Source organism: Oncorhynchus tshawytscha, linkage group LG09, assembly GCF_018296145.1.
Source record: "Oncorhynchus tshawytscha isolate Ot180627B linkage group LG09, Otsh_v2.0, whole genome shotgun sequence".
NCBI lineage: Eukaryota > Metazoa > Chordata > Actinopteri > Salmoniformes > Salmonidae > Oncorhynchus > Oncorhynchus tshawytscha.
Window position 1 is genome coordinate 2,477,664 of NC_056437.1, and position 144,179 is coordinate 2,621,842.

The window sequence follows — 144,179 nt, forward strand, 5'->3', positions numbered from 1 at the left end:
TCTGGTAAGAAGACGGGCGGGGGCGTATGCCTTATGGCCAACGTGACATGGTGTGATGAAGGAAACATACAGGAACTCAAATCCTTCTGTTCACCTGATTTAGAATTCCTCACAATCAAATGTAGACCGCATTATCTACCAAGAGAATTCTCTTCGATTATAATCACAGCTGTATATATCCCCCCAAGCAGACACATCGATGGCTCTGAACGAACTTTATTTAACTCTCTGCAAACTGGAAACGATTTATCCGGAGGCTGCATTCATTGTAGCTGGGGATTTTAACAAGGCTAATCTGAAAACAAGACTCCCTAAATTTTATCAGCATATTGATTGCGCAACCAGGGGTGGAAAGACCCTGGATCATTGTTACTCTAACTTCCGCGACGCATATAAGGCCCTGCCCCGCCCCCCTTTCGGAAAAGCTGACCACGACTCCATTTTGTTGATCCCTGCCTACAGACAGAAACTAAAACAAGAAGCTCCCACGCTGAGGTCTGTCCAACGCTGGTCCGACCAAGCTGATTCCACACTCCAAGACTGCTTCCATCACGTGGACTGGGAGATGTTTCGTATTGCGTCAGACAACAACATTGACGAATACGCTGATTCGGTGTGCGAGTTCATTAGAACGTGCGTTGAAGATGTCGTTCCCATAGCAACGATTAAAACATTCCCTAACCAGAAACCGTGGATTGATGGCAGCATTCGTGTGAAACTGAAGGCACGAACCACTGCTTTTAATCAGGGCAAGGTGTCTGGTAACATGACTGAATACAAACAGTGCAGCTATTCCCTCCGCAAGGCTATCAAACAAGCTAAGCGCCAGTACAGAGACAAAGTAGAATCTCAATTCAACGGCTCAGACACAAGAGGCATGTGGCAGGGTCTACAGTCAATCACGGACTACAGGAAGAAACCCAGCCCAGTCACGGACCAGGATGTCTTGCTCCCAGGCAGACTAAATAACTTTTTGCCCGCTTTGAGGACAATACAGTGCCACTGACACGGCCTGCAACGGAATCATGCGGTCTCTCCTTCACTGCAGCCGAAGTGAGTAAGACATTTAAACGTGTTAACCCTCGCAAGGCTGCAGGCCCAGACGGCATCCCCAGCCGCGCCCTCAGAGCATGCGCAGACCAGCTGGCCGGTGTGTTTACGGACATATTCAACCAATCCCTATACCAGTCTGCTGTTCCCACATGCTTCAAGAGGGCCACCATTGTTCCTGTTCCCAAGAAAGCTAAGGTAACTGAGCTAAACGACTACCGCCCGTAGCACTCACATCCGTCATCATGAAGTGCTTTGAGAGACTAGTCAAGGACCATATCACCTCCACCCTACCTGACACCCTTGACCCACTCCAATTTGCTTACCGCCCAAATAGGTCCACAGACGATGCAATCTCAACCACACTGCACACTGCCCTAACCCATCTGGACAAGAGGAATACCTATGTGAGAATGCTGTTCATCGACTACAGCTCGGCATTCAACACCATAGTACCCTCCAAGCTCGTCATCAAGCTCGAGACCCTGGGTCTCGACCCCGCCCTGTGCAACTGGGTACTGGACTTCCTGACGGGCCGCCCCCAGGTGGTGAGGGTAGGCAACAACATCTCCTCCCCGCTGATCCTCAACACTGGGGCCCCACAAGGGTGCGTTCTGAGCCCCCTCCTGTACTCCCTGTTCACCCACGACTGCGTGGCCATGCACGCCTCCAACTCAATCATCAAGTTTGCGGACGACACAACAGTGGTAGGCTTGATTACCAACAACGACGAGACGGCCTACAGGGAGGAGGTGAGGGCCCTCGGAGTGTGGTGTCAGGAAAATAACCTCACACTCAACGTCAACAAAACTAAGGAGATGATTGTGGACTTCAGGAAACAGCAGAGGGAACACCCCCATCCACATCGATGGAACAGTAGTGGAGAGGGTAGCAAGTTTTAAGTTCCTCGGCATACACATCACAGACAAACTGAATTGGTCCACTCACACAGACAGCATCGTGAGGAAGGCGCAGCAGCGCCTCTTCAACCTCAGGAGGCTGAAGAAATTCGGCTTGTCACCAAAAGCACTCACAAACTTCTACAGATGCACAATCGAGAGCATCCTGGCGGGCTGTATCACCGCCTGGTATGGCAACTGCACCGCCCTCAACCGTAAGGCTCTCCAGAGGGTAGTGAGGTCTGCACAACGCATCACCGGGGGCAAACTACCTGCCCTCCAGGACACCTACACCACCCGATGCTACAGGAAGGCCATAAAGATCATCAAGGACATCAACCACCCGAGCCACTGCCTGTTCACCCCGCTGTCATCCAGAAGGCGAGGTCAGTACAGGTGCATCAAAGCTGGGACCGAGAGACTGAAAAACAGCTTCTATCTCAAGGCCATCAGACTGTTAAACAGCCACCACTAACATTGAGTGGCTACTGCCAACACACTGTCAATGACACTGACTCTACTCCAGCCACTTTAATCATGGGAATTGATGGGAAATTATGTAAATATATCACTAGCCACTTTAAACAATGCTACCTTATATAATGTTACTTACCCTACATTGTTCATCTCATATGCATACGTTGATACTGTACTCTATATCATCGACTGCATCCTTATGTAATACATGTATCACTAGCCACTTTAACTATGCCACTTGGTTTACATACTTATCTCATATGTATATACTGTACTCGATATCATCTACTGTATCTTGCCTATGCTGCTCTGTACCATCACTCATTCATATATCCTTATGTACATATTCTTTATCCCCTTACACTGTGTATAAGACAGTAGTTTTTTTTTGGAATTGTTAGTTAGATTACTTGCTCGTTATTACTGCATTGTCGGAACTAGAAGCACAAGCATTTCGCTACACTCGCATTAACATCTGCTAACCATGTGTATGTGACAAATAAAATTTGATTTGATTTGATTTGATTTGATTTTGTGTGACCCTGATTTAGTTAGTAACACAGAAAGAAAGCTGATCACTGTGTGACCCTGATTTAGTTAGTTACACAGAAGGCTGATCACTGTGTGACCCTGATTTAGTTAGCAACACAGAAGGCTGATCACTGTGTGACCCTGACTTAGTTAGTAACACAGATGGCTGATCACTGTGTGACCCTGACTTAGTTAGTAACACAGAAGGCTGATCACTGTGTGACCCTGACTTAGTTAGTAACACAGTAATCTGATCACTGGTGGCATCCTGCGTTAGAGGTCTCAGGCGATGCACGGCTCTCTGTCCTAATTTAATAGATTGCTGTCTCTCATCACAACATTAACATGTTCATGGAAATCTGTGTAATTTTCCCCTCGTCTATCTACTCAAAGTATTAATGACATTAATGGCCAGCGATGGACCTAATTATCTATCTACCCCCCTGAGCTGTATTACCACCCCAGACATACAGGTAGCTGGTTAGGTAGGTAGATTTCCCTAGGATGTTCTGTCTGAACAGGTGACAAAATGGACAGAGTATTATCTATCTGGATCCCTAACCCATTTCAGATCACTAATGGCATGAATGGCCAATGAATCCGTAATTATCATTCCACACCCCACAGCTGTTTAACCATCCCTAGACAGATAGCTAGTTAGGTCGGTAGATATTTTGACATCCCTTGGTGGTTGCCATTACGCCATAATTGCAGCTTAAATGAAATGCTCGATCCTGTACATTTCGTATACACTCACCTCTCAGTTTATAAAGTACAACCCCGTTCACGAAACGGCCAAATGTCTGATGAGCTGCTTAGCGTAGCAGTTAGCCTAGCTGCCACTGATACAGTAGCTGCTTAGCGTAGCAGTTAGCCTAGCTGCCACTGATACAGTAGCTGCTTAGCGTAGCAGTCAGCCTAGCTGCCACTGATACAGTAGCTGCTTAGCGTAGCAGCTAGCCTAGCTGCCACTGATACAGTAGCTGATTAGCGTAGCAGTTAGCCTAGCTGCCACTGATACAGTAGCTTCTTAGCGTAGCAGCTAGCCTAGCTGCCACTGATACAGTAGCTGCTTAGCGTAGCAGCTAGCCTAGCTGCCACTGATACAGTAGCTGCTTAGCGTAGCATGTTGGTTGTTGATTCATGTGTGTTCTTGTTTTGATGGCTGTGGCATTTTTTTTGTGAATATACACTAATGGTTCTTGTGTTATTCTAATGTAGAGATGATACAGAGACCTCTGGCTCTGAGCAATACAGTGAGCCAGAGCTGCTAGGAGATGTCATCGAGCCCCTCCCAACTGTATCAAGAAACAGATGTGCTTTTCCAAAAGGACCCAATGGTAGGCCAGGCCTATACTTTAATCTAGACATTTTAGTTAGCAGCTGTTAGTATCTAATCTTGTGGATTCCATAACTATTCATTTCCATGGAGCTATGACACATTATTCAACGTGTATTTCAGACATTACAAGATCCAGAGAAGAGGGTCCTGTACAGCCGTGTTTGAAAACATTTCCCAGAACTCAGCATGGTACTAGGAAAAGGGCTTTCATCAGCTCCTGGAATAAAGACAATTCATGGCTTGAACATTCTGTAAGTCAAGATTCGACTTATTTTTCACCTGGATTTTCCTTTGCCCATCACCTGTATCTGCCTTCACATCTCAGTCAGGTTTTTTTAACTGGGAAAAGGCTGTTTAAAGGTTCTGGGTTTAAGCTCCATTTGAAGGCAGAGCATCATCAATGTATGTGTGCTTGGAATCAGCATAAAAGGGCTATTGACAGCAACTCATCAATGTTAGATGTCATAAATGAAGAAAGTGGAGGAAAACTGTAATTTACATTAAAACAATTGCAGAGGTGCTCCTATTAACTGCTACTCAAAATATAGAGCAGAGAGGTCATCGAGAGTCTCGTAGAGAAAAGGATGAATGCATGTGGCAATGCTAAGTAGACAAGCCACCAAACCCAGAAGGAGGTTCTTTAGGGCTTAGCTGAGATGGTACAGAGCGAACTAATAAGAGAAGTAAAAGACAGTGAAGTTTTTAGTGTATTTTCAGATGAAACCAAAGATTTAAAGAGAAAAAGAACAAATGTCTTTAGTTGTGAGGTACTATTACAACGAGGCCATCCACGACAGCATTTTACACTTTCAGTCAGCTGAAAGCTTAGATGCAGCAGGTCTCACAAAAATGATAATTGATTGCTTTGAAAAACATGGTCTGGAATACATAAATGATCTTGTGTGGCAAGGCTGTGACGGTGCATCTGTCATGAGTGGAAAGCATTCTGGTGTGTCTGCACGGATTAAAAAGGTGCATTTACTTTTTATTTGTTTATTTCATTTCACCTTTATTTAACCAGGTAAACGAGTTGAGAACAAGTTCTCATTTACAACTGCGACCTGGCCAAGATAACGCAAAGCGTTACGACACAGACAACAACACAGAGTTACACATGGAGTAAACATGCGTACAGTCAATAACACAATAGAGAAAAAAGAACATCTATATACAGTGTGTGCAAATGGCGTGAGGAGGTAAGGCAATAAATAGGCCATAGGAGGGAAGTAATTACAATTTAGAAGATTAACACTGGAGTGATAGATGAGCAGATGATGATGTGCAAGTAGTGATACTGGTGTGCAAAAGAGCAGAAAAGTAAATAAAAAAATATGTAGATGAGGTAGGTAGATATTTACAGGTGGGCTATTTACAGATGGGCTATGTACAGCTGCAGCGATCGGTTAGCTGCTCAGATAGCTGATGTTTAAAGTTAGTGAGGGAAATATAAGTCTCCAGCGATTTTTTCAGCGATTTTTCCAATTCGTTCCAGTCACTGACAGCAGAGAACTGGAAGGAAAGGCAGCCAAAGTAGGTGTTGGCTTTGGGGATGACCAGTGAGATATACCTGCTGGAGCGCGTGCTACGGGTGGGTGTTGTTATTGTGACCAGTGAGCTGAGATACGACGGCGCTTTACCTAGCATAGACTTATAGATGACCTGGAGCCAGTGGGAGCATACAGGTCGCTGTGGTGGGTGGTATAAGGGGATTTGGTGACAAAACGGATGGCACTGTGATAGACTGCATCCAGTTTGCTGAGTAGAGCATTGGAAGCTATTTTGTAAATGACATCGCCGAAGTCGAGGATTGGTAGGATAGTCAGTTTTACGAGGGTATGTTTGACGGAGTGAGTGAAGGAGGCTTTGTTGCGAAATAGGAAGCCAATGCTAGATTTAATTTTGAATGAGAGATGTTTTATATGAGTCTGGAAGGAGAGTTTACAGTCTAGCCAGACACCAAGGTATTTGTAGTTGTCCACATATTCTAAGTCAGAACCGTCCAGAGAAGTGATGCTAGTAGGGCGGGCGGAGGCAGCGAACGGTTGAAAAGCATGGATTTGGTTTTACTAGCGTTTAAGAGCAGTTGGAGGCCACGGAAGGGGTGTTGTATGGCATTGAAGCTCGTCTGGAGGTTAGTTAACACCGTGTTCGAAGAAGGGCCAGATGTATACAGAATGGTGTCATCTGCGTAGAGGTGGAACAGGGAATCACCCGCAGCAAGAGCGAAATCGTTGATATTTACAGAGAAAAGAGTCGGCCCGAGAATTAAACCCTGTGGTACCCCCATAGAAACTGCCAGAGTTCCGGACAACAGGCCCTCCGATTTGACACACTGAACTTTGTCTGAGAAGTAGTTGGTGAATCAGGCGAGGCAGTCATTTGAGAGACCAAGGCTGATGAGTCTGTCGATAAGAATACGGTTATTGACATTTGAAATCTTTAGAAAGGCAGGGCAGGATGGATATAGGTCTAAAACTGTTCAGGTCTAGAATGTAACCCCCTTTGAAGAGGGGGTGGCAGCTTTCCAATCTTTAGGGATGTTGGATGATACGAAAGAGAGGCTGAACAAACCGGTAATAGGGGTTGCAACAATGGCGGTGGATAATATTAGAAAGAGAGGGTCCAGATTGTTTAGCACAGCTGATTTGTACGGGTCCAGGTTTTGCAGCTCTTTCAGATATCTGCTATCTGGGTTTGGGTGAAGGAGAAGCTGGGGAGGCTTGGGCAAGTAGCTGCGGGGGGTGCGGAGCTGTTGCCCGGGTTTGGGGTAGCCAGGAGGAAAGCATGGCCAGTCGTAGAGAAATGCTTCTTGAAATTCTCGATTATCATGGATTTATCGGTGGTGACAGTGTTTCCTAGCCTCAGTGCCGTGGACAGCTGGGAGGAGGTGCTCTTGTTCTCCATGGACTTTACAGTGTCCCAGAAGTTTTTGGAGTTAGAGCTACAGGATACAAATTTCTGCTTGAAAAAGCTAGCCTTTGCTTTCCTGACTGACTGCGTGTATTGGTTCCTGACTTTCCTGAAAAGTTGCATATCACGGGGGCTATTCGATGCTAACGCAGTACACCACAGGATGTTTTTGTGCTGGTCAAGGGCAGTCAGGTCTGGAGTGAACCAAGGACTATATCTATTCTTAGTTATACATTTTTTGAAAGGGGCATGCTTATTTAAGATGGTGAGGAAATCACTTTTAAAGAACAACCAGGCATCCTCTACTGACGGGATACCCGGTCCAGGTCGATTAGAAAGGCCTGCTCACAAAAGTGTTTTAGGGAACGTTTGACAGTGATGAGGGGTGGTCGTTTGACTGCGGACCCATAGTGGATGCAGGCATTGAGGCAGTGGTCACTGAGATCCTGATTGAAAACATTAGAGGTGTATTTGGAGGGCAAGTTGGTCAGGATAATATCTATGAGCGCGCCCATGTTTACAGATTTAGGGTTGTACCTGATGGGTTCCTTGATGATTTGTGTGAGATTGAGGGCATCAAGCTTAGATTGTAGGACTGCCGGGGTGTTAAGCATATCCCAAGTCACCTAACAGAACGAACTCTGAAGATAGATGGGGGGGAATCAATTCACATATGATGTCCAGGGCACAGCTGGGACCTGAGGGGGGTCTATAACAGGCGGCAACAGTGAGAGACTTATTTCTGGAGAGATGAATAAATTAACCGCTGTGAGCTGAGGGCACTGTAATCACATTGTTTGAATTTGGGTCTTGTCAATGCTGTAAAATGAGACAGTTTACTTTTTTACTCTCCTGCAGAAATTTTCTAACGTTGTATCTGACTCATCTCAAGTGTCTTGCTGTTCGGAAAGAGCTGTATCCACAGCAGCAGCCCAGAGAACTACAGAGACTTACGGATGTAAGGTGGGCCTGCAGATACATGGCATGCCGTAATCTGAGGGGCAGGCTTCCTGCAGTTCTGAGAGTGTTACAGGATATCACACTTGAAAATAGTGGTGATAGATCAGTGGTGGCAAGGGGCCTTCGTTCTCAGATTTACTTTTCATCAGGCTTTTGGTTACCTTTTGTAAAGTTCTTGGTGATGCAAAATGTCTTTCTGACATGCTCCAATCAAACTCTCTTGACCAAGCAAGGACTGTGGTTCTCGTAGGTGCCCTTACAGACACATTACAGGAAGGGCTGTGGATCTAGTAGGTGCCATTACAGACACATTACAGGAAGGGCTGTTGATCTAGTAGGTGCCCTTACAGACACATTTACAGGAAGGGCTGTGGATCTAGTAGGTGCCCTTACAGACACATTACAGGAAGGGATGTGGATCTAGTAGGTGTCCTTACAGACACATTACAGGAAGGGCTGTGGATCTAGTAGGTGCCCTTAGACACATTACAGGAAGGCCTGTGGATCTAGTAGGTGCCATTACAGACACATTACAGGAAGGGCTGTGGATCTAGTAGGTGCCATTACAGACACATTACAGGAAGGGCTGTGGATCTAGTAGGTGCCCTTACAGACACATTACATGAAGGCCTGTGGATTTAGTAGGTGCCATTACAGACACATTACAGGAAGGGCTGTGGATCTAAATCAAATCAAGTCAAATCAAATCAAATCAAATTTTATTTGTCACATACACATGGTTAGCAGATGTTAATGCGAGTGTAGCGAAATGCTTGTGCTTCTAGTTCCGACAATGCAGTAATAACGAGCAAGTAATCTAACTAACAATTCCAAAAAAACTACTGTCTTATACACAGTGTAAGGGGATAAAGAATATGTACATAAGGATATACGAATGAGTGATGGTACAGAGCAGCATAGGCAAGATACAGTAGATGATATCGAGTACAGTATATACATATGAGATAAGTATGTAAACCAAGTGGCATAGTTAAAGTGGCTAGTGATACATGTATTACATAAGGATGCAGTCGATGATATAGAGTACAGTATCAACGTATGCATATGAGATGAACAATGTAGGGTAAGTAACATTATATAAGGTAGCATTGTTTAAAGTGGCTAGTGATATATTTACATCATTTCCCATCAATTCCCATGATTCAAGTGGCTGGAGTAGAGTCAGTGTCATTGACAGTGTGTTGGCAGTAGCCACTCAATGTTAGTGGTGGCTGTTTAACAGTCTGATGGCCTTGAGATAGAAGCTGTTTTTCAGTCTCTCGGTCCCAGCTTTGATGCACCTGTACTGACCTCGCCTTCTGGATGACAGCGGGGTGAACAGGCAGTGGCTCGGGTGGTTGATGTCCTTGATGATCTTTATGGCCTTCCTGTAGCATCGGGTGGTGTAGGTGTCCTGGAGGGCAGGTAGTTTGCCCCCGGTGATGCGTTGTGCAGACCTCACTACCCTCTGGAGAGCCTTACGGTTGAGGGCGGTGCAGTTGCCATACCAGGCGGTGATACAGCCCGCCAGGATGCTCTCGATTGTGCATCTGTAGAAGTTTGTGAGTGCTTTTGGTGACAAGCCGAATTTCTTCAGCCTCCTGAGGTTGAAGAGGCGCTGCTGCGCCTTCCTCACGATGCTGTCTGTGTGATCTAGTAGGTGCCCTTACAGACACATTACAGGAAGGGCTGTGGATCTAGTAGGTGCCCTTACAGACACATTACAGGAAGGGCTGTGGATCTAGTAGGTGCCCTTACAGACACATTACAGGAAGGGATATGGATCTAGTAGGTGCCCTTACAGACACATTACAGGAAGGGCTGTGGATCTAGTAGGTGCCCTTACAGACACATTACAGGAAGGCCTGTGGATCTAGTAGGTGCCCTTACAAACCAATTAGTGAAGTAACCCTTATGGACCTCACATTGAATTCTAGTGAAGTAACCCTTATGGACCTCACTATCTGCCACATTGAATTCTAGTGAAGTAACCCGTATGGAACTAACATTGAATTCTAGTGTAGTAACCCTTATGGAACTAACATTGAATTCTAGTGTAGTAACCCTTATGGACCTCACTATCTGGCACATTGAATTCTAGTGAAGTAACCCTTATGGACCTCACTATCTGGCACATTGAATTCTAGTGAAGTAACCCTTATGGACCTCACATTGAGTTCTAGTATAGTAACCCTTATGGACCTCACTATCTGGCACATTGAATTCTAGTGAAGTAACCCGTATGGACCTCACATTGAATTCTAGTGAAGTAACCCTTATGGACCTCACTATCTGACACATTGAATTCTAGTGAAGTAACCCTTATGGACCTCACATTGAATTCTAGTGAAGTAACCCTTATGGACCTCACTATCTGACACATTGAATTCTAGTGAAGTAACCCTTATGGACCTCACTATCTGCTACATTGAAGAACTCCGGGTTCAGTGAATTATCACTTCTACCTCTAATCAGCAATCATAGGATTCATTCATGCTCCTTAGATGCCAGGTTAGGGTTACACAGTAATGTTCTGTCATGGTCTATGGACCCCCTGAACTAGCCTTGGCCACCCCCTGTCAGCCCATGTATAAACCTCTAGCTCCTCCACTGGTAACAGCCTAGCCTACGTTGCTACCATGACAACGGTGAGGAGTAACAGCGTAGCCTATGTTGCTACCATGACAACGGCGAGGAGTAACAGCGTAGCCTACGTTGCTACCATGACAACGGTGAGGAGTAACAGCGTAGCCTACGTTGCTACTATGACAACGGTGAGGAGTAACAGCGTAGCCTACGTTGCTACCATGACAACGGTGAGGAGTAACAGTGTAGCCTACGTTGCTACCATGACAAAGACCAAAGCCAGTGGGAGTATTGTTGAGGAAAGTGGTGTCTCTCTATCACAAGTGAAGGATCTTTTAAATGAACAGAAATAATTAGTCAAGCAGTTGTTAAAACAATAAGAAAATAGCTTCAAGTGTTTTGTCCAAGTACTGGTGGAGTCAACCATCATCATGGAAACCCTAGACCCACTCCAATCCACATACTGCTCCAACAGATTCACACATGAAGCAATCTCCAATCCACATACTGCTCCAACAGATTCACACATGAAGCAATCTTGATCGCACTCCACACTGCCCTTTCCCACCTGGACAAAAGGAACACCTATGTGAGAATGCTGTTCATTGACAACAGCTCAGCGTTCAACACCATAGTGCCCAAAACCATCATTAAGTTTGCTGATGACACAACAGTGAGGCCTGATCACCAACAATTATGATACAGCCCATATTGACGAGGTCAGAGACCTGGCAGTGTGGTGCCAGGACAACAACCTCTCTCTCAACGTGAGCAAGACAAAGGAGATGATCGTGGATTACAGGAAACGGCGGGCCGAACAGGCCCCCATTCACATTGACGGGGCTGTAGTGGAGGGGGTCGAGAGTTTCATGTTCTTTGGGGTCCACTTCACCAAACTATCATGGCTCAAACACACCAAGACAGTCATGAAGAGGGCACGACAACACCTTTTCCCCCTCAGGAGACTGAAAAGCTGATCGCAAGGCGTTACAGAGGGTAGTGCGAACTGCCCAGTACATCACTGGGGCCAAGCTTACTGCCATCCAGGACCTATATACTAGCCGGTGTCAGAGAAAGGCCCCAAAAAATAGTCAAAGACTCCAGTCACCCAGGTCATAGACTGTACTCTCTGCTACCACACGGCAAGCGGTACCAGAACACCAAGTCATAGACTGTTCTCTCTGCTACCACACGGCAAGCGGTACCAGAACACCAAGTCATAGACTATTCTGTCTGGTACCACACGGCAAACGGTACCAGAACACCAAGCGGTACCAGAACACCAAGCGGTACCAGAACACCAAGTTTTTTTACATTAAAATACTTTCTTAATTAACTCTTTCTTGAACTGTAAGCATTTTATGGTAAGGTCTACCTGTTGGTTAAGGGCTTGTAAGTAAGCATTTCATGGTAAGGTCTACCTGTTGGTTAAGGGCTTGTAAGTAAGCATTTCATGGTAAGGTCTACCTGTTGGTTAAGGGCTTGTAAGTAAGCATTTCATGGTAAGGTCTACCTGTTGGTTAAGGGCTTGTAAGTAAGCATTTCATGGTAAGGTCTACCTGTTGGTTAAGGGCTTGTAAGTAAGCATTTCATGGTAAGGTCTACCTGTTGGTTAAGGGCTTGTAAGTAAGCATTTCATGGTAAGGTCTACCTGTTGGTTAAGGGCTTGTAAGTAAGCATTTCATGGTAAGGTCTACCTGTTGGTTAAGGGCTTGTAAGTAAGCATTTCATGGTAAGGTCAACCAACAGCTGTTGTATTCGGCGCACTTGACAAACACATTTCATTAGATTTTTTATTTGATGACCAGAGAGGTCAAGGACCAGAAGAACTGTATGGAGTTATCCCAGGCTCAGAAGGATGAATTTAAACAGGAGAACGACAAGATGACAGCGATCTGTAAGTCATTGAGAGAGGACATTAGTTCTGTATGTGAATCCATGTTAACGATGACAGAGAAATCAGATTATCTCGAGGGACAATCAAAGCAGAACAACATTGTTGTGGAAGGAATTGCAGATTCTTCACATGAAGCCTGGACAATTGTGCCGTGAGTCCCATAGGGCAGCGCACAACCGGCCCAGCGTCGTCCAGGTTTGGCCCAGCGTCGTCCAGGTTTGGCCCAGCGTCGTCCAGGTTTGGCCGGGGTAGGCTGTCGTTGTAAATAAGAATTTGTTCTTAACTGACTTGCCTTGTTAAAATGTTTTTTTTTTAAATAAAAACTATAGCTGACTCTATAGCCACTGCTATCTGTCATATCTTTAATCTAGAGGAAGGTGTTTGTCTCTGGCCTGGAGGGAAGCCAAAGTCATTCCGATACCCAAGAGTTGCAAAGCAGCCTTTACGGCTTCTAATAGCAGACCGATCAGCTTGCTGCCAGCTCTTAGCAAAGTGTTGTAGCAATTGTGTATGAACAAATACAATGCCATTTCGCTGTAAACAAATTAACAACAGACTTTCAGCATGCTTATAGAGAAGGGCACTCAACATGTACTGCACTGACACAAATGCCTGATGATTGGTTGAAATAAGTTTATAATATAATGATTGTGGGAGCGGTACTATTAGATTTCAGTGCTTTGATATTATTGACCTTAACCTGTTGTTGAAAAAAACTAATGTTTTATGGCTTTTCAACCTCTGCCATATTGTGGATTCATAGCCATCTTTCTCAGAAGGTTTTCTTTAACCTCTCGGTGAACCCGGTAGCGGGATGAAATTAGACAACATACGGTGATCACTACATAAATAATCATATTAAACTTTCATGAAAATACAAGTGTCTCACATGGGTCGAAAACCTAGAATCTTGATAATCCAACTGCGTTGTCAGATTTTAAAAAGGATTTACTGCGAAAGAATACGATGCGATTATCTGAGCATAGAGCCCCATAAAAAACAACTATTTCAACCAGCACAGGCGTAACAAAATCACAAACTGCAATAAAATAAATAGTTTACCTTTGACGATCTTCCTCTGTTTGCAATCCCAATGCTCATTGTTACATAATGAATGGTCTATTGTTTGATAAAATCCATTTTTAAAGCCTAACACGAAACATTTTGTGAACCGCTTGTGTCGTGAATTCAGTCTCATTACATTTTCGACGACACACTCGAGGTAAATACACACACAGGACGTGACTGTTCCAGTCATGTTTGATTTCATTGCAATCAACTGTTTTGTTTGTAACACAACCAAAAGGATGGGCCATTTCGCGGGACGTACTGACTGAAAGAAACCGATTTGAAGACAACAAGTAATGACATCATTGTGCACCAATGATTTGCCCGCTGTTTCGTTGATTGACTGTATGACCACAACATTTTAACCTCTCTAACATAGGTAGACGGTAGCGTCCCACCTGGCCAAAAGCCAGTGAAAATGCAGAGCGCCAAATTCAATTAAATTACTATAAAAATCTAACTTTCATGAAATCACACATGTAAGATACCAAATTAAAGCTACACTTGTGTGAATCCAGCCAACATGTCAGATTTCAAAAAGGCTTATCTGAGGATAGCACCTCCGTAAACAAAGAGAGAAAGCATATTTCAACCCTGCAGGTGCGACACAAAACACAGAAATAAAAATATAAAACATGCCTTACCTTTGACGAGCTTCTTTTGTTGGCACTCCAATATGTCCCATAAACATCACAATTGTCCTTTTGTTCGATTAATTCCGTCGATATATATAAAAAATGTCAATTTATTTGGCGCGTTTGATCCAGAAAAACACTGGTTCCAACTTGCGCAACGTCACTAGAAAATATCTCAAAATGTACCTGTAAACTTTGCCAAAACATTTCAAACTACTTTTGTAATACATCTTTAGGTATTTTTTAATGTAAATAATTGATAAATTGAAGACGGGATGATCTGTGTTCATTACAGGAGGAAAACAAACTGTAGCTTTCTGGTCACGCGCCTCTAACAAACAGTACACTTGAGTTACCCTCGTTCAAGATGGTCAGTAATAAACTGGTCCTGAACATCTCTAAAACTAAGAGCATCGTATTTGGGACAAATCATTCCCTAAGGTAGACCTTAGCTGAATCTGGTAATGAATGGTGTGGCTGTTGAACAAGTTGCGAAGACTAAATTACTTGGTGTTACCTTAGATTGTGAACTGTCATGGTCAAAACTGTAGATTTTATGGTTGTAAAGACGGGGAGAGATCTGTCTGTAAAAAAGAGATGCTCTGCTTTTTTGACAGCACACCCGACAAAGCAAGTCCTGCGGGCTCTAGTCTTACCTTGATTATTGTCCAGTCATGTGGTTAAGTGCTGCAATGAAAGACCTAGTTAAGCTGCAGCTGGCCCAGAACAGAGCGGCATGTCTTGCTTGTCTTTGTAATCAGAGTGCTAATATAAATACTATGTATGCCCAGTCTCTCTTGGCTAAGAGTTGAGGAGAGACTGACTGCACCGTTTCTTCTCTTTGTGAGAAACATTCATGTGTTGAAAATCCCAAATGTGTGTGCCGCTATGTGTGCCATTTTTAAATGTATGTAGTTTTTTAAATTATTATTATTATTATACATTTTTATGTAGTTCTGTCCTTGAGCTGTTCTTGTCTATTAATGTTCTAAATTATGTCATGTTTCATGTTCTGTATGGACCACAGGAAGAGTAGCTGCTGCTTTCGCAACAGCTAATGGGGTTCCTAATAAAATACCAAAAACTGTATCAACACAGTCTCCAGATGGCCAGGCCTTTTAACTGACACATGATACCGCTGGCTGGTGCCAGGGATCCTCAGATCCTGCCTCTACCTCTCTCTGTCTCTGTTCATGTCAGACCCAGTCTCACTGCCTGTTGGGATGGGAGAGCTGCTCCAGCCTCCAGCCTCAAACCCTGGCTGCATGTGATGAGATATCCCCAGAGATGAAGCCAGGTTTCTAGTGGCTGAGACAAACAGAGCAGTGGGGACGGGGACAAAGGCAGTAGTGGGGATGGGGAGGTAGGAGCTGGAGGTAGGATACAGGAGACAGGAGGTAGGAGACAGGAGGTAGGAGCTGGAGGTAGGAGACAGGAGGTAGGAGACAGGAGGTAGGAGCTGGAGGTAGGAGCTGGAAGTAGGAGACAGGAGGTAGGAGACAGGAGGTGGGAGCTGGAGGTAGGAGACAGGAGATAGGAGACAGGAGGTAGGAGCTGGAGGTAGGAGCTGGAGGTAGGAGCTGGAGGTAGGAGACAGGAGGTAGGAGACAGGAGGTAGGAGCTGGAGGTAGGAGCTGGAGGTGGGAGACAGGAGGTAGGAGACAGGAGGTAGGAGACAGGAGGTAGGAGCTGGAGGTAGGAGTTGGAGGTAGGAGACAGGAGGTAGGCACCCACCACCAGCTGGAGGTAGGAGCTGGAGGTAGGAGACAGGAGGTAGGAGCTGGAGGTAGGAGCTGCCCTAACCCATCTGGACAAGAGGAATACCTATGTGAGAATGCTGTTCATCGACTACAGCTCGGCATTCAACACCATAGTACCCTCCAAGCTCGTCATCAAGCTTGAGACCCTGGGTCTCGACCCCGCCCTGTGCAACTGGGTACTGGACTTCCTGACGGGCCGCCCCCAGGTGGTGAGGGTAGGCAACAACATCTCCTCCCCGCTGATCCTCAACACTGGGGCCCCACAAGGGTGCGTTCTGAGCCCTCTCCTGTACTCCCTGTTCACCCACGACTGCGTGGCCATGCACGCCTCCAACTCAATCATCAAGTTTGCGGACGACACAACAGTGGTAGGCTTGATTACCAACAACGACGAGACGGCCTACAGGGAGGAGGTGAGGGCCCTCGGAGTGTGGTGTCAGGAAAATAACCTCACACTCAACGTCAACAAAACTAAGGAGATGATTGTGGACTTCAGGAAACAGCAGAGGGAACACCCCCCATCCACATCGATGGAACAGTAGTGGAGAGGGTAGCAAGTTTTAAGTTCCTCGGCATACACATCACAGACAAACTGAATTGGTCCACTCAAACAGACAGCATCGTGAGGAAGGCGCAGCAGCGCCTCTTCAACCTCAGGAGGCTGAAGAAATTCGGCTTGTCACCAAAAGCACTCACAAACTTCTACAGATGCACAATCGAGAGCATCCTGGCGGGCTGTATCACCGCCTGGTATGGCAACTGCACCGCCCTCAACCGTAAGGCTCTCCAGAGGGTAGTGAGGTCTGCACAACGCATCACCGGGGGCAAACTACCTGCCCTCCAGGACACCTACACCACCCGATGCTACAGGAAGGCCATAAAGATCATCAAGGACATCAACCACCCGAGCCACTGCCTGTTCACCCCGCTGTCATCCAGAAGGCGAGGTCAGTACAGGTGCATCAAAGCTGGGACCGAGAGACTGAAAAACAGCTTCTATCTCAAGGCCATCAGACTGTTAAACAGCCACCACTAACATTGAGTGGCTACTGCCAACACACTGTCAATGACACTGACTCTACTCCAGCCACTTTAATCATGGGAATTGATGGGAAATGATGTAAATATATCACTAGCCACTTTAAACAATGCTACCTTATATAATGTTACTTACCCTACATTGTTCATCTCATATGCATACGTTGATACAGTACTCTATATCATCGACTGCATCCTTATGTAATACATGTATCACTAGCCACTTTAACTATGCCACTTGGTTTACATACTTATCTCATATGTATATACTGTACTCGATATCATCTACTGTATCTTGCCTATGCTGCTCTGTACCATCACTCATTCATATATCCTTATGTACATATTCTTTATCCCCTTACACTGTGTATAAGACAGTAGTTTTTTTGGAATTGTTAGTTAGATCACTTGTTCGTTATTACTGCATTGTCGGAACTAGAAGCACAAGCATTTCGCTACACTCGCATTAACATCTGCTAACCATGTGTATGTGACAAATAAAATTTGATTTGATTTGATTTGATTTGAGGTAGGAGCTGGAGGTGGGAGCTGGAGGTGGGTGCTGGAGGTAGGAGACAGGAGGTAGGAGCTGGAGGTAGGAGAAAGAAGGTAGGAGCTGGAGGTAGGAGACAGGAGGTAGGAGACAGGAGGTAGGAGCTGGAGGTAGGAGACAGGAGGTAGGAGACAGGAGGTAGGAGACTGGAGGTAGGAGACAGGAGGTAGGAGCTGGAGGTAGGAGACAGGAGGTAGGAGCTGGAGGTAGGAGACAGGAGGTAGGAGCTGGAGGTAGGAGACAGGAGGTAGGAGCTGGAGGTAGGAGACAGGAGGTAGGAGACAGGAGGTAGGAGACTGTAGGTAGGAGACAGGAGGTAGGAGCTGGTGGTAGGAGAGAGGAGGTAGGAGCTGGAGGTAGGAGACAGGAGGTAGGAGCTGGAGGTAGGAGACAGGAGGTAGGAGCTGGAGGTAGGAGCTGGAGGTGGGAGCTGGAGGTGGGTGCTGGAGGTAGGAGACAGGAGGTAGGAGCTGGAGGTAGGAGACAGGAGGTAGGAGACAGGAGGTAGGAGCTGGAGGTAGGAGACAGGAGGTAGGAGACAGGAGGTAGGAGACTGGAGGTAGGAGACAGGAGGTAGGAGCTGGAAGTAGGAGACAGGAGATAGGAGCTGGAGGTAGGAGCTGGAGGTAGGAGCTGGAGGTAGGAGACAGGAGGTAGGAGCTGGAGGTAGGAGCTGGAGGTAGGAGACAGGAGGTAGGAGTTGGAGGTAGGAGACAGGAGGTAGGAGACAGGAGGTAGGAGCTGGAGGTAGGAGCTGGAGGTAGGAGCTGGAGGTAGGAGCTGGAAGTAGGAGACAGGAGATAGGAGCTGGATGTAAGAGTTGGAGGTAAGAGCTGGATTTAGGAGCTGGAGGTAGGAGCTGGAGGTAGGAGACAGGAGGTAGGAGATGGAGGTAGGAGACAGGAGGTAGGAGACAGGAGGTAGGAGCTGGAGGTAGGAGACAGGAGGTAGGAGACAGGAGGTAAGAGTTGGAGGTAAGAGCTGGAGGTAGGATCTAGAGGTAGGATCTAGAGGTAGGAGACAGGAGGTAGGAGATGGAGGTAGGAGCTGGAGGTAGGAGACAGGAGGTAAGAGCTGGATGTAAGAGCTGGATGTAGGAGCTGGAGGTGGCAGATGGAGGTAGCAGATGGAGGTAGGATCTAGAGGTAGGAGCTGGATGTAAGAGTTGGAGGTAAGAGCTGGATGTAGGAGCTGGAGGTGGCAGATGGAGGTAGCAGATGGAGGTAGCAGATGGAGGTAGGAGCTGGAGGTAGGAGACAGGAGGTAGGAGCTGGAGGTAGGAGACAGGAGGTCGGAGCTGCAGGTAGGAGCTGGAGGTAGGAGACAGGATGTAGGAGACAGAGGTAGGAGACAGGAGGTAGGAGACAGGAGGTAGGAGCTGGAGGTAGGAGCTGGAGCTGGAGGTAGCAGATGGAAGTAGCAGATGGAGTATGGAGGTAGCAGATGGAGGTAGCAGATGGAGTAGGAGCTGGATGTAGGAGCTGGAGGTAGGAGCTGGATGTAGGAGCTGGAGGTAGGAGCTGGAGGTAAGAGCTGGAGGTAGGAGCTGGAAGTAGGAGCTGGAGGTAGCAGATGGAGGTGGGAGCTGTAGGTAGCAGATGGAGGTGGGAGCTGTAGGTAGCAGATGGAGGTGGGAGCTGGAGGTAGCAGATGGAGGTGGGAGCTGTAGGTAGCAGATGGAGATGGGATCTGGAGGTAGCAGATGGAGGTGGGAGCTGGAGGTAGCAGATGGAGATGGGAGCTGGAGGTAGCAGATGGAGATGGGAGCTGGAGGTAGCAGATGGAGATGGGAGCTGGAGGTAGCAGATGGAGGTGGGAGCTGGAGGTAGCAGATGGAGATGGGAGCTGGAGGTATCAGATGGAGGTGGGAGCTGTAGGTAGCAGATGGAGGTGGGAGCTGTAGGCACAGCTAGTGTTGCATCCTCCAGAAGTGCCTGGTATGGACAGAGGCTCACGGAGTGTTCTGCTCTTACTCTACCTCTGAAACGTTAGGAAGGAAAAAGCGCCACTCTCATTTCACATTAAAAACCTGATGTGGTCAATGACCTTCATCACAATGACCTGCCTCTGAAACCTGGAGATTCAGGAGCCCCGGCGGCACAAAAAGAGCCTTTGGTATTATATTTCTTTCACTCAGTTTGATAATGCACTATGTCAAGCATTAATGAAATGCTCATCTGTAAATTGTGTAGAAAAAATGTCATTTAAATGGCACTTAGTCAGGATACCTGAAACTCTTTCTGTCCCATTAGCCTGGCTTCACTCTGACCACACATGCCTGTCTGTCTGTCTGTCTGTCTGTCTGTCTGTCTGTCTGTCTGTCTATCTGTCTGTCTGTCTGTCTGTCTGTCTGTCTGTCTGTCTGTCTGTCTGTCTGTCTGTCTGTCTGTCTGTCTGTATGACATTATTATTGAAGGACACTAGAACAGCATAGCTACTGTAGTAGGTCAAAGCTGTGTGCTGGAAAACCTTGGTAGAGCATGGGTGGAGTAGGCATTATGGTGCTGGAAAACCTTGGTAGAGCATGGGTGGAGTAGGCATTATGGTGCTGGAAAACCTTGGTAGAGCATGGGTGGAGTAGGCATTATGGTGCTGGAAAACCTTGGTAGAGCATGGGTGGAGTAGGCATTATGGTGCTGGAAAACCTTGGTAGAGCATGGGTGGAGTAGGCATTATGGTGCTGGAAAACCTTGGTAGAGCATGGGTGGAGTAGGCATTATGGTGCTGGAAAACCTTGGTAGAGCATGGGTGGAGTAGGCATTATGGTGCTGGAAAACCTTGGTAGAGCATGGGTGGAGTAGGCATTATGGTGCTGGAAAACCTTGGTAGAGCATGGGTGGAGTAGGCATTATGGTGCTGGAAAACCTTGGTAGAGCATGGGTGGAGTAGGCATTATGGTGCTCATGTGAATATCCTTTGTTTTCTTGCTTCAGACCTGCATACTTGACACTTACAGCTTAGTGTTTAATGCAGTTCATCTGTTGTTGTAATGGTGACAATGACACGTTATTTCCCTGATCAATTGCATGTGAAGCCCTGAGGCTTGGCTGGCATAATGTACCGCCTCTGCTCTGTTCCACACTAGATACCTTAGATGGCCCAGAAGTGTCCAGACAATCACATACGTTCAAACGCAACAACTTACTGTGCCACAGTGAGATCTATCGTTACTATGCCATTACCCCAGACCACGCTGAATAGCTTTAAGGTGATTGAAGTTGGACACTTTGTTCCAGGAAGGGGGGAAATAAGTCCTTTGTCCTTCTTTGAGATAAAATACTTTAATTTGTTTCATTAATTAGCTCAATCCTTTGAGAGTCCTACTCCAATAAAACGTTCCTCTCTTGTGTCTCTTGTGAAATATAATATATAATAGCTAATTAAATTGACAGAAGAAAGAAAACAAGAGGGTTTGGATAAATGAGAGCTAATGACATCAGGGGGAGGATATCAACACTGGACATCTGGATCTACTGTTAGGATCAGCCTCGCCCATTAGGAAGGGTCGGCCTCGCCCATTAGGAAGGGTCGGCCTCGCCCATTAGGAAGGGTCGGCCTCGCCCATTAGGAAGGGTCGGCCTCGCCCATTAGGAAGGGTCGGCCTCGCCCATTAGGAAGGGTCGGCCTCGCCCATTAGGAAGGGTCGGCCTCGCCCATTAGGAAGGGTCGGCCTCGCCCATTAGGAAGGGTCAGACTCGCCCATTAGGAAGGAAGGGTCAGACTCGCCCATTAGGAAGGGTCGGCCTCGCCCATTAGGAAGGGTCAGACTCGCCCATTAGGAAGGGTCGGCCTCGCCCATTAGGAAGGGTCGGCCTCGCCCATTAGGAAGGATCAGCCTCGCCCATTAGGAAGGGTCGGCCTCGCCCATTAGGAAGGGTCGGCCTCGCCCATTAGGAAGGGTCGGCCTCGCCCATTAGGAAGGGTCAGACTCGCCCATTAGGAAGGGTCGGCCTCGCCCATTAGGAAGGGTCGGCCTCGCCCATTAGGAAGGGTCGGCCTCGCCCATCAGACTCGCCCATTAGGAAGGGTCGGCCTCGCCCATTAGGAAGGGTCAGACTCGCCCATTAGGAAGGGTCGGCCTCACCCATTAGGAAGGGTCAGACTCGCCCATTAGGAAGGGTCGGCCTCGCCCATTAGGAAGGGTCGGCCTCGCCCATTAGGAAGGATCAGCCTCGCCCATTAGGAAGGGTCGGCCTCGCCCATTAGGAAGGGTCGGCCTCGCCCATTAGGAAGGGTCGGCCTCGCCCATTAGGAAGGGTCAGACTCGCCCATTAGGAAGGGTCGGCCTCGCCCATTAGGAAGGGTCGCCTCGCCCATTAGGAAGGATCGGCCTCGCCCATTAGGAAGGGTCGGCCTCGCCCATTAGGAAGGGTCGGCCTCGCCCATTAGGAAGGGTCGGCCTTGCCCATTAGGAAGGACCAGGGCCCCCATTAGGAAGGGTCCTCGCCCATTAGGAAGGGTCAGACTCGCCCATTAGGAAGGATCAGCCTCGCCCTATAGGAAGGGTCAGACTCGCCCATTAGGAAGGATCAGCCTCGCCCATTAGGAAGGGTCAGACTCGCCCATTAGGAAGGATCAGCCTCGCCCATTAGGAAGGGTCAGACTCGCCCATTAGGAAGGATCAGCCTCGCCCATTAGGAAGGATCAGCCTCGCCCATTAGGAAGGATCAGCTTCGCCCATCAGGAAGGACCAGGGCCACCCATTAGGCAGGATCAGGGCCAGGCCGCACAATTAGGAAGGATCAGGGTCGTTCTGCCCATTAGGCAGGATCAGGGTCGTTCTGCCCATTAGACAGGATCAGGGCCGTTCTGCCCATTAGGCAGGATCAGGGCCGTTCTGCCCATTAGGCAGGATCAGGGCCGTTCTGCCCATTAGGCAGGATCAGGGCCGTTCTGCCCATTAGGAAGGATCAGGGTCGTTCTGCCCATTAGGAAGGATCAGGGTCGTTCTGCCCATTAGGCAGGATCAGGTCTGCCCATTAGGCAGGATCAGGTCTGCTCATTAGGCAGGATCAGGGTCGTTCTGCCCATTAGGCAGGATCAGGTCTGCCCATTAGGCAGGATCAGGTCTGCTCATTAGGCAGGATCAGGTCTGCCCATTAGGCAGGATCAGGGTCGTTCTGCCCATTAGGCAGGATCAGGTCTGCCCATTAGGCAGGATCAGACACACCAATTAGGCAGGATCAGGCCCACCAATTAGGAAGGATTAGGGCTGTCCTGTCAGTTAGGCAGGATCAGGGTCATTCTGCCCATTAGGCAGGATCATGGCCACCCATTAGGCAGGATAAGGGATGCCCATTGGGCAGGATCAACCAAGCCCATTAGGCAGGATCAGGGCCTCCCATTAGGAAGGATCAGGGCAGTTCTGTCCATTAGGAAGGATCATGGCCGCCTATTAGGCAGGATCAGGCCAGTTCTGACCATTAGGAAGGATCAGGCCCACCCATTAGGCAGGATCAGGGCTTCTCGCCCATTAGGCAGGATCAGGGCCGTTCTGCCCATTAGGCAGGATCAGGGCCGTTCTGCCCATTAGGAAGGATCAGGGTCGTTCTGCCCATTAGGATGGATCAGGGTCGTTCTGCCCATTAGGCAGGATCAGGTCTGCCCATTAGGCAGGATCAGGTCTGCTCATTAGGCAGGATCAGGTCTGCCCATTAGGCAGGATCAGGTCTGCCCATTAGGCAGGATCAGGTCTGCTCATTAGGCAGGATCAGGTCTGCCCATTAGGCCAGGTCTGCCCATTAGGCAGGATCAGACACACCAATTAGGCAGGATCAGGCCCACCAATTAGGAAGGATTAGGGCTGTCCTGTCAGTTAGGCAGGATCAGGGTCATTCTGCCCATTAGGCCATGGCCACCCATTAGGCAGGATAAGGGATGCCCATTGGGCAGGATCAACCAAGCCCATTAGGCAGGATCAGGGCCTCCCATTAGGAAGGATCAGGCCCACCCATTAGGCAGGATCAGGGCTTCCCGCCCATTAGGCAGGTTCAGGGCTTTCCAGCCATTAGGCAGGATCATGGCTGGCCCGCCCATTAGGCAGGATCAGGGCTGGCCCGCCCATTAGGCAAGTTCAAGGCTTCCCGGGCGGCCGCCTAGGATGGCAGATTGATGAGGGCAGCATTTTCCAATCTAATCTAACCAAGACAACACCTCCAACAACATATAACACCTCCAACAACATATAACACCTCCAACAACATATAACACCTCCAACAACATATAACACCTCCAACAACATATAACACCTCAAAACAACATATAACACCTCCAACAACATATAACACCTCCAACAACATATAACACCTCCAACAACATATAACACCTCCAACAACATATAACACCTCCAACAACATATAACACCTCCAACAACATATAACACCTCCAACAACATATAACACCTCAAAACAACATATAACACCTCCAACAACATATAACACCTCCAACAACATATAACACCTCAAAACAACATATAACACCTCACAACAACATATAACACCTCACAACAACATATAACACCTCACAACAACATATAACACCTCCAACAACATATAACACCTCCAACAACATATAACACCTCACAACAACATATAACACCTCACAACAACATATAACACCTCACAACAACATATAACACCTCACAACAACATATAACACCTCCAACAACATATAACACCTCCAACAACATATAACACCTCCAACAACATATAACACCTCAAAACAACATATAACACCTCCAACAACATATAACACCTCCAACAACATATAACACCTCACAACAACATATAACACCTCCAACAACATATAACACCTCCAACAACATATAACACCTCCAACAACATATAACACCTCCAACAACATATAACACCTCCAACAACATATAACACCTCCAACAACATATACCACCTCCAACAACATATAACACCTCCAACAACATATAACACCTCCAACAACATATAACACCTCACAACAACATATAACACCTCCAACAACATATAACACCTCCAACAACATATAACACCTCCAACAACATATAACACCTCACAACAACATATAACACCTCCAACAACATATAACACCTCCAACAACATATAACACCTCACAACAACATATAACACCTCACAACAACATATAACACCTCACAACAACATATAACACCTCCAACAACATATAACACCTCACAACAACATATAACACCTCCAACAACATATAACACCTCCAACAACATATAACACCTCCAACAACATATAACACCTCCAACAACATATAACACCTCCAACAACATATAACACCTCCAACAACATATAACACCTCCAACAACATATAACACCTCCAACAACATATAGCACCTCCAACAACATATAACACCTCCAACAACATACAACACCTCCAACAACATATAACACCTCCAACAACATATAACACCTCCAACAACATATAACATCTCCAACAACATATAACACCTCCAACAACATATAACACCTCCAACAACATATAACACCTCACAACAACATATAACACCTCCAACAACATATAACACCTCCAACAACATATAACACCTCCAACAACATATAACACCTCCAACAACATATAACACCTCCAACAACATATAACACCTCCAACAACATATAACACCTCCAACAACATATAACACCTCACAACAACATATAACACCTCCAACAACATATAACACCTCCAACAACATATAACACCTCCAACAACATATAACACCTCACAACAACATATAACACCTCCAACAACATATAACACCTCCAACAACATATAACACCTCCAACAACATATAACACCTCCAACAACATATAACACCTCCAACAACATATAACACCTCCAACAACATATAACACCTCAAAACAACATATAACACCTCCAACAACATATAACACCTCCAACAACATATAACACCTCCAACAACATATAACACCTCCAACAACATATAACACCTCCAACAACATATAACACCTCCAACAACATATAACACCTCCAACAACATATAACACCTCAAAACAACATATAACACCTCCAACAACATATAACACCTCCAACAACATATAACACCTCAAAACAACATATAACACCTCACAACAACATATAACACCTCACAACAACATATAACACCTCACAACAACATATAACACCTCCAACAACATATAACACCTCCAACAACATATAACACCTCACAACAACATATAACACCTCACAACAACATATAACACCTCACAACAACATATAACACCTCACAACAACATATAACACCTCCAACAACATATAACACCTCCAACAACATATAACACCTCCAACAACATATAACACCTCAAAACAACATATAACACCTCAACAATAACAAACAACATATAACACCTCCAACAACATATAACACCTCCAACAACATATAACACCTCCAACAACACCTATAAACACCTCCAACAACATATAACACCTCCAACAACATATAACACCTCCAACAACATATAACACCTCCAACAACATATAACACCTCCAACAACATATAACACCTAACAACATATAACACCTCCAACAACATATAACACCTCCAACAACATATAACACCTCCAACAACATATAACACCTCCAACAACATATAACACCTCCAACAACATATAACACCTCCAACAACATATAACACCTCCAACAACATATAACACCTCCAACAACATATAACACCTCACAACAACATATAACACCTCACAACAACATATAACACCTCACAACAACATATAACACCTCCAACAACATATAACACCTCCAACAACATATAACACCTCCAACAACATATAACACCTCCAACAACATATAACACCTCCAACAACATATAACACCTCCAACCAACATATAACACCTCCAACAACATATAACACCTCCAACAACATATAACACCTCCAACAACATATAACACCTAACAACATATAACACCTCCAACAACATATAACACCTCACAACAACATATAACACCTCCAACAACATATAACACCTCCAACAACATATAACAACAACAACATATAACACCTCCAACAACATATAACACCTCCAACAACATATAACACCTCCAACAACATATAACACCTCCAACAACATATAACACCTCCAACAACATATAACACCTCCAACAACATATAACACCTCCAACAACATACAACACCTCCAACAACATATAGCACCTCCAACAACATATAACACCTCCAACAACATACAACACCTCCAACAACATATAACACCTCCAACAACATATAACACCTCCAACAACATATAACACTCCAACAACATATAACACCTCCAACAACATATAACACCTCCAACAACATATAACACCTCACAACAACATATAACACCTCCAACAACATATAACACCTCCAACAACATATAACACCTCCAACAACATATAACACCTCCAACAACATATAACACCTCCAACAACATATAACACCTCCAACAACATATAACACCTCCAACAACATATAACACCTCCAACAACATATAACACCTCCAACAACATATAACACCTCCAACAACATATAACACCTCCAACAACATATAACACCTCCAACAACATATAACACCTCACAACAACATATAACACCTCCAACAACATATAACACCTCCAACAACATATAACACCTCCAACAACATATAACACCTCCAACAACATATAACACCTCCAACAACATATAACACCTCCAACAACATATAACACCTCCAACAACATATAACACCTCCAACAACATATAACACCTCCAACAACATATAACACCTCACAACAAATGAACAACTTAAACGTATGATACATTCTAAATGGCACCCTATTCCACATAGTGCACTATGAAGGCAATAGGGTGCCATTTGGGAATCAACCTGTAACAATCCTGTTACAAGTTGTTTGTTCCTCTGACCCTGACCAAACAGAACAGAGGTTGCCATGGGGACAAGGAGAGAAGAATTCTTAAGGTCAATAAGGAAATGGTGTCACTATGTTATGCTGGATATCGCTCCTATAGAGGTCAATAAAGCACACAGGTCAAATACTTAATCACATTTGAATAAGGTCAATAAGGAAATGGTGCAGCTACTGTATGTTACGCTGCATATCACTCCTATGCTAGTAAGACAAGGCCACCCTATTCCTTACATAGGGCACTACTTGTAACCAAAGCCCTATGGGTGAATAGGCACCCTATTTAAGGGAAAGGGGTCCATTTGGGTCGCATGTAAAGGAAGACTGAGGATGATTGGCATGAAACAAACCAGCACAGAAGGCTTTGATTGCATCTCAAATGTACTCTATTCCTTACGTAGTACACCGCTTTCCACTAGAGCCGTGTGGGTCCTAATTAAAAGTAGTGCACTGAATAGGGGAAATGGTGCCATTGGAACACACGTTTTGACTCCTTCCCACCAGCTGCTGTGGTTCCCTACTGAATGTCACCAGTCCCTCACGGCTCGGCTCTGTTGTCAGAAGATATTTAATTCACTGCGCAGTCTGACAGCCCACAGTGTGCTGAGGTCATCAACACTGTCACGCAAAACCAGTTGGCGTACCAAACCTCAAAGAAACACTAAAACAACACATACTGCCGTCAGCCGTTTAGGTGTTGTGCACTGATGGTATCTACCTGCATATTCACATTCTCTTAAGATGCTGAAAGAAAGAAATCCTATTTTTCCACTCCTGTTCCCTAGTCAAAAATCACTACATTCGGTGTATAGTTTTACAGTAATAGAACTGCTTACTTCTGCAGGAGTTAATATTAAGGCTATGTGAGAGCTTATAGACCTACAGTCAGTTGCCATTTTAACTCATCTGAACAAACAGGCCTCGACGTGCCATCCCACTGGGCACAGACGACCAGTCCCAGTCTTGACTGGCGAATTTGTATAGAGCCACACAATCACCAAACATAACATATCACTGCTATGATCCTCTTTTACCACACCAAATCTTTCCCAAACATTACTCTTCTGGCCCTCCCATCTCTATATTTACCTCAGATATTGTCCTTTTTTGCCACAACGGATCGATGTTAACTTATTTTACCACTGGGCGAAAAGGGTCCATATCAGGGGGATATCTTTTATCATGACATGTTTTTGATAATCTACAAAATAAAGACCATTTCTGTATTTAGAGTTTTGTGTATGTGCACCAGCTCTTCAGAAGAGGAAGGGGAGAACCATCCTCATCAGTGAATTTCATAAAAATAAAAATAGTGAAACATTAAAAGTTATTATTTTTAAATAAAACTATACTAAACATATTAACGTCACCAAATAATTGATTAAAACACATTGTTTTGCAATGAAGGTCTACAGTAGACTCAGCAGCACTCTTTAGGGTAGCACCATGGTGTAGCCGGAGGACAGCTAACTTCAGTCCTCCTCTGGGTACATTGACTTCAATACAAAACCTAGGAGGCTCATGGTTCTTACCAAATTCCATAGACTTACACAGTAATTATGCTTCTGGAGGGCGTTAATTGCGCCGATTCTGTTGAAAAACGTTTATTTTTTCTTCAACCTTTATTTAACCGTTATTTAACGAAGTCAGTTAAGAACAAGTTCTTATTTACAATGACGGCCTTTGACCCCGGGTCAAACCCTGACGACGCTGGGACGATTGTGTGCCACCCTATGGGACTCCCAATCACGACCAGATGTGATGCAGCCTGGATAAATGAACAAAAACTGGGATAAACATACCTGCATTTGTCCAAGAAAAACTTGTTTGTAACTGTTGGACTAATGATTACACCCAGATCAGCTAATTCTCCTCCTCCCTCATCTTAAACAGCCAGTGATATACCAAGGTAACGCCAAGGTAACCTGCCTAAATGTCGACCAACCCGTAGCACTCACTTCTGTTCGCATCAAAACCATCATCCCAGAAACCCTAGACCCACTCCAATTCGAATACCGGCCCCAACAGATCGACAGATGACGTCTCTATTGCGCTCCACACAGCCCTTTCAAACCAAATCAAATGCTATTTGTCACATGCGCCGAATACAAAGGGTGTAGCCCTCACAGTGAAATGGTTACTGACAAGTCCTTAACCAACAACGCCGTTTTAAGAAAATACCTAAAAAGAAAGTTAGAGATAAGAAAAATAAATAACTAAAGAGCAGCAGTAAAATAACAATAGCGGGGCTATAGACAGGGGGTACCGGTACAGAGTCAATGTGGAGGTTATATACAGGGGGTACCGGTACAGAGTCAATGTGGAGGCTATATACAGGGGGTACCGGTACAGAGTCAATGTGGAGGCTATATATAGGGGGTACCGCTACAGAGTCAATGTGGAGGCTATATACAGGGGGTACCGGTACAGAGTCAATGTGGAGGCTATATACAGGGTGTACCGGTACAGAGTCAATGTGGAGGCTATATACAGGGTGTACCGGTACAGAGTCATTGTGGCGGCTATATACAGGGTATTAGCTATTATGGTGCGGCAGGAAGCCTAGTGGTTAGAGTGTAGAGGCGGCAGCATAGCCTAGTGGTTTAGAGCATTGGACTAGTAACTGAAAGGTTGCAAGATCAAATCCCTGACCTGCCAAGTTAAACGTCTGGTGAATTTAGAGGAAACTTGTTCATTTGTAACAAGCAATCATTGTTAATTATATATTATTACCAGCAGTTACGTGTTGTATTAGAGTGTAACTATGAGTTATTACAGTCAACTGCAACGCCCGTTAGTGTAATTACACCAGAATTTACACTGTAATAAGGACTCCTTAAGATTAGGTATTTCCAGATGAGCTGTTTCCAGATGAGGTATTTCCAGATGAGGTATTTCCAGATGAGCTGTTTCCAGATGAGGTATTTCCAGATGAGGTATTTCCAGATGAGCTGTTTCCAGATGAGGTATTTCCAGATGAGGTATTTCCAGATGAGGTATTTCCAGATGAGGTATTACCAGATGAGGTATTTCCAGATGAGGTTTTTCCAGATGAGGTATTTCCAGATGAGGGGTTTCCAGATGAGGGGTTTCCAGATGAGGTTTTTCCAGATGAGGTATTTCCAGATGAGGTGTTTCCAGATGAGCTGCTACTTTAGACCAGAGCCTTATGGCACCCTATTCCCTATATAGTGCACTACTTTAGACCAGGGCCCTGTGGAACCCTATTCCCTATATAGTGCACTACTTTAGACCAGAGTCCTATGGAACCCTATTCCCTATATAGTGCACTACTTTAGACCAGAGTCCTATGGAAGCCTATTCCCTATATAGTGTATGCAGAGCCTGTTCTGAGGAGTCTGTTCTGGAAGAGTCTGTCCAGAGGAGTCTGTTCTGGGGAGTCTGTTCTGAGGAGTATGTTCTGAGGAGTCTGTTCAGAGTAGTCTGTTCTGAGGAGTCTGTCCAGAGGAGTCTATTTAGAGGAGTCTGTTCAGGGGAGTCTGTCCAGATGAGTCTGTTCAGATGAGTCTGTTCTGGGGAGTCTGTTCTGAGGAGTCTGTTCTGAGGAGTCTGTTCAGAGTAGTCTGTTCTGAGGAGTCTGTACAGAGTAGTCTGTTCTGAGGAGTCTGTTCAGAGGGGTCTGTTCTGAGGAGTCTGTTCAGAGTAGTCTGTCCTGAGGAGTCTGTTCAGAGTAGTCTGTCCTGAGGAGTCTGTTCAGAAGAGTCTGTTCGGTAGAGCGTGTTAGGAGGAGCCTGTTCTGAGGAGTCTGTTCTGAGGAGTCTGTTCTGAGGAGCCTGTTCAGAGGGGTCTGTTCTGAGGAGTCTGTTCAGGGGGGTCTGTTCTGAGGAGCCTGTTCAGAGGGGTCTGTTCTGAGGAGTCTGTTCAGAGGGGTCTGTTCTGAGGAGTCTGTTCAGAGGGGTCTGTTCTGAGGAGTCTGTTCTGAGGAGTCTGTTCTGAGGAGCCTGTTCAGAGGGGTCTGTTCTGAGGAGTCTGTTCAGAGGGGTCTGTTCGGTAGAGCCTGTTAGGAGGAGCTTGTTCTGAGGAGCCTGTTCAGAGGAACCTGTTAAGTGTTTAAATGGTTGTTTGACTTTCTCAGGGTCCCTATGCCCCTCTCAGCTCCGCTATGTCTAACGAGGAGAGACAGTTTGATAGACCAGGGTCACCCGCAGACCCTGACACAGCCCAGAGGACAGACTGCAATGCAGCCCAACACAGCGTAGCACAGCCACAAAGCCTAGAGGAGCCCAGCTAAATATAGCCTTCCTTCCAGCTGTCTGTCACCACAGGGGGCGGCTGCTCTGCCCTGAGTGGGGTCAGGGGTCAGGAGAGAGGGAAGGGTGTTAAGGTTGTTCTAAAAGGGGGAGGGTGAAGGCTGCCCTGATTGAGAGTGGTGAGGGGTAGATGCTGTTGGGAGGGGAGGGGGGGGTTATGCCCTAACCCTGACTAACCCCAACCGTGAGTTCAGGCATTTAACTCAACCATAACTACAGTACGTTATGTCCCAAATGGCTCCCTATCCCCTATATAGTGCACTACTGTTGATTAGACCTGGTCAAAAGTAGTGCACTACACAGGGAATAGGGTTTAATCTGAGATGCAACTCATACTGGAGTTCATCAACATCAAATCAAATCAAATTGTAGTTGTCACATGCGCCAACAAGACCTTCCAGTGAAATGCTGAATACAACAGGTGTAGTAGACCTTACAGTGAAATGCTGAATACAACAGGTGTAGTAGACCTTACAGTGAAATGCTGAATACAACAGGTGTAGTAGACCTCACAGTGAAATGCTGAATACAACAGATGTAGTACACCTTACAGTGAAATGCTGAATACAGCAGGTGTAGTAGACCTTACAGTGAAATGCTGAATACAACAGGTGTAGTACACCTCACAGTGAAATGCTGAATACAACAGATGTAGTACACCTTACAGTGAAATGCTGAATACAACACATGTAGTACACCTTACAGTGAAATGCTGAATACAGCAGGTGTAGTAGACCTTACAGTGAAATGCTGAATACAACAGGTGTAGTACACCTCACAGTGAAATGCTGAATACAACAGATGTAGTACACCTTACAGTGAAATGCTGAATACAGCAGGTGTAGTAGACCTTACAGTGAAATGCTGAATACAACAGGTGTAGTACACCTCACAGTGAAATGCTGAATACAACAGATGTAGTACACCTTACAGTGAAATGCTGAATACAGCAGGTGTTGTAGACCTTACAGTGAAATGCTGAATACAACAGGTGTAGTACACCTCACAGTGAAATGCTGAATACAACAGATGTAGTACACCTTACAGTGAAATGCTGAATACAGCAGGTGTTGTAGACCTTCCAGTGAAATGCTGAATACAACAGGTGTAGTACACCTCACAGTGTAATGCTGAATACAACAGGTGTAGTAGACCTCACAGTGTAATGCTGAATACAACAGGTGTAGTAGACCTTACAGTGAAATGCTGAATACAACAGGTGTAGTAGACCTCACAGTGAAATGCTGAATACAACAGGTGTAGTAGACCTTACAGTGAAATGCTGAATACAACAGGTGTATGTAGACCTTACAGTGAAATGCTGAATACAACAGGTGTAGTAGACCTCACAGTGAAATGCTGAATACAACAGGTGTAGTAGACCTCACAGTGAAATGCTAAATACAACCGGTGTAGTAGACCTTACAGTGAAATGCTGAATACAACAGGTGTAGTAGACCTTACTGTGAAATGCTAAATACAACCGGTGTAGTAGACCTTACAGTGAAATGCTGAATACAACAGGTGTAGTAGACCTCACAGTGAAATGCTGAATACAACAGTTGTAGTAGACCTTACAGTGAAATGCTGAATACAACAGTTGTATAAGACCTTACAGTGAAATGCTGAGTACAACAGGTGTAGCCCTCACAGTGAAATGCTGAATACAACAGGTGTAGCCCTCACAGTGAAATGCTGAATACAACAGGTGTAGCCCTCACAGTGAAATGCTGAATACAACAGGTGTAGCCCTCACAGTGAAATGCTGAATACAACAGGTGTAGTAGACCTCACAGTGTAATGCTGAATACAACAGGTATAGTAGACCTCACAGTGTAATGCTGAATACAACAGGTGTAGTAGACCTTACAGTGAAATGCTGAATACAACAGGTGTAGTAGACCTTACGGTGAAATGCTGAATACAACAGGTGTAGTAGACCTTACTGTGAAATGCTAAATACAACCGGTGTAGTAGACCTTACAGTGAAATGCTGAATACAACAGGTGTAGTAGACCTCACAGTGAAATGCTGAATACAACAGTTGTATTAGACCTTACAGTGAAATGCTGAGTACAACAGGTGTAGTAGACCTTACAGTGAAATGCTGAGTACAACAGGTGTAGTAGACCTCACAGTGTAATGCTGAATACAACAGGTGTAGCCCTCACAGTGAAATGCTGAATACAACAGGTGTAGCCCTCACAGTGAAATGCTGAATACAACAGGTGTAGCCCTCACAGTGAAATGCTGAATACAACAGGTGTAGTAGACCTCACAGTGAAATGCTGAATACAACAGGTGTAGTAGACCTTACAGTGAAATGCTGAATACAACAGGTGTAGTAGACCTCACAGTGAAATGCTGAATACAACAGGTGTAGCCCTCACAGTGAAATGCTGAATACAACAGGTGTAGCCCTCACAGTGAAATGCTGAATACAACAGGTGTAGCCCTCACAGTGAAATGCTGAATACAACAGGTGTAGCCCTCACAGTGAAATGCTGAATACAACAGGTGTAGCCCTCACAGTGAAATGCTGAATACAACAGGTGTAGTAGACCTCACAGTGAAATGCTGAATACAACAGGTGTAGTAGACCTTACAGTGAAATGCTGAATACAACAGGTGTAGTAGACCTCACAGTGTAATGCTGAATACAACAGGTATAGTAGACCTCACAGTGTAATGCTGAATACAACAGGTATAGTAGACCTCACAGTGTAATGCTGAATACAACAGGTATAGTAGACCTCACAGTGAAATGCTAAATACAACCGGTGTAGTAGACCTCACAGTGTAAATGCTGAATACAACAGGTATAGTAGACCTCACAGTGTAATGCTGAATACAACAGGTATAGTAGACCTCACAGTGAATGCTGAATACAACAGGTATAGTAGACCTCACAGTGTAATGCTGAATACAACAGGTATAGTAGACCTCACAGTGAAATGCTGAATACAACAGGTGTAGTAGACCTTACAGTGAAATGCTGAATACAACAGGTGTAGTAGACCTTACAGTGAAATACTGAATACAACAGGTGTAGTAGACCTTACAGTGAAATACTGAATACAACAGGTGTAGTAGACCTTACAGTGAAATACTGAATACAACAGGTGTAGTAGACCTTACAGTGAAATACTGAATACAACAGATGTAGTAGACCTTACAGTGAAATACTGAATACAACAGGTGTAGTACACCTTACAGTGAAATACTGAATACAACAGGTGTAGTAGACCTTACAGTGAAATACTGAATACAACAGGTGTAGTAGACCTTACAGTGAAATACTGAATACAACAGGTGTAGTAGACCTTACAGTGAAATACTGAATACAACAGGTGTAGTAGACCTTACAGTGAAATACTGAATACAACAGGTGTAGTAGACCTTACAGTGAAATGCTGAATACAACAGGTGTAGTAGACCTTACAGTGAAATGCTGAATACAACAGGTGTAGTAGACCTTACAGTGAAATGCTGAATACAACAGGTGTAGTAGACCTTACAGTGAAATGCTGAATACAACAGGTGTAGTAGACCTTACAGTGAAATGCTGAATACAACAGGTGTAGTAGACCTTACAGTGAAATGCTGAATACAACAGGTATAGTAGACCTCACAGTGAAATGCTGAATACAACAGGTGTAGTAGACCTCACAGTGAAATGCTGAATACAACAGGTATAGTAGACCTCACAGTGAATGCTGAATACAACAGGTATAGTAGACCTCACAGTGAATGCTGAATACAACAGGTATAGTAGACCTCACAGTGAAATGCTGAATACAACAGGTGTAGTAGACCTCACAGTGAAATGCTGACAGTGAAATGCTGAATACAACAGGTGTAGTAGACCTTACAGTGAAATGCTGAATACAACAGGTGTAGTAGACCTTACAGTGAAATGCTGAATACAACAGGTGTAGTAGACCTTACAGTGAAATACTGAATACAACAGGTGTAGTAGACCTTACAGTGAAATACTGAATACAACAGGTGTAGTAGACCTTACAGTGAAATACTGAATACAACAGGTGTAGTAGACCTTACAGTGAAATACTGAATACAACAGGTGTAGTAGACCTTACAGTGAAATACTGAATACAACAGGTGTAGTAGACCTTACAGTGAAATGCTGAATACAACAGGTGTAGTAGACCTTACAGTGAAATGCTGAATACAACAGGTGTAGTAGACCTCACAGTGAAATGCTGAATACAACAGGTGTAGTAGACCTTACAGTGAAATGCTGAATACAACAGGTGTAGTAGACCTCACAGTGAAATGCTGAATACAACAGGTGTAGCCCTCACAGTGAAATGCTGAATACAACAGGTGTAGCAGACCTCACAGTGAAATGCTGAATACAACAGGTATAGTAGACCTCACAGTGAAATGCTGAATACAACAGGTGTAGTAGACCTCACAGTGAAATGCTGAATACAACAGGTATAGTAGACCTCACAGTGAAATGCTGAATACAACAGGTATAGTAGACCTCACAGTGAAATGCTGAATACAACAGGTATAGTAGACCTCACAGTGAAATGCTGAATACAACCGGTGTAGTAGACCTCACAGTGTAATGCTGAATACAACAGGTATAGTAGACCTCACAGTGAAATGCTGAATACAACAGGTATAGTAGACCTCACAGTGTAATGCTGAATACAACAGGTATAGTAGACCTCACAGTGTAATGCTGAATACAACAGGTATAGTAGACCTCACAGTGAAATGCTGAATACAACAGGTGTAGTAGACCTTACAGTGAAATGCTGAATACAACAGGTGTAGTAGACCTTACGTGAAATACTGAATACAACAGGTGTAGTAGACCTTACAGTGAAATACTGAATACAACAGGTGTAGTAGACCTTACAGTGAAATACTGAATACAACAGATGTAGTACACCTTACAGTGAAATACTGAATACAACAGGTGTAGTAGACCTTACAGTGAAATACTGAATACAACAGGTGTAGTAGACCTTACAGTGAAATACTGAATACAACAGGTGTAGTAGACCTTACAGTGAAATACTGAATACAACAGGTGTAGTAGACCTTACAGTGAAATACTGAATACAACAGGTGTAGTAGACCTTACAGTGAAATGCTGAATACAACAGATGTAGTACACCTTACAGTGAAATGCTGAATACAACAGGTGTAGTAGACCTTACAGTGAAATGCTGAATACAACAGGTGTAGTAGACCTTACAGTGAAATACTGAATACAACAGGTGTAGTAGACCTTACAGTGAAATACTGAATACAACAGATGTAGTACACCTTACAGTGAAATACTGAATACAACAGATGTAGTACACCTTACAGTGAAATACTGAATACAACAGGTGTAGTAGACCTTACAGTGAAATACTGAATACAACAGGTGTAGTAGACCTTACAGTGAAATGCTGAATACAACAGGTGTAGTAGACCTTACAGTGAAATGCTGAATACAACAGGTGTAGTAGACCTCACAGTGAAATGCTGAATACAACAGATGTAGTAGACCTCACAGTGAAATGCTGAATACAACAGATGTAGTAGACCTCACAGTGAAATGCTGAATACAACAGATGTAGTAGACCTTACAGTGTAATGCTGAAATGCTTACTTACAAGCCCTTAACCAACTACGCAGTTTTAAGAAAATACCTAAAACAAAGTAAGAGAAAAGAAAAACAAATGATTAAAGAGTTAATTAAACAGCAGCAGTAAATAACAATAGCAAGGCTATATACAGGGGGTACCGGTACAGAGTATATGTGGAGGCTATATACAGGGTGTTACGGTAGAGAGTCAATGTGGAGGCTATATACAGGGTGTTACGGTAGAGAGTCAATGTGGAGGCTTTATACAGGGTGTTACGGTACAGAGTCAATGTGGAGGCTTTATACAGGGTGTTACGGTAGAGAGTCAATGTGGAGGCTATATACAGGGTGTTACGGTAGAGAGTCAATGTGGAGGCTTTATACAGGGTGTTACGGTACAGAGTCAATGTGGAGGCTATATACAGGGTGTTACGGTACAGAGTCAGTGTGGAGGCTATATACAGGGGGTACCGGTACAGAGTCAATGTGGAGGCTATATACAGGGTGTTACGGTACAGAGTCAGTGTGGAGGCTATATACAGGTGGTACCGGTACAGAGTCAATGTGGAGGCTATATACAGGGTGTTACGGTACAGAGTCAGTGTGGTGGCTATATACAGGGTGTTACGGTACAGAGTCAATGTGGAGGCTATATACAGGGGGTACCAGTACAGAGTCAATGTGGATGCTATATACAGGGGGTACCGGTACAGAGTCAATGTGGAAGCTATATACAGGGTGTTATGGTACAGAGTCAGTGTGGAGGCTATATACAGGGGGTACCAGTACAGAGTCAATGTGGAGGCTATATACAGGGTGTTATGGTACAGAGTCAATGTGGAGGCTATATACAGGGTGTTACGGTACAGAGTCAATGTGGAGGCTATATACACGGGGTACCGGTACAGAGTCATTGCGGAGGCTATATACAGGGTGTTATGGTACAGAGTCAATGTGGAGGCTATATACAGGGGGTACCGGCACAGAGTCAATGTGGAGGCACAGAGTCAATGTGGAGGCTATATACATGGTGTACCAGTACAGAGTCAATGTGGAGGCTATATACAGGGGGTAGCGGTACAGAGTCAATGTGGAGACTATATACAGATGGTACCGGAACAGTCAATGTGGAGACTATATACCAAATCACCTTTTACCACCAACCACTGCGACCTGTATGCTCTAGTTGGCTGGCCCTCGCAACATATTCGTCGCCAGACCCACTGGCTCCAGGTCATCTATAAGTCTTTGCTAGGTAAATCCCTGCCTTATCTCAGCTCACTGGTCACGATAACAACACCCACCCGTAGCACACATTCCAGCACTTAGAGCTCACTGGACATCCCCAAAGCCAACACCTAATTTGGCCGCATTTCCTTCCAGTTCTCTGCTGCCAGTGACTGGAACGAATTGCAAAAATCGCTGAAGCTGGAGACTTATATTTCCCTCACTAACTTTAAACATCAGCTATCTGAGAAGCTAACTGATCGCTGCAGCTGTACATAGTCCATCGGTAAATAGCCCACCCAACCTCATCCCCATATTTTTTTATTTACTTTCTGCTCTTTTGCACACCAGTATCTCTACTTGCACATTATCATCTGCTCATTTATCACTCCAGTGTTAATCTGCTATATTGTAAATACTACTATGGCCTATTTATTGCCTTACCTCCTCACGCCTTTTGCACACACTGTATATAGACTTTATTTTTTCTACTGTCATTGACTTGTTTATTGTGTTATTGGTTTGTTTATTGTTTATTCCATGTTATTCTATGTGTAACTCTGTGTTGTCTGTTCACACTGCTATGCTTTATCTTGGCCAGGTCGCAGTTGCAAATGAGTACTTGTTCTCAACTAGCCTACCTGGTTAAATAAAGGTGAAATGAATACAGGGGGTACTGGAACCGGTGGCACCAGTGTCATATTAATGTATAAGTTCTTGCTATTTTCGACATGTCAAAGTCTAACGAAACGTATCATGAATCGTTATTTATGAGTTGTTATAACACCTGGAGTCAATGGATGTTTTCAGTGAAGGAAGTTCCATTCCATGTGCCGATGTCTCCCTCTACAGGTCAGAATTATATTACACCCAAAGGGCCCCTTTTTCCCTACTCCTCCAGCCCAGTACAACCGTGGGGAAGGTAGTTATTCACAAGAGGGCGGTAGAGAGCTTTAAGTCTCATGTCATGGCACAAAATAGAGGTCTGTTATTATCTAGATGGGAAAGAATTAGACACATAAAGAGTCAAATAAAAAAAGCAGATTTACACTGATGTCAGTGACGGAGGCATTCACCATACTTGTCCTGTCTGACAGGTGAGACTATAGTCAATGACGGCAACACATTACCTGTCATGTTGTCATCACTAATTCCATATTACGTGCACCTCGTGTTTGCGTTTAGTAAGTAGTTTGGCAGGAGTGTGTCTGTCTTCTGGCCAGACTGCTAGATTGGTTTAGATTGGTGATAGATTGGTTTAGACTGGTGATAGATTGGTTTAGACTGGTGATAGATTGGTTTAGATTGGTGATAGATTGGTTTAGACTGGTGATAGATTGGTTTAGACTGGTGATAGATTGGTTTAGATTGGTGATAGATTGGTTTAGACTGGTGATAGATTGGTTTAGATTGGTGATAGATTGGTTTAGATTGGTGATAGATTGGTTTAGATTGGTGATAGATTGGTTTAGATTGGTGATAGATTAGTTTAGATTGGTGATAGATTGGTTTAGACTGGTGATAGATTGGTGATAGATTGGTTTAGACTGGTGATAGATTGGTTTAGATTGGTGATAGATTGGTTTAAATTGGTGATAGATTGGTTTAGATTGGTGATAGAATGGTTTAGATTGGTGATAGATTAGTTTAGATTGGTGCTAGATTGGTTTAGACTGGTGATATCCCTAAACAAGGACCGAACTGATTACAAAGAGATCCCATTAACACCTATATAGAGCCCATTAACCCATATATAGATCCCATTAACCCCATATGGAGCTCATTAACCATTATATACAGTCCATGAACCCCTATATAGAGCCCATTAACCCCTATATAGAGCCCATTAACCCCTATATACAGTCCATTAACCCCTATATAGAGCCCATTAACACCCATAAACATCCCATTAACCTCAATACAGAGCCCAATAACCGGTATATAGAGTCAATTAACCCCTGTATAGACCCCATTAACCCCTATATAGAGCCCATTAACACCCATAAACAGCCCATTAACCCCAATATAGAGCCCGATAAACGGTATATAGAGCCCATTAACCCCTATATACAGCCCATGAACCCCTATATAGAGCACGTTAACCCATATATACAGCCTGTTGACTCCTATATAGACCCCATTAACCCCTATATAGAGCTCATTAACCATTATATACATTCCATTAACCCCTATATAGAGCCCATTAACCCATATATAGAGCCCATTAACCCCTATATAGAGCTCATTAACCATTATATACAGTCCATTAACCCCTATATAGAGCCCATTAACCCCTATATAGAGCCCATTAACCCCTATATACAGGCCATTAACCCCTATATAGAGCACGTTAACCCATATATAGAGCCTGTTGACTCCTATATAGACCCCATTAACCCCTATATAGAGCTCATTAACCATTATATACATTCCATTAACCCCTATATAGAGCCCATTAACCCCTATATAGAGCCCATTAACCCCTATATAGAGCCTGTTAACCCCTGTATAGAGCCCATTAACCCCTATATAGAGCCTATTAACCCCTATATAGAGCCTGTTAACCCCTTTATAGAGCCCATTAACCCCTATATAGAGCCCAATAACCCCTTTATAGAGTCCATTAACCCCTATATAGAGCTCATTAACCATTATATACATTCCATTAACCCCTATATAAAGCCTATTAGCACCTATATAGAGCCTATTAACCCCTATACAGAGCATGTTAACCCCTATATAGAGTCCATTAACCCCTATATAGAGCCTGTTAACCTCTTTATAGAGCCCATTAACCCCTATACAGAGCCCACTAACACCCATATTTCTTTCACCTTTATTTAACCAGGGAGGCCAGTTGATAACAAGTTCTCATTTACAACTGCAACCTGGCCAAGATAAAGCAAAGTAGTGCGACACAAACAACAACACAGAGTTACACATAAACAAACATACAGTCAATAATACATCAAAAAAGTCTATATACAGTGAGTGCAAATGGGGTAAGATTAGGGAGGTAAGGCAATAAACAGGCCATAGTAGCGAAATAATAACAATTTAGCAATTAAATACTGGAGTGATAGATGTGCAGAAGATGAATGTGCAAGTAACAGTATGGGGATGAGGTAGTTGGACGGGCAATTTACAGATGGGCTGTGTACAGGTGCAGTGATCTGTGAGCTGCTCTGACAGCTGGTGCTTAAAGTTAGTGAGGGAGATATGAGTCTCCAGCTTCAGTGATTTTTGCAATTCGTTCCAGTCGTTGGCAGCAGAGAACTGGAAGGAAAGGCGGCTAAAGGAGGAATTGGCTTTGGGGGTGACCAGTGAAATATACCTGCTGCAGCGCGTGCTATGGGTGGATGCTGCTATGGTGTCCAAAGACTGAGAGGGCCTGTTGTCCGGACCTCTGGCAATCTCTACGGGGGTACCTAGCAAAGACTTATAGATGACCCTGGAGCCAGTGGGTTTGGCGATGAATATGAAGCAATGGCCAGCCAACGAAAGCATACAGGTCGCAGTGGTGGGTAGTATATGGGGCTTTGGTGACAAAATGGATGGCACTGTAATAGACTGCATCCAATTTGCTGAGAAGTGTTGGAGACTATTTTGTAAATGACATCGCCGAAGTCAAGGATCGGCAGTTTTACGAGGGTATGTTTGGCAGCATGAGTGAAGGAGGCTTTGCTATGAAATAGGAAGCCAATTCTAGATATGATTTTGGTTTGGAGATACTTAATGTGAGTCTGGAAAGAGAGTTTACAGTCTAACCAGACACCTAGGTATTTGTAATTGTCCACATATTCTAAGTCAGAACTGTCCAGAGTAGTGATGCTGGACGGGTGGGCAGGTGTGGGCAGCGATCGGTTGAAGAGCATGCATTTGGTTTTACCAGCGTTTAAGAGCAGTTGAAGGCCATGGAAGGAGTGTTGTGTGGCATTGAAGCTCGTTTGGAGGTTAGTTAACATAGTGTCCAAAGAAGGGCCAGAATTATACAGAATGGTGTCATCTGCGTAGCAGTAGATCAGGGAATCACCCGCACCAAGAGCGACATCGTTGATATATACTGGAAAAAATGTCGGCCCGAGGTTTTAATTCTGTGGCACCCCCATAGAGACTGCCAGAGGTCCGGACAACAGGCCCTCCGATTTGACACACTGAACTCTGTCTGAGAAGAAGTTGGTGAACCAGGCGAGGCAGTCATTTGAGAAACCAAGGCTGTTGAGTCGAAAGCCTTGGTCAGGTTGATGAAGACGGCTGCACAGTACTGTCTTTTATTGATGGCGGTTATGATATTGTTTACTATCTTGAGCGTGGCTGAGGTGCACCTGTGACGAGCTCGGAAACCAGATTGCACAGCGGAGAAGGTACGGTGGGATTCGTAATGGTCAGTGATCTGTTTATGAACTTGGCTATTGAAGGCATTAGAAAGGCAGGGCAGGATGGATATAGGTCTATAACAGTTTGGGTCTAGAGTGTCACACTCTTTGAAGAGGGGGAAGAGTACAGCAGCTTTCCAATCTTTAGGGTTCTCGGACGATACAAACGAGAGGATGAACCGATTGTTGATTGGGGTTGCAACAATGGTCGGCTGATAATTTTAGAAAAAGAGGGTCCAGATTGTCTAGCCTGGCTGATTTGTAGGGGTCCAGATTTTGCATCAGCTATCTGGATTTGGGTGACGGAGAAATGGGGGAGGCTTGGAAAAGTTGCTGTGGAGGGTGCAGGGCTGTTGACCGGGGTAGGCCAGCCGGAGAAAAATTATTTTTGAAATTCTCAATTATCGTGGATTTATCGGTGGTGACAGTGTTTCCTAGCCTCAATGCAGTGGGCAGGTGGGAGGAGGTGCTCTTGTTCTCAATGGACTTTACAGTGTCCCAGAACTTTTTGGAGTTTGTGCTACAGGATGCAAATGTATGTTTGCAAAAGCTAGCCTTTGCTTCCTGACTGCATTTGTATATTGGTTATTATCTTCCCTGAGAAGTTGCAGATCACCGGGGATATTCAATGCTAATTCCGTATGCCACAGGATGTTTGTGTGCTTGTCAAGGGCAGTCAGGTCTGGAGAGAACCAAGGGCTACATCTGTTCTTAGTTCTACATTTTTTTGAATGGGGTATGCTTATTTAAGATGGTGAGGAAAGCACTTTTAAAGAATTACCAGGCATCCTCTACTGACAGGATGAGTGTTGGCTGTCTCTGCAGTAGATTGCAACTCCGCCCCCTTTGGCAGTTCTATCTTGTCGGAAAATGTTATAGTTAGGGATTGAAATTTCAGGGGTTTTGGTGGCCTTCCTAAGCCAGGATGCAGACACGGCAAGGACATCCGGGTTGACAGAGTGTGCTAAAGCAGTGAATAAAACAAACTTAGGGAGGAGGCTTATAATGTTAACATGCATGAAACCAAGGCTTTTACGGTTACAGAAGTCAACAAATGAGAGCGCCTGGGGAATGGGAGTGGAGCTAGGCACTACAAGGCCTGGATTAACCTCTACACCACAGTCACCCACGAAGCATCGTTACCCATCGCTCCACAAAAGCCTCGGCCCTTGCAGAGCAAGGGGAACCACTACTTCAACGTCTCAGAGCAAGTGACGTCACCGATTGAAACGCTATTTAGCGCGCACCGCTAACTAAGCTAGCCGTTTCACATCCGTTACACAGACACTGATACTGTTATTACCTCTACTGGGGAATCCTGGGTTTGAATACATATCAGAGTGGCTAAAGGCTGAAAATAAGATAATCACCTCTCATAACATGTCATCATGGCTGAAGAGGAGAGATAATCACCTCTCATAACATGTCATCATGGTTGAAGAGGAGAGATAAGTACCTCTTATAACATTGCTGAAGAGGAGAGATAATCACCTCTCATAACATGTCATCATGGTTGAAAAGGAGAGATAATCACCTCTCATAACATGTACTGTCCAGTCAGAGTAGATACAGTAGATGGATAGGAGCTGACTAGTACTGTTTCCATTTTAGGATGCTCTCTGTCTGTCCAGTACAGTGTCCATATTAGGACAGCCTCTGTCTGTCCAGTACAGTGTCCATATTAGGACAGCCTCTGTCTGTCCAGTACAGTGTCCATATTAGGACAGCCTCTGTCTGTCCAGTACAGTGTCCATATTAGAACAGCCTCTGTCTGTCTAGTACAGTGTCCATATTAGGACAGCCTCTGTCTGTCCAGTACAGTGTCCATATTAGGACAGCCTCTGTCTGTCCAGTACAGTGTCCATATTAGGACAGCCTCTGTCTGTCCAGTACAGTGTCCATATTAGAACAGCCTCTGTCTGTCTAGTACAGTGTCCATATTAGGACAGCCTCTGTCTGTCCAGTACAGTGTCCATATTAGGACAGCCTCTGTCTGTCCAGTACAGTGTCCATATTAGGACAGCCTCTGTCTAGTACAGTGTCCATATTAGGACAGCCTCTGTCTGTCCAGTACAGTGTCCATATTAGGACAGCCTCTGTCTGTCCAGAACAGTGTCCATATTAGGACAGCCTCTGTCTGTCTAGTACAGTGTCCATATTAGGACAGCCTCTGTCTGTCCAGTACAGTGTCCATATTAGGACAGCCTCTGTCTGTCCAGTACAGTGTCCATATTAGGACAGCCTCTGTCTAGTACAGTGTCCATATTAGGACAGCCTCTGTCTGTCCAGTACAGTGTCCATATTAGGACAGCCTCTGTCTGTCCAGAACAGTGTCCATATTAGGACAGCCTCTGTCTGTCCAGTACAGTGCCCATATTAGGAAAGTGTCTGTCTCACCAGAACTTGTTTAAGTCTCAGAAGGACTTGTTTCAATCTCAGCAGGACTTGTTTAAGTCTCAACAGGACTTGCTTAAGTCTCAACAGGACTTGTTTAAGTCTCAACAGGACTTGTTTAAGTCTCAGAAGGACTTGTTTCAATCTCAGCAGGACTTGTTTCAATCTCAGCAGGACTTGTTTCAATCTCAGCAGGACTTGTTTCAGTCTCAACAGGACTTGTTTAAGTCTCAACAGGACTTGTTTAAGTCTCAACAGGACTTGTTTCAGTCTCAGAAGGACTTGTTTCAATCTCAGCAGGACTTGTTTCAGTCTCAACAGGACTTGTTTAAGTCTCAACAGGACTTGTTTAAGTCTCAACAGGACTTGTTTCAGTCTCAGAAGGACTTGTTTCAATCTCAGCAGGACTTGTTTCAGTCTCAACAGGACTTGTTTAAGTCTCAGAAGGACTTGTTTCAATCTCAGCAGGACTTGTTTAAGTCTCAGAAGGACTTGTTTCAATCTCAGCAGGACTTGTTTCAGTCTCAACAGGACTTGTTTAAGTCTCAGAAGGACTTGTTTCAATCTCAGCAGGACTTGTTTCAATCTCAGCAGGACTTGTTTCAATCTCAGCAGGACTTGTTTCGTCTCAACAGGTCTTGTCTGAAAGCCTATCCAGAAACTGAGTAGGGTGTACACCCAGCCATATCGGATAGTGTACATCTTTATAGGCTGGGCATTTTCATGGTTAACTTTTGATAGCATAGATTATTTAATGTTCATGTGTACATACCAGGTCTCAACACCAGATGTCACCTCAACATTATGTTCCTGGTTCACACAGGCATCTAATCATGTTATGTTGTGTTCTGTTATTTGTATAATTTTGTCTGATCAAAACAAAAGAAAGAGGTCAAGGTCATCTCATTGGTTAAAATCAACAGTGTTGAAAACCAAAACTTTGACCTCAATACATTTTGCAGAGGTAAAAACGTTGTGTGCGTTTGTCTGTTTAATGTATTCCTCCTATAAGACATCTCACATTCTCGTCATAAAGTCTTACTGCAAGGTTGTCTGGTGGTTGGGGTCACAGAGGCTCTTCATAATTGGCTCATTCATCCCCCCTCCTCTCCCCTGTAACTATTCCCCAGGTCGTTGCTGTAAATGAGAATGTGCTCTCAGTCAACTTACTTGGTAAAATAACGGATAAATAAATAAAATAAGGTTTTATAAGGTTGTCTGGTGGCTGGTGACACAGATCAGCCTCCTTTATTGGTATTTTCACTCACCAGAAACTAGACGCTCCTTTATGGCAACACGGACAGTAAAGTCTGAGTTCTCTGTCTGTCTGTATCATAAACTTCTTATGATAATCTCTTCTGTGTCTTGTCGTGTATGTCTGTCTGTGAAGACAAACCATTATCACTCCCTCAGTGCCTTAAACCAAAAGTGGCTTAACACTCTTCAACAGGTTACAATTTATCTCTCCAGGAGAATCCGATACAAAGGTCATCTATTCAAAATTTTAATTTGCATATGAGCGGTGGTATTTAATCATCCTGCAATCCTCTCAGTGACAGCCTCTCAGCGACAGCCCCTCAGTGACAGCCTCTCAGTGACAGCCCCTCAGTGACAGCCCCTCAGTGACAGCCCCTCGGTGACAGCCTCTCAGTGACAGCCCCTCAGTGACAGCCCCTCAGTGACAGCCTCTCACAGCCTCTCAGTGACAGCCCCTCAGTGACAGCCTGTCAGTGACAGCCTCTCAGTGACAGCCTCTCAGTGACAGCCCTCAGTGACAGCCTCTCAGTGACAGCCTCTCAGTGACAGCCTCTCAGCGACAGCCTCTCAGTGACAGCCCCTCAGTGACAGCCTCTCAGTGACAGCCTCTCAGTGACAGCCTCTCAGTGACAGCCTCTCAGTGATAGCCTCTCAGTGATAGCCTCTCAGTGATAGCCTCTCAGTGACAGCTTCTCAGTGACAGCCTCTCAATGACAGCCCCTCAGTGACAGCCCCTCACTGACAGCCTCTCATTGACAGCCTCTCAGTGACAGCCTCCCAGTGACAGGCTCTCATTGACAGCCTCTCAGTGACAACCTCTCAGTGACAGTCTCTCAGTGTTGGGATTGGAGATACAATGGGTATCATTGTATTCACCACCATTGGATTTGTCACATTTTGTTGCGTTAAAAAGCAGGATTGAAATGGATTTAATTGTGATTTTTCATCTACACAAAATATTTTGTAAAAGTCAAAGTGAAAAGACAGTTCTACAAATGTTAACAAATGATCAAAAAATAAAATAACCCAAATATAGTTGCAAAAGTTTGGAGTCACTGTGAAAAATAGCTGTTGATATGATTTCTTAACGCCTCCTCTGTCCCCCGTACAAAGAACATCTGTATGGTCCCTCAGTCAAGTAGTGAACTTCAAGCTCAAAAGAGAAGTGAATGAGACAATAATAAAGATATAACATTTTAAATATATACACATTTACAACTGTGTCATTTACAACTGTGTCATTTACAACTGTGTCATTTACAACTGTAGCAGTGATATTGTAAATGACCATGGGGGGTAGAATGTCCATAGGGGGAGCAGCTGGGGGGCAGAGTGAGAACTGGATGAAACAATGGTACATAAAATAATAATATATACATAATATATACACACAGCTGTAACAATGACACATGTACATTGGGGTAGGAGAGGGCACATGTCCATTGGGGGTAGGAGAGGGCACATGTACATTGGGGGTAGGAGAGGGCACATGTCCATTCCATTGGGGTAGGAGAGGGCACATGTCCATTGGGGGTAGGAGAGGGCACATGTCCATTGGGGGGAGTGGGCAGTCCATTGAGAAGGCACATGTTCATTGGGGGTAGGAGAGGGCACATGTCCATTGGGGGTAGGAGAGGGCACATGTCCATTGGGGGTAGGAGAAGGCACATGTCCATTGGGGGTAGGAGAGGGCACATGTCCATTGGGGGTAGGAGAGGGCACATGTCCATTGGGGGTAGGGGAGGGCACATATCCATTTGGGGTAGGAGAGGGCACATGTCCATTGGGGGTAGGAGAGGGCTAGAAGCTGTTGACCTGTCTGACAGTTTTTTTCCATCATCCTCCTATACTGCCCAAGTCTGAGTGATGGAAGCTGTAGCTTGGGTGCCTGAGGTCCTTGATGATCTTCTTGGCTTTCCTGCGACACCTGGTGTTGTAAGTGTCCTGGAGGGCAGGCAGTTTACACCCAATGGTGCTTTCTGCTGAGCGTACAACCCTCTGTAGCGCCTTGCGGTTAGCGGCGGTGGGAGTTGCCGCTCCAGGCCGTAATGCAGTCTGACGGTATGCTCATTTCAGCTCCCAGGAGAGATGTACACAGAAGAACCTGACGTTTTTGACCCTCTTCACAGTGGCCCCATTGATGAGGATTGGGGGCGTGCCCAACCTGGTTCCTCCTGAAGTCCACGATCAGCTCCTATGTTTTTCAGAAGTTGAGGGAGAGGTTGTTTAGCTAGCACCTCACCGTCAGAGTGCATACTTCTTCTCTATATGCCGTCTCATCATTGTTGGTAACGAGGCCTACTACCTTACTTGATGATGGAGTTGGAACTGTCCAATGGCACAAAGTTGTGGGTATAAAGAGAATACAGGAGGGGACTGAGGATTCACCCTTGTGGGACTCCCATGTTGACGATCAGTTTGGAGGAGGTAATGTTTTTTTACCTTAGGTCCAGGACCTAGGTCCAGGACTTAGTTGCATAGGGTCGTGAGCTATGTGATGAGCTTGGAGGGCGCTATGGTACTGTAGCCCATGCTGTAGTCGATGAACAACATCCTCACATATGCATTCCCTTTGTACAGGTGGGTGAGAGCTGTGTGCAGTTCAATGGTGATTGAGTAGTCCTTGGATCTGTCAAGGCAGTAGGTGAAATGGAGATGGTTGAGTGTGTCAGGGATATTTTTTAATTTTATTTCACCTTTATTTAACCAGGTAGGCCAGTTGAGAACAAGTTCTCATTTGCAACTGCGACCTGGCCAAGATAAAGCATAGCAGTGTGAGCAGACAACACAGAGTTACACATGGAATAAACAATTAACAAGTCAATAACACAGTGGAAAACAAAGTTGGGAGTCTATATACAATGTGTGCAAAAGGCATGAGGAGGTAGGCGAATAATTACAATTTTGCAGATTAACACTGGAGTGATAAATGATCAGATGGTCATGTACAGGTAGAGATATTGGTGTGCAAAAGAGCAAGTAAATAAATAAAAACAGTATGGGGATGAGGTAGGTGAAAATGGGTGGGCTATTTACCAATAGACTATGTACAGCAGCAGCGATCGGTTAGCTGCTCAGATAGCTGATGTTTGAAGTTGGTGAGGGAGATAAAAGTCTCCAACTTCAGCGATTTTTGCAATTCGTTCCAGTCACAGGCAGCAGAGTACTGGAACGAAAGGCGGCCAAATGAGGTGTTGGCTTTAGGGATGATCAGTGAGATACACCTGCAGGAGCGCGTGCTACGGATGGGTGTTGCCATCGTGACCAGTGAACTGAGATAAGGCGGAGCTTTACCTAGCATGGACTTGTAGATGACCTGGAGCCAGTGGGTCTGGCGACGAATATGTAACGAGGGCCAGCCGACTAGAGCATACAGGTCGCAGTGGTGGGTGGTATAAGGTGCTTTAGTGACAAAACGGATGGCACTGTGATAGACTGCATCCAGTTTGCTGAGTAGAGTGTTGGAAGCCATTTTGTAGATGACATCGCCGAAGTCGAGGATCGGAAGGATAGTCAGTTTTACTAGGGTAAGCTTGGCGGCGTGAGTGAAGGAGGCTTTGTTGCGGAATAGAAAGCCGACTCTTGATTTGATTTTCGATTGGAGATGTTTGATATGAGTCTGGAAGGAGAGTTTGCAGTCTAGCCAGACACCTAGGTACTTATAGATGTCCACATATTCAAGGTCGGAACCATCCAGGGTGGTGATGCTAGTTGGGCATGCGGGTGCAGGCAGCGATCGGTTGAAAAGCATGCATTTGGTTTTACTAGCGTTTAAGAGCAGTTGGAGGCCACGGAAGGAGTGTTGTATGGCAGTGAAGCTTGTTTGGAGGTTAGATAGCACAGTGTCCAATGACGGGCCGAAAGTATATAGAATGGTGTCGTCTGCGTAGAGGTGGATCAGGGAATCGCCCGCAGCAAGAGCAACATCATTGATATATACAGAGAAAAGAGTCGGCCCGAGAATTGAACCCTGTGGCACCCCCATAGAGACTGCCAGAGGACCGGACAGCATGCCCTCCGATTTGACACACTGAACTCTGTCTGCAAAGTAATTGGTGAACCAGGCAAGGCAGTCATCCGAAAACCGAGGCTACTGAGTCTGCCGATAAGAATATGGTGATTGACAGAGTCGAAAGCCTTGGCAAGGTCGATGAAGATGGCTGCACAGTACTGTCTTTTATCGATGGCGGTTATGATATCGTTTAGTACCTTGAGTGTTGCTGAGGTACACCCGTGACCGGCTCGGAAACCAGATTGCACAGCGGAGAAGGTACGGTGGGATTCGAGATGGTCAGTGACCTGTTTGTTGACTTGGCTTTCGAAGACCTTAGATAGGCAGGGCAGGATGGATATAGGTCTGTAACAGTTTGGGTCCAGGGTGTCTCCCCCTTTGAAGAGGGGGATGACTGCGGCAGCTTTCCAATCCTTGGGGATCTCAGACGATATGAAAGAGAGGTTGAACAGGCTGGTAATAGGGGTTGCGACAATGGCGGCGGAAAGTTTCAGAAATAGGGGGTCCAGATTGTCAAGCCCAGCTGATTTGTACTGGTCCAGGTTTTGCAGCTCTTTCAGAACATCTGCTATCTGGATTTGGGTAAAGGAGAACCTGGAGAGGCTTGGGCGAGGAGCTGCCGGGGGGGCAGAGCTGTTGGCCGAGGTTGGAGTAGCCAGGCGGAAGGTATGGCCAGCCGTTGAGAAATGCTTATTGAAGTTTGGTGTGATCATGGACCGTGTGGTGGTGACCGTGTTACCTAGCCTCAGTGCAGTGGGCAGCTGGGAGGAGGTGCTCTTGTTCTCCATGGACTTCACAGTGTCCCAGAACTTTTGGAGTTGGAGCTACAGGATGCAAACTTCTGCCTGAAGAAGCTGGCCTTAGCTTTCCTGACTGACTGCGTGTATTGGTTCCGGACTTCCCTGAACTGTTGCATATCCCGGGGACTATTCGATGCTATTGCAGTCCGCCACAGGATGTTTTTGTGCTGGTCGAGGGCAGTCAGGTCTGGGGTGAACCAAGGACTGTATCTGTTCTTAGTTCTGCATTTTTGAACGGAGCATGCTTATCTAAAATGGTAAGGAAGTTACTTTTAAAGAATGACCAGGCATCCTCAACTGACGGGATGAGGTCAATGTCCTTCCAGGATACAGGTCGATTAGAAAGGCCTGCTCACAGAAGTGTTTTAGGGAGCGTTTGACAGTGATGAGGGGTGGTCGTTTGACTGTGGCTCCGTAGCGGATACAGGCAATGAGGCAGTGATCGCTGAGATCCTGGTTGAAGACAGCGGAGGTGTATTTGGAGGGCCAGTTGGTCAGGATGACGTCTATGAGGGTGCCCTTGTTTACAGAGTTAGGGTTGTACCTGGTGGGTTCCTTGATGATTTGTGTGAGATTGAGGGCATCTAGCTTAGATTGTAGGACTGGCGGGGTGTTAAGCATATCCCAGTTTAGGTCACCTAACAGAACAAACTCTGAGGCTAGATGGGGGGCGATCAATTCACAAATGGTGTCCAGGGCACAGCTGGGAGCTGAGGGGGATCGGTAGCAGGCGGCAACAGTGAGAGACTTATTTCTGGAGAGAGTAATTTTCAAAATTAGTAGTTCGAACTGTTTGGGTATGGACCTGGAAAGTATGATATTACTTTGCAGGCTATCTCTGCAGTAGACTGCAACTCCTCCCCCTTTAGCAGTTCTATCTTGACGGAAGATGTTATAGTTGGGTATGGAAATCTCTGAATTTTTGGTGGCCTTCCTGAGCCAGGATTCAGACACAGCAAGGACATCAGGGTTAGCAGAGTGTGCTAGAGCAGTGAGTAAAACAAACTTAGGGAGGAGGCTTCTGATGTTGACATGCATGAGACCAAGGCTTTTTCGATCACAGAAGTCAACAAATGAGGGTGCCTGGGGACATGCAGGGCCTGGGTTTACCTCCACATCACCCGCGGAACAGAGAATGAGTAGTATGAGGGTGCGGCTAAAGGCTATCAAAACTGGTCGCCTAGAGCGTTGGGGACAGAGAATAAGAGGAGCACGTTTCTGGGCATGGTAGAATATATTCAGGGCATAATGCGCAGACAGGGGTATGGTGGGGTGCGGGTACAGCGGGGGTAAGCCCAGGCACTGGGTGATGATGAGAGAGGTTGTGTCTCTGGACATGCTGGTTGTAATGGGTGAGGTCACCGCATGTGTGGGAGGTGGGACAAAGGAGTTATCAGGGGTATGAAGAGTAGAACTAGGGGCTCCATTGTGAACTAGAACAATGATAACTAACCTGAGCAACAGTATACAAGGCATATTGACATTTGAGAGAGACATACAGTGAGGCATACAGTAATCACAGGTGTTGAATTGGGAAAGCTAGCTTAAACAGTAGGTGAGACAACAGCTAATCAGCTAGCACAACAACAGCAGGTAAAATGGCGTTGACTAGGCAACGGGGCCGACAGATAAAACATAAACAAGCAGAATGGAGTACCGTGATTAATGGACAGTCCAGAGTGCATCAGCTATGTAGCCAAGAGATCAGTGTCCAGGGGCAGCGGTGGATGGGGCAGGGAAGCTGGACTGGCGAGTGTTATCCAGGTTGAAAAAAAAGTTAACAATGACTAAATAGCTTGTAGCTAGTTAGCTGGTTAGCTTCTGGAGGTTCTTGAGTGTGTTCTAAAAATTTAAAATAATAGCGATTCCGTATCACATTGGGTGAGGCAGGTTTCCGGAAAGGTATAAACAGATTAAAAATCAAGAAGAGATAGGAAGTAAATATGGGTCCGGTGAGTGTTTGGGACACGGCGATTCAGACGGTTAGCAGGCCTGTGCTAACAAGCTAACAGTTCGTAGGCCCGGGCTAGACAAGCTAGCAGTTAGCAGGCCTGTGCTAACAAGCTAACAGTTCGTAGGCCCGGGCTAAACAAGGTAGCAGTTAGCGGACCGGGGCTAGACAAGCTAGCAGTTAGCAGGCCGAGTTTAGCAAGCAGAGGATGTGATGTGGTTTTTGAGTAGCCTCTCGAAGCGCTTCATGATGACGGAAGTGAGTGCTACGGGTCGGTAGTCATTCAGTTAATTTACTTTCCCTTTTTTTGGGCATGGGCATAACATCCTGAGCAAGAGAGAGATGGAAATTGTCCAATAACAGCAAACTGGTCTGCAAATGCTCTGAGGGTGCGGCTAGGGATACCGTCTAGGCCGGCAGCCTTGTGGTTTTTGATTTGTGTAAGTTTTCCCTATCCCACTGCAGAGAACAGAATACCTGGGATCATGTATACAGCACCGTCAAATAAGCATACTGCGCTGTCCCCCACGCTCCCCTCAGCGCTCCCCTCCTCGCTCCCCTCTGCCCTCCCCTCAGCGATCCCCTCCGCGCTCCCCTCCACGCTGCCCCTCCGCGCTCCCCTCCGCGCTCCCCTCAGCGCTCCCCTCAGCGCTCCCCTCCACGCTCCCCTACGCGCTCCCCTCCGCGCTCCCCTCAGCGATCCCCTCCGCGCACTCCCCTCCGTGCTCCCCTCAGCGATACCCTCAGCGGTCCCCCGCACTCCCCTTCGCGCTCCCCTCCGCGCTCCCCTCCACGCTGCCCCTCCGCGCTCCCCTCACGCCCCTCCGCCTCCCCTCCACGCTGCCCCTCCCGCTCCCCTCAGCGATCCCCTCAGTGATCCCCTCCACGCTCTCCTCCATGCTCCCCTCCACGCTCCCCTCCGCTCGCCACTGGACAATTCTGACCATGTGTTGCTCCAACTCAACCCCCCATTCAGACAGAGACTGAATAATGGTGAATGTTGGTATTTTCATCTTTAAATATGTCCCAATCAGTGGAGTCTCTTTAAATATGTCCCAATCAGCAGAGTCCAGGCAGCTGTTTAACTCCTCTATGTCCTCAATAATCCATTTCCTCACTGTTATCTTGACAGGCTTGCCGGATTTCAGTCTCTGTCTGTATGTGGAGATAAGTTGGCTCATCACATGGCCAGAGTTCCCCAGTGGCGCGCAACCCAACCAGTACTTTGTCAAATTCAACAATGAGAAACCCTGGTTCACTGCTGAACTCAGAGCCCTATACTCAGTCTAAGAGGAAGCACATATTCGCAACAACAAAGTGGACTATAGAACTGCTTAACAGCTGCTCAACAAGGGATCCACAGTTCGCCAACAACGCCTCATCGTCTGTCTGGAAGAGTCAAGCAAAGGACCCCCCAGGCATCAGACAAAACCAGCTAATTGAGTTTTACTGTCGTTTTGAATCATAGTAGGCCCTCAGCTATCAAGACTCTCCTCATCCATCTAACTCCTCAGCTATCAAAAGTCTCCTCATCCATCTAACTAATCAGCTATCAATAATCTCCTTATCCATCTAACTAATCAGCCATCAAGAATCTCATTATCTTCTAACTCCTCAGCCATCAAGAATCTCCTCATCCATCTAACTCCTCAGCCATCAATAATTTCCACAACCATCTAACCCCTCAGCCATAAATATGTTCCACAGGCATCTATCTCCTCAGCCATCAAGTCTTCTTAGCCATCTAACCACTCAGCAAACAAGGTTTTCCTCAGCCATCTAACCCCTCAGCCATCTAGTCTCCTCAGTCATCTAACCCCTCAGCCATCTAGTCTCCTCAGTCATCTAACCCCTCAGCAAACAAGGTTTTCCTCAGCCATCTAACCCCTCAGCCATCTAGTCTCCCCAGCCATCTAACCCCTCATCCATCTAGTCTCCTCAGTCATCTAACCTCTCAGCCATCTAACCCCTCAGCCATCTAGTCTCCCCAGCCATCTAACCCCTCAGCCATCTAGTCTCCTCAGCCATCTAACCCCTCAGCCATCTAGTCTCCCAAGTCATCTAACCCCTCAGCCATCTAGTCTCCTCAGTCATCTAACCCTTCAGCCATCTAGTCTCCCCAGTCATCTAACCCCTCAGCCATCTAGTCTCCTCAGTCATCTAACCCCTCAGCCATCTAGTCTCCTCAGCCATCTAACCCCTCAGCCATCTAGTCTCCTCAGTCATCTAACCCCTCAGCAATCAAGAGTCTCCTCAGCCATCTAACCCCACAGGCATCTAGATTCTCCTCATCCATCTCACCCTTCAGCCATCAATAGTCTGCTCAGCCATCTAACCACTCAGCCATCAAGAGTCTCCTCATCATTCTAACCCCTCAGCCATCAAGAGCCTCCCCAGCCATATAACATCTCAGCCATCAACAGTCTCCTTAGCCATCTAACCCCACAGTCATCAAAATTACTCAGCCATCTAACCCCTTAGCCATCAAGATTCTCATTAGCCATTTAAACCCTCAGCCATCAATAGTCTAATCAGCCATCTAACCCCTCAGCCTTTAAGAGTCTCATTAGCCTTTTAAACCCTCAGCCATCAATAGTCTAATCAGCCATCAGCCTTTAAGAGTCTCATTAGCCATTTAAACCCTCAGCCATCAATAGTCTAATCAGCCATCAGCCTTTAAGAGTCTCATTAGCCTTTTAAACCCTCAGCCATCAATAGTCTAATCAGCCATCTAACCCCTCAGCCTTTAAGAGTCTCCTTAGCCATCAGGAATCTCCACTGACAACTGGCCCCGATATCACCCATCCCCCTGCACTTCTGTTTCGCTCTTCACATTCACCGAGATACAGACAGCAATACAGTTGTGCAGAGGCTTGTGTGGGCATCCGCGGCCATGGAGGGAGCATCTAACTCCCCGGCTGAACCGGGAAATGTTTGTGACCTCGGACTGTCGGTTGTGCGGGGGCTGGTGTGGGCATCCGCGGCCATGGAGGGAGCATCTAACTCCCCGGCTGAACCGGGAAATGTTTGTGACCTCGGACTGTCGGTTGTGCGGGGGCTGGTGTGGGCATCCGCGGCCATGGAGGGAGCATCTAACTCCCCGGCTGAACCGGGAAATGTTTGTGACCTTGGACTGTCAGCAGCAGTGAAAACTCATTGGAATCTGCTGGGGACTTGCATGCTATTAAGTGTATAATCCGCAACATGTTTGTTGTTGTCACGGGGAAAGGTCTGATGGAAACCTTCCTTCTGGAAAAATGTATCGAACTTGATGCAGCTAAATAAAGCATTATCACTCTTCATGAAGAAATAAAACATTTGACCAAACGCCTTGAACTGAATACGGATTCTATGAGACTATCGGCATCTTTAAATGCTTCCTATCAAAACATCCAAGAGGATCATAATGGTACCTTCCTGGACTATGATCAGTTTCCCACACTGCACCCCTCTACTAGCTAGAACCAGGAAATGTCTGCTCCTTGCTGGACTCCAGGTGAGTGTAAATGTCTGCTCCTTGTTGGACTCCAGGTGAGTGTAAATGTCTGCTCCTTGTTGGACTCCAGGTGAGTGTAAATGTCTGCTCCTTGTTGGACTCCAGGTGAATGTAAATGGCTGCTCCTTGTTGGACTCCAGGTGAGGGTAAATGGCTGCTCCTTGTTGGACTCCAGGTGAGTGTAAATGGCTGCTCCTTGTTGGACTCCAGGTGAGTGTAAATGGCTGGTCCTTGTTGGACTCCAGGTGAGTGTAAATGGCTGCTCCTTGTTGGACTCCAGGTGAGTGTAAATGGCTGCTCCTTGTTGGACTCCAGGTGAGTGTAAATGGCTGGTCCTTGTTGGACTCCAGGTGAGGGTAAATGGCTGCTCCTTGTTGGACTCCAGGTGAGTGTAAATGGCTGCTCCTTGTTGGACTCCAGGTGAGTGTAAATGGCTGCTCCTTGTTGGACTCCAGGTGAGGGTAAATGGCTGCTCCTTGTTGGACTCCAGGTGAGTGTAAATGGCTGCTCCTTGTTGGACTCCAGGTGAGGGTAAATGGCTGCTCCTTGCTGGACTCCAGGTGAGTGTAAATGGCTGGTCCTTGTTGGACTCCAGGTGAGGGTAAATGGCTGCTCCTTGCTGGACTCCAGGTGAGTGTAAATGGCTGGTCCTTGTTGGACTCCAGGTGAGGGTAAATGGCTGCTCCTTGCTGGACTCCAGGTGAGTGTAAATGGCTGCTCCTTGCTGGACTCCAGGTGAGGGTAAATGGCTGCTCCTTGCTGGACTCCAGGTGAGGGTAAATGGCTGGTCCTTGCTGGACTCCAGGTGAGGGTAAATGGATGCTCCTTGCTGGACTCCAGGTGAGTGTAAATGGCTGCTCCTTGCTGGACTCTTGCTGGACTCCAGGTGAGTGTAAATGGATGGCTGGTCCTTGTAAATGGCTGCTCCTTGCTGGACTCCAGGTGAGTGTAAATGGCTAAATGGATGCTCCTTGCTGGACTCCAGGTGAGTGTAAATGGCTGCTCCTTGCTGGACTCCAGGTGAGTGTAAATGGCTGGTCCTTGTTGGACTCCAGGTGAGGTGTAAATGGATGCTCCTTGTTGGACTCCAGGTGAACTCCAGGTGAGGGTAAATGGATGCTCCTTGCTGGACTCCAGGTGAGGGTAAATGGCTGGTCCTTGTTGGACTCCAGGTGAGTGTAAATGGATGCTCCTTGTTGGACTCCAGGTGAGTGTAAATGGCTGCTCCTTGTTGGACTCCAGGTGAGTGTAAATGGCTGGTCCTTGTTGGACTCCAGGTGAGGGTAAATGGATGCTCCTTGTTGGACTCCAGGTGAGGGTAAATGGATGCTCCTTGTTGGACTCCAGGTGAGGGTAAATGGATGCTTGTCAGAACCAGAAAGAAGGAGAAGAAGAATGGTTCTTGGTGCGCCTGCCTTCTTCCCCCGTGTCTGGACTTAAGACTTTCAAATCGCTTTGAGACCCTGTACCAGCTGTCTTCTGCCGGGGGCTTGGGCGTTCCTTCCATGGCTGTGGATTACCCTCCAGCTACCTCTCCATGTCATAGCCAATCAAATACCTGGGCACAGCTTGGACCACCATGGCTCCCCTCCGCTGGGCCGTGCTGTCTGGACCAGAGCTCTGTCCTTTTGTCTGTTGTGTCCTGCACACAGCCTTAACTACCACTCTCTGGATCAGAGCTCTGTCCCTTTGTCTGTTGTGTCCTGCACACAGCCTTAACTACCACTCTCTGGATCAGAGCTCTGTCCCTTTGTCTGTTGTGTCCTGCACACAGCCTGAACCACCACTCTCTGGATCAGAGCTCTGTCCCTCTGGCTGTTGTGTCCTGCACACAGCCTGAACCACCACTATCTGGATCAGAGCTCAGTCCCTTTGGTTGTTGTGTCCTGCACACAGCCGGCGTCTCAGCAGCCCTCTTCTCAGGTGAGTTCTGTGTCTCTGGCCTCACAATCTGCTTCGAGACACGGCAGAGGCAAGCTTCAATGCCATGAAACTCTCCTTCTGTGGCCTCCAATTGCTCTTAAATACAAGTAAAACTAAATGCATGCTATTCAACCGATCGCTGCCTGCACCTGCCCGCCTGTCCAACATCACTACTTTGGACGGCTCTGACTTAGAATACGTGGACAACTACAAATACCTAGGTGTCTGGTTAGACTGTAAATCTCCAATCCAAAGTTAAATCTAGAATTGGATTCCTATTTCGCTACAAAGCATCCTTCACACATGCTGCCAAACATACCCTTGTAAAACTGACCATCCTACCAATCCTCGACTTCGGCGATGTCATTTACAAAATAGCCTCCAATACCCTACTCAACAAATTGGATGCAGTCTATCACAGTGCCATCCGTTTTGTCACCAAAGCCCCATATACTACCCACCATTGCGACCTGTACGCTCTCGTTGGCTGGCCCTCGCTTCATACTCGTCGCCAAACCCACTGGCTCCATGTCATCTACAAGACCCTGCTAGGTAAAGTCCCCCCTTATCTCAGCTCTCTGGTCACCATAGCATCACCCACCTGTAGCACTCGCTCCAGCAGGTATATCTCACTGGTCACCCCCAAAACCAATTCTTTCTTTGGCCGCCTCTCCTTCCAGTTCTCTGCTGCCAATGACTGGAACGAACTACAAAAATCTCTGAAACTGGAAACACTTATCTCCCTCACTAGCTTTAAGCACCAGCTGTCAGAGCAGCACTAAGATTACTACACCTGTACATAGCCCACCTATAAATTAGCCCAAACAACTACCTCTTTCCCTACTGTATTTATGTTATTTATTTATTTATTTTGCTCCTTTGCACCCCATTATTTTTATTTCTACTTTGCACATTTTTCCACTGCAAAATCTACCATTCCAGTGTTTTACTTGCTATATTGTATTTACTTTGCCACCATGGCCTTTTTGCCTTTACCTCCCTTATAATTTTAACTCACCTCATTTGCTCATATCGTATTATATTATATCATATTTGCTTGTTTCTACTGTATTATTGACTGTATGTTTGTTTTACTCCATGTGTAACTCTGGGTCGTTGTATGTGTCGAACTGCTTTGCTTTATCTTGGCCAGGTCGCAATTGTAAATGAGAACTTGTTCTCAACTGGCCTACCTGTTTAAATAAAGCTGAAATAAATAAATAAATAAAGAGGACAGATCATTCCGGGCAAAAGTTCAGGATATCACCGGGTTGCTTCCAGAGGCTGTGAGTCAGTCACCTGGGACTGATACTGTCATGGTTCATGTGGGGTCAAAGTTCAGGATATTACCGGATTGCTTCCCGAGCTTGTGAGTCAGTCACCTGGGACTGATACTGTCATGGTTCATGTGGGGTCAAAGTTCAGGATATCACCGGGTTGCATCCCGAGGCTGTGAGTCAGGCACCGGGGGGCTGATACTGTCATGGTTCATGTGGGGTCAAAGTTCAGGATATCACCAGGTTGCTTCCCGAGGCTGTGAGTCAAGCACCGGGGGGCTGATAATGTCATGCTTAACGTGGAGTAAAATCATATTATGAAGTGCAGCTCAGAACAGCAGAAGATGGATATTAAAGAACCGATTGGGTCTCTACTTGACACCAACAAACACCCCATAATGTCTGTCCCTCTGCCCTCCCTAAATCGTGGCATTGAGCAGTTCAGCAGACTTGTATCCCTTCATAACTGGATACCAGACTATTGCAGCTCTGTGGGTTGAACATTTATTGAAAATTTTGAAACCTTCTGGACTGAAAGCTTGTATTATGAGGATGGGATCCACCTAAATAATTTGGGTTCCTGGATCCTTTCACAGCATTATATGTCTGTGTTGAGAAAATTACTTATTAATGACGGCTCATTTAATCCCTACCTTTGTGTCACTGAGTTGTCATAATGCTTCAGCAAATGTACAGGCGTGGCCAAACGTTTTGAGAATGACACTAATATTAATTTTTACAAAGTATGCTGCCTCAGTTTGTATGATGGCAATTTGCATATACTCCAGAATGTTATAATGAGTGATCAGATGAATTGCAATTAATTGCAAAGGCCCTCTTTGCCATGCAAATGAACTGAATCCCCAAAAACATTTCCAATGCACTTCAGCCCTGACACAAAGTACCAGCTGGCATCATGTCAATGATTCTCTCATTAACACAGGTGTGAGTGTTGATGAGGACAAGGCTGGATATCACTCTGTCATGCTGATTGAGTCCGAATAACAGACTGGAAGCATCAAAAGGAGGGTGATGCTTGGAATCATTGTTCTTCCTCTGTCAACCATGGTTACCTGCAAGGAAACACGGGCCGTCATCATTGCTTTGCACAAAAAGGGCTTCACAGGCAAGGATATTGCTGCCAGTAAGATTGCACCTAAATCAACCATTTATCGGATCATCAAGAATTTCAAGGAGAGCGGTTCAATTGTTTTGAAGAAGGCTTCAGGGCGCCCAAGAAAGTCCAGCAAGCGTCAGGACCGTCTCCTAAAGTTGATTCAGCTGCGGGATCAGGGAACCACCAGTACAGAGCTTGCTCAGGAATGGCAGCAGGCAGGTGTGAGTGCATCTGAACCTACAGTGAGGCGAAGACCTTTGGAGGATGGCCTGGTGTCAAGAAGGGCAGCAAGGAAGCCACTTCTCTCCAGGAAAAACATCAGGGACAGTCTGATATTCTGCAAAAGGTACAGGGATTGGACTGCTGAGGACTGGGGTAAAGTAATTTTCTCTGATGAATCCCCTTTCCGATTGTTTGTGGCATCCGGAAAAAATATTGTCTGGAGAAGGCAAGGTGAGCGCTACCATCAGTCCTGTGTCATGCCAACAGCAAAGCGTCCTGAGACCATTCATGTGTGGGGTTGCTTCCCAGCCAAGGGAGTGGGCTCACTCACAATTTTGCTTAAGAACACAGCCATGAATAAAGAGTGGTACACATCCTATGAGAGCAACTTCTCCTAACCATCCAGGAACAGTTTGGTGATGAACAATGCCTTTTCCCGCATGATGGAGCACCTTGCCATAAGGCAAAAGTGATAACTAAGTGGCTTGGGGAACAAACCATTCATATTTTGGGTCCATGGCCAGGAAACTCCCCAGACCTTAATCCCATTGAGAACTTGTGGTCAATCTTCAAGAGGCGGGTGGACAAACAAAAACACATAAATTCTGACATACTCCAAACATTGATTATGCAAGAATGGGCTGCCATCAGTCAGGATGTGGCCCAGAAGTTAATTGACAGCATGCCAGGGTGGATTGCAGAGGTCTTGAAAAAGCAGGGTCAACACTGCAAATATTGACTCTTTCCATCAACTTCATGTAATTGTCAATAAAAGCATTTGACATTTATGAAATGCTTGCAATTATCCTTCAGTATTCCATAGTAACATCTGACACAAAATATATCAAGACACAGAAGTAGCAAACTTTGTGAAAATGTATATTTGTGTCATTCTTAAAACTTTTGGCCACGACTGTACATTATCCTAGTGGTGTTGGAAGACACAATGTAAGTAACCTAATGTTTGTCCGCCTTACTGCCCTGAATGCCTCTGCTGATCCTACAGCTATTGTAATAACCATGAGCCTATGAACCAGAGTTATACTGTTAGCACTGAGGTGATGTGCCCTTGTAGGAAGTCCATCGTGTGTAGCTCACCCTTCACGAAAATAAATAACTAGACCATGTCTACCTCTGTTAACAACCTCTTACGTCCACCTGAGACGCAGACGTCCCATCTAGGCATCTGGAAATGCAAATGCGCTACGCCAAATGCTAATAGCACTCGTTAAAACTCAAACGTTCATCAAAACACACATGCAGGGCATTGAATTAAAGCTACACTCGTTGTGAATCTAGCCAACAAGTCAGATTATTAAAATGCTTTCGGTGAAAGCATGAGAAGCATGAGAAGCTATTATCTGATAGCATGCAACACCCCGAAATACCTGAAGGCGATGTAAACAAAAGAATTAGCGTAGCCGGCGCTACACAAATAGCAGAAATAAAATATAAAACTTTCATTACCTTGGACGAGCTTCTTTGTTGGCGCTCCTATATGTCCCATAAACATCATTATTGGGTCTTTTTTTCGATCAAATCGGTCCATATATACCCAAAATATCCATCTATGGAAACTGTGATTCAGAAAAAAAGACAGTTTCAAAACGCTACGTCATTTTTTTAAATTAAAAAAGTCGACGATAAACTTTCACAAAACACTTCGAAATACTTTTGTAATCCAACTTTAGGTATTAGTAAACGTTAATAATCTATCAAATTGATCACGAGGCGATGTGTATTCAATAGCTCCACCTCTTCAAATCATCTTCCAAAATCTCTCTTCCATAACGTCCTGTCGGAGACCGGATGGAAAGTGGTCTCTCTAACTCGTTTGACCAAGGAACAACTCCCAGGCAATTGACAAGAGTGGTGACATTGTGTGGAAGCTGTAGGACTTGCAATCTAGGCCCTATTTAATTTCGTGCCCCTTGAAGAATACATGCAAGTGGCGCATGGATATTTTTTTCAGTTTTCAGTGATCAGTTTTTCTTGCGCTTTTCGATGAAACAGACGCTCTGTTATAGTCACAGCGGTGATTTAACCAGTTTTAGTAACGTGAGAGTGTTTTCTATCCACACATACTAATCATATGCATATACTATATTCCTGGCATGAGTAGCAGGACGCTGAAATGTTGCGCGATTTTTAACAGAATGTTCGAAAAAGTAGGGGGTAGGATCAATAGACTAAGCTTCCCCAGCATCAAAGTGTTAAAAATCACCCACGTTAATATATTTAGCCTAAGAAACAAGGTTCATGAAATCAGTAATTTGCTACTAACAGATTACATTTATATTCTGACAATCTCTAAAACTCACTTAGTTAAAACCTTTGATGATACAGTGGTAGCAACATATGGTTATAAGACCTACTGAAAAGACAGAAATGCCAACGGCGGAGGTGTGGCTGTTAATATGCAGAACCACATTCCTGTAAAGCTTAGATAGGATCTCATGTTAAATAATGTTGTAGTAATATGACTACAGGTTCATCTGCCTCACCTAAAACCCATTCTGGTGGGAAGCTGCTATATATCATCAAGAGTCCTATGGAACCCTATTCCCTATATAGTGCACTACTTTAGACCAGAGCCCTATGGAACCTTATTCCCTATGTAATAATGGCTACAGGTTCATCTGCCTCACCTAAAGCACATTCTGGTGGGAAGCTGCTATAGACCACCAAGTGCTAACAGTCAGTATCTGGATAATATGTGTGAAATGCTTGATAATGTATGTGATATCAACAGAGATATACTTTCTGGGTGATTTAAATATTGACTGGCTTTCATCAAGCTGCTCACTCAAGAGAAAGAATCAAAGTGTAACTAATGCCTGCATCCTGGTTCAGGTTATCAGTCAACATACCAGGGTAGTTACAAACAGCACAGGAATTAAATCATCAACATGTATTGATCACATCTTTACTAATGCTGCATGAATCTGTTTGAAAGCAGTATGCAGATCCATCGGTTGTATTGATAATAATATAGGAGCCATATCTAGGAAAAGCACAGTTCCAAAGGCTGGTTCTAATATAGTGTATAAGGCTGGTTCTAATATAGTGTATACGGCTGGTTCTAATATACTGTATACGGCTGGTTCTAATATACTGTATACGGCTGGTTCTAATATAGTGTATAAGGCTGGTTCTAATATACTGTATAAGGCTGGTTCTAATATAGTGTATAAGGCTGGTTCTAATATACTGTATAAGGCTGGTTCTAATATAGTGTATAAGGCTGGTTCTAATATACTGTATAAGGCTGGTTCTAATATAGTGTATAAGGCTGGTTCTAATATAGTGTATAAGAGGTCAGGCTGGTTCTAATATACTGTCTAAGGCTGGTTCTAATATACTGTATAAGGCTGGTTCTAATATACTGTATAAGGCTGGTTCTAATATACTGTATAAGGCTGGTTCTAATATACTGTATAAGGCTGGTTCTAATATACTGTATAAGGCTGGTTCTAATATAGTGTATAAGGCTGGTTCTAATATAGTGTATAAGGCTGGTTCTAATATAGTGTATAAGGCTGGTTCTAATATAGTGTATAAGGCTGGTTCTAATATAGTGTATAAGGCTGGTTCTAATATAGTGTATAAGGCTGGTTCTAATATAGTGTATAAGGCTGGTTCTAATATAGTGTATAAGGCTGGTTCTAATATAGTGTATAAGAGGTCAGGCTGGTTCTAATATAGTGTATAAGAGGTCAGGCTGGTTCTAATATAGTGTATAAGAGGTCAGGCTGGTTCTAATATTGTGTATAAGAGGTCATGGGGCCTAATATAGTGTATCAGAGGTCATGGGGCCTAATATAGTGTATAAGGCTGGTTCTAATATAGTGTATACGGCTGGTTCTAATATACTGTATAAAGCTGGTTCTAATATAGTGTATAAGGCTGGTTCTAATATAGTGTATAAGGCTGGTTCTAATATAGTGTATAAGGCTGGTTCTAATATAGTGTATAAGGCTGGTTCTAATATAGTGTATAAGGCTGGTTCCAATATAGTGTATAAGGCTGGTTCTAATATAGTGTATAAGGCTGGTTCTAATATAGTGTATAAGGCTGGTTCTAATATAGTGTATAAGGCTGGTTCTAATATACTGTATAAGGCTGGTTCTAATATCGTGTATAAGAGGTCAGGCTGGTTCTAATATACCGTATAAGGCTGGTTCTAATATACTGTATAAGGCTGGTTCTAATATACTGTATAAGGCTGGTTCTAATATACTGTATAAGGCTGGTTCTAATATAGTGTATAAGGCTGGTTCTAATATAGTGTATAAGGCTGGTTCTAATATAGTGTATAAGGCTGGTTCCAATATAGTGTATAATGCTGGTTCTAATATACTGTATAAGGCTGGTTCTAATATAGTGTATAAGGCTGGTTCTAATATACTGTATAAGGCTGGTTCTAATATAGTGTATAAGGCTGGTTCTAATATTGTGTTTAAGAGGTCAGGCTGGTTCTAATATAGTGTATAAGAGGTCAGTCTGGTTCTAATATAGTGTATAAGAGGTCAGGCTGGTTCTAATATTGTGTATAAGAGGTCATGGGGCCTAATATAGTGTATCAGAGGTCATGGGGCCTAATATAGTGTATAAGGCTGGTTCTAATATAGTGTATCATAGGTCATACAACACGTTTTGTAGTGATTCCTATGTTGTTGATGTAAAGAATATTTGTTGGTCCGTGGTGTGTAATGAGGAGCAACCAGACGCTGTTGGTCCGTGGTGTGTAATGAGGAGGAACCAGACGCTGCTGGTCTGTGGTGTGTAATGAGGAGCAACCAGACGCTGCTGGTCTGTGGTGTGTATTGAGGAGCAACCAGACGCTGCTGGTCTGTGGTGTGTAATGAGGAGCAACCAGGCGCTGCTGGTCTGTGGTGTGTAATGAGGAGCAACCAGACGCTGCTGGTCTGTGGTGTGTAATGAGGAGGAACCAGACGCTGCTGGTCTGTGGTGTGTAATGAGGAGCAACCAGACGCTGCTGGTCTGTGGTGTGTATTGAGGAGCAACCAGACGCTGTTGGTCCGTGGTGTGTAATGAGGAGCAATTAGATGCTGTACTTGACGCGTTTATGAAATTGCTTATCCCAGGCACTAATACGCACCCATTAAGAAAATGCTGGTCTGTGGTGTGTAATGAGGAGCAACCAGACGCTGCTGGTCTGTGGTGTGTAATGAGGAGCAACCAGACGCTGCTGGTCTGTGGTGTGTAATGAGGAGCAACCAGACGCTGCTGGTCTATGGTGTGTAATGAGGAGCAAAGACGCTGCTGGTCTGTGGTGTGTAATGAGGAGCAACCAGACGCTGCTGGTCTGTGGTGTGTAATGAGGAGCAACCAGACGCTGCTGGTCTGTGGTGTGTAATGAGGAGCAACCAGACGCTGCTGGTCTGTGGTGTGTATTGAGGAGCAACCAGACGCTGCTGGTCTTCACTTTGATGTGAAGGCCTCGTTGCGAGGAGTGCAGGGGGAAGCTCAGTTCTTTCTAACTCTGCCAACCATGGTGAATGTCCTATTCAGGGGCTGCTGGCTGAGTTCAATCACATTTTATCATTGTGTGTGTTTTTTTTAAATCTTTTTTTTTTTATTAAATATTAAACCTTTATTTAACCAGGCAAGTCAGTTAAGAACAAATTCTTATTCACAATGACGACCTACCCCGGCCAAACCCGGACGATACTGGGCCAATTGTGCGCCGCCCTATGGGACTCCCGATCACAGCCAGATGTGATGCAGCCTGGATTTGAACCAGGTACTGCAGTAACAGCTCTTGCACTGAGATGCAGTGTCTTTGTGGTTTTTGTGGTGTGTAAATTATTTTATAACTGCCCGGTCAAAAATGACCCTAAAAGAATCGTTGTACCCTGTACAGCTTTCATTCAAATATTAACAAAGGTGATATTTAACTTTTTCTGATGTCGGGGTCGCTCTAGGAAACGTCATACAATTTCAAGGTGAAAAATATAATTTAGGGGGTTTTCTCTGCTGTTAAACATAGTGGTGGATAATTTTTGAACCTTAAATCTAACTGCAAGCTCCAATTTACAGTAGCTGTTACAGTGAAAGAATACCATGCTATTGTTTGAGGAGAGTGCACAGTTTTGAACAAAGGAAGTTATTAATAAACAAATTAGGCACATTTAGGCAGTCTTGATACATCATTTTGAACAGAAATGCAATGGTTCATTGGATCAGTCTGAGACTTTGCATATACACTGCTGTCATCAAGTGGCCAAAATCTAAATTGCACCTGGGCCGGAATAATACATTTTGGTACAAAAAAAATACAAAAAAAGTTTTTTTTTCTTTGCATTATCTTTTACCAGATCATTGTGTTATATTCTCCCACATTCCTTTCACATTTCCACAAACGTCAAAGTGTTTCCTTTCTAATGGTATCAAGAATATGCATATCCTTGCTTCTGGTCCTGAGCAACAGGCAGTTCGATTTGGGTGTGTCATTTTAGGCTTAATTTTTTTTTTAAAGAGGCCGATCCTTATAAACAGCACTAACAAACATGCAGGTCCTACAAGCCCTAGTTTTGTCGCACCTGGACTACTGTTCAGTCGTGTGGTCAGGTGTAACAGGGCAGGACAGCTGGCCTTTGTATGTACACAGAGAGCTAACATTAATGATATGAACATCAATGTCTCCTGGCTCAAAGTGGAGCAGAGATTGACTTCATCACCACTGTTATTTCTGAGAGGTATTGACTGCACCGAGCTGTCTGTTTGAGGTACTGTCACACAGCTTGGAAACGCACCCATGCATACCCCACAAGACATGTGGTCTCTTCACAGTCCCTAAGTCCAGAACACACTATGGGAGGTGCACAGTACTACATAGAGACATGACTACATGGAGCTCTATTCCACAGTACTACATAGAGCCATGACTACATGGAACTCTATTCCACAGTACTACATAGAGCCATGACTACATGGAGCTCTATTCCACAGTACTACATTGAGACATGACTACATGGAGCTCTATTCCACAGTACTACATAGAGACATGACTACATGGAGCTCTATTCCACAGTACTACATAGAGCCATGACTACATGGAGCTCTATTCCACAGTACTACATAGAGCCATGACTACATGGAACTCTATTCCACAGTACTACATAGAGCCATGACTACATGGAACTCTATTCCACAGTACTACATAGAGCCATGACTACATTTAGCTCTATTCCACAGTACTACATAGAGACATGACTACATGGAACTCTATTCCACAGTACTACATAGAGCCATGACTACATGGAACTCTATTCCACAGTACTACATAGAGACATGACTACATGGATCTATTCCACATCAAGTCTCTATTCCACATCAAGTAACTGATGCCAGCAGTAACATTTGATTCATCATGGCAGCATCTCGCCTTCAGCTTATAAAGATATATCCCCCATACTGGGTTGAACAGCTTTACACTGTACATCATATGCACAGTTTATATTCATCATGGCAGTATCCCTTCCTCAGCTTATATCCCCCACACAGCTTTACACTGTACAGTCTGGAGTCTCCTCAGAAGAGGAAGGGGAGGGCCATCCTCCTCTGTGAATATCATACAAATAAAAATACTGAAGCATTAAAAAAGTTATCATTTTTAGATAAAACTAAATATAATCACATGTCACCAAATAATTGATTAAAACCCACTGTTTTGTAATGAAGGTCTACAGTAGCATCAACAGGGTAGCACCATGGTGTAGCCGGAGGACAGATAGCTTCCGTCCTCCTCTGTGTACATGACTTCAATACAAAACCTAGGAGGCTCATGGTTCTCACCCTCTTCCATAGACAGTAATTTTGACAACTTCCGGAGGACATCCTCCAGCCTATCAGAGCACTTGCAGCATGTTGTCCACCCAATCAAAGGATCAGAGAATGAATCTAGTACTTAAAGCATACGTAACAGCCAGTTAGCACTGCGGTGCATAAAAAGTGGTGAGTAGTTGACTCAAAGAGAGAGAAAGAGCAACAACAGTATAGTTTTATTCACTATGACCGACAAAGACTTCTGGACATCAGATTTTACTTTACTCAATACAAATTTGACTTTGTCTGGACGACCCGGCTCAGTTCCATTCATCACGAGAGCCCTTTTTCCAAAAAGACGCCACCTGTAGGAGGTGGAGCGAGCTGGAGTTCCCTTTTCAATTAAGGAAAAGGGCAAACCACCCTCCACTTCCTAGTATATGACTTGCTAATATACTACTAATAATAATAAACTACATCAGATCTCCTACCAGAGAGATACGAGAGACACCTCAATGTACATCATGATATCTCACTAATCAAATGCCGACCCCGTTATCTCCCGAGAGAATTCACAGCTGTTTGTTTCATGGCTGTGTACATCCTCCCACAAGCCAACACCACAATGGCACTCAAGGAATTACACTGGACGTTGAACAAATTGGAACAGCCTATCCTGAGGCCGCAGTCATTGTAGCCACGGACTTTAATTCTTTGGGATAGGGGGGCGGAATTTTGACGTCCGGATGAAAAGCATTCCCAATGTTAACTGCCTGCTACTCAGGCCCAGAAGCTGGGAAATACATATAATTGGTAGATCTGGATAGAAAACACTCTAAAGTTTCTAAAACTGTTACAATAATGTCTGTGAGTATAACAGAATTGAACTGGCCGGCAAAACCCCGAGGGCAAACCATCCCCCCCAAAAAGGTTTCATCCTATCACATTCATCCTATCATTTCAATGGCTGGCACTTTTATAATAGGGCGAAATCGTGCCCGATTGCAGTTCCTAGGGCTTCCACTAGATGTCAACAGTCTTTAGAAAGAGTTCCAGCCTTATTTTTCTTCGGTAAAGACAATAATGATTCTCTGTCCTTATTTTTATTGTTTATTTGCGTATTAGGGTACCTATTGTTTGATTATAAACGTTCCGGGACGCATATAAGGCCCTCCCCCGCCCTCCTTTCGGAAAAGCTGACCACGACTCCATTTTGTTGCTACCAGCCTACAGACAGAGACTAAAACAAGAAGCTCCCGTGCTCAGGTCTGTTCAACGCTGGTCCGACCAATCTGATTCCACGCTACAAGACTGCTTCGATCACGTTGATTGGGATATGTTCCGCATTGCGTCGAACAACAACATTGACGAATACGCTGACAAAGTAGAGTCGCAATTCAACGGCTCAGATACAAGAGGTATGTGGCAGCGTCTACAGTCAATCACGGATTACAAAAAGAAAACCAGCCACGTCACGGACCAGGATGTCTTGCTCCCAGACAGACTAAATACCTTTTTTGCCCGCTTTGAGGACAATACAGTGCCACTGACACGGCCCGCAACCAAAACATGCGGACTTTCCTTCATTGCAGCCTACGTGAGTAAAACATTTAAACATGTTAACCCTCGCAAGGCTGCAGGCCCAGACGGCATCCCCAGCCGCGTTCTCAGAGCATGCGCAGCATGCGCAGACCAGCTGGCTGGTGTGTTTACGGACATATTCAATCAATCCTTATCCCAGGCTGCTGTTCCCACATGCTTCAAGTGGCACTCACTTCCGTCATCATGAAGTGCTTTGAGAGACTAGTCAAGGACCATATCACCTCCACCCTACCTGACACCCTAGACCCACTTCAATTTGCTTACCGCCCCAATAGGTCCACAGACGACGCAATCGCAACCACACTGCACACTGCCCTAACCCATCTGGACAAAAGGAATACCTATGTGAGAATGCTGTTCATCGACTACAGCTCAGCATTTAACACCATAGTACCCTCCAAACTCGTCATCTAGCTCATCTAGCTCGAGACCCTGGGTCTCGACCCTGCCCTGTTTAACTTCTTGGATATAGGGGGCGCTATTTTAATTTTTGAATGAAAAACGTTCCCGTTTTAAACAAGATATTTTGACTATGCTCGACTATGCATATAATTGACAGCTTTGGAAAGAAAACACTCTGATGTTTCCAAAACTGCAAAGATATTGTCTGTGAGTGCCACAGAACTGATGTTACAGGCGAAACCCAGATAAAAATCCAATCAGGAAGTGCCACATTTTTTGAAACCGCCTCATGCCAATGACTCCTTATATGGCTGTGAATGGGCCACAAATGAGCTTAGGCTTTCTGTCGCTTCCCCAAGGTGTCAACAGCATTGTGATGTATTTGTAGGCATATCATTGGAAGATTGACCATAAGAGACTACATCTACCAGGCGGTCGCTTGGTGTCCTCCGTTGCAATTATTGTGTATTCTCCAGCTGCAGTATTTTTCCGTTTGCTTCTGATGAGAAACCAACTGTCACGACTGATATATTATCGAATAGATATGTGAAAAACACCTTGAGGATTGATTCTAAACAACGTTTGCCATGTTTCTGTCGATATTATGGAGCTAATTTGGAAAAAAGTTTGGCGTTGTAGTGACTGAATTTTCCGGTCTTTTTCTTAGCCAAACGTGATGAACAAAACGGAGCTATTTCGCCAGCACAAATAATCTTGTTGGAAAAAATGAACATTTGCTATCTAACTGAGAGTCTCGTCATTGAAATCATCCGAAGTTCTTCAAAGGTAAATGATTTTATTTGAATGCTTTTCTTGTTTTTGTGAAAATGTTGCCAGCTGAATGCTAGGCTTAATGCTATGCTAGGCTATCAATACTCTTACACAAATGCTTGTGTGGCTTTGGTTGAAAAGCATATTTTGAAAATCTGAGATGACAGTGTTGTTAACAAAAGGCTAAGCTTGTGTTTCAATATATTTATTTCATTTCATTTGCGATTTTCATGAAGAGGAAACGTTGCGTTATGGTAATGAGCTTGAGGCTATGATTTACACTCCCGGATACGGATTTGCTCGTCGCTAGAGGTTAACTGGGTACGGGACTTCCTGACGGGCCGCCCCCAGGTGGTGAGGGTAGGTAACAACATCTCCACCCCGCTGATCCTCAACATTGGGGCCCCACAAGGGTGCATTCTGAGCCCTCTCCTGTACTCCCTGTTCACCCACGACTGCGTGGCCACGCACGCCTCCAACTCAATCATCAAGTTTGCGGACGACACTACAGTGGTAGGCTTGATTACCAACAACGACGAGACGGCCTACAGGGAGGAGGTGAGGGCCCTCGGAGTGTGGTGTCAGGAAAATAACCTTACACTCAACGTCAACAAAACAAAGGAGATGATTGTGGACTTCAGGAAACAGCAGAGGGAGCACCCCCCTATCCCCCCTATCCACATCGACGGGACAGTAGTGGAGAGGGTAGTACGTTTTAAATTCCTCGACATACACATCACAGACAAACTGAATTTTTCCACCCACACAAACAGCGTTGTGAAGAAGGTGCAGCAGCGCCTCTTCAACCTCAGGAGGCTGAAGAAATTTGGCTTGTCACCAAAAGCACTCACAAACTTCTACAGATGCACGACGAGAGCATCCTGTCGGGCTGTTTAACCGCCTGGTATGGCAACTGCTCCACCCACAACCGTAAGGCTCTCCAGAGGGTAGTGGCGCATAACGCATCACCAGGGGCAAACTACCCTGCCCTACCTGCCCTCCAGGACACCTACACCACCCAATGTTACAGGAAGGCCATAAAGATCATCAAGGACATCAACCACCCGAGCCACTGCCTGTTCACCCCGCTATCATCCAGAAGGCGAGGTCAGTACATGTGCATCAAAGCAGGGACCAAGAGACTGAAAAACAGCTTCTATCTCAAGGCCACCAGACTGTTAAACAGCCACCACTAACATTGAGTGGCTGCTGCCAACATACTGACTCAACTCCAGCCACTTTAATAATGGAAATTGATGGGAATGTATCACCTGTTAAGGCTATGCACAATACTGCCACCTTTGGAGGAATTGCGTGCCCATAGTAAACAGAAAAAAAATCTGTCCAAAATTGCTAATATATGCATATAATAATTATTATTGAATAGAAAACACTCTAAAGCTTCTAAAACCGTTCAAATTATGTCTGTATGTAAAGCAGAACTCATAGGGCAGCTATTCTCCAAAACTCTCTCTCCCATCAGGAAAGTTGGGCCAACTTTGACGTCATCGCCCCCACCCTTCCCAACCAGCTACGGATCTGGGAACAATTTCTATGTCTTCGGCGAGATGTCTTCTTTCAATAGGGCATTTCATTGTGAAAATCGCGCGGTCTTTGACCCGTTGGCGGGCAAAAACCTAGGTGTCACGTGAAAACACATGCACTTTCATGCGCGTGTTGCGCCTGGAGTGGCCTTTGTTCCAGGAATCACTACACGATGCCGGTTTGTCTGTTCGAGTTGAGAATTGTTTTGCACGTTTAGAACATCCTAAAGCTTGATTCTGCACTTAGTTTGACCAGTTTAGTCGACATATAATGTCATTTTGAAGTTTTGATGTGCAACCCCTTGAATTTTGAAACGTGGTAGCGTGAACACGTTTTAAACAATGCCCATTAATATAATGTTTACATACCCTACATTACATCTCATATGTGTATGTATATACTGAACTCTATATCATCTACTGCATCTTGCCATCTTTATGTAATACATGCATCACTAGCCACTTTAAACTATGCCACTATGTTTATATACCCTACATTACTCATCTGATATGTATATACTGTACTCTATACCATCTACTGTATCTTGCCTATGCTGCTCTGTACCATCACTCATTCATATATCTTTATGTACATATTCTTTATCCCCTTACACTGTGTATAAGACAGTCGTTTTTTTTTTGGAATTGTTAGTTAGATTACTTGCTGGTTATTACTGCATTGTCGGAACTAGAAGCACAAGCATTTCGCTACACTTGCAGTAACATCTGCTAACCATGTGTATGTGACAAATAAAATTTGATTTGATTTGATTTAACCATGTGTATGTGACAAATACAATTTGATTTGATTGACTTGTTAGGATAAGTTTATTGGTAACGTTTGGGATTCATTTTGTATGCATTTTGAATGAGGTAAATGAGTGGATTATTGACCGATACTCGCCAGTTAAATTGAGTTTTTATGGATATAAAAAATGACTTTATTGAACAAAAGGACCATTTGTAATGTAGCTGGGACCTTTTGGAGTGCCAACAGAAGAAGATCTTCAAAGGTAAGGCATATATTATATCGCTATTTCTGACTTGTGTGGCAACCGTACCGCCCTCAACCTCATGACTCTCAGCTCAACGCATCACCGGGGGTATCCTGGCTGCCCTCCAGGACATCTACTGCACTCGATGTCAAAGGAAGGCCAAGAAGATCATAAAGGACCACAGTCAACCGAGCCACACTGTCCACTCTGCTACCGTCTGACAGACAGAGACAGTACATATGCAGCCAAGCCAAGACCATCAGACTGTTGAACAGCTTCTATTACCATCAGACTGTTGAACAGCTTCTATTACCATCAGACTGTCAGGGGAGAAGGACCTTGGTCAGGGAGGTGTCCAAGAACCCGATGGTCATTCTGACAGAGCTCTAGAGTTCCTCTGTAGCGATGGGAGAACCTTCCAGAAGGACATCCATTTCTGCAGCACTCCACCAATCAGGCCTTAATGGAAGAGTGGCCAGACAGAATCCACACCTCAGTAAAAGGTACATGGCAGCCAACTTGGAGATTGCCAAAAGTCACCTAAAGGACAAGATTAGCAAGTCTGATGAAACCAAGTTAATGTCTTTGGCCTGAATACAAAGTGTATCCGCTCATCACCTGGCCAATACCATTCCTACGGTGAAACAGGGTGGTGCTAGCTGGTGGCAACATCATGCTGTGGGGATATTTTTCAGCTACAGCGACTGGGAGACTAGTCAGGATCAAGGAAAATATGAATGAAGCAATGTACAGAGAGATCCTTGATGAAAACCCGCTCCAGAGCACTCAGGACCTCAGACTGGAGTGAGGATTCACCTTACAACAGAGGAACGTCCCTAAGCACACAGCCAAGACAATGCAGGAGTTGCTTTGGGACAAGTCTCTGAATGTCCTTGAGTGGCCCAGCCAGAGCCTAGACTTGAACCCGATCAAACATCTCTGTGAAAACTTTTTTTACATTTGCAAACATTTATAAAAACTTGTTTTTAATGTGTCGTTATGGGGTTATGTGTGTAGATTGAGGAGGGAAAAAAACAATTTAATACATTTTAGAATAAGGCTGTAATATAACAAATTGTGGAAAAAGTTAAGTGATCTGAATACCCCTTCAGAAAGTTTTCACACCCTCAACTCATCCACATTTTGTTTTCTTACAGCCTGAATTTAAAATGGATTCAATTGTGATTTTGTGTCACTGATCTTCACACAATACCCCATAACATCAAATTGTGTTTAGAAATGTCTTGAGTCAAAAAGTAGTCAACCCCTTTGTTATGGTATTGCTAAATCAGTTCAGGAGTAAAAATGTGCTAAACAAATTATATAATAAAGTGCGTGGACTCACTCTGTGCGCAATAATAGTGTTTAACATCATTTTTGAATGACTACCCCATATCTGTATGCCACACAAACAATTATCTGTAAGGTCCCTCAATCGAGCAGTGATTTTCAAACATAGATTCATCCACAAAGACCAGAGAAGTTCTCCAGTGCCTCGCAAAGAAAATGTAAAAACAGTTACATTGCTGTGATAGGAGAAAACTGAGGCTGGATCAACATTGTAAAATACTAACCTATACCGAACAAAAATATAAAGGCAACATGCAATAATTTCTATGATTTACTGAGTTACAGTTCATATAAGGAAATCAGTCAGTTGAAATAAATGTATTAGACCCTAATCTATTAATTTCACATAACTGAGCAGGGGCGCAGGCATGGGTGGGCCTGAGAAGGCATATGCCTACTCAATTAGGAGCAATGTCTATTCACTGGGGAGCCAGGCCCAGCCAATCAGAATCAATTTCTCCCATCAAAAGGGCTTTTGTAACAGACAGAAATACTTGTCAGTATCATCAGCTGTCCAGTTGGCTGGTCTCAAATGATCCCGCAGGTGAAGAAGCCAGATGTGGAGGTCCTGGGCTGGCATAGCTACATGTGGTTGGCGGTTGTGAGGCTGTTAGGAACTATTGCCAAATTCTCTAAATGACGTTGGAGGCAGCTTATTGTAGAGAAATGAACATTCAATTGTCTGGCAACAGATCTGCTGTAAATTCCTGCAGTTAGCATGCCAATGTCACACTCCCTCAAAACATGAGACATTAGTGGCATTGTGTTGTGTGACAAAACTGCACATTTTAGATTATATTTTATTGTCCCCAGCACAAGGTGTACCTGTGTAAACGTCCTGCTGTTAATTCAGCTTCTTGATATGCCACACCTGTCAGGTAGATAGATTATCTTGGCAACAGAGAAATGCTCACTTGCAGGGATGTAAACAAATTTGTGCACAACATTTGCGAGAAATGCTTTTTTTTGTGCATATGCAAAAATTCTTTGATCTTTTATTTCAGCTCATGAAACATGGAACAAACACTTTACATGTTTCATTTATATATTTTTTCAGTACAAATGAAAGAGTGAAAAGAAGACAGGCACCCAAAAGAAGACAGGCACCCAAAACAGGCACCCTGTTTGCCACAATGCACTCAAGTAATGCTGCAAGGAATGTGGCAAAGGAATTACAGTTTGGTTCTGAATGCAAAGTGTTATGTTTGAAACAAAGCCATCACAACACATCACTTTATTCCACTCTGCATATTTTCAAGCATGGATGTGGCTGCATAATGTTATGGGTATGCTTGTCATCGTCAAGGACTGGGAGTTTTTCAGGATAAAAATGAACATAATACAGATAAGCACAGGCAAAGTCCAGGAAAACCTGGTTCTGTTTTACACCAGACGCTGGAAGATTAATTCACCTTCCAGCATTACAAGAACCTAAAACATCAACAACGGAGTTGCCAAGAAGTCAGTGAATGTTTCTGTGAAGCCAAGTTACAGAATTAAAAAATAATAATGGGCAAATATTGCACAATCCAGGTGTGCAAAGCGCTTAGAGACTTACTCAAGATAAATCACAGCTGTAATAATCACTGCCAAAGATGTTTCTTATATGAACTTACTCAGGGGAGTGCGTACATCTCTAATCAAGGTAAATTAGTGTTATATTTTTCATGAATCCCCCCCAAAAATTGAATTCTTCTTCCACTTTGATATGACTTTTTATTGTGTGTAGATCAATGACAACAAAAAAACATCACAATTAAATTAATTTTAATCCTACTTTGTCACACACTGTTGCCACTGTTTGAGATCTGCAATGTAATTTATTTTACTAGATAAAGATTAGACAGGGAGACACAGACAGACCAAGTGGGCCAACAGATAAATGTAACACAAATTATTTTCCAAGAAAGGAAATGAATACATTTCAAAGATGATGTGTATTAAATCCCACTCTATTCAGTCAACCAGTAGATGGAATAGTCAGTGTGGCGTACCCTACACAGCCTTCCCATGGTTAAAACGCTGATTGGGTTAATATGAGCACAAGGTTATAGTGAATATAACAGAGGCACTGTTAGAAATATTTAAGTTGTACCTTTTAATATCATGTGCACAAGTACAGCTCTAAACCAATGCAGTAATCAATAACAGTGTAATTCAGTAATCAATAACAGTGTAATTCAGTAATCAATAACAGTGTAATGCAGTAATCAATAACAGTGTAATGCAGTAATCAATAACAGTGTAATGCAGTAATCAATAACAGTGTAATTCAGTAATCAATAACAGTGTAATGCAGTAATCAATAACAGTGTAATGCAGTAATCAATAACAGTGTAATGCAGTAATCAATAACAGTGTAATGCAGTAATCAATAACAGTGTAATTCAGTAATCAATAACAGTGTAATGCAGTAATCAATAACAGTGTTATGCAGTAATCAATAACAGTGTAATGCAGTAATCAATAATAGTGTAATGCAGTAATCAATAACAGTGTAATGCAGTAATCAATAACTACAAACATCCAGTTAGAACAAAAACAAACAAGAAATAAAAATATGAAATAAAAATAACACATGAAAGTAAGTCAGCATGCTATTTAAGATAGTTATTAATGGCACTTTATAAACCTTTATAATGTAAAAATATAGATTTATTATTATAATAATGTCATGTAATATAATGTTTTCCTGTGGCCCTGGTCTAAAGCAGTGGACTATTTAGGGAAACAGCCTAAGTCACCTTCTCTAAGAAGTACAATTTATCCTGACGTTCTCAAGGGTCATTCCCAAGACATAATGTTCCCAAGGGCCCGGAGGAAATTTCTCAATTGACTTCCCAAGTACCCTAGGGAAATCTCTCATTAGACCTCCGGAGAAAAGACAGGGATTAATAGTTTGTAGATAACACTGGCTACGTCACAAATGGTATCCGTTTCCCTTCTTAGTGATCTACTATTTACCAGGGCTCATAGGGGGCCATTTGGGACGTACGACTAGGGACCCTGATCAAAGATTGTGCACTATACAGGGAATAGGGTACCATTAGTGGGTAACAGACATAATGCTGTCCTGACAGAACATATACAGTCTACATCCTCCTACAGTGATATGTAGCTACAGTGGCTTGCGAAATTATTCACACCCTTGGCATTTTTCCTATTTTGTTGCCTTTAAAACTGGAATTAAAATATATTTTTTTGTGGCTTGTATCTTTTGATTTACACAACATGCCTACCATTTTAAAGATGAAAAATATTTTATTTTTATTGTGAAACAAACAAGTAAAACAAAAAAAACGGAAAACTTAAGCATCCATAACTACCCCCCACCAAAATCAATACATTGTAAAGCCACCTTTTGCAGCATTTACAGCTTCAAGTCTCTTGGGGTATGTCTTTATAAGCTTGGCACATCTAGCCACTGGGATTTTTGCCCATTCTTCAAGGCAAAACTGCTCCAGGTCCTTCAAGTTGGATGGGTTCCGGTGTAGTACAACGATCTTTAAGTCATACCACAGATTCTCAATTGGATTGAGGTGTGGGCTTTGATTAGGCCAATCCAAGACATTTAAATGTTTCTCCTTTAAACCACTCGAGTGTTGCTTTATCAGTATGCTTAGGGTCATTGTCCTGCCGGAGGTGAACCTTCGTCCCAGTCTCAAGTCTCCGGAAGACTGAAACAGGTTTCTCTCAAGAATTTCCCTGTATTCTTACCAGCTTCCCTGCCGATGAAAAACATCCCCACAGCATTTTTTTTTTTTTTTTTTTTGAATACTTTTGCAAGGCACTATAACACACACTAAGGTACATGACTTGTCCTCATGACTGAATGTGTCCCCTGTGTCGGGTGTGTGTGTGTTGTGTGACGTGTGTGTGTGTCGTGTGTGTGGTGTTTCTTTAACTTTTTGTAACACACTAAATTAACATATCCTCCAGACTGAGCGCTCATTGGTTTCTCATTGGATCATGTTTTTCATTTTTCTGAATGTAAACATTTTTTTTATGCTGACTCATTGGTTTTTCACTGAGCTGTAAAACAATAACTTTGTTCATCAAAACCTGAAGTTTATTGAGTCTGAAATTAAACCTAACAAGACAAAAAGGGAGAATTATGCAAATCATGAATATTCAAAAAGGGGTGGCCTAAATACATTTTTGTATTATTTTTTGACAACTCTCGGGCCAGTAGCATGTATTAGGCTAATGAGAAAGTTTTGACTGCTAATCACATTCTCTTTGACACATTAATATTTCATGTTCTGCTGCTTGAAGCTTTTCAAAATGAATCAGCTCGGTTGACATAACAGTTTAGATGTTTTTGGCCTGAAAATAAAATGTAGAACTGAATACTGAATAACGGATATCGGCTCAATCAATCTGCTGCCTGCCAAATGTGTTTCTATATAATATAGTTAATGAATGGGTCCATAAATAAATGGATGTATGAAGACGGTAATATTTCCTGTAGTGCGGATTATGTTGAGTCCAGGACCGTGTCCTAATTGGCACCCCATTCACAATGTAGTGCACTACTAGGCTGCAATTTGGAACCCAAATGTCAAAGAGATGTTGTGACTGTCCTGATAACAGGAGAGCAGCAGTCATGAGTGTTTCCCAAATGAAACCCTTCTCCCTATGTAGTGCACCACCAGAGGGTTCTGGTCCAACGTAGTGGACTATAGGGAACAGGGTGTCAATAGGGACCAAGTCGGGGATTTAAATAGACGTCTTTTATGTTTGTATATTTTTTGCTTGGTCGGCCGTTTCTCCGTTTCTCAGAGTAATTCCTAAGCAGGGATGCCGCTCCGCGACATTTCAGAAACGTCATCACAATCCATCTGGGTTTCTTCTTCTACCTACATGCTTATCTTCTGAGATGAGTTTGTTGTAAAGGAGTGTATGCATGCTGAAATCAGGCAGAGGATTACTGATCATCAGTTCCTGCTGGCATAGAAACGGAATGTATATTTGATATACATTTGAATATAAGATGCATATAGTTGATATACAGAGAGATGCTGTGGAGCTTGTATACATATTGAGGGATGAGTTTTATCTCTAAGGGACTGTTAAAGAGCCTCCTGCTAGAGAACCTACTGTAATGTAGATGAGGGGTCCACACAGACAGGCAGGCAGACAGGCAAGCAGGCAGACAGGCAGGCAGACAGACAGACATCTCTACAACACTACAGTTTTTTTTTAAATATACAGTTGAAGTTGGAAGTTTACATATACCTCAGCCAAGTACATTCAGACTCAGTTTTTCAAAACTACTGACATTTAATAAAAATTCCCTGTCTTAGGTCAGTTAGGATCACCACTTTATTTTAAGAATGTGAAATGTCAGAATAATAGTGGAGAGAATGATTTATTTCAGCTTTTATTTCTTTCATCACATTCCGAGTGGGTCAGAAGTTTCCATACACTCAATTAGTATTTGGTAGCATTGCCTTAAAATTGTTTAACTTGGGTCAAATGTTTTGAGTAGCCTTCCACAAGCTTACTACAATAAGTTGGGTAAAATTAGGCCCATTCCTCCTGACAGAGCTGGTGTAACTGAGTCAGGTAGGCCACCTTGCTCACTCAGGCTTTTTCAGTTCTGCCCACAAATTTTCAATGGGATTGAGGTCAGGGCTTTGTGATGGCCACTCCAATAACCTGACTTTGTTGTCCTTAAGCCATTTTGCCGCAACTTCAGAAGTGTGCTTGGGGTCATTGTCCATTTGGAAGACCCATTTTCGACCAAGCTTTAACTTCCTGACTGATGTCTTCAGATGTTGCATCAATAAATCCACATAGTTTCAGTTCCTAATCATGCCATTTATTTTGTGAAGTGCACCAGTCCATCCTGCAGCATAGCACCCCCACAACATGATGCTGCCATCCCCGTGCGTCATGGTCGGGATGGTGTTCTTTGGCTTGCAAGCCTCCCCCTTTTTCCTCCAAACATAATGATGGTCATTATAGCCAAACAGTTATATTTTTGTTTCATCAGACCAGAGGAAATTTCTCCAAAAAGTAAGATCTTTGTCCCCATGTGCAGTTGCAAACCGTAGTCTGGCATTTTTTTATGGCGGTTTTGGAGCAGTGGCTTCTTCCTTGCTGAGCGGCCTTTCAGGTTGTGTCGATATAGGACTCGTTTTACTGTGGATATAGATACTTTTGTACCTGTTTCCTCCAGCATCTTCACAATGTCCTTTGCTGTTCTGGGATTGATTTGCACTTTTCACACCAAAGTACGTTCATCTCTAGGAGACAGAACGCGTCTCCTTCCTGAGCGGGTATGACAGCTGTGTGGTCCCATGGTGTTTATAATTGCATATTATTGTTTGTACAGATGAACATGGTACCTTCAGGCGTTTGGAAATTGCTTCCAAGGATGAACCAGACTTGTGGAGGTTTACACATTTTCTTCTGAGGTCTTGGCTGATTACTTTTGATTTTCCCATGATGTCAAGGAAAGAGCCACTGAGTTTGAAGCTAGGCCTTGAAATATATCCACAGGTACACCTCCAATTGATTCAAATGATGTCAATTAGCCTATCAGAAGCTTCTAAAGCCATGACATAATTTTCTGGAATTTTCCAAGCTGTTCAAAAGGCACAGTCAGCTTAGTGTATGTAAACTTCTGACCCACTGGAATTGTGATACAGTGAAATAATCTGTCTGTGAACAATTGTTGGAAAAATGACTTGTGTCACGCACAAAGTAGATAGCCTAACTGACTTTCCAAAACTATAATTTATTAACAAGAAATTTGATGAGTGGTTGAAAAACAAGTTTTAATGACTCCAACCTAAGCGTATGTAAACTTCCGACTTCAACTGTATTTATGTCCAGACCTGTTTGTATATTTTTTTGCTTGGTCGGCCGTTTCTCCGTTTCTCAGAGTAATTCCTAAGCAGGGATGCCGCTCCGCTGCATTTCAGAAACGTCATCACAATCCAACTGGGTTTCTTCTTCTACCTACATGCTTATCTTCTGAGATGAGTTTGTTGTAAAGGAGTGTGAGCCTGCATGCTGAAATCAGGCAGAGGATTACTGATCATCAGTTCCTGCTGGAATAGAAACGGAATGTAGAGAGGTATAGTAGATGTACATGTAATTATATAAGATGAAAAAAGAGATATATACAGTTGAGGTCGAAAGTTTACATACACCTTAACTACACATGTAAAGTTTACATACACCTTAACTACACGCATGTAAACATTTTTTCACAATTCCTGACATTTAATCCTAATGCAAAATCCCTGTTTTAGGTCAGTTAGGATCACTACGATATTTTAAGAATGTGAAATGTCAGAATAATCGTAGAGAGAATGATTTATTTCAGCTTTTATTTCTTTCACCAAATTCCCAGTGGGTCAGAAGTTTACATACACTCAATTAGTATTTGGTAGCATTGCCTTAAAATTATTTAACTTGGGTCAAAATTTTGGGTAGCCTTCCACAAGCTTCCCACAATAAGTTGGGTGAATTTTGGACCATTCCTCCTGACAGAGCTGGTGTAACTGAGTCAGGTAGGCCACTTTGCTCACTCAGGCTTTTTCAGTTCTGCCCACAAATTTTCAATGGGATTGAGGTCAGGGCTTTGTGATGGCCACTCCAATAACCTGACTTTGTTGTCCTTAAGCCATTTTGCCGCAACTTCAGAAGTGTGCTTGGGGTCATTGTCCATTTGGAAGACCCATTTTCGACCAAGCTTTAACTTCCTGACTGATGTCTTCAGATGTTGCATCAATAAATCCACATAGTTTCAGTTCCTAATCATGCCATTTATTTTGTGAAGTGCACCAGTCCATCCTGCAGCATAGCACCCCCACAACATGATGCTGCCATCCCCGTGCGTCATGGTCGGGATGGTGTTCTTTGGCTTGCAAGCCTCCCCCTTTTTCCTCCAAACATAATGATGGTCATTATAGCCAAACAGTTATATTTTTGTTTCATCAGACCAGAGGAAATTTCTCCAAAAAGTAAGATCTTTGTCCCCATGTGCAGTTGCAAACCGTAGTCTGGCATTTTTTTATGGCGGTTTTGGAGCAGTGGCTTCTTCCTTGCTGAGCGGCCTTTCAGGTTATGTCGATATAGGACTCGTTTTACTGTGGATATAGATACTTTTGTACCCGTTTCCTCCAGCATCTTAACAAGGTCCTTTGCTTTTGATTTGGGATTCATTTGCAACTTTTCGCACCAACGTACGATCATCTCTAAGAGACAGAATGCGTCTCCTTCCTGAGCGGTAAGACAGCTGTGTTGTCCCATGGTGTTTATACTTGCGTACTATTGTTTGTACAGATTAACGTGGTACCTTCAGGTGTTTGGAAATTGCTTCCAAGGATAAACCAGACTTGTGGAGGTATACAATGTTTTTCTGATATTTTGGCTGATTTCTTTTGATTGGACGGATGGACGGATGAAAGGACGGACGGACGGACAGACAGAAGGACAGACAGACAGACATTTCTATACCAATACAGTGTGTCCAGACCTCTTTACCCATCAGATACAGGAGATGAAGGGACCAACACTCTTTACCCATCAGATAAAGGTGATGAAGGGACCAGCCCTCTTTACCCATCAGATAAAGGTGATGAAGAGACCAGCCCTCTTTACCCATCAGATAAAGGTGATGAAGGGACCAACACTCTTTACCCATCAGATAAAGGTGATGAAGGGACCAACACTCTTTACCCATCAGATAAAGGTGATGAAGGGACCAACCCTCTTTACCCATCAGATACAGGTTTTTTTTATTTTTTTTATTTTACCTTTATTTTACTAGGCAAGTCAGTTAAGAACAAATTCTTATTTTCAATGACGGCCTAGGAACAGTGGGTTAACTGCCTGTTCAGGGGCAGAACGACAGATTTGTACCTTGTCAGGTCGGGGATTCGAACTTGCAACCTTTCGGTTACTAGTCCAACGCTCTAACCACTAGGTGATGAAGGGACCAACCTGTTGCATTCATCTATTTGATATTTTTACTGGTTTCTAGATGTGTGAGGAATTCAGGGAAACATTGTTAAAGCAGATTCTCCCTGTAATAATTGTTAATATTTTCTATCTTAGATCAAACAACAGGAGAATTTATACTTCAAGATGCTGTGAAGGGAGGGTCAGCTGAGAGGCTGTGAAGGGAGGGCCAGCTGAGATGCTGTGAAGGGAGGGCCAGCGGAAATGCTGTGAAGGGAGGGCCAGCTGAGAAGCTGTGAAGGGGGGCCAGCTGAGATGCTGTGAAGGGAGGGCCAGCTGGGAGGCTGAGAAGGGGGCCAGCTGGGAGGCTGAGAAGGGGGGCCAGCTGAAATGCTGTGAAGGGAGGGTCAGCTGAGAGGATGTGAAGGGAGGGTCAGCTGAGAGACTATGAAGGGAGGGCCAGCTGAAATGCTGTGAAGGGAGGGTCAACTGAGAGGTTGAGAAGGGAGGGCCAGCTGAGAGGCTGTGAAGGGAGGGTCGGCTGAGAGGTTGAGAAGGGATGGCCAGCTGAGAGGCTGTGAAGGGAGGGCCAGCTGAGAGGCTGAGAAGGGAGGGCCAGCTGAGAGGCTGAGAAGGGAGGGCCAGCTGAGAGGCTGTGAAGGGAGGGCCAGCTGAGAGGCTGAGAAGGGAGGGCCAGCTGAGAGGCTATGAAGGGAGGGCCAGCTGAGAGGCTGAGAAGGGAGGGCCAGCTGAGAGGCTGTGGTTCGCTCTGACATGTGTTCCAAATGGCACTCTATTCCCAATGGGTCCTGGCCAAAAGCAATGCACTACATAGGGAATAGGGTGCCATTTTGTACATCTCCCCTTATATATCAAACAACATGCAGAAGCAGCATAATGAGGTTTTAAGCAAGTAGCTGAATTCAGGGTGATTAAACCAAGAGCCAATTTTCCTTTACAGGGTATTGATCGGTTTGAACAAGATTCATATGAGATGAAATCCAAGAGTCTGTCAGAAGAAGAGCAACTTAGCTATTCCACCAGAGCCAATGGACTCCCAAATGGCAACCTATTCCTTACATAGTGCACTACTTTGAGTAGATCCATATTTGACCAGGGCACTGTAAAGGGAATAGAGTGTCATTTATGATGCTTCCAATAATATAAGTCAAACTAAATCGTATTTTGATCTGTCACATGCTTCGTAAACAAGAGGTGTAGACAAACAGTGGAATGCTAAGTTACGGGCCCTTACCAACAACGCAGAGAGAGAGAGAAAAAATGTCCATTTCTATCTCAGATGTAACTTTTGCCGAGTATGAGATTATCCTTCCCCTAATGTTCTCCTTTAAAAGCATCCCAAATTAAATTGGGGTTTGTCTTTTCTCTGTCCTCTATGTCTACATTTGTAATGGCAAGGATCTTTATCTTTCATTTACATATGTAATACATTTTGTGTCTGTAGAGAGGAGCCACTGTATCCTGCTCCTTCAGATCATCACAGGAGAGTTATGACACAGAGGAGCCACTGTATCCTGCTCCTTCAGATCATCACAGGAGAGTTATGACACAGAGGAGCCACTGTATCCTGCTCCTTCAGATCATCACAGGAGAGTTAGGACACAGTCTCCATATGATGTAGCACACATATTTAACTACCCAGTCTACATATGATGTAGCACACATATTTAATTACCCAGTCTACATATGATATAAGACACATATTTAATTACCCAGTCTACATATGATGTAGCACACATATTTAATTACCCAGTCTACATATGATATAAGACACATATTTAATTACCCAGTCTACATATGATGTAGCACACATATTTAATTACCCAGTCTACATATGATATAAGACACATATTTAATTACCCAGTCTACATATGATATAAGACACATATTTAACTACCCAGTCTACATATGATGTAGCACACATATTTAATTACCCAGTCTACATATGATATAAGACACATATTTAACTACCCAGTCTACATATGATGTAGCACACATATTTAACTACCCAGTCTACATATGATGTAGCACACATATTTAATTACCCAGTCTACATATGATATAAGACACATATTTAATTACCCAGTCTACATATGATGTAGCACACATATTTAACTACCCAGTCTACATATGATGTAGCACACATATTTAACTACCCAGTCTACATATGATGTAGCACACATATTTAACTACCCAGTCTACATATGATGTAGCACACATATTTAATTACCCAGTCTACATATGATGTAGCACACATATTTAACTACCCAGTCTACATATGATGTAGCACACATATTTAATTACCCAGTCTACATATGATGTAGCACACATATTTAATTACCCAGTCTACATATGATGTAGCACACATATTTAATTACCCAGTCTATATATGATGTAGCACACATATTTAACTACCCAGTCTACATATGATGTAGCACACATATTTAACTACCCAGTCTACATATGATATAAGACACATATTTAACTACCCAGTCTACATATGATGTAGCACACATATTTAACTACCCAGTCTACATATGATGTAGCACACATATTTAACTACCCAGTCTACATATGATGTAGCACACATATTTAACTACCCAGTCTACATATGATGTAGCACACATATTTAATTACCCAGTCTACATATGATGTAGCACACATATTTAATTACCCAGTCTACATATGATATAAGACACATATTTAACTACCCAGTCTACATATGATGTAGCACACATATTTAACTACCCAGTCTACATATGATGTAGCACACATATTTAATTACCCAGTCTACATATGATATAAGACACATATTTAACTACCCAGTCTACATATGATGTAGCACACATATTTAACTACCCAGTCTACATATGATGTAGCACACATATTTAACTACCCAGTCTACATATGATGTAGCACACATATTTAATTACCCAGTCTACATATGATATAAGACACATATTTAACTACCCAGTCTACATATGATATAAGACACATATTTAACTACCCAGTCTACATATGATGTAGCACACATATTTAATTACCCAGTCTACATATGATGTAGCACACATATTTAATTACCCAGTCTACATATGATATAAGACACATATTTAACTACCCAGTCTACATATGATGTAGCACACATATTTAATTACCCAGTCTACATATGATATAAGACACATATTTAACTACCCAGTCTACATATGATGTAGCACACATATTTAACTACCCAGTCTACATATGATGTAGCACACATATTTAATTACCCAGTCTACATATGATATAAGACACATATTTAACTACCCAGTCTACATATGATGTAGCACACATATTTAACTACCCAGTCTACATATGATGTAGCACACATATTTAACTACCCAGTCTACATATGATGTAGCACACATATTTAATTACCCAGTCTACATATGATGTAGCACACATATTTAATTACCCAGTCTACATATGATGTAGCACACATATTTAACTACCCAGTCTACATATGATGTAGCACACATATTTAATTACCCAGTCTACATATGATGTAGCACACATATTTAATTACCCAGTCTACATATGATGTAGCACACATATTTAATTACCCAGTCTATATATGATGTAGCACACATATTTAATTACCCAGTCTACATATGATGTAGCACACATATTTAGCTACCCAGTCTACATATGATATAAGACACATATTTAACTACCCAGTCTACATATGATGTAGCACACATATTTAACTACCCAGTCTACATATGATGTAGCACACATATTTAACTACCCAGTCTACATATGATGTAGCACACATATTTAATTACCCAGTCTACATATGATGTAGCACACATATTTAACTACCCAGTCTACATATGATGTAGCACACATATTTAACTACCCAGTCTACATATGATGTAGCACACATATTTAATTACCCAGTCTACATATGATGTAGCACACATATTTAACTACCCAGTCTACATATGATGTAGCACACATATTTAACTACCCAGTCTACATATGATATAAGACACATATTTAACTACCCAGTCTACATATGATGTAGCACACATATTTAATTACCCAGTCTACATATGATGTAGCACACATATTTAATTACCCAGTCTACATATGATGTAGCACACATATTTAACTACCCAGTCTACATATGATATAAGACACATATTTAACTACCCAGTCTACATATGATGTAGCACACATATTTAATTACCCAGTCTACATATGATGTAGCACACATATTTAACTACCCAGTCTACATATGATGTAGCACACATATTTAACTACCCAGTCTACATATGATGTAGCACACATATTTAATTACCCAGTCTACATATGATGTAGCACACATATTTAACTACCCAGTCTACATATGATGTAGCACACATATTTAACTACCCAGTCTACATATGATGTAGCACACATATTTAACTACCCAGTCTACATATGATGTAGCACACATATTTAACTACCCAGTCTACATATGATGTAGCACACATATTTAACTACCCAGTCTACATATGATGTAGCACACATATTTAACTACCCAGTCTACATATGATGTAGCACACATATTTAACTACCCAGTCTACATATGATGTAGCACACATATTTAACTACCCAGTCTACATATGATGTAGCACACATATTTAACTACCCAGTCTACATATGATGTAGCACACATATTTAACTACCCAGTCTCCATATGATGTAGCACACATATTTAACTACCCAGTCTACATATGATGTAGCACACATATTTAATTACCCAGTCTACATATGATGTAGCACACATATTTAATTACCCAGTCTACATATGATGTAGCACACATATTTAATTACCCAGTCTACATATGATGTAGCACACATATTTAATTACCCAGTCTACATATGATGTAGCACACATATTTAATTACCCAGTCTACATATGATGTAGCACACATATTTAACTACCCAGTCTACATATGATGTAGCACACATATTTAACTACCCAGTCTACATATGATGTAGCACACATATTTAACTACCCAGTCTACATATGATGTAGCACACATATTTAATTACCCAGTCTACATATGATGTAGCACACATATTTAATTACCCAGTCTACATATGATGTAGCACACATATTTAATTACCCAGTCTACATATGATATAAGACACATATTTAATTACCCAGTCTACATATGATATAAGACACATATTTAATTACCCAGTCTACATATGATGTAGCACACATATTTAATTACCCAGTCTACATATGATATAAGACACATATTTAATTACCCAGTCTACATATGATGTAGCACACATATTTAACTACCCAGTCTACATATGATATAAGACACATATTTAACTACCCAGTCTACATATGATGTAGCACACATATTTAATTACCCAGTCTACATATGATGTAGCACACATATTTAACTACCCAGTCTACATATGATGTAGCACACATATTTAACTACCCAGTCTACATATGATATAAGACACATATTTAACTACCCAGTCTACATATGATGTAGCACACATATTTAATTACCCAGTCTACATATGATGTAGCACACATATTTAACTACCCAGTCTACATATGATGTAGCACACATATTTAACTACCCAGTCTACATATGATGTAGCACACATATTTAACTACCCAGTCTACATATGATGTAGCACACATATTTAATTACCCAGTCTACATATGATGTAGCACACATATTTAACTACCCAGTCTACATATGATGTAGCACACATATTTAACTACCCAGTCTACATATGATGTAGCACACATATTTAACTACCCAGTCTACATATGATGTAGCACACATATTTAACTACCCAGTCTACATATGATGTAGCACACATATTTAACTACCCAGTCTACATATGATGTAGCACACATATTTAACTACCCAGTCTACATATGATGTAGCACACATATTTAACTACCCAGTCTACATATGATGTAGCACACATATTTAACTACCCAGTCTACATATGATGTAGCACACATATTTAACTACCCAGTCTACATATGATGTAGCACACATATTTAACTACCCAGTCTACATATGATGTAGCACACATATTTAACTACCCAGTCTACATATGATGTAGCACACATATTTAACTACCCAGTCTACATATGATGTAGCACACATATTTAACTACCCAGTCTACATATGATGTAGCACACATATTTAACTACCCAGTCTACATATGATGTAGCACACATATTTAATTACCCAGTCTACATATGATGTAGCACACATATTTAATTACCCAGTCTACATATGATGTAGCACACATATTTAATTACCCAGTCTACATATGATGTAGCACACATATTTAATTACCCAGTCTACATATGATGTAGCACACATATTTAATTACCCAGTCTACATATGATGTAGCACACATATTTAACTACCCAGTCTACATATGATGTAGCACACATATTTAATTACCCAGTCTACATATGATGTAGCACACATATTTAACTACCCAGTCTACATATGATGTAGCACACATATTTAATTACCCAGTCTACATATGATGTAGCACACATATTTAACTACCCAGTCTACATATGATGTAGCACACATATTTAATTACCCAGTCTACATATGATATAAGACACATATTTAACTACCCAGTCTACATATGATATAAGACACATATTTAATTACCCAGTCTACATATGATGTAGCACACATATTTAACTACCCAGTCTACATATGATGTAGCACACATATTTAACTACCCAGTCTACATATGATGTAGCACACATATTTAACTACCCAGTCTACATATGATGTAGCACACATATTTAACTACCCAGTCTACATATGATATAAGACACATATTTAACTACCCAGTCTACATATGATGTAGCACACATATTTAATTACCCAGTCTACATATGATGTAGCACACATATTTAACTACCCAGTCTACATATGATGTAGCACACATATTTAACTACCCAGTCTACATATGATGTAGCACACATATTTAATTACCCAGTCTACATATGATATAAGACACATATTTAATTACCCAGTCTACATATGATGTAGCACACATATTTAACTACCCAGTCTACATATGATGTAGCACACATATTTAATTACCCAGTCTACATATGATATAAGACACATATTTAATTACCCAGTCTACATATGATATAAGACACATATTTAATTACCCAGTCTACATATGATGTAGCACACATATTTAATTACCCAGTCTACATATGATATAAGACACATATTTAACTACCCAGTCTACATATGATGTAGCACACATATTTAACTACCCAGTCTACATATGATGTAGCACACATATTTAACTACCCAGTCTACATATGATGTAGCACACATATTTAACTACCCAGTCTACATATGATGTAGCACACATATTTAACTACCCAGTCTACATATGATGTAGCACACATATTTAACTACCCAGTCTACATATGATGTAGCACACATATTTAACTACCCAGTCTACATATGATGTAGCACACATATTTAACTACCCAGTCTACATATGATGTAGCACACATATTTAACTACCCAGTCTACATATGATGTAGCACACATATTTAATTACCCAGTCTACATATGATGTAGCACACATATTTAACTACCCAGTCTACATATGATGTAGCACACATATTTAACTACCCAGTCTACATATGATGTAGCACACATATTTAACTACCCAGTCTACATATGATGTAGCACACATATTTAATTACCCAGTCTACATATGATATAAGACACATATTTAACTACCCAGTCTACATATGATGTAGCACACATATTTAACTACCCAGTCTACATATGATGTAGCACACATATTTAACTACCCAGTCTACATATGATGTAGCACACATATTTAACTACCCAGTCTACATATGATGTAGCACACATATTTAACTACCCAGTCTACATATGATGTAGCACACATATTTAACTACCCAGTCTACATATGATGTAGCACACATATTTAACTACCCAGTCTATATATGATGTAGCACACATATTTAACTACCCAGTCTACATATGATGTAGCACACATATTTAATTACCCAGTCTACATATGATGTAGCACACATATTTAACTACCCAGTCTACATATGATGTAGCACACATATTTAACTACCCAGTCTACATATGATGTAGCACACATATTTAACTACCCAGTCTACATATGATGTAGCACACATATTTAACTACCCAGTCTACATATGATGTAGCACACATATTTAACTACCCAGTCTACATATGATGTAGCACACATATTTAACTACCCAGTCTACATATGATGTAGCACACATATTTAACTACCCAGTCTACATATGATGTAGCACACATATTTAATTACCCAGTCTACATATGATATAAGACACATATTTAACTACCCAGTCTACATATGATGTAGCACACATATTTAATTACCCAGTCTACATATGATGTAGCACACATATTTAACTACCCAGTCTACATATGATGTAGCACACATATTTAACTACCCAGTCTAACATGTTTAAAAAAGTATGGATACATACTACATAATCAGGTAATGTATGTAAAGTATGGATACATACTACATAATCAGGTAATGTATGTAAAGTATGGATACATACTACATAATCAGGTAATGTATGTAAAGTATGGATACATACTACATAATCAGGTAATGTATGTAAAGTATGGATACATACTACATAATCAGGTAATGTATGTAAAGTATGGATACATACTACATAATCAGGTAATGTATGTAAAGTATGGATACATACTACATAATCAGGTAATGTATGTAAAGTATGGATACATACTACATAATCAGGTAATGTATGTAAAGTATGGATACATACTACATAATCAGGTAATGACTACAGATATGATTTCAATAGATTTCTTTATATGATATTTAAGATTCATCCTTGTATGTCTGATCGAAATCTAAATCTGACTCAGGATCAACGTCCAGCTTCCAAATTATTTGACCTTTTCAGGCTCAGAAAAGCATCTTGCTTCTTCACATGAAGGTGACATATCTGAACATTTACACTGTATTCAGTAGTAGGATACAAGGCACGGAAAGGAAAAAATCATCATATTTAATCCAAGTTGCTATTTCCAAAGCACATCTCTGCTATTTCTGTTTAACAAATGATACAATAAATTGCATGGACTCACTCTGTATGCAATAATAGTGTTAGCATGATTTATAAATGACTACCTCATCTCTGTACCCCACAAATACAATTATCTGTAAGGCCCCTCAGTGTGGTAGTAAATTTCAAACACAAATTCAACCACAAAAAAGACCAGGAAGGTTTTCCAATGCCTCGCAAAGAAGGGCACCTATTGGTAGATGGGTAAATATTTTTTTTTAAAACAGCCTCCTGAGTGGCGCAGCTGGTTCGATCCCAGGCTGTGTCACAGTCACAGCCGACCGTGACAGGGTACAAAACCAATTCAAACCAATAAAAAAATTGGTACAAAACCAGTTTAAAAAAGCAGATATTGAATATCCCTTTGACCAGGTTGAAGTTATTAATTACACTTTGGATGGTGTATCAAGGGGTGGCAGGTAGCCTAGTGGTTAAAGCATTTGGCCAGTAACATAAAGGATTGAGCTGACAAGGTAAACATCTGGTAGAACAAGGCAGTTAATCCACTGTTCCCTGGTAGGCCGTCATTGTAAAAAAGAATTTGTTCTTAACTGACTTGCCTAGTTAAATAAAGGTTTAAATTAAATAAAGAAATCAACACACAGCACGGGCTGCTCATCATTACGAACATCTGTCACCATTGTTATGCGCTTCATCGGACTCACCTGGACTCTATCACGTCATTGATTACCTCCCCCTATATCTGTCACTTCCCCAGTTTCATTCCCGTGTTTGCATTGATGCTGTTTTTTTGTTTTGTTTTGTTGATGATGAGCCTCATCCTCAATCCTCAATGTTGAGGATGGATCAACAGCATTGTAATTACTCCACAATACTAACCTAATTGACAGAGTGAAATAGAAGTCTGTACAGAATAAAAATATTCCATAAAATGCATCCTGTTTGCAACAAGGCACTGAAGTAATGCTGCAAAAAATATGGCAAAGCAATTCACTTTTTAACCTGAATACAAAGTGTTATGTTTGGGGCGAATCCAATACAACACATTACTGAGAACTACTCATCATATTTTCGAGCATAGTGGTGGCTGCATCATGTTATGGGTGCAATTGTAATCATTAAGGACTGGGGAGTTTTTCAGGATAAAAAAGAAACAGAATAGAGCTAAACACAGGAAAAATCCTAGATGAAAACCTGCTTTCCACCAGATCCTGGGAGATGAATTCATCTTTCAGCAGGACAATAACCTAAAGTGGCCGAGTTGCAGATTTCACTTAAATCTACTTAAACATATATATTTCAAGACCTGCAAAGTGTTGTCTAGCAATGATCAACAACAAATTCGATGGTGCCTGAATAATTTTTGGGGCAAATGTTGCACAATCCAGGTGTGGAAAGCTTTCTGAGACTTACCCAGAAGGAATCCCAGCTGTAATCACAGCCAAAGGTGCTTCTGCAAAGTATTGACTCAGGGGTGTGAATTATTATGCAAATGAGATATTTCTGTAGTTAATGTTCAATACATAAAGTTCACCGTGTCATTATGGGGTTAAAGTTCACAGAGTCATTATGGGGTTAAAGTTCACCGTGTCATTATGGGGTTAAAGTTCACCGTGTCATTATGGGGTTAAAGTTCACCGTGTCATTATGGGGTTAAAGTTCACCGTGTCATTATGGGGTTAAAGTTCACCGTGTCATTATGGGGTTAAAGTTCACCGTGTCATTATGGGGTTAAAGTTCACCGTGTCATTATGGGGTTAAAGTTCACCGTGTCATTATGGGGTTAAAGTTCACCGTGTCATTATGGGGTTACAGTTCACCGTGTCATTATGGGGTTAAAGTTCACCGTGTCATTATGGGGTTAAAGTTCACCGTGTCATTATGGGGTTAAAGTTCACCGTGTCATTATGGGATTAAAGTTCACCGTGTCATTATGGGGTTAAAGTTCACCGTGTCATTATGGGGTTAGAGTTCACCGTGTCATTACGTGGTTAAAGTTCACCGTGTCATTATGGGGTTAAAGTTCACCGTGTCATTATGGGGTGTTGTGTTTAGATTGGTAAGAGTAAAACAATTGTATCCATTTTGAGTTCAGGCTGTAACACAACAAAATGTGGAATAGGTCAAGGGTTATAATTACCTTCTGAAGACACTGTATATATCGCATATCTGTGTTCTCTCATCACATTCAAGATATGAAGCTCTATTGATTCCAGATATACTTATCTTAGCTGAGGTCCATATCTGGATCTTGATATGCTTTTTGAGATGCTGAAAATAAGGGCAATTTCTGATGCATTTCTGAGGTTTCACCACATGCTTAATAATTTTACAAATATGAAATCCGTATAATTATTTCAGAGACTATAATTGTTGTATTCGCTCTACGTAATGGCATGCAAAACCGCAAGCTAAAAGCATTGTAACTGTTAGCTTAGCCACAAGACACACCTCTGTCAATCCAACTGTTATTTTTTCATTTGGATGCCACAAATGAGTATGTTAAGATGTGTGGTTCAACTGACAACTGGAAAAACAGAGAGGTGAGAAGCCATTTAGAAAATACCTCAAAGAAGTTCATGTTAAAACAAAGATAGCTAGGCTTGAGAGGGGGGTAAAAGCTAACTGGCAGCCTTGCTAGCTAACAAATAATGAAATTGCCTTCCCTTCATGGATTTTTTTTTACCCCCGAACAAATCTCAGTGACAGCTAAAATGTAAAATGTTTCAGCGTATTTGGTATTACTGGTTAATAATATAACCTAGCTAACTAACTTAACTAGCTAACTAACTAGGAATGTGGCTAGTTAGCTAGCTTGTTCCAATTAGTTTTCTCATCATGAATGAAGCAGGTACAGAAGCTACTTGGTTAAGTGAATATTTCCTTGCAATATCGACACAATTTTGATTCATGATTTACACATTGACAGTTTGGAATGGATCACAGACCAACCCTACCACCACGTTGGGTCTGGACTGTGAGGTACCGCTGCTGACGACCCTATTGGCTCCCATCACAGCCATCGTCCATTACAAACAGGGCAGGCAGGGGTACTGAGGGTGCACAACTTGTATTTTTTTCTAAATAAATGAGCATAGATTGACCTACACTTGCGTCTTTACAGAAAAACATGCGGCTCTGGATTGTATAAGATGCATGCTTTAATTATGGATAGGTGAGCTGGCCAATTGCTGGGGGAAATGCAGAGCGCCAGATTCAAATAAAATGCTATAAAATTCAAACTTTCATTAAATCACACATGTAAGATAGTCAATTAAAGCTACACTCGTGAATCAAGCCAACATGTCAGATTTTAAAAATGCTTTTCGGCAAAAGCATAAGAAGCTATTATCTGATAGCCTGCACCCATCTGTACCAGCAGTAAACAAAGGAGCTAGCATAGCAGGCGCAACACAAAACGCTGAAATAAAATATAAAATATGCATTACCTTTGACGAGCTTCTTTTGTTGGCACTCCAATATGTCCCATGAACATCACAATTGGTCCTTTTGTTCGATTAATTCCGTCCATATATATCCAAAATGTCCATTTATAAAGCGCGTTTGATCCAGAAAAAAACAGCTTCCAAAAAACGCAACGTCACTACAAAATGTTTCAAAAGTTGCTTATAAACTTTGCCAAAATATTTCAAACTACTTTTGTAATACAACGTTAGGTATTTTTAAACGTTAATAATCGATCAAATTGTAGACGGGGTTAGGGTTAGGGCTCAACCATATTCCAAAGACTGGCGACATCGTGTGGAAGCGGTAGGAACTGAAAATAGGTTCCTATTAAATATCCAATGGCAAAGACAATATAGTGAACAGAGAGGGGGAAAAAAATAAAAAATCTGAACAGTTAGTCCTCGGGGTTTTGCCCACTCCATAAGTTCTGTTATACTCACAGACAAGATTCAAACAGTTTTAGAAATTTCAGAGTGTTTTCTATCGAAATCTATGAATAATATGCATGTCTTATATTCTTGGCATGAGTAGCAGGAAGTTGAAATTGGGCACGCTATTTATCCAAAAGTGAAAATTCTGCCCCCTAGCTTTAAGAGGTTTTAAGCACATTTTCACTCCTGAACTTATTTAGTCAACACTTATTGACTCTCAAAGACATTTCAGCTTTTCATAATTTTTTAATTTTTTAACATTTTGTAAAAAACATAATTCCGCATTGACATTTGGTCGTATTGTGCGTAGGTCAGTGACACAAAATCTCACTTTAATACATTGTTTTATTCTGTAACACAACAAATATCTGGAGGAAGTCAAGACGTGTGAATACCTTCAGAAGGCACTGTATACAGTCAGTATTTCTCAACAGGAAGAGAGAACACAGGATGTCACATATCTCAGGATGTTGAATGAGTCCACAACTGGCCATAGGTAATATCCATGTGTGATATTCAGGGTAATCCCTAAATCATATACTGTATATTATATATTAATCATAATATGTGTAGGTGGTTATTGGTTAAAAAAAGCAGCAGTGTTTCAGCCGGTGGCCTTCGTCAGTGTTCTCCTTTACATTCACATATATTTAGATGAATCCGTTATTTCCTAAAGATCTCCGTTCTTACTGAAGTGTTTCTGAAGTAAGTCAACGTCCTCGTATCATGTACACTTTAATAAAGAGCTGAATGTAAATCTAGGATATATATCTGATCATTTGATCCAATGTGTTCCGTGATGATGTTATGTTGATCAGATGTGTTCTGTGATGATGTTGTGTTGATCAGATGTGTTCTGTGATGATGTTGTGTTGATCAGATGTGTTCTGTAATGATGTTGTGTTGATCAGATGTGTTCTGTAATGATGTTGTGTTGATCAGATGTGTTCTGTAATGATGTTGTGTTGATCAGATGTGTTCTGTAATGATGTTGTGTTGATCAGATGTGTTCTGTAATGATGTTGTGTTGATCAGATGTGTTCTGTATTGATGTTGTATTGATCAGGATGTGTTCTGTAATGATGTTGTGTTGATCAGATGTGTTCTGTAATGATGTTGTGTTGATCAGGATGTGTTCTGTAATGATGTTGTGTTGATCAGATGTGTTCTGATGTTGTGTTGATCAGATTTGTTCTGATGTTGTGTTGATCAGATGTGTTCTGTGATGATGTTGTGTTGATCAGATGTGTTCTGTAATGATGTTGTGTTGATCAGATCAAATCAAATCAAATCAAATGTATTTATATAGCCCTTCGTACATCAGCTGATATCTCAAAGTGCTGTACAGAAACCCAGCCTAAAACCCCAAACAGCAAGCAATGCAGGTGTAGAAGCACGGTGGCTAGGAAAAACTCCCTAGAAAGGCCAAAACCTAGGAAGAAACCTAGAGAGGAACCAGGCTATGTGGGGTGGCCAGTCCTCTTCTGGCTGTGCCGGGTGGAGATTATAACAGAACATGGCCAAGATGTTCAAATGTTCATAAATGACCAGCATGGTCGAATAATAATAAGGCAGAACAGTTGAAACTGGAGCAGCAGCACAGTCAGGTGGAAGTTGAAACTGGAACAGCAGCATGGCCAGGTGGACTGGGGACAGCAAGGAGTCATCATGTCAGGTAGTCCTGGAGCTCAGGTCCTCAGATCAGATGTGTTCTGTAATGATGTTGTGTTGATCAGATGTGTTCTGATGTTGTGTTGATCAGATGTGTTCTGTATGATGTTGTGTTGATCAGATGTGTTCTGTAATGATGTTGTGTTGATCAGATGTGTTCTGTGATGATGTTGTGTTGATCAGATGTGTTCTGTGATGATGTTGTGTTGATCAGATGTGTTCTGTGATGATGTTATGTTGATCAGATGTGTTCTGATGTTGTGTTGATCAGATGTGTTCTGATGTTGTGTTGATCAGATGTGTTCTGATGTTGTGTTGATCAGATGTGTTCTGATGTTGTGTTGATCAGATGTGTTCTGTGATGATGTTGTGTTGATCAGATGTGTTCTGTGATGATGTTATGTTGATCAGATGTGTTCTGATGTTGTGTTGATCAGATGTGTTCTGATGTTGTGTTGATCAGATGTGTTCTGATGTTGTGTTGATCAGATGTGTTCTGTGATGATGTTGTGTTGATCAGATGTGTTCTGTGATGATGTTCATTTGGAATACATTACACAGCACTGGGGGAAAGGGTCCATATCAGGTGGTATCTTTACATGACGTTTTTGATATTCTATAGTATACATGTCCGATGTATATTTTGAGTTTTGTGGATTTGCACCAATTGATTTCTGAATCCAGACGTGTCTTTTAGAGATACCGTATCAGGGGGGAAAAGTACTAATAATATGCTAATTACCAGAAATGTAACTAAAATAACAAATACAATCATACAGAATTGATATTTACATTTATATTTATTACAATTTTGTTGATATTTTGCTATCCCAGTTTTTTTTATAATAGTTTATTGTTTGGGTCCAAATGACCCCAGTGTGTAGTTCATGTGTGTAAAATATGTTGTCAGTGTGAGGGTTTATAGATTTCTCCCTTTCTAACCCGCTGTCATGTAACCTATCTATCCACATGTATTTTGTAATACTGCATCAAGAGGGAAACTTTATGTTACAAAACAGGCGCACAAAAATAAAAACTATAGAAATAGTATTATTTTGTCCACGGAGACACATGTCCATTTATCCACACAGCTACTTTTCCACTATCCATCCCATTTATCCACACAGCTACTTTTCCACTATCCATCCCATTTATCCACACTGCCACAGTTCAACTGAAATGAAACCATAAAAGTGTTTTCAAATCGACTCTCTGAAGTCCAGGTTAAACCTTTTTTTTTTGTATGTGTCTATACTCTGAGCCTGTTGCCGTGGAAACAAATTGTGTCTCTTATATTGCCCCTCCGTGTCCGTATTGGTCCCTCCCTGTATGCAAATTAATACAACCTTCCTTGGATCTCCCTTATGACACAAGCTGTACAAATAGACAGAAAACATCACACCTTCCTAGCTATTATTTTACTCTCATCATTACAGCCTATATTTGTTATTGAGTGGTTTAAGATTGGATGTAATAGGCTACTGTCCCAATATCCTCGACCTGTATTAATAAATATTATTTAATATATCCTCCAGTTTTAAAAAGAGTCAAACAGCTTTGTAGTCCTAGGTGCATTGGTTGTGTCTGAAGAAGAATTAGCATACCAAACGTTTGTATCGCGAATAACCTCTAATATGTGAACCTTTTGCAAGACGCATGGTTAAATTATGAAAATGTATTTTTTTTAAATGCAATGGGGCATGCATGTAATGCAAATACTCTGGATTTTAAAAGGAGTGAAGTGTAAATGTACAATGTGCCTAAAGAGTCCTTTGTATTTGTACACAATACTTGGACTCGTGCTTACAGACAGCTATGTGCCTCGTGCTTACAGACAGCTATGTGCCTCGTGCTTACAGACAGCTATGTGCCTCGTTCTTACAGACAGCTATGTGCCTCGTGCTTACAGACAGCTATGTGCCTCGTGCTTACAGACAGCTATGTGCCTCGTGCTTACAGACTGCTATGTGCCTCGTGCTTACAGACAGCTATGTGCCTCGTGCTTACAGACAGCTATGTGACTCGTGCTTACAGACAGCTATGTGCCTCGTGCTTACAGACAGCTATGTGCCTCGTGCTTACAGACAGCTATGTGCCTCGTGCTTACAGACAGCTATGTGCCTCGTGCTTACAGACAGCTATGTGCCTCGTGCTTACAGACAGCTATGTGCCTCGTGCTTACAGACAGCTATGTGCCTCGTGCTTACAGACTGCTATGTGCCTCGTGCTTACAGACAGCTATGTGCCTCGTGCCTACAGACAGCTATGTGCCTCGTGCTTACAGACAGCTATGTGCCTCGTGCTTACAGACAGCTATGTGCCTCGTGCTTACAGACAGCTATGTGCCTCGTGCTTACAGACAGCTATGTGCCTCGTGCTTACAGACAGCTATGTGCCTCGTTCTTACAGACAGCTATGTGCCTCGTGCTTACAGACAGCTATGTGCCTCGTGCTTACAGACAGCTATGTGCCTCGTGCTTACAGACAGCTATGTGCCTCGTGCTTACAGACAGCTATGTGCCTCGTGCTTACAGACAGCTATGTGCCTTGACGCATCAGTTCGGGAAAATTCTACATTTTATTGTTAGCGATTTTTCTGGAAAATGCTCAAAGATTCACAGAATGTAGTAGCCACCGTAATATAATAATATAATAAAATAGAAAGGGATTGCATTATCACGCAGGAGTCCAATTCGTATTTAGTACATGCCTAAACAGTACCAAAGGAAAATAATGACAAATGCTGGAAGAACAACCATGGTGTCACACCCTGACCATAGTTTTCTTTGTATGTTTCTATGTTTGTTTGGTCAGGGTGTGATCTGAGTGGGCATTCTATGTTGTGTGTCTAGTTTGTCTGTTTCTGTGTTTGGCCTGATATGGTTCTCAATCAGAGGCAGGTGTTAGTCATTGTCTCTGATTGGGAACCATATTTAGGTAGCCTGGGTTTCACTGTGTGTTTGTGGGTGATTGTTCCTGTCTTTGTGTTTTGCACCAGATAGGGCTGTTTTGAGTTCTCACGTTTATTGTTTTCGTTAGTTTATTCATGTATAGCGTCTTCATTAAAGAAACATGAATAACCACCACGCTGCGTTTTGGTCCTCCTCTCCTTCACCACAAGAGAACCGTTACACATGGTTTGGTTTCCTCCAAATCATTGGGGCGGCAGGGTAGCCTAGTGGTTAGAGCGTTGGACTGGTAACCGGAAGGTTGCTGGCAAGGTCTGTCATTCTGCCCCTGAACAGGCAGTTAACCCACTGTTAACTCCAGGCCGTCATTGAAAATAAGAATTTGTTCTTAACTGACTTGCCTAGTTAAATAAAGATATAAATTGATTAGTGATAATTAAGAAATAACAGAGTCTCATCGAGGGTTGACAGACTGATATACTAGAGTTACTGAACTACAAATGTAGTGGGGATGCATGGGATGGACTATGATGGAGTCACAGCACAAGAGAACCGTGGTATACGGTCTGATATACCATGGCTGTCAGGCATGCTATATTTAAAGGTGACACCTTTAAAAATAGCCTTTTTACAACTTTTCCAAAAGCAGTATTATATTGTATTGTAAACTGGGTGGTTAGAGCCCTGACTGCTGTTTGCCTGACAGCCGGGGTATATCAGACCGTATACCACGGGTACACCAAAACTTGTATTTTTCCTGCTCGGATTACGTTGGTAAGAAGTTTATAACAGCAGTAAGGTACTTCGGGGTTTGTGGAATTTCTGGTTTGTGTGTTAAGTCGTACATAAGAACAGCCCTTAGATGTGGTATACTGGCCATATACCACATCTCCTCGGGCTTTATTGCTAAAGAAATACCACTGTATCATGCTGTATTATACTATATTATACCACTGTATTATACTATATTATATTATATTATACCACTGTATTATACTATATTATATTATATTATACCACTGTATTATACTGTATTATACTATATTATATTATACCACTGTATTATACTGTATTATACTATATTATACCACTGCATTATACTGTATTATACTATATTATACCACTGTATTATACTGTATTATACTGTATTATACTATATTGTACCACTGCATTATACTATATTATACCACTGTATTATACTGTATTATACTATATTATACCACTGCATTATACTTTTTTATACCACTGTATTACAATGTATTATACCACTATATTATACTATATTATACTATATTATACCTGTCATGCCCTGGTCTTAGTATTTTGTGTTTTCTTTACAATACCACTGTATTATACTTTATTATACTGTGTTATAATGTGTTGTGCTTTATTATACTGTATTATACCACTATATTATACTGTATTATACTGTATTATACTGTTTTATACTGTATTACACTATATTATACCACTGTATTGTACTGTGTTATAATGTGTTGTGCTTTATTATACTGTATTATACTGTTTTATACTGTATTACACTATATTATACCACTGTATTGTACTGTGTTATAATGTATTCACTGTATTAACTGTTTTATACTGTATTAACTGTATCATGCTGTGTGATACTGTATTATACTGTATTATACTGTTTTATACTGTATTACACTATTATACCACTGTATTGTACTGTGTTATACTGTATTCACTGTATTAACTGTTTTATACTGTATTAACTGTATTATGCTGTGTGATACTGTATTATACTGTATTATACCACTGTATTGTACTGTGTTACACTGTATGAAAATCAAATCAAATCAAATCAAATTTTATTTGTCACATACACATGGTTAGCAGATGTTAATGCGAGTGTAGCGAAATGCTTGTGCTTCTAGTTCTGACAATGCAGTAATAACGAACAAGTAATCTTACTAACAATTCCAAAAAACTACTGTCTTATACACAGTGTAAGGGGATAAAGAATATGCACATAAGGATATATGAATGAGTGATGGTACAGAGCAGCATAGGCAAGATACAGTAGATGATATCGAGTACAGTATATACATATGAGATGAGTATGTAAAGAAAGTGGCATAGTTAAAGTGGCTAGTGATACATGTATTACATAAGGATGCAGTCGATGATATAGAGTACAGTATCTACGTATGCATATGAGATGAATAATGTAGGGCAAGTAACATTATATAAGGTAGCATTGTTTAAAGTGGCTAGTGATATATTTAAATCATTTCCCATCAATTCCCATTATTAAAGTGGCTGGAGTAGAGTCAGTGTCATTGACAGTGTGTTGGCAGTAGCCACTCAATGTTAGTGGTGGCTGTTTAACAGTCTGATGGCCTTGAGATAGAAGCTGTTTTTCAGTCTCTCGGTCCCAGCTGTGATGCACCTGTACTGACCTCGCCTTCTGGATGACAGCGGGGTGAACAGGCAGTGGCTCGGGTGGTTGATGTCCTTGATGATCTTTATGGCCTTCCTGTAGCATTGGGTGGTGTAGGTGTCCTGGAGGGCAGGTAGTTTGCCCCGGTGATGCGTTGTGAAGACCTCACTACCCTCTGGAGAGCCTTACGGTTGAGGGCGGTGCAGTTGCCATACCAGGCGGTGATACAGCCCGCCAGGATGCTCTCGATTGTGCATCTGTAGAAGTTTGTGAGTGCTTTTGGTGACAAGCCGAATTTCTTCAGCCTCCTGAGGTTGAAGAGGCGCTGCTGCGCCTTCCTCACGATGCTGTCTGTGTGAGTGGACCAATTCAGTTTGTCTGTGATGTGTATGCCGAGGAACTTAAAACTTGCTACCCTCTCCACTACTGTTCCATCGATGTGGATGGGGGTGTTCCCTCTGCTGTTTCCTGAAGTCCACAATCATCTCCTTAGTTTTGTTGACGTTGAGTGTGAGGTTATTTTCCTGACACCACACTCCGAGGGCCCTCACCTCCTCCCTGTAGGCCGTCTCGTCGTTGTTGGTAATCAAGCCTACCACTGTTGTGTCGTCCGCAAACTTGATGATTGAGTTGGAGGCGTGCGTGGCCATGCAGTCGTGGGTGAACAGGGAGTACAGGAGAGGGCTCAGAACGCACCCTTGTGGGGCCCCAGTGTTGAGGATCAGCGGGGAGGAGATGTTGTTGCCTACCCTCACCACCTGGGGGCGGCCCGTCAGGAAGTCCAGTACCCAGTTGCACAGGGCGGGGTCGAGACCCAGGGTCTCGAGCTTGATGACGAGCTTGGAGGGTACTATGGTGTTGAATGCCGAGCTGTAGTCGATGAACAGCATTCTCACATAGGTATTCCTCTTGTCCAGATGGGTTAGGGCAGTGTGCAGTGTGGTTGAGATTGCATCGTCTGTGGACCTATTTGGGCGGTAAGCAAATTGGAGTGGGTCTAGGGTGTCAGGTAGGGTGGAGGTGATATGGTCCTTGACTAGTCTCTCAAAGCACTTCATGATGACGGATGTGAGTGCTAGGGGGCGGTAGTCGTTTAGCTCAGTTACCTTAGCTTTCTTGGGAACAGGAACAATGGTGGCCCTCTTGAAGCATGTGGGAACAGCAGACTGGTATAGGGATTGATTGAATATGTCCGTAAACACACCGGCCAGCTGGTCTGCGCATGCTCTGAGGGCGCGGCTGGGGATGCCGTCTGGGCCTGCAGCCTTGCGAGGGTTAACACGTTTAAATGTCTTACTCACTTCGGCTGCAGTGAAGGAGAGACCGCATGTTTTCGTTGCAGGCCGTGTCAGTGGCACTGTATTGTCCTCAAAGCGGGCAAAAAGTTATTTAGTCTGCCTGGGAGCAAGACATCCTGGTCCGTGACTGGGCTGGGTTTCTTCCTGTAGTCCATGATTGACTGTAGACCCTGCCACATGCCTCTTGTGTCTGAGCCGTTGAATTGAGATTCTACTTTGTCTCTGTACTGGCGCTTAGCTTGTTTGATAGCCTTGCAGAGGGAATAGCTGCACTGTTTGTATTCAGTCATGTTACCAGACACCTTGCCCTGATTAAAAACAGTGATTCGCGCCTTCAGTTTCACACGAATCCTGCCATCAATCCACGGTTTCTGGTTAGGGAATGTTTTAATCGTTGCTATGGGAACGACATCTTCAACGCACGTTCTAATGAACTCGCACACCGAATCAGCGTATTCGTCAATGTTGTTGTCTGACGCAATACGAAACATCTCCCAGTCCACGTGATGGAAGCAGTCTTGGAGTGTGGAGTCAGCTTGGTCGGACCAGCGTTGGACAGACCTCAGCGTGGGAGCTTCTTGTTTTAGTTTCTGTCTGTAGGCAGGGATCAACAAAATGGAGTCGTGGTCAGCTTTTCCGAAAGGGGGGCGGGGCAGGGCCTTATATGCGTCGCGGAAGATAGAGTAACAATGATCCAGGGTCTTTCCACCCCTGGTTGCGCAATCGATATGCTGATAAAATTTAGGGAGTCTTGTTTTCAGATTAGCCTTGTTAAAATCCCCAGCTACAATGAATGCAGCCTCCGGATAAATCGTTTCCAGTTTGCAGAGAGTTAAATAAAGTTCGTTCAGAGCCATAGATGTGTCTGCTATTACTGTATTGTATTGTGTTATACTGTATTATACTGTGTGATACTGTACTACTGTATTACACTGTATTGTACTGTTTTATACCATGTGATACTGTATTATACTGTGTGATACTGTATTAACTGTATTATACTGTATTATACTGTACTACTGTATTACACTGTATTGTACTGTTTTATACCATGTGATACTGTATTATACTGTGTGATACTGTATTAACTGTATTATACTGTACTACTGTATTACACTGTATTGTACTGTTTTATACCATGTGATACTGTATTATACTGTGTGATACTGTATTATACTGTATTATACTGTATTACACTCGATTGTACTGTGTATACTGTATTATACTGTATTACACTGTATTGTACTGTGTTATACTGTATTATACTGTATTACACTGTATTGTACTGTATTATACTGTGTGATACTGTATTATACTGTATTAACTATATTATACTGTATTACACTGTATTGTACTGTGTTATACTGTATTACACTGTATTGTACTGTGTTATACTGTGTTATACTGTATTACTGTATTACACTGTATTGTACTGTTTTATACTGTGTGGTACTGTATTACACTGTGTTATACTCTAATATACTGTATTACACTGTATTATACTGTGTGATACTGTATATATTGTATTATACTGCATTAACTGTATTATACTGTAATTTTTTTTTTCACCTTTATTTAACCAGGTAGGCTAGTTGAGAACAAGTTCTCATTTGCAACTGCGACCTGGCCAAGATAAAGCATAGCAGTGTGAAGAGACAACACAGAGTTACACATTAACAAGTCAATAACACAGTAGAAAAAAAAGAGAGTCTATATACATTGTGTGCAAAAGGCATGAGGAGGTAGGCGAATGATTACAATTTTGCAGATTAACACTGGAGTGATAAATGATCAGATGGTCATGTACAGGTAGAGATATTGGTGTGCAAAAGAGCAGAAAAGTAAATAAATAAAAACAGTATGGGGATGAGGTAGGTAAAAATGGGTGTGCTATTTATTGATAGACTATGTACAGCTGCAGCGATCGGTTAACTGCTCAGATAGCAGATGTTTGAAGTTGGTGAGGGAGATAAAATTCTCCAACTTCAGCGATTTTTGCAATTCGTTCCAGTCACAGGCAGCAGAGAAATGGAACGAAAGGCGGCCAAATGAGGTGTTGGCTTTAGGGATGATCAGTGAGATACACCTGCTGGAGCGCGTGCTACGGATGGGTGTTGCCATCGTGACCAGTGAACTGAGATAATGCGGAGCTTTACCTAGCATGGACTTGTAGATGACCTGGAGCCAGTGAGTCTGGCGACGAATATGTAGCGAGGGCCAGCCGACTAGAGCATACAAGTCGCAGTGGTGGGTGGTATAAGGTGCTTTAGTGACAAAACGGATGGCACTGTGATAAACTGCATCCAGTTTACTGAGTAGAGTGTTGGAAGCAATTTTGTAGATGACATCGCCGAAGTCGAGGATCGGTAGGATAGTCAGTTTTACTAGGGTAAGATTGGCGGCGTGAGTGAAGGAGGCTTTGTTGCGGAATAGAAAGCCGACTCTTGATTTGATTTTCGATTGGAGATGTTTGATATGAGTCTGGAAGGAGAGTTTACAGTCTAGCCAGACACCTAGGTACTTATAGATGTCCAAATATTCAAGGTCGGAACCATCCAGGGTGGTGATGCTGGTCAGGGTGCAGGCAGCGAACGGTTGAAAAGCATGCATTTGGTTTTAATTGCGTTTAAGAGCAGTTGGAGGCCGCGGAAGGAGTGTTGCATGGCATTGAAGCTCGTTTGGAGGTTAGATAGCACAGTGTCCAAGGACGGGCCGGAAGTTTATAGAATGGTGTCGTCTGCATAGAGGTGGATCAGGGAATCGCCCGCAGCAAGAGCAACATCATTGATATATACAGAGAAAAGAGTCGGCCCGAGGATTGAACCCTGTGGCACCCCATAGAGACTGCCAGAGGACCAAACAGCATCCCCTCCGATTTGACACACTGAACTCTGTCTGCAAAGTAATTGGTGAACCAGGCAAGGCAGTCATCCAAAAAACCGAGGCTACTGAGTCTGCCGATAAGAATATGTTGATTGACAGAGTCGAAAGCCTTGGCAAGGTCGATGAAGATGGCTGCACAGTACTGTCTTTTATCGATGGCGGTTAGGATATCGTTTAGTACCTTGAGCGTGGCTGAGGTGCACCCGTGACCGGCTCGGGGGAAACCAGATTGCACAGCGGAGAAGGTACGGTGGGATTCGAGATGGTCAGTGACCTTATTGTTCATACACTGTATTGTACTGTGTTATACTGTATTATACTGTGTGATACTGAATTCTACTGTATTATACTGTGTGATACTGTATTATACTGTATTACACTGTATTGTACTGTGTTATACTGTATTATGCTGTATTATACTGTATTACACTGTATTATGCTGTATTATATTGTGTGATACTGTATTATACTGTATTACACTGTATTGCACTGTATTATACTGTATTGTACTGTATTATACTGTGTGATACTGTATTATACTGTATTGTACTGTGTTATACTGTGTTATACTGTATTACTGTATTACACTGTATTGTACTGTTTTATACTGTGTGATACTGTATTATACTGTTATACTCTATTATACTGTATTACACTGTATTATACTGTGTGATACTGTATTATATTGTATTATACTGTATTAACTGTATTATACCTTATTACACTGTATTGTACTGTGTTATACTGTATTATACTGTATTGTACTGTGTTATACTGTATTATACTGTATTATACTGTGTGATACTGTATTATACTGTATTACACTGTATTATGCTGTATTATACTGTGTGATACTGTATTATATTGTATTATACTGTGTGATACTGTATTATACTGTATTACACTGTATTGTACTGTGTTATACTCTATTATACTGTATTGTACTGTATTGTACTGTATTGTACTGTGTGATACTGTATGATATTGTATTGTACTGTGTAATACTGTATTATACTGTATTACACTGTATTGTACTGTATTTAAAAAATCTGTCAATTTAGAGATGTCAGTTATTTTCACATGGAGTACGTCTCAATCCACTGAACGCAGAGTAGGTGAACCGATGATCTCCGTTACACCTCCATCCCTAGTACCTGGTCAAACCTCCATCACTAGTACCTGGTCACAACTCCATCCTTAGTGCCTGGTCACACCTCCATCCCTAGTGCCTGGTCACACCTCCATCCCTAGTACCTGGTCACACCTCCTTCCCTAGGACCTGCTCACACCTCCATCCCTAATACCTGGTCACACCTCCATCCCTAGTCACACCTTCATCCCTATTACCTGGTCACACCTCCATCCCTAGTACCTGGTCACACCTCCTTCCCTAGAACCTGCTCACACCTCCATCCCTAATACCTGGCCACACCTCCATCCCTAGTCACACCTTCATCCCTATTACTTGGTCACACCTCCATCCCTAGTACCTGGTCACACCTCCATCCCTATTACCTGGTCACACCTCCATCCCTATTACCTGGTCACAACTCCATCCCTAGTACCTGGTCACACCTCCATCCCTAGTACCTGGTCACACCTCCATCCCTAGTACCTGGTCACACCTCCATCCCTAGTCACACCTCTATCCCTAGTACCTGGTCACACCTCCATTCCTAGTCACACCTCCATCCCTAGTATCTGGTCACATCTCCATCCCTTTTACCTGGTCACACCTCCATCCATAATACCTAGTCACACCTCCATTCCTAGTACCTAGTCACACCTCAATCCCTAGTACCTGGTCACACCTCCATCCCTAGTCACACGTCCATCCCTAGTACCTGGTCACACCTCCATCCCTAGTGCCTGGTCACACCTCCATTCCTAGTACCTAGTCACATCTCCATCCCTTTTACCTAGTCACACCTCCATCCCTAGTGCCTGGTCACACCTCCATCCCTAGTGCCTGGTCACACCTCCATCCCTAGTACCTAGTCACATCAACGTCCCTAGTAACTGGTCACACCTCCATCCCTAGTCACACCTCCATCCCTTGTACATAGTCACACCTCCATCCCTTGTACATAGTCACACCTCCATCCCTTTTACCTACTCACATCAACGTCCCTAGTAACTGGTCACACCTCCATCCCTAGTCACATCTCCATCCCTAGTACCTGGTCACACCTCCATCCCTAGTGCCTGGTCACATCTCCATCCCGAGTACCTGGTCACACCTCTATAACTAGTACTTTTTCACACCTCCATCCCTAGTATCTGGTCACACCTCCACCACCTCTCCTTCACTGCAGCCGAAGTGAGGAAAACATTTAAACGTATCAACCCTCGCAAGGCTGCAGGCCCAGACGGCATCCCCAGCCGTGCCCTCAGAGCATGCTCAGACCAGCTGGCTGGTGTGTTTACCGACATATTCAATCAATCCCTATCCCAGTCTGTTGTTCCCACATGCTTCAAGAGGGCCACCATTGTTCCTGTTCCCAAGAAAGCTAAGGGTAACTGAGCTAAACGACTACCGCCCCCTAGCACTCACTTCCGTCATCATGAAGTGCTTTGAGAGACTAGTCAAGGACCATATCACCTCCACCCTACCTAACACTCTAGACCCACTCCAATTTGCTTACCACCCAAATAGGTCCACAGACGATGCAATCTCAACCACACTGCACACTGCCCTAACCCATCTGGACAAGAGGTATACCTATGTGAGAATGCTGTTCATCGACTACAGCTCGGCATTCAACACCATAGTACCCTCCAAGCTCGTCATCAAGCTCGAGACCCTGGGCCTCGACCCCGCCCTGTGCAACTGGGTACTGGACTTCCTGACGGGCCGCCCACAGGTGGTGAGGGTAGGCAACAACATCTCCACCCCGCTGATCCTCAACACTTGGGGCCCCACAAGGGTGCGTTCTGAGCCCTCTCCTGTACTCCCTGTTCACCCATGACTGCGTGGCCACGCACGCCTCCATCTCAATCATCAAGGTTGCGGACGACACAACAGTGGTAGGCTTGATTACCAACAACGACGAGACCGCCTACAGGGAGGAGGTGAGGGCCCTCGGAGTGTGGTATCAGGAAAATAACCTCACACTCAACGTCAACAAAACTAAGGAGATGATTGTGGACTTCAGGAAACAGCAGAGGGAACACCCCCCTATCCACATCGATGGAACAGTAGTGGAGAGGGTAGTAAGTTTTAAGTTCCTTCGGCATACACATCACAGACAAACTGAATTGGTCCACCCACACAGACAGCATCGTGAAGAAGGCGCAGCAGCGCCTCTTCCATCTCAGGAGGCTGAAGAAATTCGGCTTGTCACCAAAAGCACTCACAAACTTCTACAGATGCACAGTCGAGAGCATCCTGTCGGGCTGTATCACCGCCTGGTACAGCAACTGCTCCGCCCACAACCGTAAGGCTCTCCAGAGGGTAGTGAAGTCTGCACAACGCATCACCGGGGGCAAACTACCTGCCCTCCAGGACACCTACACCACCCGATGTCACAGGAAGGCCATAAAGATCATCAAGGACAACAACCACCCGAGCCACTGCCTGTTCACCCCGTTATCATCCAGAAGGCGAGGTCAGTACAGGTGCATCAAAGCTGGGACCGAGAGACTGAAAAACAGCTTCTATCTCAAGGCCATCAGACTGTTAAACAGCAGCCACTAACATTGAGTGGCTACTGCCAACACACTGTCAATGACACTGACTCAACTCCAGACACTTTAATAATGGGAATTGATGGGAAATTATGTAAAATATATCACTAGCCACTTTAAACAATGCTACCTAATATAATGTTTACATACCCTACATTATTCATCTCATATGAATATGTATATACTGTACTCTATATCTCCAGTGCATCCTTATGTAATACATGTATCACTAGCCACTTTAACTATGCCACTTTCTTTACATACTCATCTCATATGTATATACTGCACTCAATACCATCTACTGTATCTTGCCTATGCCGCTCTGTACCATCACTCATTCATATATCTTTATGTACATATTCTTTATCCCCTTACACTTGTGTCTATAAGGTAGTAGTTTTGGAATTGTTAGCTAGATTACTTGTTGGTTATTACTGCATTGTCGGAACTAGAAGCACAAGCATTTCGCTACACTCGCATTAACATCTGCTAACCATGTGTATGTGACAAATAAAATTTGATTTGATTTGATCCCTAGTACTTTTTCACACCTTCATCTGTAGTACCTGGTCACACCTCCATCCCTAATACCTGGTCACACCTCCATCCCTAGTACCTAGTCACACCTCCATCCCTAGTACCTAGTCACACCTCCATCCCCAGTACCTAGTCACACCTCCATCCCTAGTCACATCTCCATCCCTAGTACTTTTTCACACCTCTATCCCTAGTACCTGGTCACACCTCAATCCCTAGTACTTTTTCACACCTCCATCCATAGTACCTTGTCACACCTCCACCCCTGGTCACACCTCCATCCCTAGTACCTTTTCACACCTCCTTCCCTAGTATCTTGTCACACCTCCATCTCTAGTCACACCTCCATCCCTAGTGCCTGGTCACACCTCCATCCCCAGTACCTAGTCATACCTCCATCCCTAGTCACACCTCCATCCCTAGTACCTAGTCACACCTCCATCCATAGTACCTAGTCACACCTCCATCCCTAGTGCCTGGTCACACCTCCATCCCTAGTCACACCTCCATCCCTAGTACCTAGTCACACCTCCATCCCCATTACCTAGTCACACCTCCATCCCTAGTCACACCTCCATCCCTAGTGCCTGGTCACACCTCCATCCCTAGTCACACCTCCATCCCTTGTACCTAGTCACACCTCCATCCCTAGTACCTAGTCACACCTCCATCCCTAGTCACACCTCCATCCCCAGTATGTAGTCACACCTCCATCCCCAGTACCTAGTCACACCTCCATCCCCAGTACCTAGTCACACCTCCATCCCTAGTACCTAGTCACACCTCCATCCCTAGTCACACCTCCATCCCCAGTATGTAGTCACACCTCCATCCCCAGTACCTAGTCACACCTCCATCCCCAGTCACACCTCCATCCCCAGTACCTAGTCACACCTCCATCCCCAGTCACACCTCCATCCCTAGTACCTACTCACACCTCCATCCCTAGTCACACCTCCATCCCTAGTCACACCTCCATCCCCAGTACCTAGTCACACCTCCATCCCTAGTCACACCTCCATCCCCAGTACCTAGTCACACCTCCATCCCTAGTCACACCTCCATCCCCAGTACCTAGTCACACCTCCATCCCTAGTCACACCTCCATCCCTAGTACCTGCATTATTGTTTGCCATATGGTCTTAAATTGTGACCTCCAAAAAAATTCTCAGTCGCCCATGCTATTTTAATCTTTAATTATTAAATAATTAGATTTTTCGTGTGTGTTAATGATGGCGGATTGATTTATTTTCCTACATTTTGAGTATACATGTTTTCAAGATGAGTGATGAGAGGAGAATCGTTCAGCCTTTCGGGTATCTCACTACACCCCCATATGCCGTGTGTTGAACTATGAAGACAGATGGATTAAAAGTACATTTACATTGTAATACTTCAGACAGCCAACTCTCCCAGATCTCAGTGCTTCTTCTGCTTGTCTACATCCATCGCTATACGTTGCAGCTCAAACTATTTACATATTTCCACACGGCAAAAAAGTTTCATTTAATTATATATTTTTTCTGCATATTTTCCCAGTAAATGTCCACGGTGTCGCTGTTCCTTGTAGTTGATTGATATATTGATATCTGTCGACAAATGTGGGCACAATCAGAATGTGGACAAGATTAGGACAACTGCTCTTGAACCCAGGTATAAAAGGGGCTGGAGTCTTGCGTGCATCTTGTACACATTCAGACAGACAGTCTTGCAGCCAATGACTCAGAGCTATTGAAATACCCTACTCAGCAATTCTGTTCCATGATGTTATCAGACAGTGGTCATTCTACTGCGTAGCATGTTGTTTCCTCCACAGACCCAGGCTAGTTAGTATGTTATCAGCTGTTCACAGCATTAAGATGCCGTTCAGTTGGACAGACAGCAAAAAAATGTGATAGAATATAATCTATACATTTTTCCATCTGCATCAATTCTCCCAGTTTAACAGTCAATAGCAAACCTTTACAATACCGGATTAAAAGTGAATAAAAGTTGGGGAATTGTAAGACAAACTGTTTGTAATATGTATTAACAGGCAATTTGCTACACCCGCAATAACATCTACTAAATATCTGTTTGTGTAAAACTCTCTGTCCACTGGTGATGGTCACAGAGGGCAGCAGCTTCTCCTCCATGTCAGCAGTGCTCTGTCCTTAATGGTGTTGGGGAAGGGTCCTAATGAGCAGTGCTCTGTCCTTAATGGTGTTGGGGAATAGTCCTAATGAGCAGTGCTCTGTCCTTAATGGTGTTGGGGAATAGTCCTAATGAGCAGTGCTCTGTCCTTAATGGTGTTGGGGAATAGTCCTAATGAGCAGTGCTCTGTCCTTAATGGTGTTGGGGAATAGTCCTTAATGGTGTTGGGGAAGGGTCCTAATGAGCAGTGCTCTGTCCTTAATGGTGTTGGGGAATAGTCCTTAATGGTGTTGGGGAAGGGTCCTAATGAGCAGTGTTCTGTCCTTAATGGTGTTGGGGAAGGGTCCTAATGAGCAGTGCTCTGTCCTTAATGGTGTTGGGGAGTAGTCCTAATGAGCAGTGCTCTGTCCTTAATGGTGTTGGGGAATAGTCCTTAATGGTGTTGGGGAATAGTCCTTAATGGTGTTGGGGAAGGGTCCTAATGAGCAGTGTTCTGTCCTTAATGGTGTTGGGGAATAGTCCTAATGAGCAGGGTTCTGTCCTTAATGGTGTTGGGGAATAGTCCTAATGAGCAGTGCTCTGTCCTTAATGGTGTTGGGGAATAGTTCTTAATGGTGTTGGGGAATAGTCCTAATGAGCAGTGCACTGTCCTTAATGGTGTTGGGGAATAGTCCTTAATGGTGTATGAGTTTTCCTCTCTGCTCTCCTCTCAGTCCCCTGTCCCCACCTCCATCTCAGAGATTTTCCAGACCCCACCTCCATCTCAGAGGTTCCAGTCCCAACCTCCACCTCAGAAAGGTTCCAGTCCCCACCTCCATCTCAGAGCAGTTCCATTTCCCACCTCCAGCTCAGAAAGGTTCCATTTCCCACCTCCATCTCAGAAAGGTTCCAGTCCCCACATCCATCTCAGAGAGGTTCCAGTCCCCACCTCCATCTCAAAGGTTCCAGTCCCAACCTCCACCTCAGAAAGGTTCCAGTCCCCACCTCCATCTCAGAGCGGTTCCATTTCCCACCTCCATCTCAGAGATGTTCCAGTCCCCACTTCCATCTCAGAGATTTTCCAGACCCCACCTCCATCTCAGAGGTTCCAGTCCCAACCTCCACCTCAGAAAGGTTCCAGTCCCCACCTCCATCTCAGAGGTTCCAGTCCCCACCTCCATCTCAGAGGTTCCAGTCCCCACCTCCATCTCAGAGGTTCCAGTCCCCACCTCCATCTCAGAGGTTCCAGTCCCCACCTCCATCTCAGAGCGGTTCCATTTCCCACCTCCATCTCAGAAAGGTTCCAGTCCCCACCTCCATCTCAGAGAGGTTCCAGTCCCCACCTCCATCTCAGAGAGGTTCCAGTCCCCACCTCCATCTCAGAGGTTCCAGTCCCCACCTCCATCTCAGAGGTTCCAGTCCCCACCTCCATCTCAGAGCGGTTCCAGTCCCCACCTCCATCTCAGAGGTTCCAGTCCCCACCTCCATCTCAGAGGTTCCAGTCCCAACATCCATCTCAGAGCGGTTCCAGTCCCCACCTCCATCTCAGAGCGGTTCCATTTCCCACCTCCATCTCAGAGGTTCCAGTCCCCACCTCCACCTCAGAAAGGTTCCATCCCCACCTCCACCTCAGAAAGGTTCCAGTCCCCACCTCCATCTCAGTGGTTCCAGTCCCCACCTCCATCTCAGAGAGGTCCCAGACCCCACCTCAATTTCAGAGATGTCCCAGTCCCCACCTCCATCTCAGAGATTTTCCAGACCCCACCTCCATCTCAGAGGTTCCAGTCCCCACCTCCATCTCAGAGGTTCCAGTCCCCACCTCCATCTCAGAGGTTCCAGTCCCGACCTCCACCTCAGAAAGGTTCCAGTCCTCACCTCCATCTCAGAGAGGTTCCAGTCCCCACCTCCACCTCAGAGAGGTTCCAGTCCCCACCTTCATCTCAGAGGTTCCAGTCCCCACCTCCATCTCAGAGGTTCCAGTCCCCACCTCCACCTCAGAAAGGTTCCAGTCCCCACCTCCATCTCAGAGGTTCCAGTCCCCACCTCGATCTCAGAGGTTCCAGTCCCAACCTCCACCTCAGAAAGGTTCCAGTCCCCACCTCCATCTCAGAGCGGTTCCATTTCCCACCTCCATCTCAGAGAAGTTCCAGTCCCCACCTCCATCTCAGAGGTTCCAGTCCACACCTCCATCTCAGAGGTTCCAGTCCCCACCTCCATCTCAGAGGTTCCAGTCCCCACCTCCATCTCAGAGGTTCCAGTCCCCACCTCCATCTCAGAGAGGTCCCAGACCCCACCTCAATTTCAGAGATGTCCCAGTCCCCACCTCCATCTCAGAGATTTTCCAGACCCCACCTCCATCTCAGAGGTTCCAGTCCCAACCTCCACCTCAGAAAGTTTCCAGTCCCCACCTCCATCTCAGAGCGGTTCCATTTCCCACCTCCATCTCAGAGCGGTTCCAGTCCCCACCTCCATCTCAGAGAGGTTCCAGTCCCCACCTCCATCTCAGAGGTTCCAGTCCCCACCTCCATCTCAGAGAGGTTCCAGTCCCCACCTCCATCTCAGAAATGTTCCAGTCCCCACATTCATCTCAGAGAGGTCCCTACCCCAATCCCAGTGTATTTCTACATCATCTGGTTGGTTCTTGGTTCTTGGGATATAGGTGTTCTAGGTGTTCTAGAATACTTGGTTCTAAGTGTTTTAGGTGTTTTAGGTGTTCAGACTACTGGGTTCTATGTGTTCTAGGTATGCTAGGTGTTCTAGGTTTTCAAGGTGTTCTATGTGTTCTAGAATACTGTGTTATAAGTGTTTTAGGTGTTTAAGGTGTTCCAGGTGTTCAAGGTGTTCTAGTATACTGGGTTCTAAGTGTTCTAGGTATTCTAGGTGTTCTAGGAATTCTAGGTGTTCTAGAATACTGAGATCTAAGTTTTTTAGGTGTTTTAGGTATATTCGATGTTCTAGATATTCTAGGTGTTCTAGGGTAATGTGTTCTAGGTGTTTTAGAATACCTGGTTTCTAGGTATTACCTGCAGCACCCTGCAGCATTACCAGGCCTGATGCTTTATAAACAGTCATTATCCTTGTTATTCCTGTGATATAACAAAACAAACCTCAGACCCTCCCCCTCTCTGTGTAAGGGAGGAGACAGAACACCTGTGATTTATATTCAGCCATCCAGGCATTTCAGACCCGTTCACCAGCCATGGGCGTGATGCTGCAGTCCCGTACACACAGATGCAGGTGTAACCTAAGATCAATCAATGAGGGCATAGCTTTAAGAGCTGCAGGGTCTCACTCACGATGATGAGGGCATAACTTTAAGAGCTGCAGGGACTCACTCACGATGATGAGGGCATAGCTTTAAGAGCTGCAGGGTCTCACTCACGATGATGAGGGCATAGCTTTAAGAGCTGCAGGGTCTCACTCACGATGATGAGGGCAGCAGGTTCAATAATATCATAAACCAAGTGTGGCACATGGAGACATTTATTCGTGGAGAAACATGTGGAGAAATGTTCTCCTGGAGAAACACATGGTGTCATGCCCTGATCTCTTTCACCTGTCCTTGTGCTTGTCTACACCCCCTCTACAGGTGTTGCCCATCTTCCCCACTTATCCTCTGGGTATTTATACCAGTGTTTTCTGTCAGTCTGTGCCAGTTCATCTTGTTTGTTCAAGTCAACCAATGTTTTGTCTCCGCTCCTGTTTGTCTCCTCTTTCTTTTTCTCATCATCCTGGTTTTTAACCATTGCCTGTCCTGACCCTGTACCCGCCCACCTGACCACTCTGCCTGTCCCTGACCCCTGCCTGCCTTGACCTTTCGTTTGTCTGCACCTTTTGTTACAATAAATATTGTTACTTCACACAGTCTGCACTTGGGTCTTACCTTGATTCCTGATACATGGAGAAATGTCCTCATGGAGAAACACATGGAGAAATGTCCTCATGGAGAAACACATGGAGAATTTTCTTCATGGAGAAACATGGAGAATTTTCTTCATGGAGAAACACATGGAGAATTTTCTTCATGGAGAAACACATGGAGAATTTTCTTCATGGAGAAACATGGAGAATTTCTTCCTGGAGAAACACATGGAGAATTTCTTCCTCAGCCTTAAGTGTCCACTTGTGCACCGCTCAATAGCTTTTAAATGGGGCAACCAGTAGAGGTGCTTGAAGGAGGAAGGTCAATTCACTTTGGTTTGCGAAGCGGAGATCCCGGGTTGGAGCCAGGTATGTGACAAATTGAAAGGACGTTGTACTCACTAAGCAAGCAGTGTGACATCCTTTACACAAGCTAATTTCACAACAGCAGACAGACTGGAAGGAAATAGGCTATGATTTAAAAAAAGATTGCGAGCTCTGAATAAACTGCGATTTGTTTTGTGTGATTCTTTTGGTGTTTTTTTAAACTTTGTTTTCACAAAATGTATCCGCTATCATTTCTTATAACTGACAATACCTTTTGAATGTCAGATAAGCAGTTTATACCCTCAATTCAACTTTGACCCATCTGCCCTGGTCTCTTTCTGCAAGTTTGACCCAATTTTCGTGGTACCCCAAGAGGAAATGCTGGCGTTATAGAGGCAGCAAAGGGGGGAATCCTGGTGGGATCAAGGTGAAAGGAAAACCGGCCACCTCTTCCCTCCATTCTACAGTCACTTGACAATAAGATGAATGACCTCCGTTTGTGGATTTGTCTTTCAGACAAAATATGGCTGTCCAACTTGATGGATTCTCCATTCAAAGTGTAGAGTCAGGGAAATCGAGAGGGGGACGAGTTTGCCTCTTCGTCAACAACAAATGGTGTTTTGACTCTAGCACAGTGGTATTCCCGAACCATTGTTGGAATACCGATGGTCATATGTCGACCCGTCTTCCTCCCTATGGAGTTTTCAGCTGTTATCTTTACTGTTGTATACGTTCCACCTATGGACAAGAAATGTAACAAGCTGGCACTTCACGAACTGCACGAGGCTGGAAACAAGCAGGAAAAATTACAACCAGAGGCTTCCTTCCTCGTCACTGGCGATTTTAATTTTGTGTCATTAAGACACGTGATTTTTCCATCAACACATCTCCAATGCCACTAGGGGTGATAAAGTCCTAGACAACTATCATTCTACCCACAAGTAAGCATAAAAGGCCCTCCCTCGCCCTCCATTTGGGAAAATCAGATCATAACTCTGTACACCTGCTTCCTGTTTACAAGCAGAAACTCAAAGAGGAAGTACCCATGACTCGCTCAATTGAGATATGGTCATCAGAATCAGAGATTATATTACTGCTTTGCTAGCACTGATAGAATAATATACCGAGACGCTGTTGAGAACAACAATGCCTCTGTCATCGGCTTCATAAGGAAACGCATCGGCGTCATTGACCCGCAGTGAGGGTTCGCTGCTTCCCCAATCAAAAGCCCCGGATTAACACAGAGATTGGTGCTAAACTAAAGGACAGGACTAAAGGACTACCACACACAGGTCCCAGACAACCCTGATGCTACCGCCGAGGAAAGGAACAAGTGCCAGAAGTCCCGTACCGACTTCCTCTGTGCAAAAGGTCAATTTAAGATTAAAGTGGAATCACACAAGCTCCGACGCTACAGGGGCTACAGACCATTATGCATTACAAAGAAAGACCCAGCCGTGATCTGCCCAACGATGCCTCTCTACCTGACCAACTTAAGGCATGTCATGCACACTTCGACGATGTCACACCCTGACCATAGTTTGCTTTGTATGTTTCTATGTTTTGTTTGGTCAGGGAGTGATCTGAGTGGGCATTCTATGTTGGATGTCTTGTTTGTCTGTTTCTGTGTTTGGGCCTGATACGGTTCTCAATCAGAGGCAGGTGTTAGTCATTGTCTCTGATTGGGAACCATATTTAGGTAGCCTGTTTTGTGTTGGGTTTTGTGGGTGGTTGTTTCCGTGTCTGTGTTTGTTTCACCACACAGGACTGTTTCGGTTTTTCACATTTATTGTTTTATATATTTGTAGTGTTTTCCCGGTATTCGTCTTGATTAAAGATGTTTAACCCTAACCACTCTGCGTTTTGGTCCGCCTCTCCTTCCCAGGAAGAAAACCGTTACAGACGATAACAACACCATACCTTGCATACCCCCACCGAACCAGAGGACTGGGTGATCTCGCTCACTGAGGCCGACGTGAGAAGGTCTTTAATCAGGTCAACACTCGATGAGCTGCTGGGCCAGACGGTATGCCATGGCGAATTCTCAGAGCATGCACAGAACAGCTGGCAGGCATATTCACAGTCATTTTCAATCCCAGTCTGTAATCCCCACATGTCTCAAAACGACCACCATCATTCCTGTTCCTAAGAACTCTAAGGCGTCATGCCACACTGACCACCGCCCTGTAAGCACTCACATCTGTATTCATGAAGTGCTTTAAAAGAGGCTGGTTATGGCACACATCAACTCCATCATCCCAGACGCCTTTAATTTGCATACCTCCCAAACAGATCTACAGATGATGTCATCTCAATTGCACTCCACACTGCCTTCACCCACCTAGATAAGAGAGATACCTAAGTGAGAATACTGTTCACTGACTACAGCTCAGAGTTCAACATCATTGTCCCCTCCAAGCTTGTCACCATCCACATCAATGGGACTGCAGTGGAGAGGGTCTGGAGCTTCAAGTTCTTTGGGTTCCAAATCCCAATGGACTTAAAATGGTCCACACACATACACACAGCTGTGAAGAAGGCGTGACAGCACCTTTTCCCCCTCAGGAGGTTGAAAAAGTTCAGCATAGTCCCTCTATATCAGGTGGCTGGATTTTGCGGTCCTTCGTACCACACTGCCTGATATATATATATATATATTCTGGAGGTCAGGCTGCTCAACCCCATTGATGTACTGGTCAGTTCACACCACCTTCTGTTACGCCATGCAATGGAGTGTGGTGCTTCTGCAATACCAGGAAGTGATGCAGCCAGTCAAGATGCTCTCAATGGTACAGCTGCAGAACTTTTTGAGGAAATGAGGGCCTATGACAAACTTTTTTCAACCTTCTGAGGGGGAAGAGGTGTCTGTCGAGCCTTCTTCTTGACTGTGCGAGTGTGTTAGGACCATTTTAAGTCTTTAGTGATTCTACTCTCCTCTCCTCTCCCCTCATCTCTCTCTCCTCACCTCCCCAGTCCTCACTCATTTCCTCTCCCCTCCTCACTTCTCCCACCATCTCCTCTCCCTCTCACTCTCTCTGCTTGGATATTGGACAGAGGAGATTGGATAGGCTTTGCTTCATATCTTTTATGCATGCTCAGATTCTTAAACACACCACATAAAATGACTTGACACATAATCAAACAGTCTTGCTGTGGATCCCTGATGAGTTAGATCAGCATGCAGCATCAGCAGAACGGGAACAAAGACAGGATTCCTTTACAGGAATGGAGGTGTGTTGTTCGCCTAAAGGACATTCCAAGTGTATGTCGAATTGAATTGAATTAAATTGAATTGGGTAAAAAAACAAACATTCATCAAGCAAGATGCATTGGAGCCCAGAGGATACCACTTCAAAGCATTCATTCAAATACTTATTTACAAGTGTTTCTGGCTGGTAAAACAACTAACTCACTAAATGAAAGAATACATGGGCCCTCTACATCAGGTGGGAGAAACACGCTCATTTCTTCAGAATCTGCGACTGCAGGTCTCTAAGACGTAAAAAGGTTAAACGACTTAGCCTGTTCAGGAAATCCATGGTGAGAGAAGTCTCCAATCCTCAACAGCAATCACTCCAAAAAATAATGCATAAATAAATCACGGGTGGTCTTAACCATGTGCTAAATTATCTTTAATTAATCTGTTCCTCTTCTGTTGGATTTAATCCAGAGGAGGGGTTAATGGGATCACACTTAAGGAATTCATTATAGATCACACCTGGTGTTGCCTCTGATAAAGCATTCGTGTTATAGACATCATTTACTTTGACTGACATAACCTTTATTGTGTTTCTGTGTTGCAATTTGAGGGTTGGGTCTCTTTAGTTTCAAGCAACACAACATATAATATTTCTCTTGCTTTCTTATCTGTCAACATGGTCTCATTAGACTACCAGTATGTGAAAATGCTGGCATAGGCCTAAAGGCATTTATATATTTATTTTCATTTTTATTTAACCTTTATTTAATCAGGGGAGTCTCATTTAGACCAAAGTATATATTTTTAAAACAGTCCTGCATGACAAGACCAAGCAAATAAAAGTTAGAGACGCAGATACTACAATCAGGGCAGAAGCATAATAAATACACAAAGAATATAAAAAACGCAATCATAAGAGATGACATGTAGCCTAGCAGTTAAGCCTAACGATCAATCATATAAGATGACAGGTAGCCTAGCGATCAATCATATAAGATGACAGGTAGCCTAGCGATCAATCATAAGAGATGACAGGTAGCCTAGCAGTTAAGCCTAGCGATCAATCATATAAGATGACAGGTAGCCTAGCGATCAATCATATAAGATGACAGGTAGCCTAGCGATCAATCATAAGAGATGACAGGTAGCCTAGCAGTTAAGTCTAGTAATCAATCATAAGAGATAACAGGTAGCCTAGCTAATCAATCATAAAATATGACAGGTAGCCTAGTGATCAATCATAAATGATGACATGTAGCCTAGCGATCAATCATAAATGGTGACATGTGGCCTAGCGATCAATCATAAATGGTGACATGTGGCCTAGCGATCAATCATAAATGGTGACATGTGGCCTAGAATAGCCTAGCAAGCAATCATAAAAGATGACAGGTAGCCTAGCGATCAATTATAAATGATGACATGTAGCCTAGCGATCAATCATAAATGGTGGCATGTAGCCTAGCGATCAATCATAAAAGATGACAGGTGGCCTAGCGATCAATCATAAAAGATGACAGGTAGCCTAGCGATCAATCATAAGAGATGGCAGGTAGCCTAGCGATAAATCATAAAAGATGACAGGTAGCCTAGCGATAAATCATAAAAGATGACAGGTAGCCTAGCGATAAATCATAAAAGATGACAGGTAGCCTAGCGATCAATCATACAAGATGACAGGTAGCCTAGCGATCAATCATACAAGATGACAGGTAGCCTAGCGATCAATCATAAATGGTGACATGTAGCCTAGCGGTTAATAAGAGCGTTGGGCCAGTAACCGAAAGGTCGCTGGTTCGGTAACCTGAGCTGACTAGGTGAAAAATACCTCGATGTGGCCTTGAGCAAGGCACTTCACCCTCATTTAATCGCTCTGGATTAAAGCGACTGCTAAATGACTAAATGTAATACATTACAACCACATTCCTCAGTGACGAGGTCCTCTACCGACAATCTGAATTGCCTGTAAGGCACCAATGCTTTCCAACTGTAGGTTATTCTGAAAATCGTTCCTTCATCTGTTCAAACCATTTAGACATTAGACTAAAATGTAAATCCTCACTGACAAATAAAAACTACTGGAAAGTCTTTCAACGGTTGGTTTCTCTAGCTATCCTGGTTGAGCTGTTTGTCAATAATCCTCCCGCTGACACATTGACTGACAGAGCTGCCGTAGTAATATTAGAAGAGAGAGAAACAGGATAGCGTTGTGACATCATGTTGTGGCTCTATCAGACCATCAATAATCTATCAGAGCCTCACAGGATGGTGATAATGAATCAGATTAGGCACCTCAACCCCCCTCACTGACACTGCTGCAGTCAGGCACTAAAGCCCTGTACACACTCTTGTTTTGCCACATTTACATTTGACATTTTAGTCTAGTGGTGACAGGGGTACATAGATTGCTAGAAGCAGGGATATTGGTGGTAGCTAGTCTAGTGGTGACAGGGGTATATAGTATTGCTAGAGGCAGTAAGAGGTACAGTATTTGTTGAGAGTTTACTTGAGGTAATGGTGCTACAGCAGTTCTGTTGGCAGTACGGTGTTAATTGGCAACAGCAGGGGACGATGTAAGTATGCCACATAGACATGTCCTCCTTCCAGCAGCATCTTTTCAGCAGATTCGTATTCTGCCAGCATAAAATGGGTTATGTAAGAGGTTATGCTTACTCCAGTATTCCCTCCCTCTCTCCTCTCCCATCCCACTCTCCTCCTCTCCCGTCAATATTTCACCTCCTGACTACTCTTAGGCTTTAAAATACAGAATGACAGTGTCAAGGAGGGCTTAATTCTTTGTAGAATGTGATGTAAGCAATACTTCAATGTTTAAATCCACCAGTCAGCTACCACCTGGGGAGTGGAAAGGAGGAGGAAGAGGAAGATGAGGTGGAGGATGTGGAGGGAGAGTAGAAATCTAAACCAGAAAAGGGGGTCCCACGTTACCAGTTTCTTAAACACGGCGTCCATCTCTTCCCCTGGAACCCTGCAGTCTGTTCATCAGTCTGAGAAACAAATGGTACAGCAGGAGGAACTGTGTCAGATTCAACTCAGCCTAATGAGAAGCAGACCTGTGAGGGAACCTGGGAGGGAGGAAATGCAATTAGCTTAAGTGCTTGGGGTTCATGACGTTACAGGGACTGTGGAATAGAGGAATGGATCACTGTGGCTGATGCCCGGAAGGAATCAGAGCACAGTCTGCTGGTTTGTGTGTGGCAGCAACAGATATATATCCTAGATTTATATTCAGCTCTTTATTAAAGTGTACATGATAAGAGGACGTTGACTTACTTCAGAAACACTTCGGTAAGAACGGAGATCTTTAGCAAATAACGGATTCATCTAAATATATGTGAATGTAAAGGAGAACACTGACGAAGGCCACCGGCTGAAACACTGCTGCTTTTTATAACCAATAACCACCTACACATATTATGATTAATATATAATATACAGTATATGATTTAGGGATTACCCTGAATATCACACATGCTATGATTCATATATAATATACAGAATATGTATAATACACTTATCTTCAGTTTATTGCATCAGAGCAAGAATATGTGCTTACATACTTCTCTAATGTGAAATTCCAGGAGAATAGGGGTCAAGGTCTTCTCAGGGGTTTAAGGAGAATAGGGGTCAAGGTCTTCTCAGGGGTTTAAGGATAATAGGGGTCAAGGTCTTCTCAGGGGTTTAAGGAGAATAGGGGTCAAGGTCTTCTCAGGGGTTTAAGGAGAATAGGGGTCAAGGTCTTCTCAGAGGTTTAAGGAGAATAGGGGTCAAGGTCTTCTCAGGGGTTTAAGGAGAATAGGGGTCAAGGTCTTCTCAGGGGTTTAAGGAGAATAGGGGTCAAGGTCTTATCAGAGGTTAAGGAGAATAGGGGTCAAGGTCTTCTCAGGGGTTTAAGGAGGATAGGGGTCAAGGTCTTATCAGGGGTTTAAGGAGAATATGAGTCATTCTAAGGACTTCTCATGGTGCCTTTCAGGATGATGTCATGGTGCCTTTCAGGACGATCTGATGGTGCCTTTCAGGAAGATCTCATGGTGCCTTTCCGGATGATATCATGGTGCCTTTCAGAAAGATCTCATGGTGCCTTTCAGGATGATGTCATGGTGCCTTTCAGGATGATATCATGGTGCCTTTCAGGATGATGTCTTGGTGCCTTTCAGGATGATGTCATGGTGCCTTTCAGGATGATGTCCTGGTGCCTTTCAGGACGATCTCATGGTGCCTTTCAGGATGATGTCATGGTACCTTTCAGGATGATGTCATGGTGCCTTTCAGGATGATGTCATGGTGCCTTTCAGGATGATGTCATGGTGCCTTTCAGGACGATCTCATGGTGCCTTTCAGGATGATGTCATGGTACCTTTCAGGATGACGACTGGCCGTATTTTCCCCTTTCTGATTTAATATTTTTTTGCATATTTTGACACTGAATATAATCATATTCTTTCACCAAAACCTTATATTAGATAAAGGGAACCTGAGTGAACATTTTATACTCATTTAACTTATTCAATAAACAAATTTATGCAACAGCCAATGCCCCTGTGGGAAAAGTAATTGGCCCTTTACATCCATGTCGTCCAAAAAGTGCCATCTGGAGTCTTGACAGGCCTTCTGCATGTGATAACCACACATGTGATAACCACACGTGATAACCACACATGTGATAACCACACATGTGATAACCACACATGTGATAACCACACATGCAGAGATAATCTGTTCACCTACTCTGCGTCTTACAAAGACACAGCGGTTGGAACCAAAAATCTCAAATTTCTTTGGGCTGCAATTTCTGAGGGTGGTAAGTCTAATGAACTTATCCTCTGCAGCAGAGGTAACTCTGGGTCTTCCTTTCTTGTGGCGGTCCTCATGAGAGCAAGTTTCATCATAGCGCTTGATGGTTTTTGTGACTGCACTTGAAGAAACTTCGAATCAAATCAAATTGTATTGGTCACATACACATGGTTAGCAGATCTTAATGTGAATGTAGCTAAATGTTTGTGCTTCTAGTTCTGACAGTGCAGTAATATCTAACAAGTAATCTAACAATTCCACAACAACTACCTAATACACACACATCTAAGAAAAGGGATGGACTAAGAATATGTGCATATAATATATATGGATGAGCGATGACCGAGCATCATAGGCAAGATGCAATAGATGGTATTAAATACAGTATATACATATGAGATGAGTAATGCAAGATATGTAAACATCATTATCAAAGTGCCATTATTAAAGTTACAAGTGGTCAATTTATTAAAGTGGCCAATGATTTCAAGTCTGTATGTAGGCAGCAGCCTCTCTGTGTTAGTGTTGGCTGTTTAACAGTCTGATGGCCTTGAGATAGAAGCTGTTTTTCAGTCTCTCAGTCCCTGCTTTGATGCACCTGTACTGACCTTACCTTCAAATCTTCTGTACACCCTACCTTGTCACAACACAACTGATTGGCTCAAACACATTAAGAAGGAAATAAATTCCACAAATTAACTTTTAACAGGGCACGCCTGTTAATTAAAATGCATTCCAGGTGACTACCTCATGAAGCTGGTTGAGAGAACGACAAGAGTGTGCAAAGCTGTCATCATGGCAAAGGGTGGCTACTTCGAAGAATTTAAAATATAAAATACATTTGGATTTGTTTAACACTAGGGTTTAGGTTTACTACATGATTCCATATGTGTTATTTCAAAGTTTTGATGTCTTCACTATTATTCTACAAGGTAGAAAATAGGAAAAATAAAGAGGAACTATGGAATGAGTATGTGTTTCCAAACATTTTACTGGTGCTGTAAGTTCTGGTTCAAAATATGATAACATTCTGTGAGAAAAAATATAGAGAAAATCTGAAAGGGGGAAAATACATTTTCACAGCACTGTAAGTAAACAGCCAGTGGCTGGCTGGTTCTGAATGCAGAGACATCAAAGGGATTTCTGTAAGTTTGCTGGTTTCCCTTCCTCCCTCCCGTCCCCTGTCCCATGTAGGTCTGCATCTCCTCTCTCTGCTCTCCAGTTCTCTTCAAGCAGTGAGCACTGCTCAGCATCACCTGTATATCACTGATAGAGTGCAGCCTCCAGCCCTAATGTAGTTTCACACAGCCTCCAGCCCTAATGTAGTTTCACACAGCCTCCAGCCCTAATGTAGTTTCACACAGCCTCCAGCCCTAGTGTAGTTCCACACAGCCTCCAGCCCTAATGTAGTTCCACACAGCCTCCAGCCCTAATGTAGTTTCACACAGCCTCCAGCCCTAATGTAGTTCCACACAGCCTCCAGCCCTAGTGTAGTTCCACTCAGCCTCCAGCCCTAGTGTAGTTTCACACAGCCTCCAGCCCTAATGTAGTTCCACACAGCCTCCAGCCCTAATGTAGTTCCACACAGCCTCCAGCCCTAATGTAGTTCCACACAGCCTCCAGCCCTAGTGTAGTTCCACTCAGCCTCCAGCCCTAGTGTAGTTCCACACAGCCTCCAGCCCTAGTGTAGTTCCACACAGCCTCCAGCCCTAGTGTAGTACCACACAGCCTCCAGCCCTAGTGTAGTACCACAAAGCCTCCAGCCCTAGTGTAGTACCACAAAGCCTCCAGCCCTAGTGTAGTTCCACACAGCCTCAAGCCCTAATGTAGTTTCACACAGCCTCCAGCCCTAGTGTAGTTCCACACAGCCTCCAGCCCTAGTGTAGTACCACACAGCCTCCAGCCCTAGTGTAGTACCACAAAGCCTCCAGCCCTAGTGTAGTTCCACACAGCCTCAAGCCCTAATGTAGTTTCACACAGCCTCCAGCCCTAGTGTAGTTCCACACAGCCTCCAGCCCTAGTGTAGTTCCACACAGCCTCCAGCCCTAGTGTAGTACCACAAAGCCTCCAGCCCTAGTGTAGTTCCACACAGCCTCCAGCCCTAATGTAGTTTCACACAGCCTCCAGCCCTAGTGTAGTTCCACACAGCCTCCAGCCCTAATGTAGTTCCACACAGCCTCCAGCCCTAATGTAGTTCCACACCGCCTCCAGACCTAATGTAGTTCCACACAGCCTCCAGCCCTAATGTAGTTCCACACAGCCTCCAGCCCTAATGTAGTTCCACACAGCCTCCAGCCCCAGTGTAGTTCCACACAGCCTCCAGCCCTAATGTAGTTCCACACAGCCTCCAGCCCTAGTGTAGTACCACACAGCCTCCAGCCCTAGTGTAAATCCACACAGCCTCCAGCCCTAGTGTAATTCCACACAGCCTCCAGCCCTAGTGTAATTCCACACAGCCTCCAGCCCTAGTGTGGATCTTTACTACCGTAGCTAGTACCATCAACATTGGCTCAGGTAAAGTCAGAAACCAATTGTTTACAGATGTTGTTTTCAGTCCTCTGTGATGAATTGTAGCTTGTTGTCTTGACTGGTCTGGCAGATGCTAGGAGGCAAACTGGATAGGATGCTGTAGCTAGGAACATCAGCACACAGCCATCAACGCCTACAGTACTCTAGCTAGGAACATCAGCACACAGCCATCAACCCCTACAGTACTCTAGCTAGGAACATCAGCACACAGCCATCAACCCCTACAGTACTCTAGCTAGGAACATCAGCACACAGCCATCAACCCCTACAGTACTCTAGCTAGGAACATCAGCACACAGCCATCAACCCCTACAGTACTCTAGCTAGGAACATCAGCACACAGCCATCAACCCCTACAGTACTCTAGCTAGGAACATCAGCACACAGCCATCAACCCCTACAGTACTCTAGCTAGGAACATCAGCACACAGCCATCAACCCCTACAGTACTCTAGCTAGGAACAACAACAGCACACAGCCATCAACCCCTACAGTACTCTAGCTAGGAACAACAACAGCAATGGCTTGCAGGCTGTGCTCAGGGAAATACCCTCTCTCTCAGGGAATGCCTGTCTGTAAGGCTGCAGTTCTACAACAGATGTTTGTGGTATACAGGCTGCAGTTCTATAACAGATGTTTGTGGTGTACAGGCTGCAGTTCTACAACAGATGTTTGTGGCGTACAGGCTACAGTTCTACAACAGATGTTTGTGGTGTACAGGCTACAGTTCTACAACAGATGTTTGTGGTGTACAGGCTACAGTTCTACAACAGATGTTTGTGGTGTACAGGCTGCAGTAGGTACAGTCCTAACTGCCACCCTATTAATTTTTTAGTGCACTACTTTTAACAAGCCCTGGTTAAACGTAATACACTAGAAAAGCAAATGATGCCATCTGAGATGCAGATACAGCAGTCACTTCTTCTTCTGCTCTCTGCCACCACAAACTGCTGTCTCCTATTGTCTTTGCCTGGCACTTCTTCTGCTCTCTGCCACCACAAACTGCTGTCTCCTATTGTCTTTGCCTGGCACTTCTTCTGCTCTCTGCCACCACAAACTGCTGTCTCCTATTGTCTTTGCCTGGCACTTCTTCTGCTCTCTGCCACCACAAACTGCTGTCTCCTATTGTCTTTGCCTGGCACTTCAAATCAAATCAAATCAAATCAAATTTTATTTGTCACATACACATGGTTAGCAGATGTTAATGCGAGTGTAGCGAAATGCTTGTGCTTCTAGTTCCGACAATGCAGTAATAACGAGCAAGTAATCTAACTAACAATTCCAAAAAAAAATACTGTCATACACAGTGTAAGGGGATAAAGAATATGTACATAAGGATATATGAATGAGTGATGGTACACTTCTTCTGCTCTCTGCCACCACAAACTGCTGTCTCCTATTGTCTTTGCCTGGCACTTCTTCTGCTCTCTGCCACCACAAACTGCTGTCTCCTATTGTCTTTGCCTGGCACTTCTTCTGCTCTCTGCCACAACAAACTGCTGTCTCCTATTGCCTTTGCCTGGCACTTCTTCTGCTCTCTGTCACAACAAACTGCTGTCTCCTATTGTCTTTGCCTGGCACTTCTTCTACTCTCTGCGGAAGAAGTGCAGTGAGTTGAGGCTGCTGAGGCGGACGAGGAGGAGGACAAGGAAGAGGAGGATGAGGAGGAGGAGGAGGAGGACAAGAAGGAGGCGGACGAGGAGGAGGAGGATGAGGAGGAGGAGGAGAAACGAGGAGGAGGAGGACGAGGAGGAGGTGGACGAGGAGGAGGAGAAACGAGGAGGAGGAGGATGAGAAGGACGAGGAGGAGGAGGACGAGGAGGAGGCGGACGAGGAGGAGGAGGAGGAGGACGAGGAGGAGGTGGACGAGGTGGACGAGGAGATGGACGAGGAGACGAACGAGGAGGAGGAGGAGGAGTACGAGGAGGCGGACGAGGAGGAGGAGGACGAGGAGGAGGAGGAGGAGTACGAGGAGGAGGCGGGCGAGGAGGAGGAGGACGAGGAGGAGGAGGACGAGGAGGAGGAGGAGGAGGAGGAGGAGGAGGCGGACAAGGAGGAGGAGGACGAGGAGGAGGCGGACGAGGAGGAGGAGGCGGACGAGGAGGTGGCGGACGAGGAGGAGGAGGACGAGGAGGAGGAGGACGAGAAGGAGGAGGACGAGGAGTCATGGTTGGAATGGAGTCAATGGCCTTCCTGCAACCCAAACTCTAGGCACAGTCACATGCATACACACACATGAAAACATACACACTATACACACTGTACACACATGTACACACGGATGTTGTGTTGTAATGTAGATATGTGTTAGTGGAGTATGGGCCTGAGGGCTCACACTTAGTCTGTTGTGAATTCTGTAATGAATGTATTGTAATGTTTTTTTAAATTGTGTAATTGTCTTAATTCTGCCAGACTCCAGGAAGAATAGCTGCTACCTTGGCAAGAACTAATGGGGATCCATAATAAAACAAATACAAATGGAATAGTATCAGCCACATGCAAACCTGGTTCAGTACAGTTCCATTGACTCCGTTCCAGCCATTATTATGAGCCGTCCTCCCCTCCGCAGCCTCCATTGTATTATGTCTATGGTTCAGACTGTTAGAATTGTGGTTTGGCCAGACGTTGTGAGATGTGGTTTTGATGTCGCCTGCCTTCCCAAACTCCTTTAGCTCCGGGCCAGAAACGCTTTGCCACAGCCAAGGACATTAGTTTCTTCTCTGGAATTAGTCTGTATCTGAGTACCTCCCCTAAGATTTCTAGAAAGGAAAATACTTTCTAGACTGTCTGATTGGTTCCAGACACTGATGGGTTGGGGCAGAGTCAGAACACTTGTGGGTAAAGCGACATTTAGAAAATATGTTATTGGCTTTGAGGCTTTGATACTCTGATTGGTTAGAGATGATCCAATCACTGAGGACTTTGTTTTTGTACAACACCCCTCATTTTGCCACAAATGACTTCAATAATGGCAATCTGACAGTATTCATATTCCTCGACTCATTTCACTTTTCGTTGTGTTACGGATAAAACAATTTAAAAAATGGAATTAAATATATATTTTTCTCACCCATCTAAATGCAATACCTCATAATGACTCAAAACATGTTTGTAGAAATACTTTCAAAATGTGTAAAAAATTAAATACAGAAACATCTGAGTTTTCACACCTCTTTGCTATGACACTCCAAATGGAGCTCAGGTGTCATTATCCTGTATTATTATCCCATTATCCCATTATCCTCTATTATTATCCCATTATCCTTTATTATTATTATCCCTTATTATTATACCATTATCCTTTAATATTATACCATTATCCTTTATTATTATCCCATTATCCCATTATCCTTTATTAATATCCCATTATCCTTTATTATTATCCTATTAACCTATATTATTATACCATTATCCTTTATTATTATACCATTATCCCAGTATCCTTTATTATTATCCCATTATCCTTTATTATTATCCCATTATCCTTTATTATTATCATATTAACCTGTATTATTATACCATTATCCTTTATTATTATACCATTATCCCAGTATCCTTTATTATTATCCTTTATTATTATCCCATTATCCTGTATTATTTATACCATTATCCTTTACTATTATCCTATTAACCTGTATTATTATACCATTATCCTTTATTATTATCCCATTATCCTTTATTATTATCCTATTAACCTGTATTATTATACCATTATCCTTTATTATTAGACCATTATCCCAGTATCCTTTATTATTATCCCATTATCCTCTATTAATATCCCATTATCCTTTATTATTATCCCATTATCCTTTATTATTATCCTATTGACCTGTATTACTATACCATTATCCTTTATTATTATACCATTATCCCATTATCCTTTATTATTATCCTATTAGCTTGTATTATTATACCTTTATCCTTTATTATTATACCGTTATCCCAGTATCCTTTATTATTATCCCATTATCCTTTATTATTATACCATTATCCTTTATTATTATACCATTATCGTTTATTAATCTCCCATTATCCTGTATTATTATACCATTATCCTTTATTAATATCCCATTATCCTGTATTATTATCCCATTATCCTTTATTGATATCCCATTATCCTTTATTATTATCACATTATCCTTTATTATTATTCCATGATCCTTTATTATTATCACATTATCCTTTATTATTATCCCATGATCATGTATTATTATACCATTATCGTTTATTAATATCACATTATCCTGTATTATTATCCCATTATCCTTTATTAATAACCCATTATCCTTTATTATTATCACATTATCCTTTATTAATATCCCATTATCCTTTATTATTATCACATTATCCTTTATTATTATCCCATGATCCTTTATTATTATACCATTATCGTTTATGAATATCCCATTATCCTGTATTATTATCCCATTATCCTGTATTATTATCCCATTATCCTTTATTATTATCCGATTATCCTTTCTTATTTATCATTATCCTGTATTATCCCATTATTCTTTATTATTATTATACCATTCTCGTTTATTAATATCCCATTATCCTTTATTATTATCCCATTATTGTTTATTATTATCCCATCATCCCATTATCCTTTATTATTATTCCATTATCCTTTATTATTATCCCATCATCCCATTATCCTGTATTATTATCCCATTATCCTGTATTATTATCCCATCATCCCATTATCCTTTATTACTATTATCCCATTATCCTTTATTATTATCCCATTATCCTTTATTATTATCCCATTATCCCATTATCCTTTATTATTATCCCATTATCCTGTATTGTTATCCCATTATCCTTTATTATTATCCCATTATCCTGTATTATTATCCCATCATCCCATTATCCTTTATTATTATCCTATTATCCTTTATTATTATCCCATTATCCTTTATTATTATCCCATTATCCCATTATCCTTTATTATTATCCCATTATCCTGTATTATTATCCCATTATCCTTTATTATTATCCCATTATCCTGTATTATTATCCCATTATCCTGTATTATTATCCCATCATCCCATTATCCTTTATTATTATCCCATTATCCTGTATTATTATCCCATCATCCCATTATCCTTTATTATTATCCCATTATCCTGTATTATTATCCCATCATCCCATTATCCTTTATTATTATACTATCATCACATTATCCTTTATTATTATTATTATCCCATTATCCTTTATTATTATCCCATCATCCCATTATCCTTTATTATTATACCATTATCCTGTATTATTATCCCATTATCCTGTATTATTATCCCATCATCCCATTATCCTTTATTATTATCCCATTGCCCTTTATTATTATCCCATCATCCCATTATCCTTTATTATTATCCCATTATCCTATATTATTATCCCATTATCCTGTATTATTATCCCATCATCCCATTATCCTTTATTATTATCCCATTATCCTGTATTATTATCCCATCATCCCATTATCCTTTATTATTATCCCATTATCCTTTATTATTATACCATCATCCCATTATCCTTTATTATTATCCCATTATCCTTTATTATTATCCCATTATCCCATTATCCTTTATTATTATCCCATCATCCCATTATCCTTTATTATTATACCATCATCACATTATCCTGTATTATTATCCCATTACCCTGTATCATTATCCCATCATCCCATTATCCTTTATTATTATCCCATTATCCTGTATTATTATCCCATTATCCTGTATTATTATCCCATCATCCCATTATCCTTTATTATTATACCATCATCACATTATCCTTTATTATTATCCCATTATCCTTTATTATTATCCCATTAGCCTTTATTATTATACCATCATCACATTATCCTTTATTATTATCCCATTATCCTGTATTAATATCCCATTATCCTGTAGTATTATCCCATTATCGTTTATTAATATCCCATTATCCCTTATTATTATCCCATCATCCCATTATCCTTTATTATTATTATCCCATTATCATTTATTATTATCCCATTATCCTGTATTATTATCCCATTATCGTTTATTATTATCCCATCATCCCATTATCCTTTGATCATCCATGAGATTTCACTACAACTTGATTGGAGTCTAGCTGTGGCCAATTCAATTGTTTGGACGTGATTTAGAAACTCACCTGTCTATATAAGGTCCAACAGTTGACAGCGCATGTCAGTCCAAGGAACTCTCCGTAGCTCTCCATGATAGAATTGTGATGAGGCATATATATGTATCTGGGGAAGGGTCTAGAGAGTTGAACGTTTCCAAGAGCACATGGGTCTCCATCATTGGGAAATTGACAAAAATATGGACATTTCCAGACTTTCCTGCCTAGAGCTTGACGTCCAACCAAACTGAGCAACTGGGCAAGAAGGACCTTGATCAGGAAGGTGACCTAGAACCCAATGACCACTCTGACATAACTACAGAGTTCCTTGGCTAAGATGGGTGAACCTGCCAAAAGAACAACAGTCTCTACAGCACTTCACCAATCTGGGTTTTATGGGAGAGTAGCCAGACAGAAGCCACTCAGTCACTCCCATGACAGCACATCTGGAGTTTGCAAAAATACACGTGAAAGACTGTGGTCTGATCAGATAAAAAAAATGAAACTCTTTGGCCTGAAAGCAAAGCGCTATGTCTGAAGAAAAACATAGCTCATCACCCATCTAACATCATACCTACGGTGAAGCATGGTGGTGGCAGCATCATGATATGGGGATGCTGTTCAGTAGCAGGGACTGAGAGACTGGCAAGGATAGTGGGAAAAATAGATGGAGCCAAATTAGAGGCAAATCCTTGATGAAAACCTGCTTCAGAGTGACTTTAGACTGGGGAGATTTAAGTTCCAAGACAATGACCCCAAGAATACAGCCAGAGCTGGAATGGCTACAGGACAAGACTATGAAAGTCCTTTAGTGGCCCAGCAAAAGCCCAGACTTGAATCAAATAGAAAATCTGTGCAAAGACTTTAAGGTTTCTGTTCACCGCCACTCTCAATTTCATTTAACAGAGTTTGAGAAAAATCTGCAAGGAAGAATGAGAGAAAATCCCCAAATCCAGATGTATAAAGCTGACACAGACATTTCCAAGATGACCCAAAGCTGTAATTGCCGCCAAAGGTGCTTCTACAAAGTATTGACTCAGGGGTGTGAATAATTATGTAAATGAGATAGTTCTGTATTTCATTTTCAGTAAATGATAAAACATTTCTAAAAACATTTTCACTTTGTCATTACCATTGTGTATAGATGGGTGAGGGGGGGGAACAATTTTGTGTAATGTGGAATAAGTCAAGGGGTATGAATACTTTCTGAAAGCAGTGTTTAGCAAACGATAAATCAGAGAAAAAATGTAGTTTGAGTCATCAGAGAGGAAAGAGTAGCCTCTCAAAAGAGGGTGGGGCCAGTTGTCATAGAGACGATGGAGGTAATGTATTTAGTGGTGCATGTAATGAGCCAGAGAACAGCTGGACCTGGCCATCCTCTGCCACTAACTGGCTTCACATTTCATCTCCAAACTGTCTTTAGGAAAACTGGAGCTAACCCGGATACCTAATCAAACTGGGTCAGGTTTAGGAAAACTGGAGCTAACCCTGATACCTAATCAACCTGGGTCAGGATTAGGAAAACTGGAGCTAACCCGGATACCTAATCAAACTGGGTCAGGTTTAGGAAAACTGGAGCTAACCCTGATACCTAATCAAACAGGGTTGTCTTTAGGAAAACTGGAGCTAACCCTGATACCTAATCAACCTGTGATAGGTAAATATAGCTACAGTTGCTTTAGTTCAAAATAAAAATATAATAAAAAAATAAACACCAGAGTGATGGTGATAAAATAATCTACACTGACTATACAAAACATTAGGAACACTTTGCTAATCTTGAAACTCAAGTTTCACCCCCTTAATCCCTCAGAACAGCCTCAGTTGGTCAGGGCACAGACTCTACAAGCTGTCCAATGCTTCCAGCAGTTGGCTGGATGTCCTTTGGGTGGTGGAGAGTTCTGGATACACACGGGAAACTGTTGAGCGTGAAAAACCCAGTAGCGTTGCAGTTCTTGACACACTCAAACCGGTGCGCCTGGAACCTACTACCAAACCCCGTTCAAAGGGACTTAAATATTTTATCTTCCCCATTCACTCTCTGGAGGGCACACATAAACAATCCATGTATCTATTGCCTCAAGGTTTACACCTCTTTCACCTCTAACCCCATCTCCTCCAATGCATCTACACTGGCTGAAGTGGATTTAACAAGTGACATCAGTAAGGAATTATATCTTTCACCTGGATTCACCTGGTCAGTCTATGTCATGGAAAGAGCAGGTGTTTTTAATATTTTGTACAATCAGTGTATATGTGGGCAATTACAATTAAGCATTTCCTCAAGAGCAAGACCTAATCAACCATGTCAGATGGTTCCGGATCGGCTGTCTCATAAATCAGAGGGAGAAAGCTTTCTCGCCACAACGTCTCACCGAGTCAAAAACACTTATTATGAATATCACAGTGACTCAACATCCTATCTGGTTGATATAATATTTTAGGAGGTGACAGGGACTAGACCACTCTGTGGTCGATATAATATCGGAGGAGGTGACAGGGACTAGAACCCTCTGTGGTTGATATAATATTGGAGGAGGTGACAGGGACTAGACCACTCTGTGGTCGATATAATATTGGAGGAGGTGACAGGGACTAGAACCCTCTGTGGTTGATATAATATTGGAGGAGGTGACAGGGACTAGAACCCTCTGTGGTTGATATAATATTGGAGGAGGTGACAGGGACTAGAACCCTCTGTGGTCGATATAATATTGGAGGAGGTGACAGGGACTAGAGCCCTCTGTGGTTGATATAATATTGTAGGAGGTGACAGGGAGTAGAGCCCTCTGTGGTCAATATAATGTTGGAGGAGGTGACAGGGACTAGAACCCTCTGTGGTTGATATAATATTGGAGGAGGTGACAGGGACTAGAACCCTCTGTGGTTGATATAATATTGGAGGAGGTCACAGGGACTAGAACCCTCTGTAGTTGATATAATATTGGAGGAGGTGACAGGGACTAGAACCCTCTGTGGTTGATATAATTTTGGATTAGGTGACAGGGACCCTTTATTTCATACACCATCTGGCCATTGGATTCGACGCCAAACACACACACACACACACACACACACACACACACACACACACACAGACAGACAGACAGACAGACAGACAGACAGGCAGGCAGGCAGGCAGGCAGGCAGGCAGGCAGGCAGGCAGGCAGGCAGGCAGGCAGGCAGGCAGGCAGGCAGACAGACAGACAGACAGACAGACAGACAGACAGACAGACAGACAGACAGACAGACAGACAGACAGACAGACAGACAGACAGACAGACAGACAGACAGACAGACAGACAGACAGACAGACAGACAGTTAGTTCTCTGTAATGGTGACGTGTTGAATCACCAGAGATTGATGATGTTATGATTCTATGATGTTATGATTCTATGATGTTATGATTCTATGATGTTATGATTCTATGATGTTATGATTCTATGATGTTGAGGACGAATGCGCTCTACAAGATCTTGCCTAGTTAAATTAAGGTTAAAACAAATGTATGATGCATATAAACATATTAAGATCAGTTGTCACATACTGACATATCAGCTGTCACACTACATACACACGCCATACAACAGGTCCCAAACAAGTGTTACAGGTTTCTGTTTTTCAGCATTTAGTATTTCAACTTTCATTAGGGCACATCCTGTATGGTCATACTACCACTGTTTACCCTGTTAAGGTAATGATGTAAATCAGATACTGTTATATGACTGTTTTGGATAAACCATATTTCCCCTTCTATAAATATACATGCAGTACTTCCTAAAGCAATGGTAGAGTTGGGTTAGTTTCAATGTGCTTCAGTTCAGAGCCAGATGTAACGTTGTGGGATTAGAGTCCACATATTCAGAGGCTGGCTGCCCAGGCTGCTCCCTGGATGTTTGGTCACTGAACTTGTAGAGTAGTTCCAACTGCTGACAGGCCTTTGTGTTCTGCAATAAAAACAGGATTAAAAGGCCTTAGAACACAAAACGAGGACAAAGTCATCTATTATCTGAACATTTTAGACACATTTTGTACTACATCTCTGCGCTAAACAGAATGTAAAGAAGCAGAATTTAACAAAGCAGAAGGTAACAAAGCAGAAGGTAACAGAGCAGAAGGTAACAGAGCAGAAGGTAACAGAGCAGAAGGTAACGGAGCAGAAGGTAACAGAGCAGAAGGTAACAGAGCAGAAGGTAACAGATCAGAAGGTAACGGAGCAGAAGGTAACAGAGCAGAAGGTAATGGAGCCGAAGACAATGGAGCAGAAGGTAATGGAGCAGAAGGTAACGGAGCAGAAGGTTATGGAGCAGAAGGTTACGAGCAGAAGGTAATGGAGCAGAAGGTAATGGAGCAGAAGATAAGGGGGGAGCAGAAGGTAATGGAGCAAAATGCAACAGAGCAAAAGGTAACAGAGCAGAAGGTAACAGAGCAGAAGGTAACAGAGCAGAAGGTTACTAGCAGAAGGTAATGGAGCAGAAGATAAGGTGAGAGCAGAATGTAATGGAGCAAAAGGCAACAGAGCAGAAGGTAATGGAGCCAAAGACAATGGAGCAGAAGGTAATGGAGCAGAAGGTTACGGCGCAGAAGGTTACGAACAGAAGGTAATGGAGCAGAAGGAAATGGATCAGAAGATAAGGGGGAGCAGAATGTAATGGAGCAAAAGGCAACAGAGCAGAAGGTAATGGAGCAGAAGGTAATGGAGCAGAAGGTAATGGAGCAGAAGATAAGGTGGGAGCAGAATGTAATGGAGCAAAATGCAACAGAGCAGAATGTAACGGAGCAGAAGGTAATGGAGCAGAAGGTAGGAAAGCAGAAAGTAAGGAAGCAGAAGGTTACGGAGCAGAAGGTATGGAGCACCAGGTAACAGAGCAGAAGGTAATGGATCAGAAGGTAACAAAGCAGAAGGTAATGGAGCAGAAGGTCACAGAGCAGAAGGTAACAGAACAGAAGGTAACAAAGCAGAAGGTCATGGATCAGAAGGTAACGGAGCAGAAGCTAATGTATCTGCAGGTAGGAAAGCAGAATGTAAGGGAGCAGAAGGTAACGGAGCAGAAGGTAGGAAGCAGAAGGTAACGGAGATAGAATATACTAATCCTACTCTGTTATTCTGCTCCTCCGCTTTGCTCCTCTCCTTTGGAAAGTCTCTGGAGAGCAACCCAGATCTCCTTGCGCTTACCTCTCCTCCAGCCCTCTCTTCCCATCACTCGCTCTCGCTCTCTCTCTCTCTCTCTCTCTCTCTCTCTCTCTCTGTCTCTTTCTCTCTCTGACCTCCCTCTCTTCCACCTCACCTCCCTCAGCCCAGTGTCAGTCTCTGTCTCCTCTCTTATCTCCTGTGTCCCAGGGGTCCACTCCTCTGGGCTTCTGTCCCAATGCTTCTCTATCACGTGACCAGATGCTAACCTCTATCAGCGGTCAACTGACTGACTTCACTAGTAGAATGTACTAATCCTATTCTGTTATTCTGCAGGCTATGTCTTAACATTTTGATATGTACATTTGTTCTTCCAAATAGGTCCGATAGCAACCTGTGCTCAGAGGTATCAACATAAAACACATTGGGCTGTAAAAGTCCTGTGTGGTTGAGATGCCTCTCTACTCCTCGCTGTTCCTCTCTGCTCCCTTTCTCCTCTCCTCTCCGGTCCTCTCCTCTCTGGTCCTCTTCTCTCTGGTACTCTCCTCTCTGGTCCTCTCCTCTCCGGTCCTCTCCGATCCTCTCCGATCCTCTCCTCTCCGGTCCTCTCCTCTCTGATCCTCTCCTCTCTGGTCCTATCCTCTCTGGTCCTCTCCTCTCCGGTCCTCTCCGATCCTCTCCGATCCTCTCCGATCCTCTCCTCTCCGGTCCTCTCCTCTCTGGTCCACTCCGATCCTCTCCTCTCCGGTCCTCTCCTCTCTGGTCCTCTCCGAGCCTCTCCTCTCCGGCCCTCTCCTATTTGGTCCTCTCCTCTCTGGTCCTCTCCTCTCCGGTCCTCTCCTCTCCGGTCCTCTCCTCTCTAGTCCTCTCCTCTCTGGTCCTCTACTCTCCGGTCCTCTCCTCTCTGGTCCTCTCCTCTCTGCTCCATTTCTCCTCTCCTCTCCGGTCCTCTCCTTTCTGGTCCTCTCCGGGTCCTCTCCCCCCCGGGTCCTCTCTTCTCTGGTCCTCTCCTCTCTGCTCCCTTTCTCCTCTCCTCTCTGGTCCTCTCCTCTCTGGTCCTCTCTGGTCCTCTTCGAACCTCTCCTCTTTGGGCCTCTCCTTTCTGGTCCTTTCCTCTCTGGTCCTTTCCTCTCTGGTCCTCTCCTCTCCGGTCCTCTCCTCTTCGGTCCTCTCCTCTCTGATCCTTTCCTCTCTGGTCCTCTCCTCTCTGGTCCTCTCCTCTCTGGTCCTCTCCTCTCTACTAATCTACTACTCTCTGTTCCTCTCTCCTCTCTGATCTTTCCCTGCCTACACCTCCCTTCTACCCCTTGTGACTCTATGTCTCCTGGAGTCCAAGCGTTCAGGAAGCACCAAAGGAAATATCCCATTTCCTGTGTGGTAGTGTTACAGGGTCCTCTAATACATCCAACCACACCGTGGAATGGTTCATCCTGTCTTCACTAGTTAAGGGAAATTACCAGAGTTGTCATATAACCCAATATACTTAATGAGTGACGTAGAACCCAGAGAGTGTTCTTCAATAGAAGCTTCTTTAACATCAGATACAGGTACAGTGTGGTGTCCCTCAGGGCAGAGTCCTCAGGCCATTACGCTTCTCTATTTTTTTTAAATATATTTTTTTTTACAAATGATTGGTCTTACACAAAGCTAGAGTGACTTTATGTGCGCGGATGATTCCACGCTCTACATGTCAGCACCCAAAGCCACTGACCTCACTGGAATTCAAAACAAGGAGTTACAGATACTTAAATACATCTACAATTAAAAGTATTTGGTTGAAAACCTTCGGTAAGAACTAAACATCAACTGGATGTGTGTATAAAGGGTGGGACCATTGAGCAAGTTGAGGAAGCTGAACTCCTTGTAAGAACATTGGATGGTCAATTATCATTTGTCAAGTCATGTTGACTAAATTGTTGTGAAGATGGGGATGGGGTCTGTCTGTTATTAAAAGATGTTGTGTGTTTTTGACACAAGAATCAGCTGTACGAGTTGTTCAGGTGGCCCTGGTCTTCTCCCACCTTGATTACTGTCTGTTAATAGGGTCAGGTGCAGTAAAGAAAGACCTATCAAGGCTGCAGCTGGATCAAAACAAAGCAGCACGCCTTGCCCTTAACTGCACGCACAGAACTAACATCAACAACACCCAGGCCAGTCTTTCCTGGTTGAGGGATTACCAAATATGAAGTGCTACTCTTCTAGTTTCTATGATAATTATTTGCTGTAATGATTAATCCACAATGAATGCGTAGCCAAATGACATTCAGCTCAGACACCCATACATACCCTACAAAACTTACCACCAGGGGTCTCTTCACAGTCCCCAAGTGCAAAATTTATTTGCGACAAAGCACAGTATTGCACAGAGTCACGATCACAGTGTTATACAGGGTCATGATCACAGAGTCATGATCACAGTATTATACAGAGTCATGATCACAGTATTACATGAAGTCATGATCACAGAGTCATGATCACCGTATTATACAGTGACATGATCACAGAGTCATGATCACCTAGTCATGATCACAGTATTATACAGTCATGATCACAGGGTCATGATCACAGAGTCATTATCACACAGACATGGTCACAGAGTCATGATCACAGAGTCATGATCACAGTATTATACAGAGTCATGATCACAGAGTC

The 144,179-nt window shown here is 43.3% G+C and overlaps 2 protein-coding genes across 2 annotated transcripts in view; both read left to right on the forward strand.

Moving 5' to 3' along the window:
* The first annotated feature begins 56,429 nt into the window (after window positions 1-56,429).
* Window positions 56,430-118,385, forward strand: LOC121847333 (extensin-2-like). The gene is made up of 4 exons (XM_042327942.1): window positions 56,430-56,671; window positions 58,868-58,955; window positions 116,273-118,153; window positions 118,350-118,385. Exons 1-4 carry the CDS (start codon window positions 56,430-56,432, stop codon window positions 118,383-118,385), a joined length of 2,247 nt encoding a protein of 748 aa, XP_042183876.1.
* A 13,763-nt stretch (window positions 118,386-132,148) lies between these two features.
* The window catches only part of LOC121847334 (vegetative cell wall protein gp1-like), a 131,466-nt gene continuing 119,435 nt past the window's right edge, over window positions 132,149-144,179 (forward strand). Inside the window, exons 1-2 of the mRNA XM_042327943.1 lie at window positions 132,149-132,244; window positions 140,452-140,679. Coding sequence (XP_042183877.1) covers window positions 132,149-132,244; window positions 140,452-140,679 — 324 coding nt within the window. The remainder of the gene's footprint in view (window positions 132,245-140,451; window positions 140,680-144,179) is intronic.

Excerpts from the sequence above, each read along its gene's own strand:
- LOC121847333 (XM_042327942.1), top strand. The coding sequence starts at position 56,430 with ATGGAGGGAGCATCTAACTCCCCGGCTGAACCGGGAAATGTTTGTGAC. Across the intron at positions 56,672-58,867 it reads AATGTTTGTGACCTTGGACT|CCTGAACCACCACTATCTGG; the intron begins GTCAGCAGCAGT and ends TCCTGCACACAG. Across the intron at positions 58,956-116,272 it reads CTCAGCAGCCCTCTTCTCAG|TCCCCTGTCCCCACCTCCAT; the intron begins GTGAGTTCTGTG and ends CTCTCCTCTCAG.